The sequence below is a fragment of the Triturus cristatus genome, chromosome 3_2, assembly GCF_964204655.1.
Source record: "Triturus cristatus chromosome 3_2, aTriCri1.1, whole genome shotgun sequence".
NCBI lineage: Eukaryota > Metazoa > Chordata > Amphibia > Caudata > Salamandridae > Triturus > Triturus cristatus.
The window spans coordinates 705346514-705490692 of NC_140584.1; positions in this window are offsets into that span (position 1 = coordinate 705346514).

The following is a 144179-nucleotide window of genomic DNA, read 5'->3' on the forward strand; positions in this document are numbered from 1 at the left end:
CTCCTGCGTCTGGGCACTGCTGGGAGTGTTAGGCACCCACCCCTCCTGTGTCTGGGCACTGCTGGGAGGACTCTGCACACACCCCTCCTGTGTCTGGGCACTGCTGGGAGGACTCTGCACACACCCCTCCTGTGTCTGGGCACTGCTGGGAGGACTCTGCACACACCCCTCCTATTTAACAATATGTACGCTTAGAACATACACGTGTGTGGGTTCGCTCCATGGGGGTACGGGTCGTACTTACACTGTTGGGGTGGCAGTATGCTCCATACGTACGCGGGTGGGGTACGGGTCGTACTTACACTGTTGGGGTGGCAGTACGCTCCATACGTATGCGGGTGGGGTACGGGTCGTACTTACACTGTTGGGGTGGGAGTACGCTCCATATGTACGTGGGTGGGGTACGGGTCGTACTTACACTGTTGGGGTTGGGGTACGCTCCATGCATACGAGGTGGGGGTACGTGTCGTACATACACGGTTGGGGTGGGGGTACGCTCCATGCATACGCGGGTGGGGGTACGGGTCGTACTTACACTGTTGGGGTGGGGGGTACGCTCCATACGTACGCGGATGAGGGTATGGGTCGTACTTACACTGTTGTGGTGGGAGTACGCTCCATACGTACGCGGGTGAGGGTACGGGTCATACATACATGGTTGGGGTGGGGGTACGTGTCGTACATACATGGTTGGGGTGGGGGTACGCTCCATGCATACGCTGGTGAGGGTACGGGTCGTACATACACGGTTGGGGTGGGGGTACACTCCATACGTACGCGGGTGAGGGTACGGTCCGTACATACACGGTTGGGGTGGGGGTACGGTCCGTACATACACGGTGGGGGTGGGGGGTACGCTCCATGCATACGCGGGTGGGGGTACGCTCCGTACATATCCGTACCCACGCTGTGGAATGCTTGTGCGGGCCATACCCAGGCCTTTGCCACGTGGGTACAGCCGTCCCGCCATTGTTGGGGTGACGTAGGTGTGGGCGTGGTACGACTCATACCCACGCTCTTAAGGCGTGGGTACGGGACGTACCTGTATTGTTGTGTTGCCGGTTCGCGTCGTCAGGCACTTCCGTTGTGGCGGACGCTGGCTTTGCTGGACACGCCCCCACCCCCTCATAGTGACCAGGGCCTGGGGGTCAGGTATGTCCAGGGCATGTGTGCTGTGTGACTTTGGTGGGGGTTTTGTGGCCTGCCCCTGGTCCTGCCCCCCCCCTTCCCCCTCACTTTGTTGTTCTGACCTTCTGCGGCGTCTGTGTCCGAACCTGTAGAGGAGGTCGACTGCTATGAGGGCCGGGATGACACGTAGGTTCGGGTCCATGTCTGTCCGTCGCGTACAGGTACTCCTTGTTCGCATCGTACTGATTTCCCGGCAGTTTTTGGCAGCCGGAAAATATTGTCCGTGCGGGATGACGTCGGTGCGAATCGTAATTCCTGGTTCGTGAATGGCAGGCTGCGTGCGTCCCGACGTCACGTCGGCGCTTTCCCGGATCGCATTTGTATGTTTATTTTCATCGGTTGGGGTATTGTACGATTCGTACGGATATTGAGTTTCCGTGCGAATCGTAATTCCATGTTTGTATATTGTTACGACCGGGTACGCGTCGGACGGAGAATATGCTCCGTCCGACGGTTCGTACCCGGTTTTTACAGGATCGTAATCGGCACCATGTGTCAAGCTCAAGGATTAGCTTGGATTCCAACTGTCTCAGGGCTTTTTCACGATCTCCACCTCGACGCAGTTTTGGAATTGAAGTACTGGGTTTTTAAAACCCAGCGGTGCAGGGGAACACACCCTAAGACTTCGGGTTCTTCCTGTTTCAGACCTACAGAAACACAGAGTCTTCTAGGTGAAGTCAAAGATCGATTTATTGGCTGCAGACCAATTACAGGTATCCGAGAAGTACAACACAATGTATGTTCTCAGGAGACTGCTTAAACTTACAGAAACAGGCTTCTCCTTAAATACAAAATATCATGCTTCAGGCACACATTCCTCGTTTTACGATATGGTCATTCATATGTATTCATTACAAACGAAAAGGCAGAGTCATGATGACCATCCCACATTCCAGTTAAGCCAGCCCACAATTATTTACCCAGCGAGGCTCAGATCCCACATCAGATATCAACAGGCCCCAATAAACACGGGCATCTCTTGTTTGTAAAACAAGCCATAAAGCAGGAAGAGTCAGGTGTGAAAGAGATTAGCCGGAGGCTTGTGTGGGATGAAAAGGCTTTATGGTGTGTCAAACCCTGATGCTAATCACAGGTGGCCGTAGGACGGGGAGCTCGTGGGACCGGACTGACCTGGGGCAGCGGAGCCAAGCTGCACAGGTCAAAGAGAAGTCAAACAGAAAGCACATGTGTTCTAAAGGCCCGTAGTTGTTCGTAATGTGTAGCCTATTTGAGGGCAACCACAAGATGGCCACCGCTCCAAGATGGAACCCACGAAGTCAACGCAAAATATCGTATACATAGTGCATTTATCGATGGAACGTCATGTAAAGCACCTGCATACACCGCATTGGCCATTCGCGGTTCGCCAACACCAGAATAGGCAGGGGTAGGGCCCTGTCTCACACGCGGTCCCAAATTCCAAAGTACCACAGAATGGCGGCTGCCACAAAATAATTCAAACAACTAAGATCATTGTTGTGTGTAGATTTAAAATGGCGAGCCACTGGATACGTGGAGTCGTTATTCACAATAGCGCGTAGATGCTGTAATATCCTGACATGCACTTGCAACTTCGTACTACCCACGTATCTAAGTCCACAAGTGCACATCAGGACATACACAGCAAACTCTGTTTTGCAAGTGAAATTGCCCCTAATGGCTATTTTGTCTGGGCTGAAAGGAGAAAGATAATGTGTGGTATTGATACCAAACTTACAAGCCCTACAAGTAGTGCATTTAGTAAAGCCATTTTTGGGCTGTAGCCACATTTTGGCTGTAGTTAGTTCCGGACATGCCTTTCCTATTTGTGTGCGCATAGAAATGCCCTTTCTATATGTGACGGTTGGTTGGGATGGTAATCTAGTTGATAGTACCCCATCCGTAAGGATAATCGGCCAATGACATTTAATTATTGCACGAATTTTCCTCTCTTGTTTATTAAAAGCAGTAATCAACCTTGGAGCAGAATTATCATCAGGTAAATTTTCCACTTTGTTAGTGAGAAGAGATGCCCTAGATCTTTCCCTAGTTTTGTTCAGAGCTGTTTTTAAAATCTTCTCACTATATCCTCTGTCTTTGAATCTACTATATGCTTCCTCAGTACATCTGTTGAGGTCTTCATGGTTGTTACAGATCCTCTTAAGACGTAAGAATTCCCCATATGGGATATTATCAACCATATGTTTAGGAAGTGAGCTGCTGGCATGTAAAATCAGATTGCCAGCCGTTTCTTTTCTGTGCAATGTCATTCCTAATGCTCCATCTCTTTTGTACACTCTTACATCTAAAAAGTCAATGCTGTTTCTACTCATGTTTGACGTAAATTTGAGATTAGCAGTGTTAATATTCATTTCATCAATGAATTGTAATGCTTTAGTTTCACTACCTTTCCAAACTACAAAGACATCATCGATGTAGCGCATCCAGTACAAAACATTCTCCTTGAACACATTGGCATGGGTAATCTTGAGGACCTGCTCCTCCCACCAGCCAACATGCAAACATTCATAGCGGGGGGAGAAGCAAGCCCCCATCGCCACGCCTCTTTTCTGTAAGTACAAGTCATTGCCAAATACAAAATAATTATTATGTAAACACCATGAAATCAAATTTAAAAGCATCTTATTATGATGGTAAAATTTGATAGGTCTTTGCTCCAGAAAGTGTTTTGTTGCCGCCAGTCCTGTGGAGTGTTCGATACTAGTGTACATGGATTCTATATCCAATGTAATGAAAAGTAAATCATCTGACCATGTAATATTCTCTATCTTTGATAAAAAATCACCAGTATCTTTTATGTAGCTCGGTAATGCTTTAACAAACTCTTGTAGAAAAAAGTCAACATGCTGGGTTACTGTTTCCCCTACACTGTTGATAGCCGATATGATAGGTCTATATATACATGTATTTATAATTTATATTATGTTTGTAACATTTTCTAATTCAACAAAAAAATTATTTATTAATATTATTAAGTAAATATATATAATCTTTTATGTATGTATGTTTAATTTATTTTATATTACATTTATTATTTATAATTTTTAACATTTTCAATTAATTCTAACAATGTTTCTATTAATTATATTTACTATTTAATTTATTTTATATTATTTTAAAAACATTAAAAAAAAAAAAGATATTTTGAACCACAATATATTAAACAACGATATTTTGGTTTCAATATATTTGTACTTACCTTTGTAGAAATAGGAAGTCGATAATTTGTCCATCTATAATCTTGAGACTATATTCTGGTAGGTCGATATTGTTTTCGTCGATATTATGTCAGTGATCCAAAGGTCAAAAGTGTGGCCAGGAGTAAGATCCAGGACTCAGCATGCACAACGGTAATGTTATACTTCAGTGGTTCATAAATAAATCTTGTTTCTGTATTGTAGATCCAAAACATTTATTTTGCATTTCAACATTTGTTGCAACGTTTTCTTGATTATGACATGAAATGTTCGTACTGTATATGATTACTTCATTACAGATACTATACAATCAATTCATTCAGTTGCGGTGTTTCACTTTCCACCCAATGCATTTCGGGACTTAAAGTCCCTTCGTCAGGGGCAATAACCTGTTGATAAAACATAACATAAGCCTTCGTATGCCCAAACAAAAGTTCTATCTATCTAAAGCAAACAAAAACGCAAACAAACACTTTTTTGTATGAAATTACGTTTTTCAGAAATTAGAGATTGCATAATTTTGTCAAACAAAGTATCAAAACGCTGACATGTAATACGTCAGATGTAGTGAATGCCAGTAGCCTAAATTTGTGCTCAAGAAGAAAGAGTTCATATTCCGGGGTTAGGTAAATCAGTGCCAAGAATCCAATACATCACCCACTTTCCTGAGCTTCCTCCTCACCCAGTGAGAAACTAATCACACCTTACCCAGAAAATTTTGCACTTACAATGCCTGACTTCCAATACTGTCATAGGAGTCCCATCGAATCGAGGTATCCTGAAATATTCAATTTCTGTTCGTTTTATGTAGACACTATCACACGCTGAACATCAACAATTTTCCCAACGAATATATCTGAAATATTAAATGGTCTCCGTTAATTAAACGATTTGTTCGAGTCCCTAGACCTGTTCTTGCTATTCGGTTGGATATGTAAAATGCTCCCCAGGCAATCATCGGAAAAATCGGCTAAACTATCCAACAATATACGGTAGACTGCCAAAACGCCTTCGCTGTGTGCATGAAACGAAATCAGGTAACTACGTTATCGCGTGACTAGATTGGTTAAATCAGCGCCTTCGCCATCTTGGAACGTGTGAAATCAACGGTGTCGCCATCTTAGAATGCCTAAATTGTTCTATTGCTGAGATAATAAACTCTCATATCGAGTACCCTAATGCATTCATAAAGACCCAGAACAACTCATCCTTGTGTAGAATGTGGTTAAATTCGGGATTATTAACCCGATGACATCAATGAACAACCCACCTCTGATTGATAATTCCTGCACAAAATTTGATAGACCACCATTATCGTTGGATCCCTAATACAGTGAATGCGAGAAATGGTCGCCCTATTAAAACTCGTCAAACCTCTAGAAATTTAAGTATATGAGTAACTGCAAATCTAATAGAAACGGGCGCAAATCCTTATTGGAGGAATGTAGACTTATCACTAGTAGTGTTGCTACATATATCATATATTGCATTGGGTATTAGTTGGTGTTCTTACAGGTTCAGCGATGTATCAGTCATGTCACATAAGTAGGTTTAAACTCAAAAATAATATTGTGAACAACTATAGAATAACAGAATACATTGTTATGACTCTTAGATTATACAGCATTGGATATTCATGTTTATAATGTTATTTATCTGTGTAAATGCCATGTTGTCAATAAAGTTTTACAGTTGTGGAGTCTTTCTATAAAAAACATGCCATCTCAAATTTGTCATTGAGCACCGTGGGAACGTGTGTATTCAATCTTTTAATCCAAAATGCTTCTCCTTGTAGAAGTCTCTTGGAGTTATCGATGCCTTCAACTTTTAATGTCTGCTCGATGATTTGAAATTTGAGTTGAGAGATATTGTGATGTTCGGTATTCCAATGATTTGCCATGCTGGAATTCAAATTCTTGTTCCTGATAATACTTTTATGTTCAGTTAAACGAGTCTTCATTTTCCTCTCTGTTTTACCTACATATAGTAGGCCACAGGGACATTTTAATGTATAAACCACGTTAGATGAATTACAATCCAATAACTGTGTGTTCTGCTTGGGTTTTCGGATCAGATAGAACCCGCTCATCAGAGCCTCACTAACCCAGCCAGAACGTTACCCCCTCCCTAGAACCTATTTACAATAGTGCAACCACATATATCTATCACCTAAGGACAGGGAATTCCTACTATACATACCAAGACCTCTTACAATCGGCGGCCTCGCGATCCCATCCGGATCCAGACCTCTCTGCCCATACGACAGTATCACAAGTGGCGGCCTCGCGGTCCCATACGAACCCAGACCTCTCTACCCAGACGGCAGTCTCAGCACAATCGGCGGCCTCGCGATCCCATACGGATCCAGACCTCTCTGCCCATACGACAGTATCACAAGTGGCGGCCTCGCGGTCCCATACGAACCCAGACCTCTCTACCCAGACGGCAGTCTCAGCACAATCGGCGGCCTCGCGATCCCATACGGATCCAGACCTCTCTGCCCATACGACAGTATCACAAGTGGCGGCCTCGCGGTCCCATACGAACCCAGACCTCTCTGCCCATACGACAGTATCACAAGTGGCGGCCTCGCGATCCTATACGAATCCAGACCTCTCTACCTAGACGGCAGTCTCATACGACAGTTCATCCTATGATTACCATAACATACAAAAAGGGAATCAGTCTCACTATTCATCAGATCACACAAGTATTGCCAGTTCGGGCATAGCCTGTTCTCAGGTTCGAGGGGCTCCTCTTTCCCTTATTCAGTTACCACTTACCTGATCAGGGTTAACATCTGTTCATGTAGCCGCAGCTGAATAGAAGAATAGGCTACCCTCTTATACAAGAACACGCAGCACATGTTGGTTCACTACAAACTGGATACTTTATTACTCATTACATACACAATCACATCACATTACGATATAACAAATAACCTGCAAAGAAAAGTGAAAGATTAAGTTGTACACTCTAATAAGAAAGGGTCGACATCACCTTAGTAGTATGTAGCCTGCACTCAGTGGTCATCTAGGTTCCCTTCTCGTCTGTGCCTCGGCTCGCCTGGAATCACCCTTCTCCGAGTCACTGGGACCTCTTCCTTATCGGCTACTCTCTCCTCTCTGGCTATTCTGCTAGGAAAGCATCTGTCTCTCGGTTCTTCTCCGCCTTCAAGATGGCGTCTGTCTTCCCTGGAATAAGTAGTAGCTTTACTGCTAACGGCTAGATGCCGCCTACGGACTGAACATGTAACTGCCTCAGACTTTCACTAATATAGAGGTGCGTTTCCTCATGGAAAATTCCGGCCCGTAACCTGCCGCCCACCAAATTCTTGTACCTCCCCGTACCAAGGACACGTTCCCAGCCGGCCGGCCTGATGTAGTGTCTTCGGCATGAAGAAAAATACAATCCTTCGATAAGGGCCGGCCTGAACCGGTTCTCTCCAAGCGAATAACACCTCATAACTAAAACATTACGTTTGACCTAGAAGCATCCCAAGCTGCCGGAGCAGAAAGAAAGATGGAGTCTCTCCCGTTTGAGGCCTACCAGGCCTGAATTCAGCACAGCTCCATGAAATACCCTCACTACAGGACAGGTTATCCCTAATACTAACGAATCTATCCCCTAGGCTATGTGTGCGAGCCCTGATCTATGGGGAAGAGCACAGAATCATGTCGAAGTGCCTAGTAAATAGGCTCCATTCACTACTCTAACCCTTAGACTTGAATGGTAAGAGACTGAAGTCACATTTAATCATCTTTTCCTCACAAGAAGGCCGGGAAAATCGAGCAGAACATTTCACCCTTGACTTCAGTCTCTTATACATTCATTAAACGGAACTAATATCTGTGGAAGAATAATATGAAACAAGACTAACTGATCTATGTCTAGTACCAGGTGTGCAGAATTGAAGTAGTGAAGGAATACACTGAATAAAGCAACAGATAGAAATCAAAATGCCGATAGTAATCAGAATACCTCCTAATATTTGACGTAACATATGTAAATCAGGTAACCAATTAAAGAGCCAGTCAAACCAGCCCTGGTCAATGTGTTTTCTAACTTCTTCTGTCAAGTCATGTAATTTATCAATGTGAGCTTGAATGGATTTTGTATGATCCGACAAGTTAAAACAACAAAGACCCTCAAAATCAGAACAATCGTGTCATGTTTAAGCAAAAGATAATCAATGGCCGCTCGATTTTGCAAGATAGCCCTTCGTTCACCCTGGGCGTCTAATAGCATGTCAGACAGGACTGTAGAGGTATGATTGATGGATTTTACCATCCAGCAGGCCATTTTCCCAATAGATTTGGCATTATAAACTGCCAAAGCAGGAACACCAACAATTGAAACAGCCAGGCTAAGGTATTCAGACTTGGAATATAAATGCAAAGATGAGTCACAATCCTCCTGTAACCTCACTGTATCTCGAATCACACGAGAGTTGGCATTCGGATGTGATGAGAACATGAGCAAGCTCAGTCTAGTAATGGCACAAGGGCCTCCAGAAATATTTGCAGGTATATATGGCCAGGAAGTATTACCACATGAGAAAAGCCATCCGGCAGGTAGTAACATCGTGCGATAGTGACTGGGGGTAACTACCATACTCTTGCAAGTCATGTTATTCTGAACAGAAGTACATGTTTTCGGTGTCCTTTGAAGGCACAAAGTTCGTTCATGAGCGGTGAATGAAGTGGCACCTTTCAATCTTAAACGCATACATTCAGAAATCACCCTAGGATCACAAGTAAGGAAAAAACATAAATCACCCTGGGTGATATTATAGGTAACTATTTGGGACTGGACGGGCGGTATCGGGTCTGACAGTACAGTACACAAGGGGCAATACTCATGGGCAGCGAAATCGCCCAGAAGAACATTGGGGCGAGCATTTGATATATTAAAAATATGAGTCAAAGTCTCCAATGAAGCAGGGACAGCAACCAAACAAGTTGCCAGAATGTCCGTCACCGATCTCATCGGTGTCAAGCAGAAATGAGGGGCTTTAGTCACTTGCTTGGCCAATGTAATCCAAAAGTTCGGCGACGAATCCCACGCAGCGAAGGAACGCGACACTCGGGTTCTCAACTCAGCCCGGGTTGATGGGATCCCTCCTCTCTCGTCGTACCAGCCCAAAAGGAGTCCAACGCCGACACATCCTGCAGCAACAGTCCAAAGAATGATCTGAAAAGGAATCAAATACAGGCATTATTCATTCTCGTAAGTAACATTTGTCAGCCGGGACTGCTTCCCAGCTATCTTTCCCTGGTCTCATAACTAAAATGGTGTTGTCTTGACCGGTTGCAATCACTTCTGCTTGTTCAGGGGGATTCTTAGGCGACTGCACCCAAACTCTGGCCCCAGGATTATCTGTGGAGCCAAAACCTTTCTGGCCTCGTACAGTTAGCAACGTTGGGGCAGTGCCTTTTGTCATCTCACCACTGAAGACAGACATTATTAGCAATTGAGCCACTCGGTCAGTTTGATGTATCAGTAAGTCAACCTCACTGCTATTCAGCAGGAGCACCTTAATCTCTCCCTGATAATCACTGTCAATGATTCCTCCAAGCACCTGAATGCCTTTTACAGCCAGCCCCGATCTAGGGGCGATTAATCCGAAATTTCCAGTTGGTATATGAACACCAACACCGGTTTCAATGATGACTCGATCCTTACTTTTTATAACGGTGTCATTCATGGCATGCAAGTCTAAACCTGCCGACCCTGGGGTCGCTCTACATGGAGCCAAAGCTCCGGGAGTAATCTCCCAGTACATCACAGTCTCTCTGATCTCATTGGGCTTAGCATCAACATTCGGAGGAAACAAACGCATAAGTGGGGATTCAGCATTTAGAAAAGGACGGTTATTTAAAATCAATAACGCTTGAGGCAAAAAGTCTCGCCAATTCTTATACTTGTCATCTGTTAATTTGCGCAATTGGTCTTTCAGCAGGCCATTCAACCTCTCCACAAGACCCGAGGCCTGTGGATAATATGGTATATGAAACACCCATTCAATATTGTTTTCCACACAGAATTCCTGTACCAATCTTCCACGAAAATGGGATGCATTATCAGATTGAATTTGGAATGGCACACCATAATACATCATAATCAATTCCAATGTTTTAATAGTATTCAATTGGGTAGCTTGCTTACAGGGAAGGGCCACCAACAGACCACTGTATGTATCAACAATGGTGCAAACATATTGACAATTCCTACTCATAGGAAGTGGACCAATGTAATCAATCTGCCAAATTTGAGCGGGCAATTTCCCGCGATGTAAATGACCTTTAACAATTTGGGGCACTTTGCGCTGCCTGATATGCTGACAAATGGGACAATGTAGAATAACATTTTTGATTACATCTAGGGGAATATAAATTCCTCGATCAGCAGCCCACCTGCTAGTGGCTTTCTCTCCAAAGTGTCCTGCTTTCTGGTGGGCCCATTTCGCCAATCCCGCAATATCAGAATCTTGCGTGTCCACCACTGCCTCAGCAATTTTAGATTTCTCATCTGCAATATTATGAAAGAATTTGTCAAGAGAGTCTATCGGGGTATGAGCATCCACATGGAAGATTGTAACAGTACTCTGTGGGAGCATTTCCCAAATCTCCTGCCATAATTCTTTTCCCCACAGTTCTTTTGAATGGATTTTCCAACTATGGGAATGCCAAGTCGGTAACCAAACTGCCAGTCCATTGGCAGTAGACCAAGAATCGGTAAAAATATGACATGTGCCAGGTAACTCTTGTTTCAGAACTTGATAAACAGCATAGAGTTCAGCAAATTGACTGCTCTTACCCTCACCAGTTGTACTCAGCAATTTTTGTGTGATCGGATTATAGGACACTGCCTTCCAATGCCGTTTCGTCCCTATGAACCTTGCTGAACCATCCGTAAACCAGACATGGTTTCTGTCCTCTGCGGACAAATCATCAAAAGGTTTACCCCACTTAATAGGAGACTCCTGTACTAAAGGTACGGAACATTCACTCTCAGTCTCAGTTGATGGCGCCCGTGCCACCTGCTCATGCAAAGATGCAACTCCTTTTTGTCCCACACGTGCCCTGTCTTGTATATACCATTTCCATTTAATCACACTCGCCTCTTGAGCGTGTCCAATTCGGTGAGTTTTCGGCGAACTCATAACCCACTGCATGATAGGAATTTCAGGTCGCAAAACTATATCATGTCCCAAAGTCAATTGCTCGGTATCCACCAGAGCCCAATAACATGCAAGTAACTGTTTCTCAAAAGGTGTATAACGCTCACCAGCATCAGGTAACTTTTTAGTCCAGAAACCTAACGGTACTCTACTCTTGCCTTGTTTCTGCCACAAACTCCAATTCGCATAAAGGCCTTGTACAGACACATTCAAATCCACATCACCATCACATACAGGCCATAAATCCAGAGCATGCTGAATTGCTTCTTTTGCCAGACTGAACGCATCTTGCTGTGGTTTACCCCATTCAAATGCATTCTTTTTACGAGTGACCTGGTACAAAGGGGCCAATATTTGACTCAAATGAGGAATATGCTGGCGCCAAAAACCAAACAAGCCAATGAAGCTTTGGGCTTCTTTCCTATTCCCCGGAACTGCAAAATCAAGAATTTTCTGTTTAACCCGAGGGATCACTTCTCGGTGCCCCTCATGCCAATTAATGCCCAAAAATTTCACAGCCTGGGACGGACCTTGTAATTTATCCGGGTTGATTTCCCAACCTTTCTCACGCAAGCACTCAATGACTCTATCCAATTGGGTCTGAACTTCCTCTTGTGATTCGCCTTGGATCAAAATATCATCAATATAGTGACATATCTGAATTTGCGGATGAACCGGTACCTCAGCCAAATGCTCTGCCACCAGCCGGTGACATATCGTAGGACTATGCACATAGCCCTGGGGAAGACTTCTAAACGTCATTTGACGCCCGTTCCACGTAAAACTGAATTGTTCCTGGCACTCAGGGGCAATCGGAATCGAAAAGAAAGCATTAGCAATATCAATGGACGCATACCATGTACCTGGATGTTTTTGGATTCTTTCAATTAGGGTAATAACATCCGGTACTGCAACAGTCAAAGAGGGTGTGTGTCTATTCAATTCTCGATAATCAACAGTCATGCGCCAAGAATTATCACTCTTACGTACAGGCCAAACAGGATTATTCCAAGCAGAAGTAACTGGGGTTATAACTCCTGCATCCACCAACTCCTGAATAGTGGTACTAATCTCTTCATGACCACCTGGAATACGATACTGCTTCTGACGAACCACTTTTGTCGCCTGAGGAACTTTTATGGGGGGCATTCTTAAACGACCAACCCGTACAGGCCTGGACGATATATAATGTTTAGTTACAAATTGGTAACATCCATCATCTAAGTGCAAAGTCATTCCTTTCAAAATATCAATTCCAATTATGAATTCTAAGAGTGGCACCACTAATACAGAGTATTCTTTTCTAGGAATTCTACCTATTCTCATTTCAAGTAAGGTTTGAACTGCGGGAGTTTCCTTTCCACCTAATCCGGTAATTGTAAAAGGCTGACCTTTAAACTTCTTTGATTTTCCATGAATAAGAGTGGCCTCCGCTCCTGTATCTACCAATGCTCGGGCCCTTTGGATATTACGATGTCTCCAATAAATATCAATATCTACATAGGGTCTATTATCTCTGTGAGCCCATCTGTGTACTGGAGCTTGACCTATTTCCTAGTCCTTTTTACTGTGTTCTGTGTACCAGGATAAATCAGGATAAAGACTCTCACGTTTCCTAGGTATCGATACCTCCTGTTCATATCCATCTCCATTACGAAATGGATTACTGTTCTCTGCATTGTACTGCGGGTTTCGATCGGCCAATATGTGTCGATCCTCTCTCCTTCTCAACTCAGGGGATTGATCCCTATCATCTCTACGTCTGCTGTTAACATAATCATCTCTCCCCCTCTCTCTTTCCCCCTCTCTCTCCCTGTCTCTCTCACGACGGGGGAACAAATCACGTACATAACGTCGATCATCACGACGATCAGAGCGCCCACGGCGGTCGTCATCACCGCTACCGTCAGAAAAACCACGATCACATTCAGTTGTCCGAACACGCCGGGCACCCTCCTTTCGATCCAAGCCACGTTTGCGAAACATTTCCCACAAACGAGAAGTAGTCTCACCATCAATGTCCTCCTTCCGCACACCATCGGCCATAAGACCAAAAAACATATCACGTCTAGTAAGTTTATTGTCACCAGGAGTACGAGTGTCAGGCCGGGACTGCCGTTCAGGTTTAAACCACTCACCCAACTCACCGAGTTGGCGTACCGATTCCAGCACCACAGACAACATGTTACCAGTCTGATTAATCAATAAAGTCATCATGACCTGCTTATAAGCAACAGGGGAAGAACGAATAATACGATTCCGCATAGAAGATGTCAAGAAACCATCAAGCAACCTGTCGGCAGTATTTAGAAAAATCGCCGTTTTCATCACCTCCTCTTTGAGACGTTGCGCAGCATCGCGCAAAGTATACCACGGTTTGTCATTCATAGGCCAGTCAGACTCAGTAGGATATTTTTGATTACAACCCTCAGTCGCCAATTGAAGCAAAGAAATTTGACCACCACCATTAAAGTTACGAAAATGATCCTGTACAGTAGAATCCGAACTCAAGGAACAAAACTTCAAACAATCGCCAGCATCCAACATAATGCCAGCAGCGCCCAGTTCATAAAGGCGCACCATCCATGTGAGTAACGTCTCACCAGCTCGCTGCCGAAATCGCTGCAAAATATCACTAATTTCTTGTTGAGTAAAATCCTCCAAAGAGTCTAAAGCAATACCATTCGGAGCACCGGGAGCCTGCTGCACCTTCCGCCGAAAAACTGGATGCACCGAGACCGCGGGACGAGCATCACAAGGAGCTCGACCAGTACATGTAGAGGAACAATCAGTGGAAGAAGCATCGACCCCGCTCGAAGGACAAGCGCAATCACGGGGTGCACCATCAGAGGCGCAAGAAGCAGATTTACAAGCACGGCCGGAGCGAGAGGACTCGCGCTTGGCAGACTCCTCACCCGAGGAAGGAGAATCACTCGAGTTCCAGATATTACCATCCCATTCATCAGGATTCCAATCCAGTCCGGCTTTCGCCACGACCAGACGCACCTTTCGCGTCGAAACCCGACCACGACGATTCTTGTATTTATAACGAGCAATTCGCACAGCCGCCCTCTCGGCAATAGTTTGGTACGTCTCAAGTTTATCAGCAAGCAACTTATTTTGACACCGCAACAAAGTATGAGCATTCTGAATCTCAACAAAGTTCGCTTCCAAATCCTTATGCAAGTTCTGTAACTTCAACAACCTCTCATGCAGAATTCTGTACACAGACAGAACAATCCAACCTCTGCGCCCCAAAACGGGAAGCTCATCACCCTTAGATACCGGCGCCTTCTGTAAACAAGTAATCACATTAGCCGGCTCCGCCAGCTCCAAAAAAGAATTCCAATTCTCACTCAAACCAGTAGAATCAGCCCACTCACGGGCTAAGGCTTTATAAGGCGTCGAATCCCAGCCGGGAATATCAACGGGTAACTTAAAAGTAGATTTTGACTTTCTAGAAAACATCTTTAAAAAGAAAGAAAAAGAGAAAAAGAAAAAGAAGAAAGAGAAAAGAAAACTACACGCAGGTATATACAAATAATAGACAAACAAAACCACGCACGCGCCGAAGGCAAACACGATACAACCACAACGCACACAGGTTTCGTAAACGGTTTGTGACGCCAAATGTTCTGCTTGGGTTTTCGGATCAGATAGAACCCGCTCATCAGAGCCTCACTAACCCAGCCAGAACGTTACCCCCTCCCTAGAACCTATTTACAATAGTGCAACCACATATATCTATCACCTAAGGACAGGGAATTCCTACTATACATACCAAGACCTCTTACAATCGGCGGCCTCGCGATCCCATCCGGATCCAGACCTCTCTGCCCATACGACAGTATCACAAGTGGCGGCCTCGCGGTCCCATACGAACCCAGACCTCTCTACCCAGACGGCAGTCTCAGCACAATCGGCGGCCTCGCGATCCCATACGGATCCAGACCTCTCTGCCCATACGACAGTATCACAAGTGGCGGCCTCGCGGTCCCATACGAACCCAGACCTCTCTACCCAGACGGCAGTCTCAGCACAATCGGCGGCCTCGCGATCCCATACGGATCCAGACCTCTCTGCCCATACGACAGTATCACAAGTGGCGGCCTCGCGGTCCCATACGAACCCAGACCTCTCTGCCCATACGACAGTATCACAAGTGGCGGCCTCGCGATCCTATACGAATCCAGACCTCTCTACCTAGACGGCAGTCTCATACGACAGTTCATCCTATGATTACCATAACATACAAAAAGGGAATCAGTCTCACTATTCATCAGATCACACAAGTATTGCCAGTTCGGGCATAGCCTGTTCTCAGGTTCGAGGGGCTCCTCTTTCCCTTATTCAGTTACCACTTACCTGATCAGGGTTAACATCTGTTCATGTAGCCGCAGCTGACTAGAAGAATAGGCTACCCTCTTATACAAGAACACGCAGCACATGTTGGTTCACTACAAACTGGATACTTTATTACTCATTACATACACAATCACATAACATTACGATATAACACATAACCTGCAAAGAAAAGTGAAAGATTAAGTTGTACACTCTAATAAGAAAGGGTCGACATCACCTTAGTAGTATGTAGCCTGCACTCAGTGGTCATCTAGGTTCCCTTCTCGTCTGTGCCTCGGCTCGCCTGGAATCACCCTTCTCCGAGTCACTGGGACCTCTTCCTTATCGGCTACTCTCTCCTCTCTGGCTATTCTGCTAGGAAAGCATCTGTCTCTCAGTTCTTCTCCGCCTTCAAGATGGCGTCTGTCTTCCCTGGAATAAGTAGTAGCTTTACTGCTAACGGCTAGATGCCGCCTACGGACTGAACATGTAACTGCCTCAGAATTTCACTAATATAGAGGTGCGTTTCCTCATGGAAAATTCCGGCCCGTAACCTGCCGCCCACCAAATTCTTGTACCTCCCCGTACCAAGGACACGTTCCCAGCCGGCCGGCCTGATGTAGTGTCTTCGGCATGAAGAAAAATACAATCCTTCGATAAGGGCCGGCCTGAACCGGTTCTCTCCAAGCGAATAACACCTCATAACTAAAACATTACGTTTGACCTAGAAGCATCCCAAGCTGCCGGAGCAGACAGAAAGATGGAGTCTCTCCCGTTTGAGGCCTACCAGGCCTGAATTCAGCACAGCTCCATGAAATACCCGCACTACAGGACAGGTTATCCCTAATACTAACGAATCTATCCCCTAGGCTATGTGTGTGAGCCCTGATCTATGGGGAAGAGCACAGAATCATGTCGAAGTGCCTAGTAAATAGGCTCCATTCACTACTCTAACCCTTAGACTTGAATGGTAAGAGACTGAAGTCACATTTAATCATCTTTTCCTCACAAGAAGGCCGGGAAAATCGAGCAGAACACTGTGACAACTTAATCTTTTCACCCGACATTGGATGAGTGAGTGTATCACCTAGTATTGCATTATTGCAATGAATGCAATTATGGCATTTGGTGGTTCCTCCTTTGGTGATTTTTCTTGAAGGTTTTCCTTTTGATAATATTTCTTTAAGATTCTTGCCTCGTCTGAAGGCGAACAGGGGTTTTTCTCAGAATAACCCGTGAAAGTCAGACTCTTCTGCTAATAATTCCCATCTGCTATAGATTATGCTCTTAATTTAGTGTGATGCTGTTGAATATTTAGATACAAATACCAATCTGGTAGTTGTAGGCTTGCTGCGTTTTTCCAGTAGTTTTTCTCTCGGTTGTGACATTGCTCTTGACTTTAATTCCTGAAGTAAAAATGCTGGGTATCCTCTTGCAATGTAGTCATTTTCTTGTGTGGTAATGGTGTCTGTACAAATATTTGCTTCTGACGTGATTCGTTTGGTACGTAAAAATTGGGAGTATGGAAGATTCCTAACCAACGAAGGGGGATGGAAGCTCTGGAAAAGTAAGGAGTTGTTGCGATCAGTAGGTCTTTTGAATAATCTAGTACATATTTTCTCTTCAATGATGTCTATCCAGACGTCTAAGAATGCTAGACCACTTTTAGTTATTGTATGTGTAAATTGAATTCTCGAGTCCTGTTGATTAAGGATATTGATGTTTTCAGCTAATTCCTCCTGAGTGTTTTTCCAAATCAAAAAGATGTCGTCAATATTTGCGTATACAGGAGCCCTGGAAACCCCATGGAAGTTCCATCGAGTTGTAGAAAATATTCATCCTTCCACGTAAAATAACTGTGTTTTAAACAAAACTCCAAAAGTTCAATGATAAACAATTTAGGAATGTTGGAATCAATTTCATTTAGTAAAGCCCATTCAATCGCCTCTATGCCTTGTGCATGTGAAATTGAAGTGTAGAGTGAAATACCACATCAATGGTACACAATATTCAATCTTTTCTGTTAGTGTTTGGTAGTATTGAAATTTTCCTTAAGAAATCCGTTGTGTCTTCTATATAAGAGTCGCTTTTTTTAACAATGGATTGTAGATGAACATCTATAAACCAGCCAGGGTTTTCAAAAATAGAGCCACATCCAGAAACTATGGGTCTACATGGGGGATCATTCAAATTTTTGTGGATCTTGTGGATAGCTGTTACTCCCTAGGCACAGCCGGGAGCAGGGACTCTGTGAGTTTTAATATGTATAAATTGTGCAAATACTAGCATTCTATTTGTGTTTTTAAAAGGAGCCAGGCACCATTCTCCTCGCACAGCGGGCAGAACGCTGACGCGGGCGGGGGTTTCCATAGACCGCACGTCATTGGCCGGATTGCAAGGCACGCCCACTGTCACAAGCCACGCCCCCTATTTGGTACAAAACGCGCGTTGGATCTGAGCGCAGCGTCTTAGCTGTTACTCCTGAGGCACAGCCGGGAGCAGGGACTCTGTGAGTTTTAATCTGTATAAATTGTGCAAATACTAGCGTTCTATTTGTGTTTTTAAAAGGAGCCAGGCACCATTCTCCTCGCACAGCGGGCAGAACGCTGACGCGGGCGGGTGGTTTCCATAGACCGCACGTCATTGGCCGGATTGCAAGGCACGCCCACTGTCACCAGCCACGTCCCCTATTTGGTACAAAACGCGCGTTGGATCTGAGCGCAGCGTCTTAGCTGTTACTCCTGAGGCACAGCCGGGAGCAGGGACTCTGTGAGTTTTAATATGTATAAATTGTGCAAATACTAGCATTCTATTTGTGTTTTTAAAAGGAGCCAGGCACCATTCTCCTCGCACAGCGGGCAGAACGCTGACGCGGGCGGGTGTTTTCCATAGACCGCACGTCATTGGCCGGATTGCAAGGCACGCCCACTGTCACAAGCCACGCCCCCTATTTGGTACAAAACGCGCGTTGGATCTGAGCGCAGCGTCTTAGCTGTTACTCCTGAGGCACAGCCGGGAGCAGGGACTCTGTGAGTTTTAATCTGTATAAATTGTGCAAATACTAGCGTTCTATTTGTGTTTTTAAAAGGAGCCAGGCACCATTCTCCTCGCACAGTGGGCAGAACGCTGACGCGGGCGGGTGGTTTCCATAGACCGCACGTCATTGGCCGGATTGCAAGGCACGCCCACTGTCACCAGCCACACCCCCCTGCCTACTTCCCCCACTTCCTTTAAGGATGTGTCTCTGCCGGAAGCGCAGCGGACGAGCGCAGCGGGCGCGACGATTGCGCGCCGAAGGCGCGCTTAAGGCAAGCTCGTCTGTGCTCGTCCGCGCCGAGACCGGGCTCAGGGCAACCCCCCCTGCACGATCGTCTCTGTACCCTGGAGCCTACAGATATAGTAGGGAAGCACTGATGCTGTTGGATCCACTGTCTGGCAGAGCTAACTGCCCACGCCTAGCCCCTAACATAATTTCTGAGGACAAGAACCCCTGCCCCAACTGCTTAGGGCATCTGCCACATATTAAGCCCCTCCCACTGGAACCACTATCTAATCCGGATCAGATTTCAGGCAACAGGCTTTCCCCGTTAAAGCATACGGAAAATAAGTACTCCACTAAGGGAGAATTAATTAGTGGATTATTAAATATCAGATCCCTTCCGAAACATGCTACCGAAATACAGCTCTTGATCGAATCCAACAACCTGGATATTTTATTTTTAACCGAGACATGGACGACGGCGGGAATGGACTCAGAGTTAGGACCGGCATGTCCGGTAGGATATAAGATTGCTCATAAACCCAGGCCTATGGGACGAGGTGGAGGAATAGGAATTATTTTCAGGGAAGAGCTAAATATTATAACATTGTGTATTGACATGGTCTCATGTGCCGAAATTTTCGGGATATCGATCAGACACGACTCAGGCCATTGTATTACGGGCCTAATCTGCTATAGGACACCGGGGCACTTCAATGCAATGCAAAAGCAGGAACTGATCACTGTTATTAACAACATGTCAATCTCACATAGCAGGCTTCTGGTACTGGGAGATTTTAACTTGTGGGATAACGACCAACTACACACGGCCTTACACAATATTACACAATCCTGTAACAACTTAGGTCTGAAACAATGGATAACCTCCTCCACACATAGGCAAGGGAATATACTGGACTTAATATTCGCTGCAGAGGATCTCATTACTATGGGAATAACTCTACCAGTAGATTGGTCGGACCACCATCTTCTACAATTTAACATCCATACTCTGATTAATACAGGGTCAACAAACACACAGACTAGGACCTTCATTAGCCGTGACTGGAAGGGTCTGTTAAAAAGGAAAGAGGAAGGGAAGTTCGACTTCCGTCAAGTTGGGAATTCGGTTGATCTAGAGAACGATATCACCACCAATTACCATCTACTATGTAAAGAGGTAACTAGGAAACTTAATGACATTGTACCACTGAAAGTTATTAGAAAAAGAGGAAAACCCTCTGCGCCCTGGTACACGGATAAATTGAAGGAACTGAAAATTGCCTGTAAAAAGGCGGAGAGGCATTGGAGAAAAAATTACCTAGAGCAGGAGAAACTGACCTGGAGGCAGACAATTGGGCATTATAAGAAAGAGATCACCATAGCCAAAGCAAACTACTTCGCAGACCTAATACTAAATAGCTCCAACAAATCTCCTGATACCTTCAGGATAGTCAAAGAGCTGTCTCATCCTGAATGTGCTAATAGTCAAATCAAGCCCTCACAAGAACTATGCGATGGTTTAGCTTCCTTCTTTCAGGAAAAAATTGCAAAAATAATCGAGGGTATGAAGGATGTCTCCATTCCTCTAGTGCAGGCTAACAGTAACACCAGGAATAGGGAGAAGAGTGAAGGATATGTAAGACGCTCCACCCCAAGGGCCACCTTGGAGAATTTCGAGACCCCGACAGTACAAGAATTCTCAAAGTTAGCCCTCAATATAACATCAGGATCCCCGTTGGACCCTCTTCCTCACAAAATAGTAAAGGAATTTGGGAATGAATTCTTCCCAGTACTTCGACAGCTGTGTATGCAGTCTTTCAACACAGGTACTGTACCAAAGGACTGGAAATTGGCAGTCGTTACCCCCCTGTTGAAGAAATCAAATCTCGACTCGAACTGCCACAAAAAATATCGACCTATATCGCTCCTACCATACCCAATTAAGATCATGCAACGGCTGGCCAGCAGAGGACTGGCCCTCTTCCTGGAAACTAACAACATCCTGGAGGAAGAGCAATTCGGCTTCAGACCAGCTCATGGAACCGAGTCAGCTCTGCTGACAGTTCTGGACGACCTACGAATGTGGGCGGACAGGGGAGAATCAGCAATTTTAATCTTGCTTGATCTGTCCGCCGCATTCGATACGGTGAGTCACGATATTCTGCTGACAAGATTGAAGAGCATCGGAGTCGGGGGAGTTGCGCTTGACTGGTTTCATTCCTACTTGACGGATAGATGGCAGGCAGTAGCAATTCCTCCGTACCAGTCAGAGTTTGTTCCAGTCCCATATGGGGTCCCACAGGGGTCTGCAATCAGCCCGATACTTTTTAATGTATACATGCAACCCCTGATGGGCATCATCAAGGCTCACGGCATTAGCGTGATCAACTATGCGGATGACACGCAGCTGATGATTTCTCTTGATGGTGCCCATGCAGACTCACTCGAGACCTTTCACACCTGTATGTGGGAAATGACATCCTGGCTAAATCAGAATTCTTTACAATTTAACAGTGACAAAACCGAAATAATGCATTGCAAAGTAGGTAGAATCACTAGAAGTCTACCCACGGACTTCTGGCCTCTGGAGCCAGGGGAGTCATTAACTCCAGTGAAATCAGTGAGGAACCTCGGAGTTAGCTTCAATGACAGTTTGAGTCTCGAGACCAATGTCAATAAGCAGGTTGGTAGCTGCTTCGCCTTATTACGAGGACTTCGTAAGCTGCTGCCCCTTCTATAGGCCTGGGCGTCAAATTCCGTTCCGTTCGCGGAATTTGCGGAATTTGGGTAATTTCGCGTTCCGCGGATTACGCGAAATTGCCCAAAAATCTGTGTTCCGCGACTTCGCGAAATTTTTTGCTTGTTCGCGTTCTCAATATGCGTGTTCGCGAGATATTTCACCCCGAGCACGCAAACAGCGATCGCGAACAGGAAAAAAGTATCGCGAACAAGCAATTCTGCGTGTTCGCGGAATTTCTGCGTGTTCGCGGAGATTTTTTACCGTTTCGCGGAGATTTGCGTAACGCGATTACGCAAATTCCGCCCACCCCTACCCTTCTACCAACACAGGTTAGAGCCACCATAGTAAGGAGTACCATCCTCAGCCGCCTAGATTACTGTAATTCTCTGTCACTGGAATCCCCTGCCTACCTGATCTCCAGACTTCAGAGCATTCAGGCGGCTGCGGCAAAATTGACACTCTCCCGAGGGCGAAGATCCTCCACTACCCTCGCTTTAGAAGATCTTCACTGGCTACCTGTACACCAGAGGATCCTTTTTAAACCCTATGCACTGTCTTTAAGGCAGTACATGGGATGGGCCCCCGACCACTCCAAAACAAATTGAAGTGGTACGAACCCACTCGGTCCCTTCGGTCCTCCTCTTCCAATCTTATCGGCATCCCAAGGATCAGGAAAGCCACCTGTGGTGGTAGAGCCTTCAGCATAGCGGCAGCACATCTGTGGAACAGACTACCTATTGACATCAGGAAAACAGATGAACTGATGGCCTTCCGAAAAAAGGTGAAAACATGGCTTTTCCCTAAAATCTAACCATCCAGAATCATAAGATATCCCTTCTGTCCCTGGTGCACAGCGTTTTTCAGCTACATGTACACAGCACCAGGATGCCCGTAGGGTTACAGAGCGCTTTACAAATGCTGTAAATAAAAATAAATAAATTTGGTAGCATGTATATTTATTTTTTTTTTTTGTGGGTAAAAAAGCTTTATTGTGCAGAGAAAAGGGGTACAAGCACGGGCCTACAACCTCCTGGGCCGGCCGCTAGTATTCAGAGATGTTCAAGCAGTTCAAAAAACAATGACTGGCCCACAGGGGCTCCGCTAAATTACAGGAGATCAGAATGCACATAAGGGACGTCAGGATACACCCTTTTAAAAAAAAAAAAAAAAAAAATTAAATAAAAAACCAAAAAGCAAGGCGAGAAACATTGAAAGGGCGTCTAGCCACAGCAGAGGAACTCCACACCCGACCACCATAGGGTGGTCAATAAAAAGGGGGTCTAAGAGGGAGGGGGGGCCACGGGAAAACCAAACAGCATGTATATTTTTGGTCTTCTCGGGAATTTTGTGTTCAAGTATTGTTTAGTGGTGTCATCAATCCAGCCAACATCCAATGCTCTCTGTAGTATGTTTTCCAAATAGTTGGAAATTTCCACTGTAGGATCCTTTTCAAGTTTCCCATATGTGTTGGTGTCATAAATGTGTTCTTTGATTTTGTTTTCATACATAGCTCTGTCCATCATAACCAATCCTCCTCCTTTGTCCGCCTTCTGGAACATAATTTCTTGGTCATTAGATAAATTGTTTAAGATGTTGTACTCTCTTCTGCTGAAATTACTCTGCATTTTTGTATGTTTTTTATAATCCAATTTTCAAAGGTCCTTTTTCACTAGAATTTCAAAAGTATCCAGAGTTTTATGCGACACAAGCGTCATAAATGTGCTTTTCGGTTCGAAGGGTTTAATTTCAGGAATAGTAGTGGAGGGCACTATATTGGTGAAAAAATTCTTAAGTCTCAATGTTCTCATGAATTTGAATATTGCCACTTCATTTTCCAAAGGTGTGTTGTGATATGTGGGGACAAAAGATATCCCTTTGTTAAATACCTCTTCTTGTGTTTTGGTGAGGTTTTTTGAGGAGATGTTGATAATTAAATTTTGGTTTGACTCCTCAAGCCTTTCTTTGATTTCTCCTTTTCTTTTTCCTCTGCTTGTTTTCTTGAAATTTCATTTTGGTGTTTCGTAGTTGGATCTGGAGGTTGTCCAGAATCTTTGGTTTGATGTAAAAAAGCCACAGAGGAAGTGCTGGCTCCTGTGTTTTCAATGTTTTCCTGGTTGGTTACTCTTCTTTCAATTCCTGATGTTGGTTTAACTGGTGCTCTGGCAGTATCTATATCTGTGTCAGTTGCTACACTTTCTTCAGATGATGTGTGTGGATTCCTTCTAGTGAATCTTTTTTGTGTGTAAACTTCTGCCCATGTGTATACCTCGTTTAATTTATAGTCTATTGTGTCCCTTTTGAACTTCCTCAATTTAGTTTCCTGTAACTCTTTACCATATTTGTCCAATTTGATATTTAGATCTTCAAGAAATTGTTTCCATGTTCCTTCCTCCATTCTGTGAGATAAGTCACTTTTTGTGTTATTAATTTCATCTTCGAGATCATGAATTGTTTTGGAAAGTTCTTCTAACAGAAGTAGAATTAGGTCTAAGGAACACTTATTCAATATCGCAAACCATTTTTCCATAAATTGATGATTGTGTTGTAATCTAAATAACATGGGTTTGATTGCCAATCGTAATCCTCGTGGAATCCGTTTTACTTTGTGAAATTGAATTAGTGTAGCAGCGTGTAATCTTTGGTTGAGTTCTCTTCTTGTTAAAAATTCCAATTGCTTAAGTTGTTGTGCTATAGAGCCACTTTGGGCATTGAATGCCTTAGTTTCTTGTATCAGATTGTATATTTCATTAGCTTCTTCACTTGTGTATGCCTTTGTCAACGCTCTATTTTCTGTGATACTGGCTATAGATTCAAATCCCATCTTGAGCCGTTGGGTGCTCAAATCTCATGGGCGGCAAAAAGCACTATATATCATGGAGGAGATTTTGCACACCGAGTTTTCAAAAGTTTTTAATTTGTTGATCTGTCAAATTTGACAGATCAACAAATTAAAAACTTATGAAAACTCGGTGTGCAAAATCTCCTCCACGATATATAGTGATCCAAAGGTACCATATCCATGGAAATAAGAACCACTGCTCTGTTTGCTCGCCTTGTTGAATGCAATGTAGCATAATGTTGGACTGCATCATATATTCCCCTCCATGGTCAATACCATGTTGAGGACAAAGGACTGTGTTCATTTATGTGACATGTATGCAGACAGGTGTGAGTTTGTCTTTTATGGGCCTTTATTCTTCATCCTCTTGTTCAGAAGATGATGCTGGAAAATCTCAGTGATTGCATTGTTTTTGGCCCATCAGCAAGAAATTAAGCAGGAATTCAGATGCATGTTGTGACCTCTGAAAGTTTTCCTTCTTGGCACCCACCCTTAGGAACGAATTGCTCCCCTACCTACGCATTGTCACTGATCACAACTGCTTCCGTAGGGAGTTAAAAACATGGCTGTTTGATCATTAAACCAGCAAGATCTTCTCTCTAACTGGAAAGTCAGAGTTGTCCATCAGTGCCATGAGAGCTTTGGGTGATATGTGCGCTCAATAAATATCCCTGATTTGTATTGTTTTCCTTAGTAGAGTACCACAAACGAGCAGGCTATAGCATGGAATATTGAATGTTAGCTGTAATCAGAAGTTGTTTAATGGGTGTAAACTTGCATCTAGCTTCTTAGACTGTGATAGTAAAATCTGGGAAAAGTGATATGGCATTTGTCTCAAACTTCATATTGTTCTTTCCCCATGCATGGTGCAGCACAGTATCTCTATCTCAAAAATGTAGGAAGTATGTGAAGATGGGGCTTACCGGGGTGCCTGATCGAAGTCTTGCTGCAAGTGATATGCGTGTACTCTCTTCTACTGGTAGCCAGGAAAATGATTCAGCTTTGAATGTCGTCTGTAGCAGCCATATTACATAGTCCTTCAGTCAGTTGTGTTGGTGGACTCGGGTACATCTAGCATGCGTGTGTTGTTACAACAAGACTGCACTTCTAAATCTTCATTCTTTTCTGCAGTACCTTTTTTATTAAATAGACTTTCACTCTTTGTGGCAAGATTGTTCTCAATCATGGATATCCTCTTTTCTGCCTCAGTCAACTGGCGGTCGTGTTTCTTGAGTTTCCCTGAAATTGAGTTTGTCCTTGCATTTAAGGTGTCCATCTTGTCAACAAAGGACTCAAAGCTTTCTTTCTTGGCTTACATAAGAGATTTCATATCCTAGTCTCTATTATCTTGATGCTGTGATGAGTCCTGCCTGTTTGCTGAGGCTTGATCAGTCACAGTCAGTCTTGTACCACACCTGGATTCAGATGTCAGTTTAGAGTGCTTCCCATCCAGTTTTCCCATTGCTAATAAATCATACAAACGGTGTCTGGATGTGTTGGAAATTCTCTTTTCTGGATAGGTGGTGGTTAAGCTCCTCCCCCCACATGTGTTGCAGACAAGTTCCCTTGTAGTGTGTGCATCCATCACAAGTCTATCAGCTAAGGTCCCGTCAACTCCCTGTGAGACCAATATGTGTATTGTCCAGATGTTTATATTTTTGGGGGGGGCATGAGCAGACCTGGGTCTCCAAACTATCATCAATATGCAACCAATTGCCCCAGCTGACGATCAGTTTTACATTTCTAGTCCGCCAAGCAAGGGTTAAGAAGCACTAGTGTGCTGACATTAACCAGTGCTCCTCCTGTCAGAACACAAGTCCAACAGAGTAGTTTTTCAAATATTTTTGGCATGATGAAAACATATGTTTAAACAGTGAACTCGCTAGTTATCAGCTCTTCAATAAAGATACCACTTCTCCCCCTTGTTATTGCCTTTATCAAAATTAAAGTAACGGAGGACACGAGCCGACCTACATTCACAGGGCATGGCCATCTGGCCACGTATCCTAAATGTAGTTCCATACCTGACCCTTCAGCAGGAGGCCCGTCAATTCAGTTACATGAGTTTAATCAGTAAGCAAATGAGAGTTTTGTTACCCTTTCTCATCCCTAGGCTTATGAAAGGCCAAGTCTAAAAGGGACAATAGTCTGCTCATTACAGGAAAAGAGGGGCCTATTCAGCTTGCCCCTGTCTAATCCAGTATAATCTTGGAGTGTGATACAAATGCTATCTCCCTGGGAGCCAAGCCCCAGCCTCTCCCCAGCCATACTCCTGTAGCCAGTGAGCACAGCTCTTGTCATTCCTACTTCGCAGCATCTATATGTGGATCCCCTGCTCACCTGGGCCTCCAGCACAACCTTCTATTTCTTTACTATGCAGTCTGCCTTCTCTGCCTCACAGGATCGACCAGAGTCAGTTCCTCAATCTGGGCTGTATCAAGAGTGATGGACGTAGTCACTCTCTTGGAGCGGGACCTACACTGCGCACTCACACTCCATGCACCACTAGCTCAGCCCACAGCAGGGCGAAGCAGGATGATTCGGCCTGAAAGCACTCAGCTTCAAACTGAACTGGCATGAATTTTGTCATATGTGTCATTCAACATGTTTTGATCTGCAGCCACTTCAGCAGGAGTAGTGGTGGCAGGAAGATATACCCTGTGGATGAAGCTACGTTACCTGGATGCAGGTTAAAGGAGAATTATCCAACGCGTACAATTTCTGGGTACCAAAGATTTTGGTCTTCAGCTGGATGAAATGGTACACTAGTCAGACAAAGACTTACATTTTACCAGGTAAAAACGGTTTTGTACAAAACAAAACTTATTTTCAAGAGCATAAGTGCCACTTTTATGGCAGGGCAGGAGCCCAGGGAGGTGCGTTTCTAAACAAATCCTGACACCAACCTACCCGACCTCAAGTCTAAAAGTCAAAGGTCTAACCATAAGGTTCTAGGGAAATATTAAGGGCCCGATTATGAGTTTGGCGGTGCTGGAGTGGGCCGTCATGTCACCGCCCCACTCCCACAGTGCCAAACAGGACTGCCAACTGCCTGCCAGATTATGAGTTATTTCGTAGTCTGGCGGGTGGGGGCATGGAGGTACTGCAGCAGTGCAGTTCTAAAGGTCACATGTAAGCATTAGAACTGCACCACAGCAGGACCACCAATGCACTTTTCTTCACAGCATGGACTGTACATTCCATGCCATGCAGGAACAGGGTTACATGCACACAGAGGAGCACTACATGTGCCACACCTGCATGCACCCAATGCACAGAGGCAAGAGGGGGCCCTGTAGGACCCCCTTTGTTTCCTCACTGCCAGCGGTTTCATGACATGAGGTCCCCCATGAGACTGCTGGCAGTGAGGAAACGCCTAATATGCTTGGCGGTGCCACAGCGGAACCATCAAGCATATTGTGCCCCCAAGCCCGCCACACCACCGTCAGGGATCACAGCACTGCCACTGCGAGTTTTGCAGTCCCAAGGACTGCCAAACGAGTCATTAGGCTATACATTTTTGGACACTGATTATTCAAGACATATGGGTCCTATAAGAAATTAAGGATATTTTTGGGGCTGAAAAATCATCAGGATTTCAACTCCTATGCCAAAGGAAATTTACAAGAGGGAAGAACTGTTTCCCAAAGGAGCAGTAGCCATAGTATTCTTTGATCATAGGGGGCAAAAACCTTATTCCTATTTGTTCCTAGTCCTAAAGAAAAATGGCACGCTCTGCCCGGTTTTGCATCTGAAGTTTTTGGACAAATTTGTCATCTGTAAGCCTTTCACAATGATTTCCCTGCAGTCAGTAATACACAGTTTGACCTCTTTGTCGCTCCTCTGAATAGAAGCCAGGCTGTAAGGGATTGAGAAGATTGTTAGACAAAAGATATAGAGTGAATCAGTTAAAACTAGGCGCCCAGTATCTTAGGGGAGAAAGGAAGGAGAAAAACGGAATGCTAGATCAATGGAGATGGAGGGTCAGGAATGGATATTTTAGTAACTGTAAAACCACAGTTTTTATACCTCAGGCCACAGCAGCAGGCAGTCATCTGAGAGCCCTTCTGCAGGTCCTGAAAGTGGACTGAAGAGTGGGTCTGAGGGTCATATTTTATACCTGGTGCCTTTAATGTGATGGAAGTTTCTAGAGGTTTCTCTTTGAAGTGCTTGGAAATCCTGACTACCCTGCCCTGACTCCAAGCTGACTGCAGGAACAATGCATTGGTGTTAAGTCATTTGTATAAAGGCAGAGCACAGCCTATTCAGCTGTAAGTGGGGCTGTGTCCAGCTCCACCCCACATCCTGCCTCAGATGGCCCATTCAAGCACACCTAATCATTCCATTGTCTGACTGTCTAGTAGGAATTCACAAAGTCTAACTGCCAGTTACACCCAGTCAGATGACCTAAGACAGGCTTCAGGCACCAAAAGGCTAAGGGCAGGAAATTGCCAACTTTCTAAAAGTGTCATTTACAAAATTGTAAAATTTGACTTTACCATTAAAGAGGAATTTAATTACAATGTTATAGCTACCAAACACCCACTTTAAAATAAGCACTTATTAAATGTAATAAGGCAACCCAATGTTATCCTATGAGACAGGTAGGCCTTACAAAAGTGAACAACAAATGTAGGAGTGTTTTACTAACATGACATGCAAAACAATGCACCCTGCCCTATGGGCTACCTAGGGGCCTACTTTAGAGGTGACATATGTAATAAAACGGACACTACATGCAAAGTACTTGATGATTTGATTTCAGTCATTTCATCTGTGACATCAAGTGTGAGGTACAGGGCATTGGGTTGAACTGTTATTACCCAAAACTTATGAATTTCAGTGTTTTTACAACTCACTATTATAACTAAAACATTGCTTTACCTGTAGGTTTTTCAGTGATTTAAAAAAAAAAACACCAACTGCCTATATATTAAGAGCATCACTTACCATAACACTCTATTGCCAAACAAAATATATTAAAAACATAAAATTGACACCTTAATTAAGGTAGTAAAATCACTCATTTGCAAGCTTTCATGATAACCTTCAATCCACTGAAGTACCGCTCATAGCAAAATGTTAAAGTGAGATTCATTTTTCTTCACCTACAATATACATATTTGCAGTATCTTGCATTCCAATCAGTGATGCATAGTTTGATGTATACTGCTACAGTCATGTGGCTTATGGCAACAAACAATAGTCTGTTCCTTTTCAATGAGATGCTCACATGCATTTGTCTTAATATAACATTTGTCAACTAATCTAAATTTGGATTTGGAAATATATCTTAACCATAATCACACACCACATTGCAGCCATCTTGAAAGTGTAAAACAGTAGATTTTGAATTGGCAAAGCCGATTTAGCTGGCCAGTATGGAACATGAGAGGTGCAGTGTGAGAAGGTTGGCAAGAGAGGGGTGTTGAGAGAAGCGCTGGGGAGGAAGGGAAAACAATTGAGAGGTAAGAGAGAGCCAGAGGATTAGGGTGACCAGATGACTCCATGTCACCAAAACAACAATTTTCCAGTCCTTGGAATTATTTAGCAAATGGGTGCATTCTGGATAGCAGATGATTGGTTTAAGTTCATTGAGCCACCTGTACCAACACAACTAAAAGTAATTATTACTGGTTAAATGAAAGTACATGACTAAAACTGGTGTCTGGTGACATGGAGTTATCTGGTCGCCCTAAGGAGGAGATAACAGAGAGGAAGACCAGGAGCATAACATCAGTTCATCTCACTGAATGACATCATATACTCTAAGGGTGGGTGGATGGTAGCTGAGACATGTTTTGGGGAGTTTGGGGAAGTGATAGTAAGTGTACAAATACACTCTGGGATCACACAAAGCCAGGGAAAGGAGCAGAACCCACACACCCTCTAGCCAAAATAATGTTCCATGACATCATTGGTAGCAGGATATGACTAAGCCAACCAAAAGCGAGGGTAAAGAAGTAATGCTCTAGGAGCTTCACAAACTGAAGAACATGTAAGGAATGCAATCCAATAAAGAAAAGGGAACTGTGAAGGACAAGAAAGCCATTTAATCATGAGCAAGAAGCTAAGTGTTACACGTGACAGCCTTAGGGTGTTCTTACCCCCAACATTTTGCCCACCTCTTCCTATTTTTCTGACCTAATTTTTGCTGGCTTTAGGACTCTGTGCCCTTCATCACTGCTAACCATTAATAAATTGCTTGTGCTTCCTCCCCTAAGCATGGTAATATTGGCTCATCCCCAATTGGCATATTTAATTTACCTATAGGTCCCTATTAAAGAGCTCTTCATGTGCCCATGCCCTGTACATGGTATGCTACTAGTGGGCCTGCAGCACTCATTGTTACACCCACTTACATAGCCCTTTAACCATGGCTCAGGTCTGCCATTGCAGATTCTGTATGTGCAGTTTTACACCTCTATTTTGATCTGGCAAATTACCCACTTGCGAGGCCAAAATCTTTCCTTTATATGCACATAAGTCACCTCTAAGGTAGGCTCCAGACAACCCAGAGGGTAGAGTGCAATGTATTTAAATGGCATCTTTAATTTGTCCATGTTCTGGTAGTCAAAAACTCTAAAATTTGTTTTTCAATACTTCAAGGCTTATCTCTCACATAGGAGAACATTGGGACTACCTTATTACATATTTAAGTGTAATTCTCATTTGTGAATAGTTAGAATTTTTAAGTCTGGTGTCTCTGGACTCCTAATTAGGCCTTGGCGAGTGTGAAGAGTTTCAGTTACCAAATAATCAGCTAATTCCACGGAGTTCCGTGAGCAGGCAGAGTAGATGTGCTATAATAAACAGATTGTTGAATGCTAGGTGAATGCACAGTAAAGAGCATTGTGTTAATAAAACTCACAACTAGATGGCACTGCAGACATACGTATAAAGTATAAATACAAATATCTTTTTTCAGTGTTTCATTGTTTCAGATAAAATTAACATTCCTATTCAAATACGGAAAATAAACCGAATGGCTCACATACCAATTGCCTCCAAAAGTGGAAAAATGGCAAAATCAGGGACACGGCTGGATTATACTTGGGGCAGCGTGCAAAATAGGAAGCAATATTTTATTTTGCTAATGTGGGTGTGGAACACTCGCCCTTACCTTTGCCTTTTCCATCACCGGCATTTGAGTAGGGGACCCTCTACCGCAGGCAAGTGACTAAGTCCTCCAACCGGGACCGGTAAAGTGAATGACCCCTTCTAGTTGAGCAGCAGGCACCAGAGAGGGAGAGGCAAGACCTACCCTGCTGATGCACGGGCTGTGCTGCTGCCCCACCTCTGCTTTCTCCCATTTGGTAGCAGGGGAGCAAAGACAGCTTGCACAAAATAGGATAAAAATAAAAATATTATACTCACTGACTTTTACAGCGTCTGAGGCCAGCAGGACAGAGAGCAGCCCTGCGCCCAGGTCTGCTTTGTCCTCAGTGTGCACAGAGCTCCGGCCTGGCTGTCTTCCTACTCTGCATGCCCAAGTTTACCTCCAGAGCCAGCACATCCTAGCCCTGCTCCTGCATGGGAAGGTGGACTCGATCTCTAGCCTTGCCTGAAAGTTTGCATACACATGAAAAAAACAACCGGGTGGGAAGCAAGTGTTTCAATTTCACTTTTACTGTGTGGCTTCCCAGACATGAGCAGCACCTGTAAGTTCTGCTACAGAACAGTACTGCACCCATTTTCTGCTGCTGTTGTCTTGAGCCCCGAAGGTGGCACGTGGGGTAAACTCCATCTGGTAGGTAGAGTTTTTGCTTAACTCCATGCTCCAAGCGGAGCGTGGAGTTGCAAAAACTATGTGAATTCCGCTGGCGGAGTTTGATTTACCGCTCAGGCTTACTCCTAATTTAAAATGCTAACTTAGGGTGAAATCGGATTTCCAGTTTTAGAAAGATGCAAAAACAACAGTTGATGGACATAATGCAGAACAATGTTATACATTCACCCCAGTTAAGAGATCTGGGCCTAAATCCATCGTTTATTTGGTCACCATGCCATTCCAGTTTGAACCCAGTCGTATGCAAATCAGTCTTGACCCTGTGCCCCATGGGAACAGTCCAGCCCGAACTGCCAGGCCAAGTCCTCCCTGGACTGGAAACAAGCATCCTAGGCCGTTTTTGGGCTTTCAGCCCTCATCAGCCAGGATAGCTTGACTCCAGTGGCATGGGGAGCCCGGGACCAATGTCTGGGCATATCCGTCCCACTCGGGGTGAAAAATGCGAAAAGAACAAATGATGGACAGAATGCAGAACAATCTCATACATTCACCACAGTAGAGATCTCGGCCTAAACCCATTGTTTTTTTGCTCACCATGCCATTCCAGTTTGGACCCAGCCATATGCAAATCAGTCTCTTGACCCTGTGCCCCATGGGAACAGTCCAGCCCAAACTGCCAGGCCAAGTCCTCGCTGGACTGGAAACAAGCATCCTAGGACCGCTTTCGGGCTTTCAGCCCTCATCAGCCAGGATAGCTTGACTCCAGTGGCATGGAGAGCACGGGACCCACGTCTGGGCATACCCGTTACACTCGGGGTGACAAATGCAAAAAAAACAAATGATGGACAGAATGCAGAATAATGTCATACATTCACCCAGTAGAGAGATCTGGGCCTAAATCCATCGTTTTTTTGCTCACTATGCCATTCCAGTTTGAATACAGCCATATGCAAATCAGTCTTGACCCTGTGCCTCATGGGAACAGTCCAGCCCGAACTGCCAAGCCTGGTCCTCTCTGGACTGGAACCAAGCATCCTAGGACCCAGACCCTGGGTATGCCCAGACGTGGGTCCCTTGCTCACTTTGCCACTGGATTCAAGCTAGCCTGGCTGATGAAGGGTGTTACCCAGAATCCGGTCCCAGGATGCTTGTCTCCGGTTCAGGGAAGACCTGGCTTGGCAGTTCGGGTTGAACTGTTCCCATAAGGCACAGGGTCAAGACTGATTGGACTATAGCCTGGTCTAAACTGAGGTGGCAAAGTGAGCTAAAGAATGATGATGGACTCAACCCAGATCTGTGACTGGGGGTGAGTGTCTGAAAAGTTTCAGTGCTCCGTCCATCATCTCCTTGTGTTTGCTTTGTTTGCCCTAAGTTGGCAGGGTATGCCCAGACGTGGGTCCCTTGCTCACTTTGCCACTGGATTCAAGCTAGCCTGGCTGATGGAGGGCGTTACCCAGAAATCGGTCCCAGGATGCTTTTTTCCGGTTCAGGGAAGACCTGGCTTGGCAGTTTGGGCTGGACTGTTCCCATGAGGCACAGGGTCAAGACTGATTTGCATATGGCTGGGTCTAAACTGGGGTGGCATGGTGAGCAAAATAATGATGGATTTAACTCAGATCTCTTGAATGGGGGTGAATGTATGATTTATTCAGCATTCTGTCTGCGTAGCACTAACTCTGACCAGAGCACCCAAAGTATGTGATGTATGCATAATGTGTAATGGATGCATCCAACCAAGTACTGGGAGGGGGGGTTTATTCTCTTCCTTGTTTTAGATACAGATAACTTGTTTGCAGTGTATATCACATTTGACACTTGTGAATGAAATATACTGAGACATGATCACAAACGAAAGACATATATTGTAAAGCATGTAATGTCCATCAATTGTTCTTTTTGCTTTTGTCACCCCGAGTGGGACAGGTATGCCCAGACGTGGGTCCTGTACTCTCCATGCCACTATCCTGGCTGATGAGGGCTAAAAGCCCAAACGGGTCCTAAGATGCTTGTTTCCAGTCCAGGGAGGACCTGGCCTGGCAGTTCGGGCTGGACTGTTCCCATTGGGTGCAGGGTCTAGAATTATTTGCATATGGCTGGGTCCAAACTGGAATGACATTGTGAAAAAACAATGGCTTTAGGCCCAGGTCTCTGTACTGGGGTGAATGTAAGACATTGTTCTGCATTCTGTCCGTCAATTGTTCTTTTTGCACTGGTCAGACTTAGGACTTAAAGTATTGTTCTGGAAGTCAGGGCAGAGATCGAATATTTCCAATTACTTACAATCCGCGCGGTCCACCAGTGGTGCCCCAATATTGTTTTTGTAGACAGGCCCATACTTTCTGTCTGTGCATCCCAATATCCCATGGTCATTTCCTGTGTTGTGCTATATGCAAACAAAGATGGAGAAGACTCCTAATCTGATTGTAGGTCAAGTGCCTTAAAAGCTTCCAGTAGCGCATTTCATTCAAGGAAATTGGTGTATTTCGTAGCCCTCTATACTCTTCCCTGCGAATAGAGTCACTCTCAGCCCTACCCATCTAATAACATCCTCCCTCCAGGCATCTATGCTGGGTGGTGTTGATGACTTCCACTGTCTTGTTATGAGCCGTTTTGCTAATAACAATAATAAATCAGTGAGTGTCTGAAAGGTTTCAGCGCGCCGTCCATCATCTCTTTGTGTTTGCTCTTTCCCCACACAAAGGGCTGCATATCTCCCCTGCAGTGAGTCTGGAGCCAGGGCATGAAGGGAGGACCTCTGTGCACGTCAAAGCCCTTCTTCAAAGTCTCCCCCATTTCAAAGGCACCACTGGGTATAAGACCTTTGACACCTTGACTTCAGTACACTTCTGGACCTGTGACCAGCTTTGTTGCTGAAAGCACTACCTCTCTGCTGGACTGCTACTTCATTAGAGTGCTGTTTTGCTGGACTGCTGCTTTGCTGGACTGCTGCTATGCTGGACTCCAGCCTTGCTGTGCTACCATGCTGTTCCTCTTCCTGGGTGAGAAGGGCTGGACCTGCATTACTTGAATCCAGAGTGACTTCAAGGGATTGTTGGTTTGCCTCCTCATCACCGATGCATCACTTTCTGCACCGGCGCATCAATGCTGTTGCATGGATCAGGAACAGCGCATTGCACTTGTAACCAGTGCATCACACTTGTCATGATCCCAAAGTGGTGCTCCGAGGTCCCGGACCCTAGGCTAGCAACAGAGTGTACTCCTCCTGCCTCAAAACTACAAGTCCTGTGTTTCAGGTGAAGAGCCATGGGTTTTTGGGCTTTTCATGACTGTGACCAGAATCCTCACATTTCCTGATAACCATCCACGAATCCAGCCAACGCGAATCTCAAACAATGACCTGATCTTCACATCCGCTCCAAGATCCAGCTTCAATGGCAACAGCCTGCGTCGACCGCTATCATGAAGCTCCAGCCACAGCCGAATCTTCACCCTGAGCAGCAACAGTCCCCGATGCCTGACCTTCCCCTCATGCCAACTGCCAACGACGAGAAGCTCTGATGCTGCTCCTCTAATGGACTTAGACACAGACAAGGTAAAATCATCACCAGGATAAACCTGGTTGATATTTCCTATCTGCGCTCCATTATGGTTGGTCTGAGCTTGTGAGTTTGACCCGGCCCAGTGCAAGCAGATAACCACAGTTGGTGCTTTGTAGTTTTAGTGCTATTTCCATTTTAAGTTCACTTTTTTTTATGTACTCTTATTTTTCGTAATTGGTTTGGAATTTCTCTCATGCGTGTTTCATTTTATTACTGTTTGAGTGCTGCTTAAATATTTTACACATTGCTCATAAGTTAAGCCTGACTGCCTTGTGCCAAGCTACCGGAGTGTTAAGCACAGTCTCATTTAGTGACTTTTGTGGTTCACGCTGACAAGCATTGTGTTTTTTTATTTGAGTTGTGCTCTTACCTACTCTCAACTAATAATCAATTTTCTTACAATAATTGAAGATGCATATTCTGTTTAATTTGATAAGAAATCAATGTTTAATCGTCTACGGGAGGAGTTTTATTGTTTTGAAGTTGGCTTTTATTTTTATGAAACTAATCCGGATCCCAGGAATATATTAGAAATAATCTTTTGAGGAGGAAAAGTAAGGCATTAATTTACAGTACAGCAGCTCATCAACAAGTAATAATGACGTAAGCTGGACCTAGGTAAAAATGGGGCATCACTACGCTCTAAAGTCAGGTGTGCAGGAAGGAGAGAGATTGTGGCTGATCACTGAATGAGAGTGAAAATGCTCCTCATTTTTGACTGCTGTCCACCTGCACACAAGATGAGGAACAGATAATTCTCAAGCATGTTAACTTTACCGAATAGCTTGATGTGATTGCACACCGTGTGCAGTGTTTATTTTTTTAAAGTTTAGAATGCTTTATTGAGATGAAAAATCAAGTAAAACATCACTATACATTGTACAAACAAATTCAAATATAAACAATACCAAGAATTGAAATAACAAAATTAGAAATATATTAAGAAACATTTGCTGAAAACCAATTTGAATCTTCTAAATCTATACTTAGAAAAGTGCAATTTAGTGTTTAAGAAGGAAAGAAAGAAAAAGAAGGAGGGAACGAAAGAAAAGGGGAAGAAAAGAGAGATAAGAGAAAGAAAAGAGCAGCTGTTAGTTTAGAATTAAGAAAGAGCCGAAAAAAGAGAAAATACAATATGATATTGTCAAAAAGATTTGTGATACAGAACATACAGAAAAATCAAGCGGGCAATTTGGAAAGAAATGTGGTAAGTGGTAACCATAGCAAGTCCTTTTTGATCAGTAAGGGCGTAGAGGTGGCATATGCACAATCTAGTCTGTGATGATGACATAGTAAGTTCCACCAAGCTTGGTACGAAATTTTAGTAGTGTCCTTCCAATTGGAGGTGATAATCTGCAAAGTAATAGCTATGAACAAATCAACAAATTTGCCAACGCTCCCCAGGGCATTCCATATAGTTGAGGAACTACCCAGAAAAACCTGCACAATATCAAAGGGAACATTGGTAGATAAAATATCATTCAACTTCTTCCAAATAAATAACCAAAAACTCTTAACTACAGGACGGAGGAAGAACATGTGAAGTAAGTCACTGTTACCATGTGAGCAAGACCAGCATTTAATATCCTCCACCAATCTGAACTTGTAAAGGTTGGTGGGGGTAAGGAAAAGCCTATTGTAGAAGTAATAGAGAGTCTGCGTAGTACTTGCCGATCGTACAGAGGTGTGGATTTTTGCACAAATGGAACCCCAGGTTTGAAATGAGAATTCATGTGCCAGATTTTTTTCCCAAAGGAGTTCAGTATTAGATTTGGTTCAAGGGATGGAGGGAAGAGACAGAATCTTGTAGATATGGGAGGCTCTGAACTGCGTTGAAAAATCTAAAGCAAGAGTGGAGGATTGACTATCAGAAGTCAAGGAAGGCTTTTGGGATTGGAAGTGAGTAATGGATGATCTAAAGAGAGGATACTGAGGAGAATATAAAAGAGATATACCATATTTGTCTTGAATCTCTGTGAATTCCATAAGAAATCCATTGATAGTCAGGTGATCTAAAGTTAAAATGCCTTTGTCAATCCACTCTTTCCAAAAAGAGCTCTATTTTTAATTTTAAGGTATTTGTTATACCAGATAGGAGTAAGTGTGAGATTATCCAAGTGCGAAAAATGTGCTTTAAATACAGAAGTAGCAGCTGCAGGAGAGTATGAGAAAATGTTTGGGATAATACAGTGGCCACTGTAAAAGGAGTCGTGCGTACTGAAATTGTTCTAGAGAACTTTAGGCCGTTGAAGATACGTGTGAGAAATCTGATAAAAAAAGTCCAAACTTGTTTCAGGGTGAATGCAGAAGGATAGCGTCTGATGTTAGGAAAATTAACCCCACCAATTTCCTTAGTTCCCTGAAGTCGAGCGAGTGGAATCCTAGTTTTACTGTTACTTCATAAGAATTTAGTGAGGGAGCGAATAATAGTGTTAAAGAAAGAAAGTTGGAGAGTGACAGGTAGCTTAGAGACAGAGAAATTGATGATCGGGAGCAACATCATTTTAATAGTGGCAAGTCTACCCCACCAAGACAAAAACAGTGGAGACCAGCTATCTATGAGGGTAGAGAGTTTTTTTAAAAATCTACAAGATTAAGTTTAATAGTTTCTTTTATATTATCAGTATTAATGATACCTAAACACTGAATTCTCTTGGGGTTCCAGTTGAAACCTGTGTCTTGAAACATATGAGAAAAACAGTGTTTGTTCAGCGGCAAAACTTCAGACTTGTCCAGATTAAGTTTGTAACCAAAGAATTGAGAATATTATTTTAGCAAGGAGAAAAAGGTGGGCAAAGAGGTAGTAAGGTTAGAGAGATATATTAAAATGTTGTCAGCATAAGCAGTGAATTTAATATCTATAGGTTTTAAATTTGAAACCTGTATACTGTGGTGAGCGGGTAAGCTTTTTAAAAAATGGTTCTATGGCAAAAATAAATTAAAAAGGGGATAAAGGACAGCCTTGTCTAGTTCCTCTGTGAAGTGGAAAATATTTGTATTGACAATCATTAATCCAGAAGGAAGTAGAGGGTGCAGAGTATAGAAGCTAAATATATCTAAGGATGGGGAGGGGCTAAAACTATGCCATTTCAAGGCTTCAAAAATAAATTCCCAATTAACCCTGTCAAAGGCATTTTCAGCATCTAATGCGACTGCAGCAATTGGTGAATTCATCTTAGAGGCTAAATGGATAATATTAAGGAAAGTCCTTGAATTATCAGTAATGGACCATCCTCTTACAAACCTTGATTGATATATATTAATTAAGTCTGGGACTATAGAATTAAAACGAAGAGCTAATAATTTGGAAAAGATCTTAAAGTCAGTGTTAATTAAGGAAATGGGTTTATAATTTTTGCACTGGGTGGGATCTTTATCTTTTTTTAGGGATCAAACACAACATTGATTGAGTGAAAGAACCCTGTGATGTACCGGAAGCTGAGAAGTGATTGATAAAGGATACGAAATGAGGAATTATGAATTGCATGAAATGAAGAAAAAACGGACAGTAAAACCATCTGGTCCGGGTGTTTTATCTTTGGGGAGGTGAGTAACAGCATTGAGAATCTCTTGTTCCGATATAGGGCTATCAAGAGAAGTAAGGTTGACTTGGTTATCAGGGGATCTGGGAATGGATTGAAAAAAATAATCAATTTGATCAGTGGTAGGGGTTGAATCCGGGGTATTAAGAGAAGCATAGTATTTGGTGAAGCATTCGAGGATTTTAGAATTTGTGTTATGTCTCACTCCTTTGTTATCACTAATGGCAACAATCTTGGACTTTTGTTTTTTGATTTTGAGATAATTGGCTAGGGATTTGCCGGCTTTATTCCGACCACCATACATTTTTGCATTAAATTTAAGGAGATTATTGCAGGCATTATCCCAGGATTGTTTGTTATATTGTAATTTGGCTTTAATGAGATTGGGGAGAATTTCTGGACAGTTTGTGGTGAAGTAAGCATGTTCTAGAGCCTTGATTTGTTTTTGATTTAGTTTAGCCGCAGTATAGGCCTTCTTCTTCTTCCGGGAAACAAAGTTTATTATAAATCCTCTAGCAGCACCTTTAAAAGCATCCCAAATAAGATGAAATTGTGAAACAGAGGAAAGGTTATTATTAAAGAATTTGTGTATAAAGTGTGTGAGTTGTTCAACTAATTGAGTGTCTAACAAAAGTGCATTGCTAAAACGCCATCGACGTGAAATAGGTGGATAAGACGGGCAATCCATATCTAGTATGACCGGGACATGATCAGAGATGAGAATGGAACCAATCTCAATGTTCAACATGAATTGAAGAGAGGATTGAGTGAGGAATATGTAATCGATTCCGGAGTGAGACCTATGACCGGGGGGAAAAAAGGACAATTCCAGGACATCAGGATGGGAAACCCTCTAGCTGTTATTGCTTTGTGAAAAGACTTCTGCATATTGTGAGTCATAAATTTGGTTTGGGATTTACGATCTAAAAAAAGGATCCATGTGATGATTGCAATCACCACCCAAAATCAGGTTTTTAGAAGCATGAGAAGCGAGGCGAGTGTGGAAAAATCCTTCCAAAATACTAAGTCAACACCATTAGGTCCATATGCATTACAAAAGGAGAAATTAGTATCATTAACTTTGACATTTAGTAAAAGCCATCTACCATTAGTGTCTTAAACCTCACTTTGTATACAAACATTTAATGATTTGTGAAACAGTATTAGAACACCATTCTTGTTATTAATTGCGGGGTAGCAAAAAACATCACCAACCCATAATTTACGTAAAGAAGACTAATCTTGTTCTTTAAGATGTGTTTCTTGCAGTAACGCAATCTGACATTTCAATTTGTCAAGGTGAGATAATACACATTGTTTTGTAATTGAGTTGCGAATCCCTTTAACATTCCAAAAAATAATACGTAAACCACTCATTGAAAAAACTTACCATAAATTAAACAATTAGTGATATTAAACTTGAAAAATGTATAAAAAGTAAAATACAGGAGGCTAAATAGCATTAACAAATACAAATCCAGAATAAAAATGAATCTGAAAGAGAGAAGAACAAATGAAGACAGGAAGATAATGAAAAATAGTAATTGAGGAGAAGAAATATGATGATAGAAAAAAGCTGCAACGAAATAGAAGAAGAAAGAAAAAAGAGTGAGGAAAAGGAAAGAGGGAAAAGGAGAAAGAGAGTAGGGAGAACACTGTCTCCTTAGAGGGATATCCAGAGAGAAGATGACAAGAAGCAGGAAAACTTCAGTCAAAGTGACCGCATAAGAGGAAGATATTGAAGTGGGTGGGGGGCGAGAAGAACAGAGGCAACCCCAAGAGAGGGACATCGAGAAAAATAAATATAATGACCATAAAAGACTTATAGAAAACTATAAACATGAACAAAAGCATGCATAAAGGAAGGGAGCTTACCGAACAATGAAGGGGGTAACAGAACGAATGGAGAACACAAAACGGAACAGGTGAACAATGCGGAAATGTACTGCATCACCCAACAAGACACAGGAAAGGGAGCCTGCGGAATAAAATAGAAGACATATAAGAAAATATTCAGGTTTTGTTCAAATCCATAGCTTCTCCTCTATGAGTGTGAATACATTTTCTCAATTCAGCAGGATCTTCAAAAGAATAGGTTCTGTTTTTGTAAGTGACTTTAAAGAAACATGGATGAATCAAGCCATAACTGGCATTCATGGAGCGTAATGACGGTCTGAGGTCTAGAAATTCCTTACGACGGTTGGCAGTGGGTTTCGAGACATCTTGGCTGAAAAAGAGTTTTTGTCCAGACCAGAGCATCTGTTTACGTTGTCGAGCAGCATTGAGAATCACCATGAGATCTGAATATAGTAGGAAATAAGCAATAATTCCTTGTGGTTTACTAGTAAAAGAGGAATGTTGAGGGCCTATCCTGTGGGCCCTTTGAATGTTGAGATCAGTGGATTTCGGCAGGCCGACGATCTGCGGAATGTGAATCTTCAGAAAGGAGATCATATCTGAGCCTTTGGAGCCCTCTGGAACACCATAAACGTGGAGGTTGTTGCGCCTAATTCGGTTTTCTAAATCCTCTGTGGATTTCTTCAACTGTTCCACTTCACGAGAAAGAATGTCTACTTTAGCAACAACATCTTGGGCATCGCTGATCCTTTGCTCGACGTCCGAGAGTCTTAAGTCGAAACCAGACCATTTCTCTTCAATTCGTTGGAGTGTCGCAGTGGTTTCTGACAGAAAAGGTCAAATATTGCAAAGCTCTTCCATAATGTCATAACAATATGAGAGGGTTGGATGGGGATAAAGGAAGCTGGCGCTCAAACGTGTGCACTGTGAATATTCACTATCAACAAATAAAAGTGGTGCTGCTAGGTCAGAGGTACCAACCCAAGGAAAACCACTGCAAGTAAATGGGTCAGACCCACTTAAGGAAACAAAAGACTAGGTCCTGCGCACTCATTAAGGATAATACTTTCGATAGTGTCTGGTAGAGGAATGAAAAGGCTCAGAGTTTGTAGGATTTTGAAACAATGAAGGTTGACATCAGAAGAATTAGTGAAAAGTATTCTTTATGTATGTCAAAACTGACCAATACAAAATACACAATAAATCAGCCGACACGTGTTTTGTCACACCGTGTAAAGATATGACTCTTCAGGGCTGGTAACGCAATAAGCGTGGACGTGGAGATTGTTCTTGGGTGTAAGTGGTGAAGGGTGCGGTGCGGTAGGACTGACCACCCGACGTGGTGAAGTCGACGGCGAAGTGTACCAGCCACTCGGGTAATTGGCTGTGCACTCGGATAAGGTGAGGATCACGGGTACTAGATCCACCGATTCCATAATGTCCTCCAGAGTCAACGGTAGAGGTGATTTCTTTGGAGAGGACGGGTCCTTCTTGGCACGTTTATTTGTATTACCAGAAGAGTCCTTGCGACTATTAGTGTTACAACCAGGTGCTCCAAGGCATTTGGTAGGATGAGAGGAATCCATACTTGAGGAGTGAATGACAACAGTATACAGAGAAAAGCAGTTCTTCTGAGTTATTATATTCCATAGTGACAGTACACAATGCCATAAATTGGGATGAAAATTCATATAAGGACCTAGTCTGACTATGGTTAGCCACCGAAGTAAGATAAAAAAAAAAAGAAGGCAAGCAAGGAGAAGAGGAAGTCGAGGAGCCTGGAATCAAAAGTTATATTAATGCTCTCACCGTTATGACAAACTTGCCCTCAAACAATATGCAGCACAGCACAGCAGACCATCAAATATGGGAGGATTGATACATGCAACAAATGTGTGACATTAGCTGATCATTCTGGTGAGCAGTTATTAAACAAGGTCATTTACTTGCTGGCATTGTTCGCAAAATCCAATAATTATTCGCGTTTGGACATTGCTGTGGAAAATAAATCTCTGACAGCAAATGCGAAAAATGGCGGCCGCGCAAAACAGGGCCACTGAGGTGAAGCAAGCACAAAGGAAAAGGCACTGAAAAAGACCATCAACAGGTCTATAAACATGCCTCAGTGTGCCCCGTGACCACCAACATAAGGAGCCATGTTTCAAAGATCAGGCTGTAATCACAAGAAGAGCCCATCAGCGCTCTCACCGTTATGACGAATTTGCCTTCAAGTAATATGCAGCATTACACAGCAGACCGTTAAAAATGGGAGAGCTGATCTGTCCAACAATTGCGTGACATTTGCTGATCCGTTCTGGTGAGCAATTATTAAACCAGGTTATTTACTTGCTGGCACTATTCTGTGAAACCCCAAAATATTCAGGTTTATACATTGCTGTGGAAGAGAAAATCACGGACAGCAAACGCGTAAAATGGCAGCCATGCAAAACGGGGCCACTGAGGTGAAGCAAGCTCAGAGGAAAAAGCACTGAAAAAGAACATTTACAGGTCTATAAACTTGCCTCAATGTGCCCCGCAACCTCCAATACAAGGAGCCATGTTTCAAAAACGGGGCCGCAATCTTAAAAGGAGCCCATAAGCGCCGCCTGGAGCTTGGTGTCGCAGAGCTTCTCAGCGGGCGGCCATCTTGTATCGCCACCGCCGCGCCCCTCGTGTGCAATGATTCTTCACTTTTGTTTCGCACTCTTTATTTTACAATATGCATAATATTTTTCACTTACCCAGGTATTCTTTCAGGCATTTTTTATTTTACCAATAGTTCCTCCGTGATCTGAGGAGTCTTTTTTCTGGCATTGCCAAGACGATGGTAAAAATGTAATCAAGTATCAAATGACCTATTTAAGACTTTATTTTAAAAAAGATCCGCAAGTATAATAAATCTTATATGTATAATACTACATTATTCAATTCTTTGAACGTATTTATGGCAGATTTGTTTTCATACTGTCAAAAAGTGGTGTCTGATTTTAAGTTTCAGAAGATAAAAATTGCTTATCCAAACACTAAACGTGTTTTTCTTTTTTGAATATATTTAAGGTAGATTTTGTGTACATAGTGTTGAAAGGTGTTATCTGTTTTCAGGTTTAAGAAGATAAAAATTGAATTAACCAGATAATAAATGTCGTTTAATTTTTAAAAAGTATTAACAGCAGATTTTGTTTACATATTACTAAAAAGATGTGTCTGGTTCCCGGTTTTACAAGATGAAGACTGACAGCCAAACAGCTGTTTGTCTGGCAGTGCTTGAAATTGAAAAGTGTCAGCCTGCTGGTGAAGTATTTTGAAGTATGATTTATACATCTTTCTGATGCATTTCATTTAAGTCATGTGGATATTCTGGCCTTGTAAACATTTACAGATTGGATTACAGACCAACATTTTTCACTGAAGGAAATATCTCCATGCGAACACCTCCTGCGTTTAAATAAGACAATACCTAACAATGCTGCCCAAGCAAGTTAGGGCAAATAGACAAGATAATCGTGCTCCCCATTCCAAATTATATATATTTTTTTCTCATTATTCTTCTCCCACTGACCTATTACTAATCCCATCTGCCTATACTCATAGAGATTTGTATATTTTCAGGTTAATGACTGACAACTGTGTGATTTTACCACATGCTTAAGAATGCAGAGGTAGTAACAACAACAAAATCACAGTATGCATGGAGGATACAAAATCAGACCTGAGTTGCCAAAAAACAATGAAGGTGTAAATTTCAAACGTGGCAGTACAATAAGACAAAGTTACTTGGTTTAAAGAACCGGAGCTAAAACAGCACCTCCAACAAGAAAATGAAAATTTTACAAGATAGATGCAGGTAGAAATGTAATGTTATTGAGGATATGTTAAGGAGCAGCCATAAGGTGCATTGCCACCAAGGCCTTCTATGCATCTAAAACATGGTTACCGCCAAGACTAGCCGGGCATCACTAAGCACTATTTGGAATGAGTTAGGTTTCCAATATTAACTTGCAATTTTGAATGCTTACTAAAGAAAGTTTTTTTCTGAGATGCATGCTTTAGTTTATTCAGCATGTACACAATAATCACAGCTAAAGAGTTGTTCAGGAGAACAATACACTTAAAATCTTTAGTAATATTCTCTTCTCGTCCACAACACCACTGTGCGTAGAAAAGAGTAATTTTGTATCCTGGCCAATGATGTTGGATGGAATCTGGTATGTGGACCCATGGTGTTCAGATTCCATACAATGGCAGTTGGCCCAGGCTTTTCAGTGAGAGACTTCTCATCTCATCATCTCCAATAAACTCAACTTACCTAAATAACCATGCGTGATGTGAGTCTTTTGAAGAGGACTTTACACTGGCGACAAGCAGAATTTCATTCTGGGAAAGCCTGGAGCACAACTGGAACTCTCCGTGATGGCATATCGGCAGACCCTAGGGTGACGTACACGGCAGTCCAAAAAGAGGAGCAGATAACGCGGGGTCTGACTTTTGGTGGATGCATCAAATAATGGGAGGACTTTTAATCCATTGTGACTAATTCACAGTCACACCAGCCTAGCAGTTGCATGCGCCTGCGCACTTGCACTGCACATCTCGTGCTGCAGTTTGTATGCACATGATTGTGGGTCATTTGGCATTGTCTTATCTGTCTGGCGAGCAATCAGGCACCACAAAACAAAGCACAACAGCCTTAGAAAACAGTTGATTTGATTTACGGGGACATTTTGTGGTGTTGGGAAAAGTCCATACCAACACTACCTATGCTGGAATTAATTTGTTACGGTGATTTGCACACCTGTGCGGACACCATTTACGAGTTGCTACAATGGGGAAATTAATTTGTGTGGTGATTCGTACACCTGTGCTAACACCATTCAACAATTTGAATATCTTCTTACACGTTTGAACTAATTTGTTGCGGTGATTTGCACACCTGTGCTGACAACATTCAACAATTGGATGCCTTACTATATAGAGCATTTTCAGTAATTTACACATCAAATTAAATAGATTTTGCACAACGATACATGGTTTATTCCAATGTCATTTTAAACTGTGTCGCTGTCACTTAAGTCGACAGGTTCCTATACATAATAAGTGTGGACTCGTCATGGTGATTCACACACCATACATAATAAGTGTGGACTCGTCACGGTGCTTCACACACCTCTTTTTCATATATATATATATATTCACAGAAAAAAAACATACGTTTCAGAGGTGTTATAGTTAGCTGGCCATTTCACTCATACAAAACCATAGAAATTGCTCCGTTATAGTTAGTTCTGCTAACTATAACTCGCGCGCTCGCAATGCACTGCTGATGATGTCACATATTGCATCATTCATGACATGGTCAGTGACATCACTGATGACATCACTGATGACATCTCAAATGACATCACTGATGACATCACTGATGACATCCAGTGAATGTAGTTTATTTCGAAATGTAAATATTTATTATATACATATATACCAATCTGTATTGAAGATTGAGTGGATATATGACTGTCTGGATGGAGGATTTAGTAGCTGTCTGTCTGTTTAAGTGAGTAATTAAAAGTGTCTCACTTAATACATGGATTAGTAACTAAACTATGTGAATGTGTGCATCACTGTCTCTGTTGTTGTATAACATGCTGCATCAGTTGGTCACTAACTACATGAGTGTGTATATTAGTTATTGATTAGTTGGGTGAGTATTTGTATGGGACACTGAGTTTGTGTGTGGTTGGATGGGGTGTGTGTAACTCTATGCATAGATGTGTGAATGGTTGATTGACTAGGTGTATAGGTTTACGAGTGCATGTGGAAACAGTTGTTTGGGTGACTGAGTGTATTTATTTGTGTGTTGGTGAGCGAATATATGTTTTAGTTGTACATCTTCAACAAAGTAAAAAAATAAAAGGCATTGTATGTGAGAGTTGGTATATATAAATAAGTATGTGTAAGAATCAGTGATTGTGAGAGTAACTATATGAATGAGTGTATAATTATTGGTGATTTTTTAACATATTAACTGAGTTACTATGTGTTTGAATTAATGTGGTGTTGTTGGATAATTGTGTAAGTGAGTACATGGAAGTGTGATTAATTTTTTTCATGAGTGAGTAGGATGACTGCATAACCGACTAAGATGACTGCTGATGTGTCAATGTGTATAATATGTGTATAAGTGCATTTGATAGTGTTCTATTAATTAGTGACTGCATGTATAAATGATTCTGTTGTTGAATGGGTAGTTGTGTGTGTAGACTTAGGAATCAGTGAGTGGGTATGTAGCAACTGGTATTGGTGTGTCAATGGTTTTAAATATGGTACTCTGTATTTTACAGTGAGTGATGAAAGGTTATACTAGTGTATGATGAGGTGTATCAGATTGTCAGCTAACTATAACACCTTGGAAACCTATGGTTTTTTCTGTGAATTTCTAAGGTTTTTTAAATGCTAATTTCTAACTATAACGTCTCTGAAACCTATGGTTTTTGCAGTGAATTTCAAAGATTTTTTAAATGCTAATTTCTATCTAAAACGTCTCTGAAACCTATGGTTTTTCTCAGTGAATTTCAAAGGTTTTTTAAATGCCTATTTTTAAGTGTGATAGTAGTTATACCTATTTTTTTGTAATGATTTTCTACAGTTTTTTAACTGTTCATTTATAAATATTTTATTTGTTAAATAACATTAAATATTTTTCTGAAAATTGCAAAAAAAAACATTTAAAAAACTGAAATATTGATTACATTTTTTGTTTTCATTTTTTATTTTAATATATTTATATTATTTTCTTTAAAAAATATGTTTTTTCCCAAAAAAATTCGGAGTCGCGCACTCAAAGCGTACACATCACGGTGGGTGCGCGGATTCTAGCCTCTATTTTAGAAAAGTCATGAAGAGGCAGAAGCCAGGGGCACGGAGTCTGAAAATTGAAGGCAGGTAGAAGAGTGCAGAGGCAACAATTTGACCACACTGGGCAGGCAGGAAGGGCAGTGGCAGCACAACAGACTATGGAGGGCAGTGGAAAGGGGGGCAGGGAAAACAAACCAACAATACAGGACTGGCAAGAGAGGCTGTTTCAATATAATAGACCATTGTGGGCAGAAGGAAGAGGCAGTGGTAGTACAACCATACATGCCAACAGACCCGATCCAGCCAGGAAACGTCCAATGTTTTTAAGCTCAAATGGGCTTTATTTGATCTGTCTCCTCTCAACAATCTCCTCTTTTTCAATGTAACTCAAAGGGGAAAATCAATACCCCATTTTTTTTCAAATACTCCCTCTTACCAAGTTCAAAATGCTCGCAAGTAAGGTACATTGGATCATGGAAGGCAGGAGGAATTGGGGTAGGGACATGGACTCGGATAACAGAGGACAGGAGGGACATGGAGAGGTACACCAAACTGACCCTACAGGGCAGGCATCAGGGTTTGCAGCAGCACAATACACCACACAGAGCATGCGGGATGGGAGTGTAGCACAACAATCCATAGAAAGCAGTAGGGAGGGGACAGGACCATGCACATGGACAACAGAGAACAGAGGGGAAAGAGGCAATAGTAGCTAGCTGACCATAATGGACAGACAGGAGAGAAAGCTGCAGCATAACAGACCATAAGGGGCAGGAGGAAGGGATCAGGGGCATTACAATGGAACAGACAAGCCAGGAGGGAGGGAATAGGGGTCTGCACATGGAAACAGAGGGCTGGGGGGAAGGGGGCAGGGCAGGAGCAGCAAGATGACCATGGAGGTCCGGCAGCATGGGCAATAGAAACAAGACACACCATGGAGAGCAACAGTGAGACTATGATGGCATACACAAAGACCATGGAGGGAAGGTGGGAGGGTGTCAGGGGCAGCTAGCTGACCACACAGGGAAGGTGGGAGGGGCCGTGGCAGCACAGAAGACCATGCATGGCAAGCGGGAGGGTTAGTGGCAGCACAATGGCTATGATGGGCAAGAAGGAGGGTGCAGGGGCATGCACAAAGGACCATGGAGGATAGAAGGGAGGGTCAGGACCTGGGCACAGACAAGAGAAATCAGGGGAAGTGGCCTCACAACAGACCGCGAGGGGCAGGCAGGAGAAGCAGTTGCAGCACAACAGACCAGGGAGGGCAGAAGGGTGTCGCAGTAAAATGGACCATGAAGGACAGGAGGAAGGGGATAGGGGCATGGCATATGGATAGGTAGGGTAGAGGTGGCAGGGACAGGTTACAGTCATCTGACAATGCTAGGCAGGTGGGAGGGGAGTGGCAGCTCAACAGAACACTCAGAGTAGATAGGATTGGCAGTTCCACGGAACATGGTGGGCAAAGAAGATGGAGCAGGGGCACTCACAAAGACATCGGAGGGCAGGGGGAAGGAGAATAGGGGCAGCAAGCTAAGCACAGAGGCTAAGTAGGAGGTCAATGATGGGGCATAGAATTGGGCAATGGAGGGCAGGAGGAGTGGACTGGTACATCATGCTAAATGGAGGGCAGTGGTAGCACAGCAGACCATGCATGGCAGGAGGGAGGAGGCTAGTCCATGGATTCAGACAACAGAGGATAGGGAAGAGGTGGATTGGGCCTCAAGCTAACTGTTCAGAGAAGGTGGGTATTAGGAACTTTATTGTTTTTAAAATGTGTGTCTGTGCGAACTACTTCAAATATGAACAAGTATGCAGCATAATCTCACTTTTATTCAGGAAGAAGAGGACGTTTGTGACTTGACTCTGAGCTCACTTGGCAGAAACACCCCCTGACCCTCCTCCCCCCATCGCAAAATGTAATGCCCTTGAAAAGGGTAGGTGAACGCAGTGTTATATAGAACATAGTCCTGAGAGCACAATTGAAAATGAAAACTAAATATAGTGTATGGTATAAACTATGCACCAAAAAGTGTGATATAAGATGAACAGGGGCGTTGAATATAATATGCAATACATTGTGCGCAATGACAGATTGATTGGAGAACGCGAGATAGCACAGGCACTAGAGTGTAATATGCAGAGGGCAGTGTTGTGTAACCTAACTAGTCTCTAAAGTTGCAATATAAAATATGTGCTGGGGAGTGTAACGTTGCATATGCACTGTGTCAAAGATATGGATCCCAGATTGTAATATGTATGGCATAGCGCTGTGCGTTATAACATAGGCATCAAGGAAGGCACGTTATATGGGGCAATATAACCCATGCGAAGGCAAGTGTGGCATGACATATTCACGGGGTGGTGTTACAGTGCACATGGGCTAGAGAGTGTCATAGCATATGCACTAGCTGGTGGACAAACGCCGGCCTCTTGAACGTACCAATTGATTGTTCCATGATTGACTCGTGCTTCCGTCCTAATCATTTCCCCATCCATTGGTTTCCGGACTCTGCCTGAATCTTTTTACCCACACATCCGAATGACCTCACGGTTCCCGGATTGACTCCGCCGCCGTACCGACCTCACACTGCCTTTAATTTGTATTTAACCAGTCCTGATGATGGCCTAGACTTCAACAGGACGAAACGCTGTCGACTTCAACAGCGTAACTTCTGACGCCCCCTTGTTATGGACATCCTACCCATTGTCTTCTGTAATTTGTGCATCATTGACTGCCTGGATGTCTTAAATATGTCATACTTGTTGTACCACTTTGTTCTTCATTGCGCCCTACACCACCGCTGTATATACCACATCACGTGCCACTTGCACCATCACAATTTTCACGAGCACTTGTGTACAGTATCCTATCGGTTACATGTTCATTAATGTAACGCAGTGCTTTCTTTCCATGTGCTTGTACATATGTTGTTTAATATGTCCAACATGTTTTAATCGATTCTAAATACAAAGTAAACCCTACATGTATACGTCTCCCTGTGTTTCTCCCTACGCCGATTTAATCCTTAGCATTTCATTTTTGCTTACTGTATTTGCTCCTCTAATAATACCCACATTGAGACATTGTAGTTTGATATAATGTACTGCCCCCATCTTACTGTGGTCTACAGGCTACCTCCTGTGGTCTGATACTGTGTGCGTTATAACATAGGCATCGAGGAAGGCACATTAGATGGGGCAAAATAACTTGTGCGAAGGCAAGTGTGACATGACACATTCATGGGGTGGTGTTACAGTGCACATGGACTAGAGAGTGTCATAGCATACACACTAGCTGGTGGAATACAACACAGAGATGTGTGGCACTCGGCGGGCACAGGTGGGTGTAACACAGCATTGAGCTCAGCCAGGAGCGCGCTGTGACTCTCAAGTGAGGTTCGTCTCCTTTCCAGAGAGTAAAATAAAAAGTATTACACATCCGGCGGTGGATGTGTGTTTTATTAACCGTGAGGGGGGTTTCTTGCATAGTTTTGGTCGAATTTTTGTTGAATCCCCTTTGAATGGCTTGGTGTGCGTGTGTATTAAATGTGCCAGTCAATAGCAACCCATATTTGTATAAATAAAAGACAAGGGTGTCTACTTGGAGAGTACACACCGGACGGGGCCCCGGGATTAGGCACGGTAGGGCGTCAGACACATCAGAGCTTCACTAGCGGTGTAAATACATTCCATGTGGATTCATTGTATGCATAGTCGCCTTTTAATGAATATCACGCAAATCGTCATGGAGATGGGTACATACGGTTTGTCCAGCATGTCCTAGGTGTTTCTATAAATATGTATTTTTTTATAATAATAAAAAACAAAGGCCCCTCCCTGGGGGATGGGGTCCCCGGGGCCATAAGTGGCCTGAGGAGGGGGGCAACGCAGCCCCCCTCCTAAAGATTTTTTTTTTTAAAAAAGGCCTTGTCCAGGGGGTTGGGGTCCCCGGGGCCGATTAGGGCCTTGGGAGGGGGGCCACGCAGCCCCCTTCCAATTTTTTTTTTCCCCAAAAATAAATTAGGGGGCAGGCCCTGTGGGGTGGGGTCCCCAGGGCCAATAAAGTAGAAAAAGAAGGGGGGCCACACAGCCCTCCTTCTTAAAAAAATTAAATAAATAAAAGACTGGCATCGCGCCCGAGGCCACGGCCCCTCCTTGCAGCACTCTGCAAACGCGCCCCCTGGCCAGTTGTAAGTTGGGCAATTAATTCCCCTTCAATACTGAGGGTCCCTGAGGGCCAACTAGCCCAACAGGTATCTCCAGTATGCGCCAGTGAGTTGCGTTGCAGACAGGTGATCTGAGGCCACACCCCTTTTTACACCGCTCTGCAACGCAGCTCTGTGGCGCTTACTGGAGGTACCTAGTGGGCTATTTTGCCCCTAGGGAACCTCAGGATTCAAGGGGACTTAATCTCTCAACTTAGAACGGCCACAGGGCACGTTTACACAGTGGTGAAGGGTGGGGACGGGGCCTGAGGTGACGTGTGCAAACATGCCCTGTTGCACGTTTTAAGTTGGGGAATCAATTCCCTTTCTATCCTGAGGGACCCTGGGGGCCAAATAGCCCACCAGGTGCTTCCAGTAAGCGCCACTGCTCTGCGTTGCAGTGAGGTGGTGCAGGCCGTGCCCCTTTTTACACCTCTCTTCAGTGGCGCTTACTGGACGTACCCAGTGGGCTATTTTGCCCCTAGGGACCCTCAGGATTCAAGGGGACTTAATCTCCCAACTTAAAACGGCCACAGGGGGTGTTTACACAGTCGGGAAGGGAGGGGACGGGGCCTGAGGTGACGTGTGCAAATACACCCTATGGAGCGGTTTAAGTTGGGGAAATAATTCCCCTTCAATCCTGAGGGCCCCTGGGGGCCAACTAGCCCACCAGGTGCAGGCCGTGCCACTTTTTACACCTCTCTGCAACGCAGCTCTGTGGCGTTTACTGGATGTACCTAGTGGGCTAGTTGGACCCTAGGGACCCTCAGGATTCAAATGAACTTAATCTCCCAACTAAAAACGGCCTCAGGGCGTGTTTACACAGTGGTGAAGGGAGGGGACGGGGCCTGAGTTAACGTGTGCAAACATGCCCTGTGGCGCTTTTTAAGTTGGGAAAATAATTCACCTTCAATCCTGAGGGACCCTGGGGGCCAACTAGCCCACCAGGTGCTTCCAGTAAGCTCCACTGCGCTGCAGAGAGGTGGTCTAGACCGTGCCCCTTTTTACATCTCTCTGCAACGCAGCTCTGGGGCGCTTACTGGAGGTACCTAGTGGTCTATTTGGACCCTAGGGACCCTCAGGATTCAAGGGGACTTAATATCCCAACTTAAAACTGCCACAGGGCATGTTTATACAGTGAGGAAGGGAGGGGATGGGGCCTGAGGTGATGTGTGCAAACACACCCTGTGGCACATTTTAGGAGGTAGTTTTAATCCCCCTTCCCTAGTATATACTAGGGGCTTACAGCAGAGGTCATGCTAATCACAGGGGGACCCCAACGCATAGTGTTCCCTAGTGTATGTAGGTGTTTTCACGGTATTCTGAGTGTCTTTTAACATAGCACTGGCTCTAGGACTGGTTAGTCAGACTCAGTTACCACCAGTGTCCGTTGAGGGTACAGGATGATTTTGCAACATGGCTTCTTTCTGCTCTTCTGTTTGTTCTTTCTGCACGTTATCTTTCTTCCTGCACTTTTCTTCATCTGTGAGGACTTCTGTTGCTTCTTCCTGCATTTCTCTTTTTTCTTTCTGTGCATTTTTTCTTCTTTCTTCACATGTCCTATCTCAGTAGGCATAGTTAGAAATTAGCATTTAAAAAACCTTTGAAATTCACTGAAAAAACCATAGGTTTCAGGCACGTCATAGTTAGGAATTAGCATTTAAAAAACCTTAGAAATTGACTGAAAAAAACAACAGGTTTCAGAGGCATTATAGTTAGCTGGACTTTTCACTCGTACAAAACCATTGAAATTCCCCTGTTATAGTTAGTTCAGCTAACTATAACTCGCGTGCCCGCAATGCACTGCTGATGACGTCACATATTACATCACTCATGACATGGTCAGTAACATCACTCATGACATCACTGATGACATCACTGATGACATCATCCTTGTGATAGAGTGGCAGACCTCCTCTCACCCTAATATAACCTTTGATAAACACATTCAAATATAGAAACTAACATTTTCAAAACAATGGACATACCAATACCAGTTTACAACAATCTATTCAGTAATTCTAAGATCCACATACACATCCACTCATTCACCAACAGTCCTATACAGTCACTCATACATGTACTCACTCATCAAATGTACTCATACACCTTTACATCCTGTTACACAACGCCACTCATCCATAGAGTTACTCACACACATAGTCACTCATGCTAATAAAGAATCAAACATCCATTTAGTTGCATATACAGTTATACACACACCACCACAATTACTTCTACAGAAATTTACACATACTTAGTCTTTTAAACAATCACTTATAGAAACACATACTTGCTCATACAGGAACTCATCCAATCTCTGGGCCCGATTCACAGAACTAACTTAAGACAAAATCCTAAACTTACTACCATTTTGGTATTCACAGAAGGCACTTACTTATTTCGGTATTCACAGAAGGCACTTACTCATTTCGGTATTCACAGAAGTTAGGAGTCATAACTTTAGGACTCCTAATGCCTTCTTTGAATACCGAAAGTCTTAAAATTAGGATTTTTCTCAGTTTAGTAGTAGTATAGTTAGGACTCCTAACTTTAGGACTCCTAAATGATTTCTGTGAATACCTAAAGTCTTAAAATAAGGATTTTTCTCAATTTAGTAGTAGTAAAGTTAGGACTCCTAACTTTAGGACTCCTAAATGCCTTCTGTGAATACCGAAAGCCTGAAAATTAGGATTTTTCTCAGTTTAGTAGTAGTATAGTTAGGACTCCTAAGTTTAGGACTCCTAAATGCTTACTGTGAATACGGAAAGTCTTAAACTTAGGATTTTTCTCAATTTAGTAGTAGTAAAGTTGGGACTCCTAACTTTAGGACTCCTAAATGCCTTCTGTGAATACCGAAAGCCTTAAAATTAGGATTTTTCTCAGTTTAGTAGTAGTAAAGTTAGGAGTCCTAACTTTAGGACTCCTAAACTGAGAAAAATTCTAATTTTAAGACTTTCGGTATTCACAGAAGGCATTTTGGAGTCCTAAACTTAGGACTCCTAACTTCTGTGAATACCAAAATGAGTAAGTGTCTTCTGTGAATACCAAAATGAGTAAGTGCCTTCTGTGAATACGAAAATGGTAGTAAGTTTAGGATTTTGTCTTAAGTTAGTTCTGTGAATCGGGCCCTCTCACTCTCACATATACTCACTTATATACACCAATAGTCACATATACTAGTTTAAAACATATGTAGTTACTCATAAAGACACTATTGAGACAGTCATTCACTCACTAACATACCCATGCACACACTCATCCACCCATACTGTCCTGCACACATGCTGTCTTCAACACATACAAACAGTGAGTCACTCATTCATGCACCTATGCACTACGTAAGGCCCCCCACCAAACCATACAGACACTCAGACACTCATACTGATACTCAAAAAACCAACTAATAACCTATATAGACACTCATGTATCTACTCACCAACCCATGCAGCCACTTATACACAAAGTGAGAGACTGATACAGATATTTACATATTTAAACATTACTCACCAAGCGATGTATTCACTAAGATACACTTAATCCGTCAGTTATACAATCAATTTTTTAAAAACAAATCATCCATTTAGACACTTAAATACTCGTTTATTCTTCCATCGACCTTGAGATATACATATATAAAACAGATTTAATTTTCAGAAAAACACACATTCCCTGGATGATGTCATCAGTGATGCCATCAGTGATGTCATTTGAGATGTCATCAGTGATGTCATCAGGGATGTCACTGACCATGTCATGAGTGATGTAATATATGACGTCATCAGCAGTGCATTGCGGGCGCGCGAGTTATAGTTAGCTGAACTAACTATAACGGGGGAATTTCAATGGTTTTGTACGAATGAAAAGTCCAGCTAACTATAACGCTCCTGAAACCTATGGTTTTTTCAGTGAAAAAAAAATATATATATATATATATATAATATTCAAAATTATAGTTTGTTAGTGCAATAAGTATAACAATAAGTTATTGTCTAAACTATAATATGGAGGGTATTGTTGCACTTTTATCTTTTCTGCCCAGCCCCAGTGATCCTGTTTTGGAGTGGATGTAATGGAAAGATGGTTTTAAAACTTATTTAGAAGCTATAGGAGATGATGTATATACTGATAAACTCAAACTAGCTATTTTGAAACATTGTTTAGGTGTGGAGTGGAGACGTGTTTAAGTCACTTGCCATTTATTGTTATGTATGAAGAGGATGATAAAGATGGTGATGTCGACATATATGAAAGTGCCAGTTTTTGATATTCTCTATATCAAGAAAGTTAATGGGGTGGTTGCTAGACACACATTTCTAAGTAGGTGTCGATTGCCCAATAAATCCATTGACTCCTTTTTTAATGATCTAAGATTTTTGGCAGCTAAATGTAAATATGATGACTTTCATGACTAGATGTTAAGGGAACAATCAGTTCGCAAATGTGGTGATGCAAAATTGCAAAATAAATTATTAGCTGCAGAAGATCTAACATTAGAGAAAGCTATAGATATTTGTCATAGATTTAAGGAAATTAAGTTAGGAATGAAGGAATGAGCTGCAAAACTGACTACTGAAGTACAGGTAGTAAAGAATGCTGTGGGTGATAGTAAAGCACCAAGTGAAATTGGTAAAGATAGGACTAAGTTTTTTACAGAAAGTGTAGAAAAAAAGAATATGTTTGTTTTAAATGTGGCCTATCAGGACACTGAGCAAATGACAAGTCATGTCCAGCTGTAGGAAAAATCTCCAGGTATTGTAAAAGTAAGAAACCCTATGCCCGAATGTGTAGGAATAGAAGCAAGTACAGAGACAGGTAAAAATTTGCCAATGCCAAAGAAATCAATCAAAAATCTATTGACATACCTGAGGAATTTGTCCTTAGTATTTATAAGGTCAATGACACAAGTAGTGATGCTTCATTTTGTGTTATTAACATTGATAGTAAAGATGTCAAAGTTATTGCTAATTTTGGGAGCTTAACATTATTAAAAGGAGATTAGTGGTTGAAGCAATTTCCAGATATATGATTGATACCTTTGGAAATTAAAATGGATGGATATGGTAATAAATTCAATTATGTTTTAGGGTACTATACTTCCACATTAGTTTCAAAGGCAAGACTTGTCGCAAAAGTTTATGTCGCCAAGGAGGGGTCTTTTTTGCTGGGGTGGCCGCAGCAGAGTGATTTGTTAATTACTCTTAATCCTAATAGTCCTGAACGGGTCTTAGGATATAGGGCCAGATGTATCAAGCCTTTTTCACGTTCGCAAACGGGCAGATTCTCATTTGCCAATTGGAAAAAGGCTTTTGGGATGTATTATCTCAAAAGGCCCTCGCAAAATAAGGAATCGCAAAATGTGCGATTCCCTATTTTGCAGTTCTGGAAGCACCAGCAATTTGCGATTTGGCCTTATGGAATCGTAAATTACCACCAACTTCAAGTTGGTGGTAATTTGCGAGTTCCTAGAAAAATGCAATTTTTTGCATTTTTCAAATTGCCATATGGCGCACATACATGCTCTTAGGGCATGTATGTTTGCCACATGTGCACACATGCATATTTCAGGGGTGCAACAGGGTGTCTTTTTGGCACCTTGAAATTGCATTCGCAATTTGCGAGTACCTATTGGGTACTCGCAAATTGCGAATGCCTTCCCATTCATTCTTATGGGCCTCTAGGCTAATAGGAATGAATGGGAAGGTATTGTTTAATTGCGAAAAACACAATTTGCGATTCGCAATTAATGAATATGTAGGTATCGCAATTATTATTGCGAAACCTACATACATTACATATTGCAATTCTGTATTTTATTATTTATTTATACGTTTTTATATAGCACGAACTTGACCCATGAGGGTATCAGAGCGCTTTACAGTATATAGTTATAAAGATATAAGAAATGAGGTAGTATACACGCATTTGATATTCTTCATTACTGACGAAAGAGGTAAATAGTATAAGATAACATAGGTGACCAGTGGACATCACATGATGATCCCAGAAGGCAACTGAACATTACATTATATACAGTTATTGAGCCTTAGGTCAGTATTGTGGAAATAAACAAACATATAATGTTCTCTTTCCATCCACAAGAGGTAGCCAGTGATATGAGGTTCGTATCGGTGACTCGATGTCAGCATAGAATCAAGTCTTAGGACGTGAATTTGTTCATTAGGAGTATTTTTACCTCTTTTTTGAAGGTGGTAAAGGAAGAAATTTCCCTTACCCCTGGAGGTAAGGAGTTCCAAATCTTTTGAGAGATCACTGAAAAAGCTCGGCAACCAGTTCTCTTTTATGAAAGGATTGTGGTTTCAGAAGTAAAGATTTTGCGCTTCGTAGTTGTCTGCATCCTCCGGATCATTCTAACTTTAGAGCTAGGTAACTGGGTGTGTTGTTATGTAGTGCTTTATGGGTCATGCAGGCAACCTTTAGTTGTATTCTTGCCTCATAGGGCAGCCAGTTTAGCGCTTTCAAGGTCGGAGAAATATGGCTATTTCTTTTAGATCCTGATACCAATCTTGCCACAGTGTTAAGTGAAGCCTTCAGCGGAGCCAGCTTGTATTTGGGGAGACCGCAAAGAGTGGCGCTTCCATAGTCTAATCTTGGTAGCACTAAGTCTTGCACTGACATTTTTAGGTCGGTTTGAGGGAGGAAGGGTTTAAGTTGCCTTAGTAAACTCATCTGGTGATTGGCTCTCTTGGTAGCATTAGTGATGTGTGACTGCATATTCAGGTGTTTGTCTATGGTGACTCCCAGGGATTTCAAAGATTCAATGATGAGGAGAGCACAGTCAATGGAGGTTAGGTGTTTCAACCATTGCTCTATCTTTAGTGTGTGATTGGGTGGGGAGATGAGAATGAATTCTGTTTTTTCTTTGTTAAGCATGAGGTGGTTGTTAGTGAGCCAACTTTGTGTGTTCTGTAGAATAGCGTTGAGGGAAATGAAGTCTTCTGGAGTGGAGATTTTCAAATACAGTTGGTTGTCATCCGCATACAAGTGATATAGGATATTCGTTGATTTCAATGCGTTCGCCAGGGGTTCCATTAGTAGGCTGAAAAGAATAGGTGATAGGGCTGAGCCCTAGGGAACGCCTATGTTGACCACGGAGGGCTGAGAGAGTGAATTCTTCATCTTGATTCTTTGTGTTCTGTTATTAAGGAAGGAGGAGAACCATTGTAACACTATGCCCGAGAGGCCCATCCTTCCTTCCAATAGGGACAGCAGGTTGTCATGTTTAACCCTGTTGAAGGCGGAGGATAGGTCGGAAAGTATCATTAGGCATGATTCATTGCGGGCAAGCATTTTTAGTATATCATCCAATATGTGGGTGAGTGCAGATTCTGTGCTGTGACCTTGACGGAAACCAGATTGGTGATTGTCTAGGAGGTTGTAATTCTCAATATGATTGCATAATTGTATTTGTACACATTTCTCCAGCAGTTTTGCCAAAGTGGGGATGTTGGATATAGGGCGGTAAATGTTGAGATCTGAAGGGATGGCTTCGGATTTCTTTAGTATAAGTTTAACCTGCCCTATTTTAAGACGGTCTGGTATGGAGCCTTGTCTCAGAGAGGTGTTTACAATTTTTGCCCAGAATGGTTGGATGGATGTTTTTATCATTTTGAAAGGGCAGGAGGAAGGGGGTCAGAGAAGTGATTGGAGGGATTGATTGCTAGAAGAGTGTTATAGATAATTTCTTCAGAGATTGGCGCAAAGGTGTTCCAGGAGGCATTGTTTTTGTAACTTCCCCTGGAGAACTGAAAAGGGCCTTGAGTTGTGAGTAACCGTTAGCATCCTGGGCCACAGGTTGAGGGAGGGCCTTCTTAGATTGGATGTCGAGCTCGATGGCCTTTGTCTTTTCATGGAAGAAGTTGGCTAGCTCATTGCAGGAAGGTGTAGCCAGGTCATTTAGATCCGTAGAGTTAGCCGTGTTGCGAGCTTGTTGCTTTACGATTTTGAAAGGTTTTTGGGGACGGTTGATTGCTTGGTTCAGCTGGGTTCTGAAAAAGTCTGCCTTGGCCTTTAGAATCTCCCTGTTGTATGAGTTCCTTAATGGTCTAAGGTGATGTAGGTGAGCGTTGGTGGGTGCTGATTTCCATAATTGTTCAGCAGCTCTTAGCTTGCGTCGCTCCGAGTTCAGGGAGTCATTGAACCAAGGTTTTGAAATTTTGGAGGTATCATTTTTTTCTTGGAGGGGTGCTGTAGAGTCCAAGATTTCAAGCATCGTGGAATTGTAACAGGCTGTGAGGTCATGGACATCCTCCATGTCAGTTGTGGAGGTCAGGGCGGAGTTGCATCAGTTTACCAGGTTGATGGGGTTGATATTCTTTAAGTTCCTTTTCAATTGTTTTGTTTTTAATGGTTGACTTCTTTTTGGAATTACCTCGATATTGATGGAGAAGAAGATGCTGTGATGGTCAGTCCAGTCGCAAGGAGTGATGGATTCTGATGAGATGATGCTTGTTTTTGCTATGATGAGGTCCAGTGTATCTCCCTTGTTGTGAGTTGGACTGTCACAGAATTGGGATAAATCCTGGTCTGCCAGAAACGCTTTAAGACATCCTACACCATGATCGTTTGCATTGTTCCAGTGGGAATGAAAGTCAACCAGGAAAATTTGTGGTAATTGTGAGTTGACGTTAGATGAAAAGACATCCATTAACTCGTCAATGAAAGTCAGATTATCCCTCAGAGGGTGGTAGAATAAGTGAAGCTTGCTGGCGAGGTGATTATCATCAGAGATATTGATATTGATATAGAGATATTCGCAGGAGGAAAGAGCGATGGAGTCTGCTTGCTTGACTGAGATTGTCTTACGATAAATGCAGGCTAACCCACCTCCAGACGCCACGTTTCTGTCTAGGAGGATTAGGTCGTGACTAGGAGGAACCAATAGATCAAGGATGGGAGAGGAGGAGCTATTTAACCATGTTTCGGTGAGGACGATAATGTCTAAATCATTCTCTAGGGTGAGGTTGAATATGTCAGGTGCATGTTTGCTCGCTGATCTGCAATTAATGAGTGCATACTTCATCTTGTTAATAGAATGGGTTCAGGTAGTCTGCTCTATGTTGATATTTGTGAGATTATCTCTATTTACAGATTAGTTGTTGTGGGTAGGTTCTCTGAAGGGGTTGGTTTGAATGGATTGGATAGTGCCACATTGTGTTATCTGTTGCTAAGGCATAAGATATGAGGAGGTCGTCTATGTCGCTGTAGGATAGTTCAATGTTTGCCCTCCTAGGCCAAGAGGGGGAAGGTGAGTTAGACTGAATATTATTGACAGGGTGTAAAATCTTGGGGAGTTATCTACTAATTTGTGGACTGATTTGGTTACTCTGACTAGTTTTCTCGTGGTGTGAATTCTTATAAGTATCTACTAGTTTGAAGACTAATTTGGTTCACGGTGGCGTTGGTGACTCTGTGCACATTTAGTAGTTCATTGGTGATGGTTGAGAGGTTATTCAACTCGGCCTTGAGATGGGCTAGGCCTGAGGCTAACTCATTGAATCGTGCAAACCAAACGGAGTTTGGAAGGTTAGTAGTATGCGTAGGTGTATTTTCTTTTATAGAGGGCAATCTGCAGGTAGGGTCTGTATGTGTGAACAGGTTCTCTGGTTGCATGGGGATATCCTCATTAGTGATCGGAGTGGTAAGTTGATGGAGGATTGTTGTGGGGTCCAAGTCGCTGTGTGGACTGGTCGTTGTGTGTTGTGTTCGGATGGGTGGAATGAGTATTGAGGGTGTTAGTGTCCGGTCATATGTTGTGGTAGACAGTAGGTCCTAGGGATCTTTGTAATCTAAATTAGATGAGAGTGGGGATAGAATCAAGACATGGGTGGAGTCCAGGTTGGTGGCTTCATCTCATGGTCGACGGGGATAACAGAGATGAATCAGCAGTGCAGCGATCGGTAGCTAAGAATAACCCTGTGGCTTCTGGGCCGGGGGATCCGGGTGTGGAAGCGACCAATGTGACTGGGGGTAGGAATCAATGGGTGTGTCTGCAATGATGTGATTGGTAGCTGCGTGCAACCCAGTCCCTCCTAGGCCAGGGGACCCGAGTGTGGTTGTGACCGCAGTGGCTGGGAGGTAGGGCTCATTGGGGTGTGAGGAGATGTATGTTCGGAGGAATTTGTTATGGGATTTTGTCCTGGAGTTGGGGTGGCATCTAGATACTGAAGATGATAGGATGCGGGGAGGGTGCTTTTCTTGCTGTTTACTGCTTTCTTGAGGGTAGGGAAGATCCTGTCTATGGTATCTAGATTAGCATTAGATGGTGATGGTGGCATTAGCAGGGCAAAAGACTGAAGCTGTTACCGACAATTTGAAGGCATGCTGTTTTTTTTTATCATTGAAGATTCGGAGCAAAGAGTAAAAGATATTTCTCCACTTGTGTGGAAGATAAGGTCGTTGGATAATATGCCTTTGCTAATGCCGAAGTATGGGTCTGAAATAAGAGTCTCAGGGTGGGTTATCATTAGCCTATGCTTTAATTTCTTTGCTGCATTTTTGGATAGATTAGGCAGGTAGAGGATGGTGAAGGCGTGATGGCCTAAACGTTCAAGGTTTTTATCCATTTTTATTATTTTCTTTCTCCTTCTTAGTTTCTATATTTCCTACCATGTTGTTTTTTAATTTTTTTTATTTTCTGTCAGTCTCTTAAGTGTGCAGTATTAGTATTTAGTATTCAATATTCGATATCAGTTCAAGATGGCCGCTCTGAATCCTTCTTCGATCTGTTCCTGCGCTGTGGTCCTTTGTTGCTTTCCATTAAGTGTTTTCTTCCTAGACCTGTCTCTGATAAGTAGTCCACTTTCGCAATCTGTTAAGTGGACCTCCATGGTGCAGTCCTGTTTCTCTGTTTATAGCATCTTTGATGGGAGGTCCTTTCTTGGTTATCAGTGTGGTGCTTACCTTTTATTGACTCCAAATTAATAATCTACGAGAGGCATCCTCACAGTTTTCAACCAAGCATGATCCGTGGCCTAGCCTGTCACTGTGAGGAAGATGATCTGCTCCTATAAAATGAACAGTCAGCAATTTGTAAAATGTCTGCCAACCTTGCTGAGTGAGGAGCACTTCCAGCACACTGAGACACAACAACCCGTGTCAAACATGTGTGCCGGCATTACAGCAATGTAACATAGACTCCGATGATTAACTTGACACAATGCTTACGTCTGTCATGTGCTTTCAAGCATATCTGTAGAGATGTAAAATCCACATTGAGACTCTGTAGTTTAACTGATCTGGCTGTTTACAGCACCACTGGTGTCATCATCATCATCATCTTAGGTGGGGAACCGCGGTCGGAGTGGCTCGGACGCAGGGACCGGCTGCGGCCACGAGCGAGACGAGCGCTAGAATACAATCAATGCTTATCACCAAATTGCTCTACATGAGGACAGCAAACCTTACATTTTATTTATTACTCCCGAAGGGGCATTTAGATACAAAATCATGCCTTAATTTCAGCCTCAGCAGTGTTCCTGAGAGCCATACATAAGTTATGCAAGAATGTAAAGAACGCTTTGTATTTTCAAGATGACATATTCATTTTGGTAACTCTAAGCAAGATCATGCAGAAACTCTATATAAGGTCCTGAGTATATTACAAAGTCATGGCATGGCCTTAACCAAGGAAAAATGTAAATATTAAGTTGAATCTGTAGACTATTTGGGTCACAACATTGGCAAACATGGTGTTTTGCCAAAACTGAGCTTGATTAAGGCAGTAGAGGACGCTCCAGACCCTCAAAAAAGAACAGCTTAGATCATTGCTTGGCATAGTGGAATATTATGTCAAGTTGATTCCATTACTTGCAGATAAAACATGAGAGGTCTGATTACATTTTTTTTAAATTTGGAATGAAGAATGTTCTTCTGAATTTGTCACATTAAAGAAAGAAATGTCCTTGGCTAATGCATTGGCAACCTTTGACGCTCTGTACAACTTAATTATTGTTACAGATGCCAGTACTGTTGGTATTGGTGCTGTTCTAATGCAAAACCATGAGGGCAAGTTAATCACAATTGCGTTTGCCTCAAGACCATCAAGAGATGCGGAAATCAAGTATTCCACTCTAGAAAAGGAAAAGTTGGCTTGTTGGTACGGAATTGAGTATTTCTGAAAATATGTACATTGTACTCAATTTAAAGTAAGATCAGATCACTGTCCATTGGTGGAAGTATTTACCACTAAAGGTTGTGGAAAGGATACGCCTGGAATTGCCAGTTGTCAATACAAATGTCAGGAGTTTCATTCAATATTGATTACCTTCCTGGTGCCAGACACATTTAAGCAAATTGTTTGTCCAGGTTAACGGTAAAGTTGGATGGGGACATGGGTATTATCAGTGATAATTTGGAGAGAGATGTGTCCATCTGTGAGTTGTCAAGTGGCTGCATTAAACAAGATCAATGGAAGTATGAATGCAACCATGAGGAGGAATTTCAGGAGGTTATAAAATATAATAAGTCAAAATGGCTGGAAAAGAGGTTTTTGAACGCAGATTTGTTACCATAAGTTGACATTGCAAATGAGTTATCAGAATTAGATGATCTTTGTTTTGTGGAGAACAGTTAGTGATACAGCGGAGCTTAAGGCAAGTTGTGTTAGACATGGCTCATGAAGGTCATCCTGGCACGAGTAGCATGAAAAGAAGAATTCACAGTGAGGTTTGGTGGCCGGCCATTGATAGATGTATTGAAGCCAAAGTTAGATCATGCATTGAATGTGCAGAAGCCAAAGTTAGATCATGCATTGAATGTGCAGTCAGTGACCAAACGCAAATGCAAATCAACTATGAGAAAGCCCCAATTTCTAGACCTGAATGGGTATGGGAAAGGGTTTCTCTTGACATTGCCGGTCCTATACCTTTTTGCCATTGTTCTTATTGATCAGTTATCTCAATGGCTACAATGGCCAAAGGTTAAATTGGTTTGTCAGGTTGATTCACATGCAGTGATACAGTTGCTTAAGGAAGCATTCGACAAGGAAGGTTTTCCTATGTGTTTGATCACAAACAACGGTGTACAGTTGAGATCCTCGGAAATGAAAGACTTTTTGGAAAAACATGGTATTAGTTCCATATGTACTTCTGTGTACTACCCACAAAGTAATCTCCTCATAGAAAGATGGATAAGGGTCTTGAAGGAAGGGCTACAGTTGGCACTTGCCAATGGAAAAAAACTGTCATCAAGCTCTTAAAGACTTATTATGGAATTACGGGTCACACCCAAATCCTTGGGAGATTGTTATTTGAAAAAATGAGAGGTAGATAAGCAGTGTGTAATTTAAACTTGATGTGGATGACGGATATGAGGACAAAAGTAGATGATGGTTTGGTGAGTGGGACTGATCATAAATGGATGACTAATGACAAAGTCCAAATGTGTACAAAAGTGTCATTTACAACAATTCAAGGTTGGTGAATGGGTGATGTAAAAAAAGGAAAGTTGGTTAGATTGGGAGAATCTAAGTTTTCGATTCCCATGAAAATAATCGGGGTGGAACGTGAGGGATTGGAACTCACTAATGGGAATGTGTGGAGTATGTATAAGGTTTTTAGGGTACCAAAATGTTTGTGGCCTAAAGAAAGTAATGGTAATGACAGTGCTTCAGAATCCAGCTGTGATTCAGATGTACGTTGAAATGGAGATACTTTACATAGGGGGCTTGAAAATATATCCCACACTAGTGCTATCAATTGCAAGTATGCAATTTCATTATATTTATTCTGTTCAACTATATCACCATAGGTATTGCTTATGTAACTCTGCAGTTTCTACATTGGTTTTGACATTTAGGGGCCTATTAGGATGGCGGGCGGACTTTAGTCCGCCCGCCACCCTAGAGGTGCTGGTACCGGCTGCCAGTGGTGCGGGGTCCCACACCAGCAATTAGGATGCCACCACTACGGAGGTGGTGGCATCCCAGCATTGTGGCGGGCGGTGCTCACAGCACCGCCCGCCACAATGCTGTGGCTGCACTTTGTGCATTTGCATGCACAATGTGGTAGGCACGCGCGTTGCTTGCCACATTGTCCATGCAAATTCAGGGGGGTACCAAAGGTACCCCCATGTGTCCCACCACCCACCCAACATCTAGGGGGCCCGCAATGGGCCCCCAACTCAAGAATCCGCATAAGGCTGCTTCCCGCTGGCATCCTAATTTGGCTTGTGGTGTCTAGCAGACACCGCCACCATATGCAACCCTTTTCCACCCGGTCGACTTGCCGACTGGGCGGAAAAATGGCGGACGGTCTTTCTGTCTGCTGCGGTCTGGCCGCCATCATAATATGGTGGGGGGAATGGGAGGCGGGCGGGGTATGATGTGGGGCAGATCGACACCGCCATGCGGGTGGTGGCGATCCGCCCTACATCATAATAGACCCCATAGTTTGCAATTCTTTATGTTTGTGTTTATTATTGGTCAATATTGATAACAATGGGAGATGTGTTGTATCCTGGCTAATGAGGTTGGATGGAATCTGGTATGTGGAACTATGGGGTCCAGACTCCATACAGCAACAGTTGGCCCAGGCTTTCCAATGAAAGACCTCTCGTCTCATCATCTCCAATAAACTTACGATACAAAAATAGCCACATGTGACGTGAGTCTTTTGAAGAGGTTTTTACAGGTAACTTTTGGTATATATAATTCTGTAACTATTTTGTGAGCTGAATTATTAAACAAACTGAAAGTAGAGTAGGGCATGGATCAGGACCAACGCATTGCACTTGAAACCAGTGCATTACACTCGGAATCGTCACAACCTCTGCTGCAGGAGCAGTAGCAGTGCATCACACTTGGAACTGATGGATCACTGCTGTTGCATGGAGGAAATCCACTGTGTGGATCCACACCGATGCATTGCTTCGGCTGCACTCTGCTTCTTCTTTGAAGAGGATGCAGCCTAGATCAAGGCACTTTTGTTCAGTGGGACTGATTGGTACCTGTATCCTGCCCATGCTCCATCATGGTTGGTTAGAAGATTTTACTTTGTTCCGGTTTGGTGTGTCTAGATAAACCACATAATTGCTTACTGCTTCTAAGCACTATTTTACAGTAGTGTGAAAAGGAAGTTCGGAGAGCCCAGGCAGGTAAGAGATAAGTGACGTTAGATCACAGGTGTCAGCAGGGTAGCATGTGAGATGGGCGTCACACTCATTTTCAGCAGCACTTCAACCATCGTATCTTCATTAAAGGGTTACACAAGGCCGGTCTCGGAAGGAGATCTGGCTTATTGGCCAGAGCTGCCTTCTTTGGAGTGGGTCCCGGTGAACCTAGTACCATTCCTAGCCACAAACAACAAGCTACATTGATCTTCTCAAAGCAGTGAAGGCTAACCCTGGGCGTAGTTCGCGTAGTAGCGCTACGCGTAGCTATGCGAAGTGCACTTCGCACTATACAAGGTACCCGTAGCTACGCAAACTGTGTAGTGCACTGTGCAAAATGCTGTTCGCACTGATTGCACAGTGCCGGATGCTTGTCCGCACTGTGCAATCATTGCAAACGGCATCTTGCACAGTGCAGACGGTCGTTTTCTGCCACTCGAGTAGATTTGTACTCGAGTGGCAGCTTTCTCAATGTGCACTGGTAGATTTTCATCGCGAGCGGTCGCAAATATACGCGAGCACTCGCAATGAGAAACCTGACCTCCCCGCACTGAGAATCTCGCCAGGAGGTTTATTATCCACGCTTATGATCGGCAACTTGATGTTGCTGATCGCGAACGAGGAAAAAGTCTCGCTGGGAAGTTATTTTGCTTGCTCGCGGTCGCCAACTTGACGTTGAGGGCCATGAGCAAGCAAAAAATGCCCACTACACTACGCGTTTTTTCACTGTGCCATGTGCAATCCGCGAAGCGTGTAGTTGCGCATACTACGCAAACTACACGAGCGTAGCCTAATCCTACGCCCAGGGTTAGTGAAGGCGATCTACCAATTCCGAAGACGGATGCCGAAGCTGAGAGGTATCGAGTGATGCAACAGATTCTGCCAGGCAGTTGAGGTCATGCATCGATCTCACCAAGCTGAAGCAGCAGTAATATGCTGTGTGATGCATCGATCTCTGGAGGCAAAATGCTGGTTCGGATATGATGCACCGAATTTACTCCCGCACCCGGGTAGATGCTTCAGTTCGGTCACACACAGACAAGCGATGCATCGAAATCGATCTTGCAAGTATCTGGGCTGCTTCCAGTGAGCCAGGCACAGGAGCAGGGGTAGTGACTCAAGCAACAGGAGGCAAGCCAACAAGTCCTTGGAGACCACGTGGAGGGAAGTTAGAGCCCAGCTATCCTTCAGCAGAGTCAGAGAGCAGTAGAGAGCAGAGTAACTCAAGAGAAAATCAGGCTTCCAAGTCTGAAGTACGAAGATGAGTCTTTTAAGCAGCACAGTAGTCATTCTGACAGAGGTTCAGGTGAAGATCCAGAAGTGTCTGATTTTAGGGGGTCAGAGACCCGGTACTTATACCCAAAAGTGCCTTTAATGTGGAGGGTGACTTAAAAGAAGCTCTCTGAAGTGTCCAAGGATCCCTTTCAACACAGTCTTGTCTGCCAGGCTATTTGTGGGGAGTAATCAGTCCTTTGTGTGGGGACAGGACACAGCCTATTCAAATGAAGTGTTAGAGCATCCCTTCCTTCCTGCCCAGGCAAAGCCACTAGAATGCAGATGTATGTAGATGGGTACTCATACACACCTATCCTTCCTTTGTTGTAGCTGTCTAGAGGGAATGCACATAGTGTAGCTGTCACCCACTCCAGACATGTATTGGAGACATGCTGTCAGGCACATAGAGAAGCAAGAGCAAAGAAATGCCCTCTTTCTAATAGTGGCATTTAAAAAATAGTAATTTTAAATCCAACTTAACCATTAAAGAGTATTTATCATCACTATTCCAAAGATATAAAACATGATTAAGCTTCTCCTTTCTGATCAGGAATAACAGCTTAAAAAATCTTGAACAATTTCCCAATGCTAGCCCTTGAGAAGAGGAGGCTTCACAGTAGTGAAAAAATAATTTAGCTGTTTGTCCCTACCAGGACATGTAAAACCTTTACCTACACAGCACCCTGCCATTGGGGTTACTTAGGGCCTACCTTAGGGGTGACGTGTACATAATAAGGGGAGTTTGAGGCTTGGCAATTAGTTTTAAATGTCAAGTGGTAGTGGCAGTAAACTGCGCACACCCAGGCACTGCAGTGGCAGGCCTGAGACAGGTTTGGAAAGCTACTTATGTGGGAGGTACAATTAGTGCTGCGGGCCCACTAGTTGCATTTGAAGTACAGGTCCTGCATATATGGCATATCACTATATAATGGACTTACCAGGACATCACATTTGGCAATTAGGTAAAACCCAATGTCATCATGTTTAGGGGAGAAACATATGCACTTTAGCACTGGTTAGCAGTAGTAAAGTGCTCAGAGTCCTAAGGCCAACAAAATGAATCAGCCACAGTGGAGGCAAAAGGCAAATCAGGGAAAAGACCCATCAAAGGATGACAGATCTAACACCATGCCTTCTCTTTGCCTACAGAATGTGCAGCAGAAAGGAGTAGGGTTCCCTCCTTCAAATTCACTACAGACATCCTGTTAGGGGACCTCTGAGCCTTGTTAGGAAGGGGTGGGAGCAATCTCCCAGGAACCACCCCAAGGAGGAGGTCAACTACATGCTGGACCTCTGCAACCAGATGAACCGCTTCTGAAAAAAGGTGAAAGGTAATCTAGAGGTCAGTCATGAAGTTGTGAAACTCTGCTACTACCAGCAGACCACACTAGAAGAGTTTCACCCTGGCCAGAAGGTGTGGGTCATGAAACCAGTAGATCTCAAGTCCGCTGAACTGGCCCAAACGAAGTGAAGAAGCATAAGGGGGAGACAACCTACTTGGTAAATCTTTAGATCCCTAGTAGCCCCCTAAGGGTCATCCCTGTCAACAGATTAAAGCCTCACTTTGAAAGGTCAAATGGAGCATGCTCTTTGTGATAGATGATGGAGTGGAAGAGAAGAGTGAACCTTACCTCCTCCCTGCACTGGAAAATGATGGGTCAGTGGAAGGTGTGAACCTTTCCTCTACCCAGACCCAAAAAAGAAGAGGGACTGTTGTTAGTTGCTGGCGCAGTTTGCCTCTCTGTTCTCATTCACCCATGAACTCACACATCTGTGCATCCATGATGCTGACTCTGGGGACAGCCCCTCTGTAAAGAACAACATTTAGAGGGTGAGTGCTGGCATCAAGGAGGAAGTCTCTAAATTGTTAGTGTTTGGGGTGATTGAGCCTTCTAATAGTCCTTGGTCCAGTCTTATGGTATTTGCACCAAAGACTGCCCCACTGGGCACCACACCAAAACTCCTGTTCAGCGTGGACTCCAGAGAACTCAACTCCATCACAAAGACTGATTCACAGCCCATACCCTGAGCTGATGAGCTCATTGACAGGTTGGGCACTGCCAAATATCTCAATACCTTTGATTTAACATCAGATCGACTGAGTGAGGGGGCCAAAGGGAGGTCTGCATGCCCAGACGTGGGTCCCTTGCTCCCTCTGCCACTGGATTCAAGCTGACTTGGCTGATGAGGGGTGATACCCCAACACCGGTCCCAGGTTGCTTGTTTACAGTCCAGGGAAGACCTGGCCTTGCAATTCAGACTGGACTGTTCCAATGAGGAGCAAGGTCAAGTCTGATTTCCAGATGGATGGGTCCAAATTGTGGTGTCATAGTGAGCAAAAGAATGATGGATTAAACCCAGTTCTCTTGAATGGCGTTGAGAGGTTTAAAAGTGTCAGTACACCGTCCATCATCTTGTAGTGTTTGCTATGTTCACCCTAAGTGGCCAAGGGTATGCCCAGATATAGGTCCCTTGAACGCTATGCCACTGGATTCTGGTTAGCTTTGCTTATGAGGGGTGATAACATGGAAATTAGTCTTTCAGGATGCTTGTTTCTAGTCCAGGAAGGACCTGGCCTGGCAGTTCAGGCAGGACTGTTCCCATAAGGAGCAGGGTCAAGACTGATTTGCATATGGTGGGGTCCAAACTGGGGTGGCATAGTGAGCAAAAGAGCGATGGATTTAACCCATATCCATTGACTGGGGGTGAATGTTTGATTTACTCAGCATTCCATCCATCATTTGTTGCTGTAACACCTCTCACCCTAAGTGGGATGGTTATGCCCAGAAGTGGGCCCCCTGCTTGCCCTGCCACTGGATTCATGCTAGCCTGACTGATGAGGTGTGAAACCCAAAACCGGTCCCAGGATGCTTGCTCTTGGTCCAGTGAGGAACCAGTTTGGCAGTTCGGGCTGGACTGTTCCCATGAGGAGCAAGGTCAAGACTGATTTACATATGATTGGCTACAAACTGGGGTGGCTTAGTGAGCAGAAGAACAATGGATTTATCCCAAATCACTTGACTGGGGGTGAATGCTTGATTTGCCATCATTTGTTGCTGTAGCACTTTTTGAAAGTTGACATTTTCTCACTTTAGACATTTTTTGTCTGCTGCCTGTCTCTGATCAGTCTGAGGTAAGCGACAGCTGTGCTTTGTGTAGTTCCCATGGACAGCCACACACAAAGGGAGCTTAGGTTAGACTTGATGGGCCTTGATTGCTCATCCTGACAGGGCACAGCCTCACACTTACACCTGAACAGGCTGACCTCTGTACACTTCAAAGCTTTCTTTGAAGTCTCCCCCACTTCAAAGCCACAACTGGGTATAAGTACTGGACCTCTGACACCATGACTTCAGTACACTTCTGGACTTGTGACTACTCTGCCAGGAAGACAAGCTGCTTTGCTGCTGAAAGGACTGCCACTCTGCTGGACTGCTGCTTTGCTGGACTTCTGCCTTGCTGTAGTATTGCCTTGCTGAGCTGCCCTGCTGCCTTCTGTTCTCCTGATTGGGTGAGAAGGACTGGACCTGTATCATTGAGCCCAGACTGACTACAAGAGCTTGTTGGCTTCCCTCCTGTTCTAAGTCTCAGGTATTTGAAAGACGTCAACTACCTGTATCAGTATCTGGATTCTACAAGCTGTGAATCTGCCTTGCCAACTGGTTTGACCCCAGTCCTGGGCCCTTGGAAGTGAGTCCTAAGGTGCTTCTACAACCGGAACCCATGCATCCTCATTGGAACCGACGTACCTTTGCCTTTGTGTGGATTGGAACCTGTGCATCTTTGCCTTTGTATGGATCAGAGCCTGAGCATCCTCGTCGAAGCATGGACTTGAGTATTGCACTCAGACCCAGAACATTGCCTTTGGAATCAATTACCTACCCTCTGCAGGAGCAGTAGCTGTGCATCGTCTTCGTAAACCAGCACCTTGCGCTCAGAACTGATGCAAGGAGAATCTCAATGCATCTCCGCCACTGTGTGGCACAACATCAAAGTATCACGTTGGCTGCACCTCGCATCTTCTTTCTGCGATGACGCATCCTGGATCAAGGTACTTCGGTTCAGCGGGCCCAATTGGGTCCTAGTATCTGGAACTCACTTCATCGCAGTCAGCCTGGACATTTGACTTTGTCCCGGTCCAGCGAGACCAGATATCCCATTTAAGCACTTATTGCTTCTAAGCGCTATTTTATATTTATTCTTATAAACGTAATATACTGACTTCTTCTGCTTGTTGGATTTTTGTCGTATTTTTCTCGTTTTATTTATAAAATGTAGTTCTATTTTTCTAACCTGTGGTACAGTCTTTTTGTGGTGTTTTCACTGTGTTACTGTTTGAAGTGTGCAAACATACTTTACACATTACCTTTTAAGTTAAGCCTTCCTGCTCTGTTCCAATCTACCAGAGAGTGAGCACAGGATAATTTAGAGTGTGTTTGTGGCTTACCCTGACTAGGGTTTTGGTTCCTGCTTGGACATGGTGCATACCTCTGTCATCCAGAAATCCAATTTCTAACAGACATATTTTTCACGCACTATTAGTGTATATATGTCAGGGCTTGGAAAGTCAGTGAAAATCGACAATCAAACTGAAGAAGATTCACTTTTGCAGGATTATGCCTTATATAAGGTTTCTTTTTTTCTGTTAAAACAATATTATCCGATAAAACCCCACCATCAGAAATATTCGTTTTTCAGTGGAAATTAGAAAAAAATACTTTTGCAGCACTAATACTGCTTTGGCCACTGTACAGTGTAATTGTGGCTCCTATCTCAAAGAACTTTCTAGAATGACTGCTCCTGCTGTTCCAACTCAGGACCCAAGACAAGTCATCCAGAGCCCTAACCCTGTTCCTGCCATTTTGAGAGCATGCCTCGCCTTATCTGGCTTCCACTCATTGTTGTCCCCATGATGCTGTCCTACATTTAAAGGTGCTTGTTCCTTAATTACAAGTTGGAAAACGCCTCAGAACAATGCATGCAAGACAACAGCTGCAAAGAACGCAAGCAAAGATTAGCTTAGGTCATTCACAAATTCCCCACAAGAGTTAATGGGCCTGCATTATTTTCACACAAACATAGGTCCACATTCCTTACAGATGTCAATGCTCAGCAGTCCTCACACTAACTTCCAAAGAAACACAAGATCTCCTGGACACAGTCCAAAAATGGAAAATAAATAATGCACAAGAAGGAAAGAAAAATGTAATGAAAGTACACACCTCTTGCTTTGTGGTCCTACTGCTCTGAGCAGTTCACCTCTTATTTCTCACTAGTTGACTTTATTTACAGTGTAAAAGAAACTGGCAAATGACAAAAAGGACCTCTTGAATTAAATTTTTACTACCCCAGCCGATTATCATACAGCAGCAATAGTTCATTGTTGCCAAGCTTCATATAGGTAACAGTATGCATATTAATTTCTTAGCACCCTCTTCAATACAATCCCCGGGAAACATGGCGGCAGGCCAGGAAGTCCGGTCGGGAGCACCTGAAGATCTCTAGGCAGGCAGGTAGAAGTAGGACCGCATTCCCCTGTAGATGTAAAGGCAAAACTTTGAGTAGTATGCTTAGATAGAAAGTTGCCAGAGCTCTGGGAGTTTCACCCATGCGAGATTGGGGGAGGGCGGTTCCGAATTGTGGGAGTCGAGGAATCTTTCCGACGCGGAAAGTTTGTGGCGTCGGCGTGTGGACACAGGCAGCCTCAGAACTACACTGGAGTCGGTGGGCGGCTGCCAGGGTTTCCAATCGGGGTTCTTCCGAGGTCGTATGACTTGTGAGAGCTGTGAGACGGATATGGGGATTTCAACGGTCTGCCGTGGGGGAGGAATGCAAGAGCCGTTTGCCACATGCATGACGCCGGTAAGTGACTGGGCGGGGGGCATAAAAAATGTTCAGGTCCCCTCTGCTACATCCAGTAACTCCAAGGATAATAAAGAGAAGAAAAGAAGAGGCAATACACCTATAGGGGAGACTAACAAGGGCTGCACTGGGAAGTGGGGAAGTAGTTACTGTTTAGGGAATAGGAAGTTTGTGTCTAATAATCCTACAGCAGAAAGCGCCAGAAAAAGCCCAATTATAGTGCCTACATTAATTAAGCAAATGAAAATTCAAGACTCTGGGCAAAACTGGGACATCATTTCTACCCACAGCACCACCTCGGGCCATACGAGGTAAACAAGCAGGTACAAGATTAAAAATTACACCCTCTGGCGCTCCTTTTTTAAGGTACAAGCTTAGCAAGACTTAACAAGCACACCAGCTAATGAAACTCAGGTAGACCTGAAGCCTAGGCCCAAGGTAGGTGCAGAGATGCAGATGAGCAATAAAGGCCTCACAGGAGAAGAGCTCGCTGTCAGCAACAGGTTTCAAATATTTTCCCTGGAGGGGCTGGAGGAAGAAATACCTTTACAGGCGGTAACCCCTCAGACGGATCTGAGTGACATAGCCCAACAACCACTACCAAAGGCACAAAAACAAAAAGAACAGCCAGAAATGGGGAAATTGATGGAAACCCTAATTACTGAGATGACTTTGCCAAATCGGAGCGGAACCAGGATAAAACACAACTATTGAAGTTCTTCTGGAGTAAGAGACTTTCTTATCTTCTCTAACCCCGGGCGTAGCACTACGCTTCGCCCACGTAGTGTACGTAGCGCTGCCTGCTTCGCACTTTCCGAAGTAGGCGAAGCAGGGCAGCGCTACGCACACGCCGAGGGCGAAGCGTAGCTGCTTGCCACCCGCAACCCACCTCCCGCCTGCCCTCCTTTTAATAATATAAGCAATGAAAAATAAATTAAAGTAAGTCGACTTACCGTAAGCGCGGCGTCTCCGGGGCTCCCTCTTTCTGTTTCTAATTTCTTCTGGCAAATGCGCATGCGCGGACACCCGCGCATGCGCATTTCTCGCGAGAAATGCGCATGCGCGGGCGTCCGCGCATGCGCATTTGTCAGAAGAAATTAGAAACGAAGAAGAGGGAGCCCCGGAGACGCCGCGCTTACGGTAAGTCGACTTACTTTAATTTATTTTATATTGCTGATATTATTTAAAAGAAGGGCGGCGGGAGGTGGGTGGCACGTAGTGGGGCTACGCGAAGCGCGTAGTGTGCGTAGATTTGGGCACACTACGTGCTGCTTCACGTAGCCCCACTACGCCCACTACGCCCACCCTTAATCTTCTCTTCAAGAGTTTCACAGGTAGAGGCCCCCACGATCTTCGATTCTGGGATGATTTTTTGGTCATCTATAACCATCTTTTGTTCTTCCATATCCATTCTGGATAAGGTGTCTGCCTTGCCGTTTTTGCTTCCAGGACGATAGGTGATCACAAAGTTGTAATCTGCAAAATATAAAGACCATCTGAGCTGATGCGGCGTTAGAGTTCTTGCCGATTTTAGGAATTGCAGGTTCTTGCGGTCTGTATACACTGTCACGGTATGTCTGGGTCCCATTACGTAATGTCTCCACTCCTTAAAGGTGTCTTTAATAGCTAACAGCTCCTTAGTGATCGTGCAGTTGATCTCGGGCGGAACTGGGTGCAGTTGACTGGTCTTCCTATGCCTCTGGGGGTTGTATGACATAATTTCGACAGACAGAATATCGACCTACAAATATATCGCAACAAAAATATCGATGTCAAGAATATCGACATCCTATCTACAACATGGTAAGTACAAAAATATCGAAAATTAAATATCGATGTCAAAAATATCGTTATTAAAAATATCGTTTTTCTTTTACTTTAAAAATATATGTAAAATAAACCAAATTATACTTAGAAATTAAATAAACATAATTAAATATATTGTATAATATTTAAAATTTATAATTAATATATATAATTTAATAAAACCTTAATTAAACATGTACATATAATATATAATATATATACTTACTGAAAAATTAATTTTACTAATAATTTCTGTAACGTATAAATTATTAAATGTTTTTAAAAATTACCAATACATCTATACACATAAAATAATAACATTAATAAATATTTAATAATTACATATAGCAAATAATAATCAATATTTTTAATGTGATTAACGTTTATTATTAATGATATATTACAATAGGAAAAAAAATACAAACCATATGAAATATCAGACACAATAAAACTACTAGTCCAACTCCAACAAAAACAACAATAAGGAAAATGTTGGATACCGTAGGGGTAAAAATTACTATTCCAACTCCAAAGAGTGCAATAGTAGGGAAAGCGTTGGATAGCGTAAAGGTAAAAATTACTATTCCCACTCCAGAGAGTGCAACAGTAGGGAAAACGTTGGATAGCGTAGGGGTAAAAATTACTATTCCAACTCCAAAGAGTGCAACAGTAGGGAAAGCGCTGGATAGCGTAGGGGTAAAAATTACTATTCCAACTCCAGAGAGTGCAACAGTAGGGAAAGCGTTGGATAGCGTAGGGGTACAAATTACTATTCCCACTCCAGTAAGTGAAACAGTAGGGAAAGCGCTGGATAGCGTAGGGGTAAAAATTACTATTCCAACTCCAAAGAGTGCAACAGTAGGGAAAGAGTTGGATAGCGTAGGGTAAAAATTACTATTCCAACTCCAGAGAGTGCAATAGTAGGGAAAGCGTTGGATAGCGTAAAGGTAAAAATTACTATTCCCACTCCAGAGAGTGCAACAGTAGGGAAAACGTTGGATAGCGTAGGGGTAAAAATTACTACTCCAACTCCAAAGAGTGCAACAGTAGGGAAAGCGCTGGATAGCGTAGGGGTAAAAATTACTATTCCAACTCCAGAGAGTGCAACAGTAGGGAAAGCGTTGGATAGCGTAGGGGTACAAATTACTATTCCCACTCCAGTAAGTTAAACAGTAGGGAAAGCGCTGGATAGCGTAGGGGTAAAAATTACTATTCCAACTCCAAAGAGTGCAACAGTAGGGAAAGCGTTGGATAGCGTAGGGGTAAAAATTACTATTCCAACTCCAGAGAGTGCAATAGTAGGGAAAGCGTTGGATAGCGTAAGGGTAAAAATTACTATTCCCACTCCAGAGAGTGCAACAGTAGGGAAAGTGTTGGATAGCGTAGGGAAAAGAATTACTATTCCAACTCCAGAGAGTGCAATAGTAGAGAAAACGTTGGATAGCGTAGGAGTAAAAATTACTATTACCACTCCAGTGAATCCAACAGTAGGGAAAGCGTTGGATAGCGTAGGGGTAAAATTTACTATTCCCACTCCAGAGAGTGCAACAGTAGTGAAAACGCTGGATAGCGTAGGGGTACAAATTACCATTCCCACTCCAGTAAGTGAAACAGTAGGAAAAGCGCAGGATAGCGTAGGGGTAAAAATTACTATTCCCACTCCAGTAAGTGAAACAGTAGGGAAAGCGCTGGATAGCGTAGGGGTAAAAATTACTATTCCAACTCCAGAGAGTGCAACAGTAGGAAAAGCGCTGGATAGCGTAGGGGTAAAAATTACTATTCCAACTCCAGAGAGTGCAACAGTAGGGAAAGCGTTGGATAGCATAGGGGTACAAATTACTATTCCCACTCCAGTAAGTGAAACAGTAGGGAAAGCGCTGGATAGCGTAGGGGTAAAAATTATTATTCCAACTCCAAAGAGTGCAACAGTAGGGAAAGCGTTGGATAGCGTAGGGGTAAAAATTACTATTCCAACTCCAGAGAGTGCAATAGTAGGGAAAGCGTTGGATAGCGTAAGGGTAAAAATTACTATTCCCACTCCAGTGAGTCCAACAGAAGGGAAAGCGTTGGATAGCGTAGGAGTAAAAATTACTATTCTCACTCCAGAGAGTGCAACAGTAGTGAAAACGCTGGATAGCGTAGGGGTACAAATCACTATTCCCACTCCAGTAAGTGAAACACTAGGGAAAGCGCTGGATAGCGTAGGGTTAAAAATTACTATTCCAACTCCAGATAGTAAAACAGTTGGGAAAGCACTGGATAGCATAGGGATTCTATAAACATAATAACCAATTAAATAATTAGTTATAAAAAAAATAGCATATTAATAATTAATTTACAAAATATGTATTATTAAATACCAATTATTTAAAATAAATATTTATATAAATAACTTTAAATTACATCCCACACTATTCCCCCTTTAACACACAACACACTACACATACAAAATACACAATACATTTAAATATCAGTTTATCTATTATTTACAATTAATAATACATTCTTTATAATTAATATACTTATTATTTACAAATTTATACATATTAACTACCAAATTACAATTATTCACAAATTAATTATTATTTAACAATACATTAATTAGCAATAACAACAAAGAACATGAAATAATAAATTATTTATATTTACTATATTTAACGTACTAATAACAATAATTACCAATTAATAATTAATTAACAAATAATTATTATTAATTACAAATAATTAGAAATTATCAGTAATTATTTGAATTTAATTACATCCCACCCTATTCCCCTATAAACCCACAACCCACTACACATAAAAATTCACATAATTAATTTAAGCATCAATTAATCACTTAATAAAATTAAATCACCAATTAATTAGTAATTAACAATTAATTAATTAACAATACCAATTAAGAAATATTAATATTAAACTAATTATAACTTATATAATTAACCAATTAATACAATTAATTTACAATTAATAATTAATTAACAATTAATTAATCAATTAATATATTTAATTAACAATTAGTAATTAATTAACAATTATTAATCATAAATACCAATTGAACAATACATATTAATTAATTAATTATAAATAAATTACTTCCCACCCTATTCCCCTATAAACCCACAACCCGCTCTGATACTAAAACGCTAAATTATATTTTAAATAATTATTAATCTCTAAACATTTATTTTTAAATGTATTAAAATACATTACAGTAATCTTTCACATACAAATAAAATACATATTAAAATACATTACACTAATAAAATATCGATATTCTTGACATCGAAATTTTTGATTACGATATTACTTACATCTATATTAATGACTTCGATATTATTAACTTCGATAATACTTACCTTGGGGTCGATATTCTGTCCATCGATATTCTTGACTTCGATATTCTTTACCTACGATATTTACAACTCGATATACTTGTAGGTCGACATTTAAAACTCAATATTTAGACTGCTCACCGCCTCTGGGATAGGACTCCTCCAATTGCTTGATCTGATGCATCCGTTTCCACATAAAAGGGCTGTGTAGGATCGGCATGAAGGAGTATGGCCGCCGAAGTAAAACTTTTTTTTAGAGACTGAAAGGCAGCTTCCGCTTCTTCAGGCCAGAAAAAAGGAAGGGGGTGAAATATTATTGTAATATTGCAAACAACCTTGACCAAGCCCATTTAAGTTACGGTGCCATGTTTAGTTACCTTAACCTTAGCCAGTTATAGTGGAAAGCACTCTCAAAGTACTTTATTCTGGAATTGCATAAAGAAGGGCAGTCAGTAACTGATCGTAAAGATGTACATTCCTAAGAAAGGAAGGCATACTCCGTGAGTGGTGTCTTTTAATTTCCAGACAGTCTTTGTCCAAGCACAAAGAGGAAAAACCACAGATTTACTTGGGATGTGGACTGGCTTTCACTGAAAACACAGACGTGCTGGAAGAGATATTATGTAGAGGAACTCGTTTTGGCTAGTTGCTGTATTCTAAAATATATCTAAGCTACATGCATATTACAATCAAAAGACATATAGTGGCGAATACTATTGCGCCTCTGATGTGCAGACTCTGAGACTGGCCTTGTGGCCAGTGACAGGCAAGCTAGAATGGCCAGACAGAAAGAAAAGAACCAAAATCTTGATTTGCATGCAATATAGATAATTTATACTACATATATTCTCCATGCTCATCACGCATAAAGTCAAATACATAACATAGTATATGCATGCAGGAGAATGTGCAGGGTTTCATTTATGGATGGCCAAGGTGTTTTCACTAGAAAAGAGCCAGAAAATTATTCTCCCGAGAATGGAGTTAAAGCCTGCGCCTTGCTCTAGAATCCAGTCGCAATTTGAGGGGCAAAGTTATATGTCAGAATATCATATACAGAAATATTGTTTGATATAAAAACCAGTATCTTGAATACTTTTTTTTTTTTAATTCCCATTGGGTGTAGATTTTCTTTTACCCAGTAGGGCAATATATTTGCGAGCGATGTTTAGAACACAATATGCATGTCATACTATAATCTGACAACAGCATTTCTGCTACTGCCACATGGGTCAGTAGCCACCATATGCCACACATGGCGTGAAAAATGTGGTGGTCCAGCAGACCCTTGTGCTTTGTTACTGAATAGCAAAAGGAAACATATAGACCCTCCCAGTTGCTACACTTCGGGAGGAAGTCACCCAGACAGTCGAGCCAAAACATCATATTGCACACTTGTTTGTACAGCTGAATGACAATTGTGACTAAAGTCGCTCATTCTAGGACACTTTAATTCACATTGTCATGATGTATCTCATGCTCGATGTCAAAGCCTCTATTATGGATATATATACATCTGTTATGGATATATAGATCTACTATGGATACATGGATATCTGCTTCTGTACAGTAATAGTGTTATACAACAAAAGAGGATGCAAGTCGCCCAACCACGGATTTACATTACTGTGCAGTGGTATAGTAACTTTGAAGTATTGGTGCCCTTCCCCGCCATGTATTGCAGACATGCTAAATCCATATTGTTTCTTGTCATTGTCTTAGAAAACACTTACCTTGCACGAACAAGTTCATGAATGAAAAACACCATTACCTGCAACTAAATCTCAGAGAAATCCAAAAATGTTGTAATTAAAAAGGAATTTTAAAATGGTGACAGAGGCATTAGTGCTACTTTGAGATCAACAGTATTTGTCGAACCTGGGAACCGCAGTAATGTCATCCGAATTACACTGATCATGAAGTGATTATGCATGCTAAGTTCATCAAATCTCACGAAGGCATCTGCTGCTGAGTTTCAGTTTATATTGGAGATATGAAAAATTGCAACCCTTTACTTTCTCACACCGCATGAAATTGTACACAATTTAATGAAATCTATTCAACTGTTGCCTTTCTACTGTACAGATTTCTACTGCCGAGTATCTAAGGAAGGCACTTGTGAAGCTCAGCCCCCTCCCTGCATCTGAGACATGCACACTGATGCTCAAAGAGTCTGTTATTTGAGGAACCGGATGGTTGTGCACAGCTGGTTGGTGAAGGAGGCCTCCATTTATTGTGGCTTGCAGAGCGAGCACTTAGCTGCGTGTGCGAACATAAACATCCTATTTTTATATGATGTTGGCTTGTATGCCAATGTATTCTGGGTTTCGTCAAGGAAACACATTTACCTGCATTTTTGTATCGCAATTGTTGATTTAACAACACTTGTTGTTTGCACTGCATTCTGTATGAAAAAAACGACATTTACAATTCCCTTCTACACATCTATCTTCTAATTCTCCTGACAGCTATTATTAATCACAAAAAACACTCACACATCCAGACCAACATGGCTTCATGCCAAGTCATTCTACAAAAAATCTACAAAGGCAGTTGAAGCTTGGCTGAACCTGTGATGGGAGCCCTCCTTTAGAACTCACACATGTTCCGCCGAAATGTGAATTTGTATCAGTTAGGACTGTTTTATTCGTAGACTCCTGAAGGTGTAATGCATGTGAAACAGTGCTGCCCAGGTTGCAGAACCCCAAGATTCCTGTAGAAATATATTTGAGAGTTCGTGGTGACACTATGGGGCATATGTATAAGCCCCTATTGCCACCACAACGTCACCTATATTGACGTTGTGGGGGCGATAGGGGCTGCGCCTTATGTACAAGGCAGCGTTAAGCCACTTAACGTGGCTTAACTCTGTCTTGTACATAAGGCCCCCTTTCACAGAATAGCATTTCTATGATTGTTTATGTGCAGGAAGGGACACCTTCCTACTCATAAACAATCCACCCATGCACACAGACACCCTTGCTCTCTGGTGCTAAACTTAGCGCCATCACAGGGGGAAAGGCAAGGCTGCACCATGTTCTTGGAAATATGGTGCAGCCTTGCATTTTAGAAGTGGAGGAAAGAGGGGTTAAGCCAGGAAGGCTAACACCTCTCTCCTCCACTTCCCTGTACACATCCCCCTATGTTGGGAGTGTGGTATCCCTTCATGTCAGCAGAGTGCATGTCAACGGAGAGATGGCAACTGAACTAGCACTGGATCAGCACATGTGACAGGTATACCAGTCCTGGAGAGCCAGTCCACAGGGAGACTGGTGAATGGGGAACTATTAGAAACAGGAGTGGCTCGGGTCAGGGAAAAGAGGTGGGCTGGGGAGGCTTTGGGGGGGGTAGAGGGGGTACAATGGAGAAAATAAACTTACCTGTCGTCCTCCAGCATCACACTCCTCTGCTCCTCTCCACTGCTGGCAGGCTCAGGCTCCTAGACTGCCCTGCGGCCAATCCTGAAGCTGCTCTCATGCATGAGACCAGCTTCAGAATTGGCCTGATGCTGTGAATTTGCGCTCCCTGACAGACTGGGAGCCTGTGCCTGCTCTCTCCAACCCAGCAACGATCAAGGATTGCCACTCTGCTTGACTGCTGCTCTTGAAGAGCAGTTTTTTTTTGCTTTGCTGTGTTGCCATGCTGCCTGCGGATCTCTGCCCTGCTGAGGACAAGGACTGTACCCATTTCACTTGAACCCAGAGTGACTCCAAGGGTTTGCTGACTTCACCCCGTTTTGAAGTCTAATGGCCGTCTAAGACTTCCTTCAACCCTGAAAGAGCTCCTGGACTCTGCCATCTGTGAGTTCTGCCCAGCCAAGGGGTGCCAATCCATCCTAGGCCCTTGAAAATTGGCTTCTGCTGTGCAGAGCCATCAAAATTGACAAAGTGAGCACTTTGCGCCGATCTGAACCGATGCATTTCCCTTTGACGCTGATGGTGCAGATCAGAGCTTCCGTATCCCCTCTACTTCCACGGACGGAATGATTTCACAGTCACACACGCATGCACACATCATACGCTGGTGGGGCCCATTACACCAACATTCACCCTAAATCACACTATCCGTGTCCTGTAAAGGAGAAAACACTTTCCACATGTGCTCTATCTAATCTGCCTGTACTTTGAGGTCAATGCGACCAGCTAGTTGCTGAAGATCTAGAGAAATACATTTCAAAGAATACACAATAAAATCAATAAACATGACCAGAAATAATCACCCGAGACAGGAATTCAAACAGATTGTTCATTTATCTAAAATTTCAAGAAAAGCCAATTAAATGCAAATTTCATTTCTCTCATATTTACCTATTCTGTCTAAATGTCAGATCCTAAGTCAGAACCGGTCCTCTGTAGAAAAATTAGAGTCTTCTGTTGTCATGTAGAGTCATCGTCCTCTCGGTCAGCATAGGGACCTCGCATCATCAGCTCGGGAAGAAGTGGCGCTAGACCTCTCTAGTCTACTTACTTTTATACTAAAATTCTACATCAAAAGTTACAAAAAGAATATTAAAACATCCGTTGAACAGGAGAAGCTGTCGTCTTGTAACATTCAAGAATTTTCCCATTATTGATAATTCTAAGTTTCTGAATAAAAGGTCAGATGTCCATAATTTTGTTACTTCTACGGAAGTTCCTTTCGGATTAAAAAATGTATCATCTTATGAGACCACCAAAAGTTCATGTAGTCAGATTATTCAGTTGCTACAAATTTTCACATCTAGGGTTTTTTTTGGCTGCCAGCCTGGATTTGTCGTCATGTTCATGGCTTTTCAGTTCAACCAGAAGTCAGGGTCGCAGTCCGTGCAAAGCCTTTTTCATTATTGCATCTACTCGACTGCAGGCTGCAGATGGTGGGCATCTTTCAGTAGGCCACAATTGTCAACTTAAGAGCAAAGAAACACAAAACATAATTACTGCATAGAAATGACTGAACAGTGTTATTCCCTAGCTAATACCCTTATGTGTGTGTATTTATCTAGCCATTTGCGACATCAGAAGCCATTAATGCATATTAATTAGAAGCGCAAAACACCATAACATCACATAAGCAACATCGTTTTCTGTCAGTTTGCTCACCAACTTAGTTCACTTGTTATTTAGCCATGCAATAGCATTCCCACGTGTAATTCTCTTGTTAATAAGATTGATTAGTCATCATTCGACAAACTTTTAATCATTAATAATTAATCAGTAATACTTTTAGTTATAACATGCGAAAATGAAACAGATATTCGGTTTTAGAGTAAAAACCCTGCTCCATCAATCCCCCCTTTGGTGATATATAATCACCACAAAAATAAAAACCCCAAAAATCAATTTAGTTTCCCCTTTTAGAAGAATTTGAAATGTCTTCTTGTTCTTGCTTTTAGACCGTAGTTTCCATCTCATCTTCCTTTTTAGTTTCTATATACATGCTTTCTCTTAGTTCTTCTAGTTCTATTTCTTGTGGATCTCTTTCTTATTTCTTTTGTCTCTTTTTAACATTTTCTTTTATGATTTTCTTTTTATTTCTTCTATATCTACAACACATACATCCTAATTTAAGGATCAATAATGCAACTATTACACAAGTTAATGGAAATAATATCTTACCAAATATGGTACTACCTATCTTAGCTACAAAATTCTTAATAGCAATCATCTTGTTAGCCATTTTAGTCCAGATACTTTCAGCTTCCAGTGGTACTAAATATTCATGCAAATCAGTAATATTTTTGATGTAAACTTTTAGATCTTTACTTTCGTCAGGAATGTAAGTGCAACAATGTTGAACTTTCAGCATTCCACAGATTCCACCCTCTTTTGCCAAAAGAATGTCAAGGGCAAGTCGATTTTGCATCGCCATAGCGCGCAAAGCAACCATTTCTGTATTTACCAAAAGAAAGCCTCCAGCGGTGCTTGTTGACAAGCGATCTACCACTGTTGACAGCTTTCGAATGCCATATGCATTTAAAGAAATTCCCACTGCTGGAATTAAAGCTCTAAAAATATCTCCTACAATTTCTGTCCATGTTTCTCTTTTATAGCGTGTTAATGTGTTAGAATGTTCAGCAACATCTACTCTATCCATGTGCAAAATCTTTGGAAAGACCAGGCCAACATAACATGTACCAAACCAATGGTCAGGCAAACGGTAATAAGCCTTGTTCCCACAAATATAATACACTCCCGGGAAAACTGGATCTTCTCCTCCTCTAAATCCCCATCCGGTTGCAATAAAGTATGTATCATGGCACTCGCTAGTCCCTATGAAATAATAATCATATTGGGATCTCTTCCTGGTAATGCACAGTTTCCCTTTCTGTGGGGCATCTATAGCCATAGTTGGACTGGCTCCATTTTTCAACTCCTTTTCTTTCTCAATATCCCACATTGTGTCACTCATTTTATGCCCTTCTGCTTTCTTGTGCATGTTCAACCTTCTTCTCTCAACCATGTCTAGAAAATTCTTCTCTTCTCCTTTCAATTTGCAAGTTAAATTGTTTCTAAAAACATAGTCTAAGGTTAATTCTTTGGTTTCTAGAAAAATCTCACCTAAAGTGTTAGCATCCTTTGCAGGATTCAATTCTTTATTCATAGGCAACTGCCCAAGAATATTATCTATATTAGACATATTGTAATCTAATTTCCCTAATTGATAAAAAATACTAATCAACACACTACAGGAAATTCCATACGTAGCCGGAAGATGATGATAAGTCACTCCTTCCGAAACAGAGGCAGGTAATTGCATGCAAACGTAGCAATCCCTTACTTCCATTGTCTTTACGTACTCATACAACAATTTAGAAAAAACATTGCTAGAAAAATCGTTAATTGACCTATCTTTATGAATATGTACATTACTAGTTCTAGTTGGAACTACTTTTAACGGACTCTTCCCTATATTATTCTTGTTCTCAGTATGACCTTCTAAAGTGTCTATAGTGACTCTAAATGAAATCAGTAGAGCAAGCACGCTCCAAAGCAGAATTAATAAACCTGTACAGCAGCAGCACATTTTGCACAATCTTTTCAGAAAGGTACATCTACTTTTATTCTCAGTGTTAGCCATTTTGTTAATTTGACCGTGTCTTTTGACTTAGCCTCTTCTACTCCTTTACTGAACTTTTAAGGGCAGCAAATACCCACCAGATTATTAAACTCTACTCATTTTAGTACTACTTCTTCTTCTCTTCTCCAAGTGATTTTCCTTGGGTTTACTCAATTTGGGTTTTCATCACTTTTCACTGTCTCTTCATCATCATCAAACTGTATCAGGTCCTGAACATCTGTCTCTTCTCCAATGTCGGACAAGATAACTCTCAGGATTCCCACAGCTTCTTCTTCTGCAACCTCCTTCAGTAAAGCCTCCTCTGGACTTCCTTGGCTGTCCGCCTCTTCACCTTCTTCAGGCATTGCCACATACGTCCATTCCGGTGACTTGTACCTCTCGTTTGGTTTTCTTATTCTTTTTTCCCTTTCAGGTATTTTTGTTTCTTCTTCTTTGGTTGAGTTTTGACTCGACACTTCGTTCACCTGCTCAGCTCTTGAAGAGTTAACTCGTGTCAGTCTGTACCTCAGTCTCTTTATCTTATTTGGCCAAAGATCTCCTTTAGCATTTCTCTTTTGCTTTCCTTCTTTATTGTTTCTTTCTCCAAGCCAAGTTCTCTTTCTCAGAACTCGTCCTCCATGTATCTCATTGTCACTTTCATCAGACTCTGTTTCAGTGGCTACTGGTTCATTAACAGCTTTCTTTTCTTTAACAACTTCCTTTTTTCCAACAGTCTCTTTTTCCACCACTTGAGATTTCCCAACTTCTGTCCCTCCTCGGGTCTCCGACACGCAATCTTCTTGCTGTCTGCTTGTCCCTTCACCTAGCTTGTTGTTGATGTTCCCTACACCTCCTCGGGGTTTTTCCGCAATCTGTCCCTCTCTGTCTTTGTCTGTCCCTTTTTCTTCAATATTTATCTTAGGTGGAACTTGCCCAATTCCTCCATGTGACTCAGGTGTCTCTTCTGTTGGAATGTTCTTTTCTTTTTTTTCTTTCTTTTTGTGTTGGTCACTGTCAATTGGAACCTCAGGCAATTCTTCTGAGTCTGAGCTTGCTTCTGCAGTTTGCACTGTTCTCTTCAGAACTTCTTCTGGTGGGATGAAAGCTTCTCTTGACTCACTTTCCCCACTTTCATGATTCTTTTTCCTTCTTACTGCCTCACTGTCTGCATCATCACTGGAATCTGATTCTTCAAAGTATTCTTTTCCAGTACCATCTCTTGGATTTGGAACTCTCAGTGTGTGGCTTGCATGTATCCAATTCTTCACACCTGCGCACTTCGTAGTAGTCGTTGTGGTCAAGATGACTTGTCTTGGCCTTCCCCACCTTGGAACCAGGCAATTTCTTCTTCTGTGGACTTTTATCCTTACCCAGTCCCCTGGGCTCAGATCATGGGCTGGTTTCTTTTCAAGTGTGGTGGCGTCTTCTCCAACCTGGTGAAACACAGAATGAACTGCGTCAGCCAGGCCTTTGCAGTAATCCAAAATCATGTCATCAGTTATAGTCATCAGCTTGTTCACTGGTACATATGCATGCCTCATAGCACGTCCCATGATAATTTCATGTGGACTCAAACCTGTTGTTCTGTCTGGAGTAGACCTAATGGTCATCAGGACTAGAGGCAAGACATCGGGCCATTTCATTCCTGTGGCTAAGCACATCTTGCCAATTCTGTTTTTGATTGTGCCATTCATCTGCTCAACAACCCCAGAAGCCTCTGGTCTGTAAGCACAATGCAACTTCTGCTGTACACTCAATGCTTCACAAATTAGACTCATGATTTCATTATAAAAATGTCCTCCTATGTCTGATTCAATGGTTACTGGGAACCCGTACCTTGGGATGAACTCTCTTAACAGTAATTTGGCCACTGTTATCCCATTATTTCTTCTTGTCGGGTACGCCTCCACCCACCTTGAGAACAAACAGACCACCACCAAAACATACCTCAACCTGTTGACTGGGGGCATTTCAATGAAATCTATCTGCATTCTTGTGAAGGGTCCTCCTTCTCTGCCTATTGTTCCTAGGCTCACCACTGTTTTCTTTCCATGATTGAATTGCTGACATATCAGACATCTCTGACAGAGACTTTCTGCTATCAGTCTGAACTTTGGACTGTACCAAGTTTTTCTTAAAGGCTCTTATCATAGCATCCCTCCCCAGGTGTCCTTGGCCATGATACATCCTTGCCATTGTTGATAACATGCTGTTAGGCATGACTGGTCTTCCATCCCTGTAGACCCACACATGATCCTTTTCTCTAGGTGCACAACCTGCCTTCACCCAATCCCTAATTTCATCATCTTCTGCCTCATCCCGCAGCTGTTTTAATTCCTCCCATGTCCCCACTTCATTAGTAAACATTAATGAACAAGAAGACATTTCCCGTTCCTTACTCCTGTTAATTGAGTGATTGTTCCTTGCACAATATTGTGCTTTGTCATTGGCAAACTTATTACCAACTGTTACAAAATCGTCACCATGACCATGAGCAGCACATTTTACAACTGCTAGTTCTTTGGGCAGCTGTATCGCCTGTAACAGTTTTCCAACCACCTCAGCATTCTTTATGGGAGTTCCACTTGAGGTCAGGAAACCTCTTTGTAGCCATAGCTGGCCAAAATCATGGACAACTCCGAAGCCATACTGGCTGTCAGTCATCACAGTCACTCTCACACTCCTCCCAATCTTGCATGCCTTTGTCAGTGCCACCAGTTCTGCCACCTGAGCGGATTTAACTCCTTTCAAGGGTGATGCTTCCACAACTTCAGAGACTTTGCACACAGCATATGCAGCACTCAACACTCCTTCATCTGTTCTCAGACAAGACCCATCCACGAACAACACATGATCACTTTCAGGCAGTGGCAGATCTCTTATGTCTGGCCTTGGTTTTGTGCAGTAATCAAGTACATTCAGGCAGTCATGATCAACATAATTTCTCACTCCCACACATTCAGCATCAGGTAACAGTGTCGCTGGATTCACATTCACACATCTCTCCAGACTTACATTGGTTGCACCAAGCATGACTTTCTCATATTTAGTCAGCCGACTATGAGACATGAACTGTGTCCGGCTCCTTGTTAAAAGGATTGCCACATCATGAGGTACAAATACCCGTACAGGGTATCCCATTATGATTCCCTCACTCTGTTCCAAACTTTTGCAAGTAGCAGCTACTGCTTTCAGGCAACCTGGCAAACCCACAGCTACTCGGTCAAGAGTTGTTGAAAAATAGGCAATTGGCCTTCTCAGACGTCCGTGTTTCTGGATTAACACTGAAAGTGCACATCCATTTCTCTCACTACAGTACAGCTCAAATTCCTTTTCATAATCAGGCATCCCTAGGGCAGGAGCTTCACAAAGTCTGTCTTTCAGCTCGCTGAATGCAGCCATTTCCTCTTGGTTTAGTTCTAATCGGTCTTTCACCTCACTTTTGGTCAATTTAATCAATGGTTTGGCAATCAGGGAAAAATTACTTATCCACTGACGACAGTATCCCACCATTCCCAGGAACATAATCACCTCTCTTTGTGTCATTGGGGCTCTCATTCCCCTAATAATTTTGATTCTGTCAATAGTCACTTTTCTCAGGCCTTTCTCAATATTGTGTCCCAGATACTGGACTTCTTATTAACAGAACTGCAATTTGGCTGGAGATACCTTTAATCCTCCATCTGCCAAGTGATTCAGCAATGCAATGGTATCTACTTCACAAGCTTCACGTGTTTTTGATGCCACAAGTAGGTCATCAATATATTGGACCAAGACTGAATTTTCAGGCATTGTCAGACTTTCCAGAGATTTCTTTAGCAATTGATTAAATATTGAGGGGCTCTCTGTACATCCCTGTGGGATTCGGCACCATGCCAAAATCCGTTCTCCAAATCTAAATGAAAATATCGGCTGGCTGTCATGATGCAATGGGATTGAAAAGAAAGCATGACACAAATCAATTACCGTGTACCATTCTGCATCACGAGGAATCTGATACAAAATCACTGATGGATTTGGCACAATCGGACAACATGGCACAACAATCTTGTTAATCTTTCTCAAATCTTGTACTATTCTGAACTTTCCATTAGGTTTCTTCAGTCCCATTATCGGTTAATTACATGGGCTGCTCAATATTTCTCTTAACACCCCTTGCTGGATCATTTTCTCAATTAAGGGTGTTATCCCTTCAATTATCTCAGGTGTCAATCTGTATTGCGGTATGTTTGGGTAAACCACTCCCTCTTTTACAGTAATCTTTACTTGATCTACATTTCTCATCAGGCCCACATCTTATCCAGTAAAATCCCAAACTGCTGCTTTCACTGTCTGTTTCAACTCAGGTGTCTCAAAGGTTATTCCATCTGGAGTACAGAAAATAGTGCAATTCATTTTGCACAGCATATCTCTGCCTAACAGCTTCACTGGACTGGTGTCACACACCACGAATCGGTGCATGTCTGAAAATTTCCCTATTCTAACCTTTACTGGTTCAGTAAGTAATGTTTTGATCTGTGTGTTGGACACACCAACTACTTGGATTGCTTCGTCCGAGAGAGGAAGATTCTTTATATCAGCTGACCTGACAGTTGATCTCGTAGCCCCAGTATCAACTAGGAAAGTGATGCTTTCACCATTAATTTTCCCGTCTACAAAAGGTCCTGCCTGGTCTATTTCCAGAGTTGCGCCAAGTACGCACTCCTCCTCCTCTCTTCGGCATCGTCAGAAGTCTCCCTCAGAGTCACTTCCCACATTTTTCAGCCAGTACTGAGATACAGCGCTTGCGCGTTTTGGTTTGATTACCTGCTCTTCATCGTAGAACCCCGATTCTTGACTGTACTTCTGGGATCCTTTTCTCTGTGGCAAGGGTGGTTTTGGCACCTGATTCTGCTGCTTATCAGCCTTCTGCTGTTGCCGATGCTGACCACACCCCTCGCTTGGCACCTGCGAATTCAATTATGAATTATCATCGTTAGTGGACGGTGGATTCTTACACTCGGATTTCCAATGCCCCAATTTTCCACAGTTGTGGCAGGGGAACTTTTTCTTTGCTTCTTCTATATTCCCTTTTCCCTTTCCTGGCCCAAACCTAGGTATATTTCCTGGGTTATTTGCCAGTTCAACCAGCTGAGCTTCCTGTCTTTCTGCAACTTTCATTTGTGCCCACATTGCCTTTTCTTTCAGTTTTCTCTGCTTTGCCTCAATCTCATCACTGAAGTATTTTGCATGTCTCAAAATCTCATCAATCTTCTTACTCTGCCAGTCCACGGTATGCTGCCGTATAATTTCACTGATTTCAGGCCGGAAACCATATACAAATCTGTACACAAAATGACTCAGATCCTTGTCACCCAGGTGTTCATCTCCACTGAACTGCTTAAAAGCTAGTATCAGTCTTTCATAGTAAGCATGGACTGATTCTTTCAATTCCTGATGTGTTCGGTCTATTTTAACCCAATCTGTCTCCTTGGGGGGTACTTTATTTTTCAAGAAGGCCATAACCTGCTCGTATTTCGTCATGAACTCCGGGTCTGGAGCTCCTGCCTGTTGATCTCTCGGGTATTTTTTAGAGGGCCAGTCTATGACTATTTTACATTCTGCCCACAGGTCTGCTGGTACAATTATATCAAACAGACTATTCAGGTCAATCCACAGTACTTTTGACAGCTTTACAAATCTGTCAACTTGTCTGTACCACTCCACTGGTTTTTCCCTTAATCGAGGGAAATCATTTGTAAATGATAAAATATCCTGTCTGGTCCATGGGACATGTACGTACCCTCCTCCTGGAATCTCTCTCATGGGGTAAGCTGTCACTGCCTTCTCTTTTTCGGTCAAGGGAAATGCTGAGTAGGTTCTATCCAATCCATCCTCTCGCTTTCGATACCATCTGTCTTTCCATCTTTCTACATCTCCCCATTTTCTTAACAAGGTAATCATTTCCTTAATCTGTCCTGTTCGGCCTTCATTGTTCAGATTCTCAGTATCTTTGTCTGAAAAATCCACTCGGTATGTTTTCTGTAAAGCTTTCACCTTATCCATGTCAATTCCCTCTTCACTGGCTATTCCTTTCAACCTGTCGTGTATGTTCTTTGCTCTCCATGTGATGCTCTTACATAAAAAGAGATTCTCCCCTTCCTGATAATTCTTCAGTGTTTCTGTAGGTATGGTTCCTACTATCAACTCTTCCATTTCCATACGTAGCCTAGCTACATCCATCCCCTGTGACTCTTTCTCCTTTTTCTGTAATGTTTTCAGCCAGTCATTCAAATCTTCAGCAGTTATCACAGATTTTTCCACACCCCCTGGTTCTGCCACCCTCTGCGGTTCCAAAATTGATCCTCTGTTCCCTTCCATACATCCAGAATTCAAACTTGAGTTAGTCTGCACACTCATTTCCCCTCCACACACAGTATGTCTCCACTGATTTTCTCCTGTTCTCCACTGTGTTTCTCCCGCTCTCATTTCTGCCTGTTCCGGAGGTACAATCAACCTATTGCCCACATATGGCACTGTCAAACCATTTTCACCCGTCCTCTGCTTGTCAAAAATCGGCATAACCGGGCCTATTGTCACAGGCACTGTAACAGCCTCAAGATTCTTAGTCAGTTCCCTGATTTTCTCTGTTAGTTCAGATGTAGTTCTTGCTAGTTCTCTGGTCTTTTCATTTTCAAGTTCATTCTCTCTCTCTATCTCTCTTTCTCTCTCTCTCTCTTTCTCTAACTCTCTTTCTCTCTCTCTCTCTCTCTCTCTCTTTTCCTTTCTCTCTCTCTCTCTCTTTCTCTCTTTCTCTCTCTATCTCTCTTTCTCTTTCTCTCTCTCTTTCTCTCTCTCTTTCTCTGTCTGCCAGAGAACAACCACTTTTCAGCTCAGGGGGTGTAGCCTCCGTCTTTATAATCCGCAGAGTGTTTCTCATTGGGCTAACTGCTGTTCCTACCTCTGGTTCTCTTCTATACGGGGTGGTCTTTTGTAGAGCATGTCCTCTAAGATATCATCATCAGACTCATTTGCCCCATATCTTCTGGTCTCTACATTATCTGCTTTCTCTGTACATTTTCTCCCTCCTGATTCCTCTGCCGTTCTTACAGGATATAACCCCTCAGTCATACTGGCATCTCGCCACCTTCTCATTCTGTCATGATGGGTTTCGCGATCATATTTTCTACCGAACATATATCGGTAGTTACGTCCACTCCTCTGCTTTTCTCGCTCATGTACTTCATCTTCCCATTCCACCAATGCCTCGAATTGCGTCGGCCTAGGCCGAGGCTCTAGATTCATCATTTTCTCTCGTAAATTTCTTAACACAGCCAAATTAAATGAGCCATGTTCCGGGAAAGCCAAACCCCATCCTCTCTAGTATACTTCGCCCAGTTGTCTATCCAAATACAGGTATGATACCCATATTTTGCAACCATAAAGGATGCGGGGGTTCTGGTCGGAGGAAGTAACTCTCCTTCCCTAGTTATGATATCCTTATCCTTGTCGAACCAGGTCTTAACCTTACTGAACAAGGATTTCTTTTTCTTTTCCTCATTATGGTAATACATTTTCTTATTTTCCCCAAGCTGTTTACTCTTCCTACAACTGTACGATCTTTTGTCCAATTGCAGCGCGACTCACACCAACGCACCAATCCTGGAGCGTCTACGTCACTGACTCAGTCCGCGAATCCTAGCGCGACTCGCACCAACGCACCAATCCTGGAGCGTCAACGTCACCCTGTATGTCTCCCAATCCTAGCGCGGCGTACACTAGCACACCAATCTCTGCGCTTCCTCCGTTCTAACCCACTGTCCAATCACAGCGCGGCCTTCCTGACGTCAGCAGCCGCTGCAGTCGCTTCTACTCCTGTCTCTTCCTCTTCTGTCTACCCCTCCTTTACAAGACTACTTGGTAGACTTTGTTTCAACTTCTACGTGTCTGTTAGTTACAACATACAAACATCTCCATTGTCTGCTTCGCTAGCCACAGAACAGCAAAAGACCTTTCCCACGAGAATTCTGCCTTTCCCGAGAACAGCGCTTACCTCTGCCCCACTACAGAATCGTTACTTCCGTTGATAAAGTAGCACACCCCTCTACTTTACCCTTCTAACAAGCATCAATTAACTGTTTCCCTTTGGAATGCTCCTAAGAGTTTCACAATTAACCAGAATGCCTCCTCATTCACGCACTTACACACCAGAAAATGTAGTACATTCACGCAGAATTCTGTCTTTCCCGAGAACAGCAAACAGTCTGTCCTACTACAGAATTATCTCAAACTTTAACAAAGCAGTGCTTACCTCTGCCCTGTCCTTCTAACAAGCTCTGAGAATACCTATTACTTCTCCAGCGGTAAGCTTTAACGGCAAACCTTACGGATCCCTGGGACTTAAGACCAGAGTTTCACAGATAACCTTTGCTATCATATACACTTCTCTCACACAGAAAACGTTTCTAATGGCAACACACGGCGATTCTACCTTGTCGAACCCAGACAATGCGACGCGCAACTTCAATTGTCACACGTTTTCCCTGTCTGCATACAGGGCCCACAATCCCACCTTTTTCCAAGAGCAACACTCCCTCTGCTCTACTACGGAACTGTCACCGACTTCCTACATCCTAGAAGCCGTTCACAATACATAGAACTCAACACGACTTCAACATATAGTGTTAGTACAAATATCAATCAATAATCAACAAGCCTATATATATATACGCAATTCCGCTAGATCAAGAAAATAGCTAACCATCAATCTGCTACCAAGAAACTGGTGCAGATCAGAGCTTCCGATTCCCCTCTACTTCCACGGACAGAATGATTTCACAGTCATACACGCATACACACATCATACGCTTGTGGGGCCCATTACACCAACATTCACCCTAAATCACACTATCCTTGTCCTGTAAAGGAGAAAACACTTTCCACATGTGCTCTATCTAATCTGCCTGTACTTTGAGGTCAATGCGACCAGCTAGTTGCTGAAGATCTAGAGAAATACATTTCAAAGAATACACAATAAAATCAATAAACATGACCAGAAATAATCACCCGAGACAGGAATTCAAACAGATTGTTCATTTATCTAAAATTTCAAGAAAAGCCAATTAAATGCAAATTTCATTTCTCTCATATTTACCTATTCTGTCTAAATGTCAGATCCTAAGTCAGAACCGGTCCTCTGTAGAAAAATTAGAGTCTTCTGTTGTCATGTAGAGTCATCGTCCTCTCCGTCAGCATAGGGACCTCGCATCATCAGCTCGGGAAGAAGTGGCGCTAGACCTCTCTAGTCTACTTACTTTTATACTAAAATTCTACATTAAAAAGTTACAAAAAGAATATTAAAACATCCGTTGAACAGGAGAAGCTGTCGTCTTGTAACATTCAAGAATTTTCCCATTATTGATAATTCTCAGTTTCTGAATAAAAGGTCAGATGTTTTATCATTTTGTTACTTCTACGGAAGTTCCTTTCTGATTAAAAAATGTATCATTTTATGAGACCTCCAAAAGTTCATGTAGTCAGATTATTCAGTTGCTACAAATTTTCACATCCAGGGTTTTTTTTGGCTGCCAGCCTGGATTTGTCGTCATCTTCATGACCAGAAGTCAGGGTCGCAGTCCGTGCAAAGCCTTTTTCATTATTGCATCTACTCGACTGCAGGCTGCAGATGGTGGGCATCTTTCAGTAGGCCACAATTGTCAACTTAAGAGCAAAGAAACACAAAACATAATTACTGCATAGAAATGACTGAACAGTGTTATTCCCCAGCTAATACCCTTATGTGTGTGTATTTATCTAGCCATTTGTGACATCAGAAGCCATTAATGCATATTAAAGGAGATGTGTGGTATCTTCTGTTCACTATGTGGTTGCAAGGGATGACATATTTGGATTCTTTAATTCTAATGTTGCTATGTATGACATATACAAAATGGTCTGAGGAAGTAGCACAGGATGGTACACTCTGTGAGGTAATGAAGCTAATTCATGGTAATTGGTTGAGTGCAAAGTGTGGGTCTGATATGACGAGACCTTTTTGGTATGTGAGGAATGAACTGGCGGTTGATGGAGGTATTCTATTTAGAGGTTCTAAACTTATTCCTCCGGTAAAAGTAAGGAAGGAATTAGTAGACCTTGGTCATGTTAGTCATCCTGGGATTACTAAAACCAAAGAGAGGTTGCGGTCATCTTATTGGTGGCCAGTTATGGACAAGTTTATTGAAAGAGAAATTCGTGAATGTGTCTTGTGTAATCTGAGCGACAAATCTAAGATTCCTAGGGTACAACCAATGATTGTGAGATCCCGTCCTAAGGCTCCTTGGGATGAGATTTCATTGGATATTTTGGGCCCTATTAATGTTAGTGGTTCTCAGGTTTATCTTTTGGTTGTGATGGATATGTACTCTCGCTGGCCAGAGGTATTTTTTTTGGTTCATATTGATTCTATGAATATCATCAAATGTTTGAAGAATTTGTTTGGTAGAGAAGGTTTCCCCAAATCTATGCTGTCTGATAATGGGGCACAATTTGTACCGAAAGAAATGGAGGAATTTTTGAGCTCTTCTGGGATTGTGCACAAGAGGTGTTCTCTCTACCATCCAGAGGCAAATGGAATGGTGGAGAGATTCAATAGGGTGTTAAAGGAGACAATTACTCTTGCGAAGTCTCTTTCTTTGGATTGGAGGGGTGAGGTTTTAAAGAAGGTTGAGGAATATAGAAGAACTCCTCATTCCACTACAGGGAAAACTCCATTTTTTTTATTTCGGAGAAGAATTCCCAATACTTTTTTGGATCCCAGTTGGGTTAATGAGTATGGTGTGAACAGAGGTAAAGAGAATGTGTGTGATGAAGGAGATCTCAAAGTTAGAGGGGATTTTAAAGCTGGTGAGAGGAAAATTATGTTTGATACTAGGGAAGGTGTCAAAGCATTGAAGGTGAAGGTTGGTGATTTAGTTGCTGTAAAAAAACCTGGTCAAACTGGTAATTCAAATCTAAAGTATTTTGATCCTATGACCGTTATTAAGGTTTTTAGGAATGCTGTCAAGACGCAAGATCACCGTGTATGGAATCTGAACAGAGTTGTTCTTTTCAAGGGTGCTCATCATAAATTGGATGGGTCTGTGGAGAAAAAAATGTGGAGAATTCTTCAAGTATGAATCCATGCACTCCTGCAGGGGTGCTCCGACGTTCGTCGAGAGTTGCTTCATATCCTGGTTATCTGAAAGACTATGTTTAACTTTGTACATATATCTTTTTGTTTTTTTTAATAGTGTTTTGTGCCAATGTATTTTGTTTTTTTTTGTTATAAGGAAAGGAGATGTGTGGTATCTTCTGTTCACTATGTGGTTGCAAGGGATGACATATTTGGATTCTTTAATTCTAATGTTGCTATGTATGACATATACAGGAGATGTAGAATCTTTTGGGTGGAAGGTTGGGAGGAGAAAGTTCTTGTAGAAGACAGTTGGAGTTGTGCTGTTGTTCTGCTTACTGGTGGATAGGATCTTTCCTTAAGGATTAAACCTTTTGAATATATCTTCATCTCGTCTGAGCCTGCTTTTGAAATATAATAATTAGAAGCGCAAAACACCATAACATCACATAAGCAACATCGTTTTCTGTCAGTTTGCTCACCAACTTAGTTCACTTGTTATTTAGCCATGCAATAGCATTCCCACGTGTAATTCTCTTGTTAATAAGATTGATTAGTCATCATTCGACAAACTTTTAATCATTAATAATTAATCAGTAATACTTTTAGTTATAACATGCGAAAATGAAACAGATATTCGGTTTTAGAGTAAAAACCCTGCTCCATCACTGACACAGGAGCTAATTTACGACATTGCCTTGACGGACTGCGTGGCTTGACGACGGAAGATGGCACGGTTCAATAATGACACAGCACATGCATCGTAAAGGGGTTTGTCGACAAAGACTTCATAAGCAGACAGTTCTTTCTCCTGGCAGAGTTCTTCACAGGTCCAGCAGTGTACTGTCTTGGTAGGGTCAGAGCCCCATTACTTCTACCCAGTTGTGCCTTTGAAGTGGTGGTGACCTCAAAGCAGCCCCTTAAAGTGCACAGGTCCCCCTTTCATCCCTGCCCTAGCTCCAGACTATCAGAAGGGGGTAATAAGCCCTTTTTGTGGGAAACAGGACACTGCCTATTCAGATGAGTCAGCTCCCCCACTCTATTTTTGGCCAGGATGAACTATTAAAATAAAGATGAATGCAGATGAGTTCCTGTCACACCCTCCCTTCCTATGTTTGTGACTGTGTAGAGGGAATGCACCAAAAGTAGCTGTCACCCTCCAGAGATGTGAATTGGAGACAGTCTGCAAGCCACACAGAGGAGTAAGAGCAGAGACATACCCACTTTCTAAAAGTGGCATTTCTAAAATAGTAGTGATAAATCCAACTTTACCATTAAAGGGGATTTATCATCACCATTCCAAAGATATAGAACATGATGCACCTATTCCTTTCTGATCGGGAATTACAGCTTAAAAGTGTTTGAAGGAATTCCCAATGCTAGACTATGAGAGGAGTAGGCCTCACAGTAGTGAAAAAAGAATGTAGATATTTGTCACTGCCAGGACACGTAAAACTTGAAAGTACATGTCCTACCTTTTACTTACAAAGCACCCTGCCAATCTGGCTACGTAGAGCCTACCTTAGGGGTGACATATGTGTAATTAAATGAGTGATTAAGGCCTAGAAAGTGGTTTTAAATGCCACATCTAAGCGGCTGTAAACTGCACACACAGGCTTTGCAATGGCAGGCCTGAGACGAGTTTGAAAGGCTATTGGTGTGGGTGACACAATCAGTGCTGCAGGCCCACAAGTAGCATGTAGGTTACTGGCCCTGTGTATATGGTATACCACTTTATAAGGGACTTACAAGTAAACTAAATATGTAAATTGGGTATACACCAATGTCATCATATTTAGAGGAGCAGCACATGCACTTTAGCACTGGTCTGCAATGGTAAAGTGCCCAGAGTCCTAAGGCCAACAAAAAGATACACCAGAAGGAGGAGGTATGCAGGTAAAACATTTAGGGGAAGACCACCTTAAGGATGACAGGCCTAACAGTGATGTAAAGTGCTCTGACACCCTACACTGGTATAAAGGGAGTGCTATACAACAAATTAAAAGCATGTGGGAGAGGGGCTATGGAGAGATGAGAGGCACTGGTTGAGCATGACAGTGAGGGGATGTGTGGAGAAGGATGTATTTGGAGAGGGCAACAAAGACTGTTGCACTGGGCACTACCAGTGCTAAAGCCAGTCCTGCATGACAGCGTCCGGTTGTTTGTGGTTCCAGAAAATATGTGAAGACCAATAAATTGAGCTTCCTCAGATCCTTTATATGGTAATCGCTAAAAATGGATTTTCATTAGCAAAAAAATTACAGACTTATCATATCTGTTCACAACAACCAATACAGGTTGATACACCTCCTCCTATTATTGCATATTCATCCACAGGGAAGGTAGGTCATTATGTCAGCGACACAGCACAGCCCATTATAATATGGTATCCTCAAAATATTATTCTCAGCAGGTTTCTCTCAGGAAGGAATGTTAATTGTAAACCTGTTCTGGCCTTGCGCCTATGGAAACGGTGCACTAAAATTTAACTGTTGAAGTCTGTCACTATGCTGTGACAACTGACAAAAATCAAAAGATTTCTTCTAATGGACGATTTAGAAAAGTTCCCAGGACTACTGGAAGTGTCTGAAAAAATACACACCAATCCAAGGAAGCAAATATGCTTGCTCATCCAACTTAGACAGCCATTGACAAGCAGCATAATGCTGTAGAGAGATGAAGGAGTGAACAGCATTACAAGGCTTGGGGCAGACAGTGAAAATAAATCTGAAGAGTCCAATACAAAGAAAAGAGACAAGTCAGATAATTTCTTATGGACCATGAGTGGAGCACCACTCATGGCCCATACACCTATTCTGCATTAATAGATTTTATAAAGACTCCACTATCTTAATGTTCATTATCTCAGACATAATATCCCCTTCCCACTACTACTTTGTACCTCTTCTAATTAACAGACGTCTCACAACGATGTACAAAGACACTGTAGTGGACGATACAGATACATATTCTCACCATCATTAGACATGGATGAATAAGTTGAACAAGATTCTTATGCCATCTCTTCCCAAACTGCGAACCATCTGAAACAGATACCACTTCAGTTCTTCTGTAAGTGGCAAGTACATGAGACAGATAGGAGGCTGGAAAATGGCACACTTATAACTGTACTGCCCAGATAAACTACTAGATATGAGAAACCCCAATCTTCATATATGACTGACACATAAAAAAGATATGAATGCAACATACCCTAAATCTGTTCGCACTCAACCTGTGGTGCCCTATGAACTTGTTCACAAAGCAACCCTTTTAAAGTTACAGTTGGCCATATCCAACCCATGCAGGGGGCCCACAATTCCTACATGATCTCCCCAACTGTTTGCAGACTGCTCCAACCTAGCTGATACTCCAACCCACCGCCTTCCTGCACCAATTGGTAGTACACTAATGAAATCCCAATATTCAAACAAATGATGTGACGTATTCTATGTAAGAGGCAACACTGAATAGCTTTATATTACTGACTCATTGCATTCAAGAGCAGAGCCCTCATACGCACAACACAACACTCTACTGAACGTTCCTTAGTATTATCTTGAGCACAATAGAATAAATCACGGCCTGTGAAATCACACATTAAGACCCACAGTATTATCTCTCCCAACATGAAAGGGCTGACACACCTCATAAAATGCAAGGAGACGCTGAACAATTTAGGTATTAATAGCCAGTTATATAAAGCAATTTGAGGGGCAGACCCTAGAGATCACTAAATGACATGGTTTACAACCACAAAATAACTTTTTCTTATGTTTGAAAAACATTTTACGATTCAGAAAAGGTGTTCCTAATCACAAAATGTTTTTTTTGTAAACTATAAAAAAATTGTGATTTGAATTCTGGTGTCAAATTATTGATCAGTTACCAAATCCTATCATGAGGTGGTAACTGATTCGCAAAGGGGAATTTGCACCCCTTCCTGTTTGTAAATTGGGGTGACAGCTTTAAGAGGAGAAGGCACTGGATCCAATCTTCTTCACCAGCGGAAAGACCAAAAACAGCTCCACCTCAACACTCACATCGGCAGACCACTCCATCATCCAATTCCAAATCACCACACCTCAAGTCAATCCACCCAGTACCATCAGTCTACCAAGCGCAGCTAGGGCAAAATCTAATAAGCCGACTCTCTCAACACCCTCAGCATAAACCAACCCTGCACCACTAGCAACCTCAACAAGGACATCACCAACTTCAACAAATAGATCAAAAACTGAGCCGGCTCCCCTGCATCCATCAAAACCAAAAGACAAAGGAGATCCAACAAACAAGTCAGCTGGTACACAGAGGACCTCTGAAACTCAAAACGACATTGCAAACAGCTTGAAAGGAAATGGAGAACCAAGCATGAGACCACTGCCATCACCACATGCAAGGTTTTGCTTAAATGCTACCACCAGAAACTGAGAGACACCAAAAAAAGAACACCAGCTGAACGCATCAAATTGAGCACCAACAGCTGTTAGGAAATCTGCTCCATTACTAAGGAATTCACCACTCAGAGGCCTTAGTCAACAGCATCACCCCCTGCAAAGAACTCTGTGGCAACGTTTCAAATTTCAGCAAGATAACAAACATATATAGTAACTTTAACTTTAAACACCAACTGAACCCCACAGATGTCATTGCCAACAAAGACAGACATCTGACCAAATGGACACAACCCACAAGAGAAGACACAGTCATGATCATGCAGACCACACTCTCAGGGGCCTCAAAAGATTCTTGCCCCCACCACATTTAGAGCCTAGTTGGATCACCTCAACAACACCCTTACCTCCATCATTTATGCCTCCATCACATCTGCCCCTTTCCCAGATGACTGGAAGAATACAGCAGTTAACTACCTTCCAAAAAGGAATTGGCTGACACTAACAACTGAGTAACTTCCATCCCACCTCACTGCTCCTCTACCCTTTCAAACTAACATAGATGGGCATCAACAAACAACTCACCAGTCACCTCAAACCACACCAACTGCTGGACTACACCCAATCAGGGTTTAGAAGTAACAATAACATAAAAACAGCACTTATCATGGCCACAGACAACACCCAAACAATATTTGACTGAGGTGAGACTGCAGCCCTCATCCAGCTCGACCACTTTGCAGCCACAGATACGGTCTCTCACAGCATATTCATTCAAAGACTCAACAACATCTGCATACAAGGGCCCACCCACAACTGGATAGGCTCCTTTCTCATGGGAAGAACACAGAAAGTCAGGAGACAACCCTACACATTGGAATCTAAGAACCTGATCTGAGGGGTCCCACAGGGTTAATCTCTCAGCAATACCCTCTTCAACATTTACATTTCTCCGCTCGCTAACATAATTCGATCCCAAGGTATCACCATCATATCCTACGTCAATGACGCCCAACTCATCCTATGCCTGATGGACAAGACAATCACCAACTGCATGATCATAATAGCAGAAAGGATGAGATCCAAATGCCTGAAGTTCAGCTCCAACAAGACGGAAGTATTGGTCTTCAGAAACAAGAATTCTCCATGGGACTCTACCTGGTGGCCAACAGAACATGGGCCAACACCAATTCCCATCAACCAATCCAGAAACCTGGGAATCATCTTGAACGACAAATTCGCCATGTCAGTACAAGTCAATGTAGTGAGTTCCTCCTGCTTTTACATCCTACAAATGCTACAAAAGATTGTCAAATGGCCCAGAACACCAGGAGTACCATCATGCAACCACTCATCAGAAGCATACTCCACTATGCAACACACTGTACACCAGGATCTCCAAAAGCGCATACACAGACTCCAGACCATCCATAACACCGCAGCAAGACTCATCCTCAACTTCTCATGTCACACCCATATCTCACCACACCTAAGAGAGATCCACTAGCTCCCCATCCACATTTGCAGGCAATTCAAACTCCTCTAACACACTAACAAAGCTCTAAGCAACATTGGACCAGCATACCTGAAAAGACAAATTCACTTTCACCAGTCTGTAAGGAACCTGCGCTGAGCATCATTTTCACTCACTCATACCCGACGCGTTTGCAAAAGCAGTACAGGAGGTCACTTATTTTCCTATCCGACATCCAAAATCTAGAACAACCTCGCACAACCCATTAGAACCTCATCTGCGCTTCATGAATTCCACAAGAAGCTGAAGACCTAGTTCTTTGACTTACACTGCAAGGCCTCATGCTTACATGCTTGCTTCAGCAACTGGATACCGTCAAGCATGGTTAGAGTGCTATACAAATCCTCATAACATGTAAAGACAACTGCCTACTTTCAATAAGCAGCCCTGGTGCTTTTAAGGAATTTGAGCTGCATTTAAAATAAAAAGAGCGTACTATTTTGGGTTGAACTCAACACATGGTTTTTATAATTTAAACCTGAGCTCAACCTCTGTTAGCTATGACACAGATCAGACTGGCTTAACTTGGAGAAAATGTGTAAGCCATATCAAAGTACCAAAACAGTTAAAAAGTCAAAAATACAAAAAATAAAAGTCCCACTCCAATTTAAAAAATAGAGAAGCACTTAATAAACAAAATGACCCCAAAACAACCAAAATCCAATAAGGGAAACCATAGAGATGAATTTGAAAAGATTTAAGAGAAAAAGCACCAAGAAAAAAAAGTAGTGTACCTATAGAATGTACTGTTCCTCTGTGACCAGAACTATGATTAGTTTCAGGCTGACTACGCTGGAGCTTAGGATTAAGAAGGTTTGTCCAGGTCAAAGGTTTTACGATCTGACTTAGTCTCTGAAATGGAAGTCAGATTCCTCCAGTGAGGCAAGGCAGGAGTATGTATCCGGCAATGTGCCTTCAAAGTCAGATGGGTGTTGAGTGAGTTCCTGCTAAAGCTGTTGGTTTTAGTAGGAAAATATCAGAATGGAAAAAGCCACATTTTGGGCCCAGGGAATTCCTTTCCCATTGGCCAGTTACTTTTAGCAACTTTTGACAAATAAGGAAGGTGCACTCAACAAGAGTCATTCGGAGCCAATAGGGATTTCCATTTATCTTCCTTTATTTCCAAAAATCGTAAAGAGAACGGCAAACAGCCAATGCATTTCGTCCCTTATTGCCAAGTAACTTCTTCAGGGCTGTAGAAGTTACATAAAAATTAATTACGACAAGAGACATAAGCACATGACATAAACTTAAGCTGTACATAAGACCATAAAAAGACAGACAACCTACATATGTCATATTGACCAAAACAAACATCACATGAATACACATGAATAAAGCAGACAGATTACAATCAATTTTATTAAAACCATAAGAAACTCACTATTAGATTCTAAAATAAAATATTCTTTTTGTAACATAATTAAATTTAGATTTGAAAATGATTGTTGGGAACCAATTTGATAGTCATCAACATAAATTCAATAAACAATCAAAAGATTTAATCTGGAAATAAACTAAAAAGTGAAAGGGAAAAAGAATGAAGGAATTTAAGGAAAAATGGGTTTCAGATATAAGCTGTAAATAAGCAGTAAATTAAAGTTCCAAACCTTCCCAGCTGCTCTTCCTGGGCTGATAGATATCACAGTACCACATACCTCACACTCAATACATTCTGCCTAACGTGCCTTAGGCATTGTATTGCTCTGGAACAATTTCCACCCATCATTAAGGTCAAGCACTTGCAGGGGCAGCTGCTAATGCAAATTAGCCTCCAGGAACTTCAATAAGAAAAAGGGTAACCTTTTAAAAGTTGCTTTTCCTACATATTTGATAAATTATTAATTTAAATTACCATTACATTGGATCTTTAATAAATATTAAAAATAGCATTTAAACCATATCTCTAGCTTGTTCCAAAGCTAAGATAATAAAATCAGTAGATTAATCTTCTTCCGTAGGACAACCAGAGCTTTCCACAGTGAGAACAGCTTTTGGGGGCTTGTCAACATTACATTTCTGCTTGTCCCACTTTTAAATACTACCCATCCTAATTTGTGGGCTACTTAAAGCTGACTTATTTATATTTAAAAGAAAGGTTTTTTTTTCCATGTCATAAGGGTTGTTTTGATAGGTCAAACTTCAGGTTTACACTACAGCAATCAGGCTACAATGTTAAGTCTAAATTCCCATGTCTGAGTGAGGAATTCCAGATGGCATTAAGTGGGGGATTAAGCCACTCAGCCAGTGCACTGTATTGTTTTGCTGGCCAGGGATCACCAGGTGACCCGGATTTACATTTCTGGAGCTCAGCCAGAGATGCCGCCATGGGGATCATTGCAAATTCAGAGAACACTGGCTGGATGGCATAAAGGCTATTAGATGTGTCCACCCCTAAGGGGGAGTTCTGACGGGAAGGACGCATATCTGGGAGATTTTCACCTCAAAACAATTCGAAAGCCTGGTGCATAACTCGTTTGACGAGGTAATCGGGTACGTGAGTGCTAATGGGTTAGTGAAGAACTTAACAATCTTAAAAACTTCTCTAGAAGTGTTCTTGGCGCTGGCAATGTGTTCGGCCAGGAAATCTCTTTTTTTTTTCAATGAGAAGTTTACGGTACTCTTTCAGCACTGCTTGATAACCAGTTTTGGCCTCCTGAGAATAAGTTGATCTCCATTTGCGTTCCAGTCTTTTGCAATCACTTTTTTGGCTCTGATGTCCGCTGAGAACTAAGGGACGGAAGGGGAAGTTCTCATGAAGATAATAGAGGACATGGGAAGAGGGGATATCTTCAAGTGGTTCCCCCAATGCTGCCTGCAGGCAGTGAGACAATTGGTAATATCACCACTGATCAGTGTTCTGGAAACCAAACTCAAGGTCTCAAGTTGGCAATGTTTGTAAGGTTTCCTTTGTTGTGTATTTGATTTACCCACTTCAACCCTTTCTCATCCCAGATCATCTAATACATCAGGTTGCCCTCCACATGAAAAGCCAAATTGTGCCACAAGGGGGAGTTTTTGATGCTTCAATGGTAGCAGGCCCATCAGTTTATGTGCCTTCTACCAGGCTGTGGTAAAGGCATGCAGGATTAGGTTTCAAATTACAATACGGTTGGAGGTTGTGAGCTACTCCATAAGCAAGAGGTTAGGCGGCCCAAGAGATGGCCCTCCAAGCGCAACCACAGTGCTGCAGACACCTATATCAGGTCAGTTGTAATAACTGAAATGCTAGATTATACAGTTTCATGTAAGGTAGTTGGAGGCCATCAGACCCAATATCAGCCCAGAGCCGAGGCACACAGATTCTAGGTTTACGCCCACTCTAGATATAGGACCTCATATCTGCCTAACTATTGGCTATGAGCTGTCTAGAGATCTAGAAGGGCAACATTACAAAGATGTAGTTGAAGTGGGAGGCAACTAACATTTTGATGGTCTGTACTTTCCCCCAGAGAGATTGGTTTAGTTAAGCCCACTTTAAAAATACTATTTGGTATGGGGCATCAGAGGAGCAAGATTATTCTTTCCTCAGAAAGTTTGTCATAAATCAGGTAAACCATGACCACTAAGTCCTCCCCAGACTCACATGAGACATAATTTGTGAGAGATAGAGCCACTCCACCCGGTCGAAAGCTTTCTTAGCATCCAGGAAAAATGCCTCTGATTTATTGTTTGTTTGCTGGAGAATGTGGGCCAGATCAGAGTACGCAGATGATCTTGAGAGTTGTGCCCCAGTAAAAATCCTATCCGCGATTCAATGATGAGCAGGGTGATAACCTTGCTCAACTGTGTTGCCAAGATCTTGGCCATTGCATGTTGAGAAGTGTGATCAGACAATATCTGGCAACTACAGAAGGTCTTTTCTCTCCTTAGGTAATACTGTGGTAGTGGTTCAATTGGTTTCAGCTTCTAGAGAGACAGTCTTCACAGCTTCTTCTTCGTATGTCCAAGTGATGGTGGGGACCAAAAGTGTCTTGCCAGACTTAAAAACTTCCCCTGGAAACCCACTTTCCCTAGGGATTTTACATGCTGGGAGCGCTGAAATCGCTGCTGCTAGTTCCTCCTCCATGAGGTTCCCTACCAGCAGGGCATGTCCCTCCTCTGACAAAATAGGGAGGTGCAATGGGGTAAGGAAAACCTCTACTTGGGTGCAGGTGACTTCAGATTCTAAGGTGTAGAGGGTAGCATAGTAGGATGCAAAACAGTTACAATTTCTAGGGACTGTACCAACAGGTTCCTGGTTGGGTTTCACGGTACATGGATGGCTAGTTGTGATTCTATCTTCTGCAGCTGAGCTGCATACAGCCTCCCAGCCTTTTCACCATTTTTGTATTTGTGCCACCGTTTCACCAAGCCTTTCTCCACTATAATTTTGAAGAACAAGTTCAGGTGAATTGTTGCTAACTCTAGTTCCTTCTGTAAAAGGGGGTGGCAGAAACAGTGTATTGCCTTGTGAGATTGGAGACAGCTATCTCTAGGAGGTGTAGTTCCTTCTGTCTCTTGTGTTTTGGTATTTCTGAGTCTTGCATCATTGTCCCCTCAACATCGCCATGCTAGCTTCCCAAAGTACCCTCTGGAAGTTTAGTGAACGCTCATTTTTAGCAAAATAAGACTGGACATGGGTGCATAGGCGCTCTTTAACTTAGGGAAATCTGTATTGCAAATGCTTTCATTCACCATCAAGCAGGGGCAGTGGTAGGAACCCAAGATCAAACTCAATGAACATTGGTCAGAAAGAAACAACCCATCCTGCTACATGAGGTAGCAACCCCCATGAATGAAGAAATAATCTATACTGGGATGAATCCAGGTGGATAGGAGAAAAATGTGTGCTCCTTCTCTTTTGGGTGAGTAGATGCCTGTTAAAGCATGATGCCCCATCAGGTCTTGAAGTTGGCCTCTGTCATTGCAGTTGTGGGTACCCCGTCATCCAGTCCTGCCAAGAGTTGTGTTCAAGGACAGATTCCTGTCCCTCCCTAGCAAGAAAAGCACCTCCCCAACAGAGGACAGGAGTCTAGAGAGTAGTGTCAGGAAATAGGTCTTTTCTGAGGTAAGCAAGTAAATCAATCAAATAACAACACAATTTTGCGAGCTCCCAGCAGTCTTCCTCATGGACGCACCTTGTAGGGAGTTGCTTCCCAGTGAGAATGACCAACCCAAATATTCTGGAATAGCATTTCAATGGAAAATGTTCTCTTAAGTTGTTGACTGTCCTACTACTACTGATGGCTGTGCCCACCCATTCTCGCTTGAGTTTTGATGATTAATCTGGGAACAGCTGGGCCTCTTGAAGCAGAGCCATGTTCACCTGTTTCATGCACAGGTGGTGAAGTATCTTCTTTCACATTACATAATGGGACAGACTGTTCACATTCATAGAGATTGTCACCAGTGGTTTTGACATTTTGAAATATCTCACAGAGAGTGGGGGGAGTCATGAAGGGTAGGAGGATTTTCATGTGCTCAGATGTAGAATCACTACAGTTGATTCAGGGAGGGAGGGAGGGAGCTAATTAATCATATATAGGCCTTGCGGGTATAATAAAGATGTTCTCTCATGGGTTTTGAGAGCAGAATATTTAGTGGATTGATCTCAGCTACCACGCCGGCCTGCTAGCAAGACTAGAAGGGGAATTGGCTAGGGGTAAAAAAGTGTGGGGCAAGGAAGACACTAATGGAAAAGAATAGTGTCCAAGGGTAAAATTAACGGGTAGAGTACTCTATTTTGGGCCAAACTCCTACACCTACACTTCAGGTAGTCCTTTTTACTCTCAACAGTATGGGCCTACAAAACTGTATCCTGTGCCCAATACACCCAGTTTGTGAATTAACAAAGCTGTGAGAGTTTGCTTCAACCTCACCAAACAAAGGTCACAAGCATGACATGACTAGGCTGTGGGGCCCCCACCATACATGCTGTGGAGGATTGTGGTATGGTGCACAGTAGGGGAATAAGTATAATATTATCTCATTCGCCGGTCTGCTCTGCTGCTGTCAGGTTGGATTGGGAGTCTGCCATTTGAAACGGTTTCTCAGAAGGGAGGTCGCTAGTGTTATTGCATGGCTCCTTGCCTCTGTTGCATACTCAGTGGGAATGGGTGATGAACCAGGATACTGCTGCAGCCGCTGTGGGGGCAGTGGGAGAGATCCCTTTCTGAACACTAAGGTGCTCTAGATAAAAAAAAAACACAATGGTTGGACACCAATGGGACCCACAGCAATGTAGCCTCCAGGGAGGGAGGAGCCAAGACCCCAATGTCACAGCTGAGCTGCTCCGGAAGGGGGAGCACTCGCCGGTCTTTGGAGTACCCTGGGTTGCAGACCTGGCTCAGGAGGCTACAGTGACAGTCAGCTGTAGTGGACCCCCACCTTAGGTCATGGGCTTGAGTCTCCAGGATGTGGTCCCCTGAGAATGGATCACCCGGGTAGGACTAGTTACCCCTCAATCAACAATGTTATTGCCCATGCAAGCCCTCTGGATGACAGGGTGAGAGGGCAGATCAGCACCAACGCAGAGCACTAATGGAAAGTGGACATCCTTGTCAGCTACAAGCTCCATCTAAGTCTACTCTCCCCAGTCTCAACCTCTATGGAACAGTACTACAAAGAATACAGCTTTTGGTTGAGTTTGATGGACTAAGGTGAAGACATTGTGCTTATTATTGACTTTTGACTAACCTGGGATAAATCTGACCTTGTCTGGTATAACAAGACTGTAGCAATGTGAAGGACATATGCCATTCCTGCTTGGTCACCCCTGGTTTTTTTTAGATTTTTCTGGACCCATTTTTTGGCTGGCATGAGCACTCTGTTACACTGGTAATCAATGCCACTGTGCACACGCTCTGACCCTGCAATGGTATTGACAAAATTGGTTTCACCTAAATACATAAAAGGCTGTTTAACATTCCAGTAAGATCACAGTAGATTGTGCAGAGACTGTACAGGTGGCATGAAAGTTAAATTACATTTTTGTGCTGCAGTGTGTATTTACACCACCCACACCTATGGAAAAAATATGCTTCTGCCAGAAGCCCCACAATGTGTTCATGTAAAGAAATCTACTAATACATATATGTAAGTTGCACCATGCAGGGGGATGAAAGTCCAGGTCAGCCACATTTTCCCCACAAGCAAGATCCAGGTGCAAAGGGGAGAAGAGGCAGTCACCGCCCACTTTTAAAGTACGAACACTGTGTCACTTTTTTACCGGAGACTCGGAGTGCCGAGTTTCGAGATACTCCCCAGTGCCTGCCAGATGACTTCAGCCAATCGCAATGAGGCAAGCTGGTTTAAAGGTGGACATTTGCGTGCATTCACGATTTTGAGGCATTTGAAAAAGTTTAACTACGAAACGCGTCATGCCCTGAAAGCCGATTAAAGCGTGCTGGACCTGCTGTACCTGTGTGGCTCGTTCTTTTTTTTGTGAAGGGAACTTGTTTTTGGATATTATGTGCACGGCCACAGCGCACCGAGCCCCTACCCCACAAGTTGTTCAGCGGTAACAGTGGCAAGTGCTTTTTTGGTTTACCTCATGGACTGGGGAAACGCTGAACCACTGCATTTCGCAGCTGTAACCTACCATCTGGTTGGACCGTGACTGCACGAGGGAGCATCATACACTGTTGAGATGCTCTGAGGATTAAGTTGCGCCATGCGGGGGGTGAAAGTCCAGGTCAGCCGCCTTTTCTCCACAAGCAAGATCCAGGTGTAAAGGGGAGAAGAGGCAGTCACCGCCCACTTGGGAAGAATGAACGCTGTGTCACTGCCTCAACGGAGACTCGGAGTGCCCAGTTTTGAGATACTCCCCAGTGCCTGCCAGATGACTTCAGCCAATCTCAATGAGGCAAGCTGGTCTAAAGGTGGACATTTGCGAGCATTTACGATTTTGAGCATTTGAAAAAGTTTAATTATGAAACGCGTCATGCCCTGAAAGCCGATTAAAGCATGCTGGACCTGCTGTACCTGTGCGGCTCGTTCTTTTTTTGTTAAGGGAACATGGTTTGGATATTATGTGCGCGGCCACAGCGCACCGAGCCCCCCCCACAAGTTGTTCAGCGGTAACAGTGACAAGTGCTTTTTTGGTTTACCTCATGGACTGGGGAAACGCGGAACCACTGCATTTCGCAGCTGTAACCTACCATTTGGTTGGACCGTGACTGCACGAGGGAGCATCATACACTGTTGAGATGCTCCGAGGATTAGGTTGTGCCATGCAGTGGGGTGAAAGTCCATTTCAGCCACTTTTTCTCAACAAGCAAGATCCAGGTGCAAAGGGGAGAAGAGGCAGTCACCGTCCACTTGGGAAGTACGAACGCTGTGTCACTTTTTTACCGGAGACTCAGGGTGCCGAGTTTCGAGATACTCCCCAGTGCCTGCCAGATGACTTCAGCCAATCGCAATGAGGCAAGCTGGTTTAAAGGTGGACATTTGCGAGCATTCACGATTTTGAGGCATTTGAAAAAGTTTAACTACGAAACGCGTCATGCCCTCAAAGCCGATTAAAGCGTGCTGGACCTGCTGTACCTGTGTGGCTCGTTCTTTTTTTTGTGAAGGGAACTTGTTTTTGGATATTATGTGCGCGGCCACAGCGCACCGAGCCCCCACACCACAAGTTGTTCAGCGGTAACAGTGGCAAGTGCTTTTTTGGTTTACCCCATGGAGTGGGGAAACGCTGAACCACTGCATTTCGGAGCTGTAACCTACCATTTGGTTGGACCGTGACTGCACGAGGGAACATCATACACTGTTGAGATGCTCTGAGGATTAAGTTGCGCCATGCGGGGGGTGAAAGTCCAGGTCAGCCGCATTTTCTCCACAAGCAAGATCCAGGTGTAAAGGGGAGAAGAGGCAGTCACCGCCCACTTGGGAAGTATGAACGCTGTGTCACTGCCTTACCGGAGACTCGGAGTGCCGAGTTTTGAGATACTCCCCAGTGCCTGCAAGATGACTTCAGCCAATCTCAATGAGGCAAGCAAGTCTAAAGGTGGACATTTGTGAGCATTCACGATTTTGAGGCATTTGAAAAAGTTTAACTATGAAACGCGTCATGCCTTGAAAGCCGATTAAAGCGTGCTGGACCTGCTGTACCTGTGTGGCTCGTTCTTTTTTTGTTAAGGGAACATTATTTTGGATATTATGTGCGCGGCCACAGCGCACCAAGCCCCCACCCCACAAGTTGTTCAGTGGTAACAGTGGCAAGTGCTTTTTTGGTTTACCTCATGGACTGGGGAAACGCTGAACCACCGCATTTCGCAGCTGTAACCTTCCATTCGGTTGGACCATGACTGCACGAGGACGCATCATACACTGTTGAGATGCTCTGAGGATTAAGTTGCGCCATGCGGGGGGGTGAAAGTCCAGGTCAGCCGCTTTTTCTCCGCAAGCAAGATCCAGGTGCAAAGGGGAGAACAGGCAGTCACCGCCGACTTGGGAAGTACGAACGCTGTGTCACTCCCTTACCGGAGACTCAGAGTGTCGAGTTTCGAGATACTCCCCAGTACCTGCCAGATGACTTCATCGATTCGCAATGAGGCAAGCTGGTTTAAAGGTGGACATTTGCGAGCATTCACGATTTTGAGGCATTTGAAAAAGTTATACTACGAAACGCGTCATGCCCTGAAAGCCGATTAAAGCATGCTGGATCCGCTGGATCTGCTGTATCTGTGTGGCTCGTTCTTTTTTTGTTAAGGGAACATGATTTTGGATATTATGTGCGCGGCCACAGCGCACCAAGCCCCCACCCCACAAGTTGTTCAGCTGTAACAGTGGAAAGTGCTTTTTTGGTTTACCTCGTGGACTGGGGAAACGATGAACCACCACACTTCGCAGCTGTAACCTACCATTTGGTTGGACCCTGACTGCACGAGGGAGCATCATACACTGTTGAGATGCTCCGAGGATTAAGTTGCACCATGCGGGGGGTGAAAGTCCAGGTCAGCCACTTTTTCTCCACAAGCAAGATCCAGGTGCAAAGGGGAGAAGAGGCAGTCACCGCCCACTTGGGAAGTACGAACGCTGTGTCACTGCCTTTCTGGAGACTCGGAGTGCCGAATTTCGAGATACTCCCCAGTGCCTGCCAGATGACTTCAGCCAATCACAATGAGGCAAGCTGGTTTAAAGGTGGCCAGTAGCGAGCATTCACGATTTTGAGCATTTGAAAAGGTTTAACTATGAAGCGCGTCATGCCCTGAAAGCCAATTAAAGCGTGCTGGACCTGCTGGACCTGTGTGGCTCATACTTATTTTGTGAAGGGAACTTGGTTTTGGATATAGCCACCAACCCTGTATTTGATTTGGGGAGCATGACTCACTTTCCTCTGGCCAGTGAAAGGATTCAACCTAAAACTTCTGAAGCACAGAGGTGAGGAAGGGAAAAGAGAAAGGAATTGTCCTCGTCTCTGGGATTCTTGACACTCTGCGTTTTAACAGACATTGAAATGATATGGCAACACTTGAATAGAAAGACTTTATTATTATGAGAGCACACATTGGGTTCAACTTTAAAACACGTGATTTTGTTTGCTTTTATTTTTGAGCATTTTGGCACTGGAACAATATTAAAACGGTGGAACAATTGACGCTATTTCAGCATTACCTATATTGTGCTCTGCAGTTTAAGAGATGCATAACATCTTTCCAGGTGCATTGTGGGCACTGTAGGAGGCAGTGGCATCACGTGGGGTTGGACTTATAAGCACATGATTATTGCACAAGTCATTTGCTTACCTGTGATCAAGGCTTCATGGAAAAGCTGAAACGCGTCAGGAAGAAGAGAGTGTGCCTTCTTTAAAATAAGAATAAAACGCCCTGTTTGTCTACAGAATCTGGCTTCAGCGCTTTTCTTCTGTTGTGAATGCACAAGTAACAGGAAGCTCCGTCCCTGTTAACCAGCTGAGGCCGCCCTGCAGGGTTGGTGGCTCCCGACGATGGAGGCGTTTCGTTTGTATTTGAATTGGGGAGCATGACTCACTTTCCTCCGGCCAGTAAAAGGATTAAACCTAAAACTTCTGAAGCACGGAGGTGAGGAAGGGAAAAGAGAAAGGAATTGTCCTTGTCTCTGGGATTCTTGACACTCTGCGTTTTAACAGACACTGAAATGATATGGCAACACTTGAATAGCAAAGGCTTTATTATTATGAAAGCATGCATTGGGTTCAACTTTAAAACACGTGATTTTGTTTGCTTTTATTTTTGAGCATTTTGGCACTGGAACAATATTAAAACTGTGGAACAATTGACGCTATTTCAGCATTACCTATATTGTGCTCTACAGTTTAAGAGATGCATAACATCTTTCCAGGTGCATTCTGGGCACTGTAGGAGGCAGTGGCATCACGTGGAGTTGGACTTACAAGCACATGATTATTGCACAAGTCATTTGCTTACCTGTGATCAAGGCTTAATTGAGAAGCTGAAACGCGTAAGGAAGAAGAGAGTGCGCCTTCTTTAAAATAGGAATAAAACGCCATGTTTGTCTACAGAATCTGGCTTTAGCGCTTTTCTTCTGATATAGATATATATATATATATATTATCTACTGGCGGTCGCCAGTAGATAGTTATAGTTAGGACCGTGTTTCCATAGGAAATCTCAAAATTCTATTTTGAATAACTTTGGCACCGGTTGACGAATCTTCGCGAAATTTTCAAAACTAATGGGGCGCTCCTCTCAGCTCCTACCCTGAAAGTCTCGGGGGGATTCGTCAAGCGGGGGCTGAGAAAAAAGGGGGTCCCAAAAAGCATTTTCCCCATGCATTTTCCCATAGGACGGCTGAACAGAATTCCTTGAAATTTGGCAGAGAGGTAGTCCTCAGGTCAGGGATGTGCCTTTTGCATATATGGAGTCAATCTGTTCAGTAGTTCCTGTGAAAATTGCAGTTAAAAGCACATACATATCTATAGCCGCGCACTGTGCGTGCACCGTGCGCGCACCCTTACGTGCGTGAGCGTAATTCTGATTGGTTGTTACATGTCAGTCAACGTTCGAATCGGTCGAAATCAGGAAGTGTCGGCCGCCATTTTGTTTGTTTTCAGTGCGAGAGTGGAAAAGGAAGGTGGCGAACGTGAAAAGGGGGCAGGGTAGAGAGTTCCTGACCCCCTAGCCTTGGTCAGGGGGTCCCTGAAGGACCCCAAAGGCAGAAAAAAGCATTACATTTTTATTTTTTTTTAAATCGCAGAGGTGCGTGCACGGTGCGCGCACGGTGAAAAACCATAACAAAAAAAATACAATTTAATAGGTAGTTTATTGAAAAATAAATATATAACAAAAATTATAATACATACATAACTTAGCATTTAAAAAAACATACAAATTCACTGAAAAAAACATAGGTTTCACACACGTTATAGTTAGAAATTAGCATTTAAAAAACCTTGCAAATTCACTTACAAAACCATAGGTTTCACACATGTTACAGTTAGGTGGATATTTCACTCGTAAAAAACCAATGAAATTCCCCCGTTATAGTTAGTTGAGGTAAATATAACTCGCGCGACCGCCACTCTATCACAAGGATGATGTCATCAGTGATGTCATGAGTGATGCCACTGACCATGTCATGAGTGATGTAATATGTGACGTCATGAGCAGAGGATTGCGGGCGCGCGAGTTATAGTTATCTCAACTAACTATAACGGGGGAATTTCATTGTTTTCTTACGAGTGAAATATCCACCTAACTATAACATGTGTGAAACCTATGGTTTTTTCAGTGAATATATATATATATATATATATATATATTCACTGAACAAACCATAGGTTTCAGGGACGTTATAGTAACAAATTAGCATTTAAAAAACCTTTGAAATTCACTGAAAAAACCATAGGTTTCAGGGACATTATAGTTAGTTGCGCATTTCACTCGTACAAAACCATAGAAATTCGGCCGTTATAGTCAATATAGCTAACTATAAGTCGCGCCCCCGCAATGCACTGCCGTTGACGTCACATATTACATCACTCATGACATGGTCAGTGACATCACTGATGACATCACTGATGACATTTCAAATGACATCACTGATGACATCATCCACGTGATAATTTGATGCACCTCTTCACACCCTAATATAACCTTTGATACACCCACTCTAAAATACTGACTACCATTTTCTAAACCATATCAATAGCAGTTAATATATACCCACTGACTACTTCCTGGTTATCCACACACATTCATTCATTCACCCATACAGTAACTCATACATGCATAAAGAGCCAGAATCTGAGATCTCCAATTAAACAAAGTGGGGGTTTGGGGGCTAAGCCACTGTGACGTGATACATAGCCGAATTAGACATTGTTATACATAAAAAAGCAGAGACATGCCTCGTCCTTTTGACCGAAGCAGCACCCTCGCACCCCATTATCACCATTAAGCAGGATATTGAGCATAGAATTTATAAAGCACTCAACATCAGATAAGAAAACCCCCAACTTAGGGCAAGAATAGAACATATGTAGATCGTTAGCAGCTTGAAGCCCACATCTAGCACAGCAATTACCCTTGCAACCCCCCCATTTTGTAATTTTTGCCGGTGTGTAGTAAAGATCGAATAGTGCCATATAACTTTGGGTGCGTAGACTCCCAGACACTAGGGCATAACTTGCTAACTTCATTGCCGGGCATATATCCACACCAGTCATACCCTATTTGCCCTCCTATTTGGCATTCTGTAGTGCAAGATCATCAGGAAGATCGGATAACAAATATTGATACAATGTCCCAATTCTAGCCCTTCTTTGAATTAGTTCAAATAAAATAACCTTATCAAAGAATTTGGAGGTATGATGCTACATTTTATCTATAAAACTTCTAATCTGCAAATATTTAAAGAAGTCATGAGGATTAAGATTAAATGTATCCTTTAGAAAGGAGAAGGAGGCCATTTGTCCGTCAGTACCTAGGTCAGCAATGACTCCCAACCCTAATAACTGCCACCTGAAGGTAACCTGATCTTGAAAATGGCAGGCAGGAGTCGAGCAGCTGTAAAGGGAGTATAAAAATTAATATTTGAGATTAACCATTTGCGACAGGTTTTATGCCAGACTGAGAACATAGCCCCAATAACCTTGAACTTAGTCTTCTTAAAGTAGCCCGGCTCCAGAATCCGCGTCAAGACCCCCTTGGCAGCCTCCCCCAGCCCCAGTTCATAAATAGTGGGTCTATTAGAAATCGGGACCAATGGCAGCCCAAAATGTTGAAGCATGGCGGACTAATAGTATAGAAAGAGATTCGGGACTGACCAACCACCACGATCTCTAGAAAGACACATCCATTTGGCAGCCCTACGTGGGCGGCGGTATCCTCAAAGAAATCTATAACAGATCCTTTCTGCCCTAGCCAAACTTTGTTGTGAGCACTCCAGTGGGATAGTCCTAAATAAATACAAGGGGCCCGATTCACAGAACTAACTTAAGACAAAATCCTAAACTTACTACCATTTTGGTATTCACGGAAGGCACTTACTCATTTTGGTATTCACAGAAGGCACTTACTCATTTCGGTATTCACAGAAGTTAGGAGTCCTAAGTTTAGGACTCCTAAATGCCTTCTGTGAATACCGAAAGTCTTAAAATTAGGATTTTTCTCAGTTTAGTAGTAGTATAGTTAGGACTCCTAACTTTAGGACTCCTAAATGCCTTCTGTGAATACCGAAAGTCTTAAAATTAGGATTTTTCTCAATTTAGTAGTCCTAAGTTTAGGACTCCTAACTTTAGGACTTCTAAATGCCTTCTGTGAATACCGAAAGTCTTAAAATTAGCATTTTTCTCAGTTTAGTAGTAGTATAGTTAGGACTCCTAACTTTAGGACTCCTAAATGCATTCTGTGAATACCGAAAGTCTTAAAATTAGGATTTTTCTCAATTTAGTAGTCCTAAGTCTAAACTTAGGACTACTAAATTGAGAAAAATCCAAATTTTAAGACTTTCGGTATTCACAGAAGGCATTTAGGAGTCCTAAAGTTAGGAGTCCTAACTATACTACTACTAAACTGAGAAAAATCCTAATTTTAAGACTTTCGGTATTCACAGAAGGCATTTAGGAGTCCTAAAGTTAGGACTCCTAACTTCTGTGAATACCGAAATGAGTAAGTGCCTTCTGTGAATACCAAAATGAGTAAGTGCCTTCTGTGAATACCAAAATGGTAGTAAGTTTAGGATTTTGTCTTAAGTTAGTTCTGTGAATCGGGCCCAAGAGCTTTGGGAGGAACAGGATTTTAAGGACATTGCATCGGCCATCTAAAGAGAGTTGTAAATTGTCCAATCTTCCCAGCTTAGAATTTGACTGATTCAATAGCCGGAAGGATATTGAGATCTGGGATATTGCCGACTAGAGCTGTAATTTTGACCCCTAGATACGTTGCTTCTGGAACCACGGGAGCTTGGGAGGGGCCCATAGTGGATGTTTGAATAACCTGTGTTTTTGTCACATTGAGCCTATAACCTGACAGCCGGCCAAACTGTTCTGCTCGAGTCTTTAAAGCAGAAAAGGCTGTGGCGACATCCCTGGTTAGGACTACAATGTCGTCCGCCTATGCCAGTGTCTTATACTCTGTAACATTAACCCTAACAGGCAAGGAAGGGATCAATGTACAGAACAAAGACCAGGGGCGAGCAGGGACAACCCTGCCTGGTGCCCCTACTGATGTTAAAGGACGCTGATACCAGACCAGAGATGCGAATGTTGCCACTGGAGAAATGCACAATGATTGGATAGACTGAATGAACTTGGCACTGAAGCCCTTCCAGCGGAGAACTGCCCATAAAAACCCCCAGGCGACCCTGTTGAACGCCTTCTAGGTGTCCCACAGGATCGCTCCGTGGGGGAGCCTGTCACTTGAGCCCAATCCAAGAGTGCAATGACCCGCCGGACATGATCGGCCGTATCCCTGCCCGGGATAAAGCCATACTGGCGTAATGAGACCAAGGGGATAATTACCTGCGCCAGTCTGGTAGATAGAATTTTGGAATATATTTTTCTAACTGTGTTTATCAGGGAGCTAGGTCGAAAAGATGAGGGGTTTAACTCTCGCTTGTCTTTCTTCTTAAAAAGAACAATCGTGGTTTGATGCCACAATTCCGGTATAATACCCCTCTGTGCTGCCCTGAAAACTGATAGAATATCCTGACGAATCTCCGAACAGAACGCCCTGTAAAATTCCAATGGAATGTACGCTCCTGACAGCGTCCGCGGAACAGGTAAAAGCTAGGCAGACCCTCCCCGCAATGTTTAAATCGCAAACTGGCAAAGTGAAGATTCCGCAGCCACTGGGTAAGAACAAACGTGGACAGCCGGCGCCTGTATCTTCTAAGTCCCTGGATGTTTCGGCTATGGAGAAGGTAGGTGATGCTCTGGTTCCTGCTGGGCCAGTCTTGTCTGGTATGGGTGTGATATCTGGAGAAGGAGCAACTCCCCGGCCTGAATCTGAGCCTGCGGAGGCGGGGATTGAGTGTAGAGAGAATAACATTAAAACTGCCCATCCCGTGCCTAACACTGAAGTCCAGCCAACATGATTAATTGCATCCAATGGAACTCTGGGAGATGTAGTCCCAAATGTACCGACTGGTGAAAATGGGGCCTTTTCTGAACAAAAGACTGATGGACTGCCTCCCCAAAGCAGGGTTACTCCAGACGCAGGGGGCCAAGAGGCCCATCACAGTGCTCTGGTTAATCTCAATGGAAGCACAAGAGATTTAGAAGGGGGAGATACATTTTATTCCTTGTCTGAGCACACTGGTTCATCGGAGGAGGAAGGCTCGGACAAGGATTGGACTGATGATGACAGTGAGATCAGTGACTGGTGAACTAATGAAGTGTTAAGGGCAGAAGCTTTACCCCTTGGTCCTCGCACAGTCCGAAAAGCTATCAGAGAACAGGGGGCCCTCTTGTCAAGCACGAATCCAGGCTCATTGGTCTGGGATTATTCCTTTTCTACACAATCCGGCTTGGGGGGTAACCCCACAGATTCGGGGGATAGTGGGGCTAATCCCTCCCAGCCACCCACTGGAGAGATGCACTTTTGATTATCTACCAGACTATTATGGCCCATCGCGAAGAGTCTTGTCAGGAAAGTGCGCGAACCCAGGGTGCATGTCGGAGGATGCAAAATTCAATCCGCAGAGTGACCAAAACATGCTCTGACATCGCGTCCTTGATTGTCGAGGCTGAGGAGAGAATCTCCACTCTGGAAGACGACCTGGCTACTCAGAAGGGCATTACAGATATCATTAAAACGCAAAGGGAGGATATGCCCTGGAAACTGACAGATCTTGAAAATAGGGCCAGGAGGAACAATTTCAGGATTATGGGCGTTCCAGAAGGGAGTAAAGGGTCGGACATCAGGCATTTTGTCATGGAACTCTTCACTGAAGCGTTTCCTGATGTTAAGCAGTGGGATTGGCGACTTGAAGTTCAGCGTGCACATCGCTTTCCATTTAAGCAAAGGCAGAGGTCTGCCCAGACTGATGATAAGTCTCGTACAATATTAATTTGCCTGAAATATTATTTAGCCAGGGAGAAGATCTATAGCTAGACCAGACAGGAAGAGGACAGGGAAAGGCTGCAAGTTTTTTGTCAGACCAGATTTTTGCCCAGCAACTGTGGAGCGGAGGTGGCAGATCCGCCAGTAAATAGTTCCTTTTCAGTCGAAAGGGGCTCAAGCATTTTTACTCTTTCCCTCTAAACTGAAAACTATTCATCAGGGTCAGACCAGATTTTTTGTTTCCGAAATCGAGGCGAAGGAGTTCTTGAATGCAATTTAGTCATTAATCTATGTTTTTTCTAAATGCTTCTCTTTTCCAGGAGTCTAGGTTCTTAAAAGGGGGGTATGGGCCGATTGTATGGGAGAATCGTTTTTTTCTTTGGGACTCTTTTTTTTTTTGGTTCCATTAGGCTCATCCTCATGTAGTTAATTATGATCGGGGGAGGCCCCCAGGGGAGAGCGGGGGTGAACCAGCCCTTTCCATCACAAGGACTTCAGTTCTGTTGCCCTACAAGGGCGGTGAGGGGGTATGGGGGTTCCGGGGCGGGGGGGTAGTGGTGTTGAAGGGGGGGTGGTATAGGTGGGAGGCAGGGGAGGTATGGTGGGGTGGGGATCACTGGATGCTTGAACTTGAGTTATAGTCGTGGTATTTATTGTGCTTTCTTTAGGTTTCGTACACTTTTAGAATGTTGGATCAAAACGGTTATTGTTATACAGTGGAGACTAGGTCTGTTTTTGAACTTAAATGGGGCAGGGTAAACTGTGTCTATGTTCATGGAACATATGTGGTCTCAATGACGGTAAAAAAAGGGCCCTATTCTCCAAAATTGTCCACGCCATGCAAATAGAAGTACTTTGTTTACAAGAGACACATACGCCCTGGGATAAACGGAATTATTTGAAAATCCCCGGTTATGATTTAATTGGATGTTCCCGACAGACGTCTCTGATTAGAGCGGTGGCCATTTTGCTGAAACGGGGAGTTGGATTTTGTAGTAAAACTTGTCAGGATAGTGCAGGTAGATGGGTAATAGTTGAATTAGTGGTTAACAATAGATCGCTAACTATCTGCACAATATATGGCTCAAATTTAGACGATCCGGAAGTGTTAAATCATCTGAATTTACGACTAGCGTCGTGGCCACATCCTATCTGTGTTTGTGGAGATATGAATATTAATCTGTCTGGGGATTTTAACTTAGCTGGGGGTCAAAAATACTTGGGTAGGAAACCCAGGGTCTTTAGGGCTCTTCAAGCATTAATTCAAGAACATTGCTTGACTGACCTTTGGTATCGGCATAATAAAGATCAAGATGGCTACACATACTATTCTGCCCCCCCATAATAAAATGGTTCGTTTGGACTATTTTTTCATGTCTGATCAGGTAGCAGAGGCGGCTTCCATCTCTGCCCCCCCAAGAAATCTGTCTGACCACAATCCTTTGATCGTAGAATGTCCCTTTTCTCGTAGGGCCAGTGTCCCTAGGATCTGGACATTTGAAAGGAAATTATTATTGGAGCAGGCCTATCAGGATCACATGAGGAAGTGGCTAATTGAGTTTTTAAATATTAATAGGGGCACTGCTCCTAATGGTATAGTCTGGGACACGCTTAAGGCTGAAGTACGTGGGGAGACCAGGAGTTTTGCAGCCTTCCGGTGGAAAACTATACAGGAGCAAATTAGGGGGCGTATCGATGAGCTTGGAGTGGCAGAGGTGGAATTAACATGCACAATCAAGGAGGGTCTCAATATAGCTCAAAGTCAGCAATCTGTCACCATAATTAAGTCTAAACTCCTGGAATTCTTCGGGCAGGACTTGGCTGCTAAGTATCTTCAGTATTGTACGATGATCTATGAATTTGGGGACAAATCTGGCAAAGTCTTAGTGAAACGGCTTCAGCAGAAGAGCCTGGCTAACCACATTATTATAATTCAAGATCACCAGGGCTATGTTCATGATACACCGGTTGGTGTCATGGGGGTTTTTCAGGAGTTTTACACAATACTCTATATGGAGGAGAATTCTGGCTCTGATATTGAGCCTAAAGGCCGGGATTTCTTTCAGGACATTGACACCCTCCAAGTCACAACTCAGCAGAATGAAGAACTTCTGCCCCTATAGAGAGGGAGGAGGTTGAGCTGGCAATTAAATCATTTGCTAATGGTAAGGCTGCTGGTCCTGACGCCATTCCGTTGAAACCTATTGTTATTTTCAATAATTTTAAATTATCATTCCATTCTCAACCTGGTGAAAACAGGCGATATCGCCAGTTTACCAGCAATAGCTTCTGCAAAAACAAATTGCCACAAATGAGAGCAACAACTAATGAAAATAATATGCAGAGTAGGCGTTCTTGTACAAAAATAACACGGAAACACCACTTCTCGATATTTTCAACGAGCAGCCAAATCTGCGGTGCGATCCAAAACAGACGATAAGCTGCGTTAGCAGTAGAAATGTATCATCTGCCTTTTACTGGTGTAAAGTAGGACGACTACCTACAGTGTGAAAGGGAGCCAAGCCCAGAATCACATCTGAAGACCAACACATGTCATAGAGCTACTGATCATGCACCTCCGACTCCCAAGAAGGCCATAAAACCCACTGCCACCACCCTCAGGACCTCCCCCCCGGAACTTCCCCCCTACTACCACCGAGGCAGCACACAACAGGACAGTGGAACTTCCAAAACGTCATGGCCCCCAGCCACACAATAGCTGAATGTTGCGAGATGTGGCAACCAAACATGTGTGAAGGACGCAAGTCACCCACCAATAATAATGCCCACAATACCAAGTGTAGCGATAATGTGCTGGACAGACCTCACTATTGTCATGGCTATAGGCTGCGGCTCTAGGGGCACCTTCTCACAATCTCCTGTGCATTTTCTCTGTGGCAAAATACACTGTACCCTCCCTGTGGCACGCTACTGGTGGCGATGCACTCAGTATCGCCAGCGATCCAAGTTATGCTAAAATAAATGCATAAACCTTCCATGGACATTTCAAACGAACTGTGCCTTGGTAAACGATATCATTGCTGGACTTGCATACGATATTATTGTTGAACTTGCATATTTTAAATGGTTCCTGTAAACTGCCTTTTGTTTTAACATTCCTTTTATTAGCACCGGCACTCGTATCATAAACTATGGCCCACACAATGGTGCCGGCATTAGTATCAGGCCACGCCCCCTTTCACAAACGTGTGGCAACGTGAACTCCATCTTGGGCGGGTTCCAGCTATAAAAAGGGACGCGCCCTTCCAGACGCGCTTGTCTCTTCGTTTGTTCCCGTGGACAGCTCCTCCCGCTCTGAAAACACCTTGGCGGTTTAGCAGTAAGATCTCAGTTGGTCGAGGCATTTCCAGGCAACGGAACAGAGAATGCTTGTCAGTAGAAAGGTCAGATGCTGAGCAGAATCACGGTAAGAGCATTCCTTTCTATTTCTTGGGGACTTCTGTTGAATCGAAGTCTATGAATAGTTCATGGATAATTTTTTTTAAACGAATATACGTATCACAGTTTGGATCGAGTCTTGATTCATTGATCAGAACTTTAACCCTTGAATAGGTTGAACATATTTTTTTGTAACTCCTGAGTACTTTGACTAATCAGTAACACGTGAAGTACTGAAATTATAGACTCTGTATACAAAGGAAAAGACAATATTCATGATTGACAACTTATATGTGTAAAAAGTTGTGAGGCAGGACCCGCGAAGAATTTCGTTACAAGGAACAAGCTCTTATACGGCAAAGGAGAGTAAGACTGTTGGTGGGTACCACTAGTGTCACTCTTTTACATACGGAGAAGAGTAGTCTATGACAAGGGAATGAAGAGTCACTAATTGTTGTATATTTGTCATTGTAGATTTGTCACTCTCCCACTTAGTCCTGGCTCATCTACAGGGAAAACTCAGGTGAATATTCTAGAGCATTAGTTTACTTTTGACAAGAGGTCACACGGAAAGTCAGTCTGTTAAACATTATGCATTTCTCTTGCAGATCTCCTTCCCTGCTGTTCCTACCCTAACATCCTTTCCCCCACCTGGCCACTCTAATGATCTGTGTCATAACGACAATCAGACTTGGAGCTGCCTGGAGGTGGACCTTTCTATAATTGTGCAAGCCCTGAGGAAACGTTACCTTTGACAACTATGCAGAGCACAAACCTCTCCATGTGTACATATACTGCTGGTGCTTGTAGTGTTGTGGTCAGTGGACGCAACCATGTTCAATTCAATTCAAATTTCTTTATTCGAAATGTAAAAACATTATCATAAAAGTACAATAAAATCATGATTAAGATATCATAAATGACATAAAAGTTTAAAAGAAAAGGTAATAGTGAACATGATTTCAGTGTTAGGGCAGCCCTTATCAAATTCATTTGGAGGGAAAAAAGTGCATAACATAGAAGAAAGCGTTTATCGTTTAAGGCTGCATGGATGCCCTTATTCTTACAATCATTTTCAGGTAAAAAGAGACCAGTGCAATGGCTAATGGGTTATCTAGTGCTTTCATTTTAAGATAAGCTGTCCTACAGGAACGTAATCCCCATGATTTGAGCAGTGGTTTCAAATAAGTGACCCTTGGCAGTTGGTAAAACTTGCAAAATAGAATTCAATGAATATTGGATTGTAATGACAAACCATCACATGGGCATTTCTCCAAGTTTCTGGACCAACAATTCTGATTAGGGAATGTCAGCAGTCTGAAGAAGGTATCAGTACGGAAACGAGTCACAAGCATGCGGGTGAAGGGGGATGGGATTAAGGATGATATTGTTGCATCCCTTCAGTGGTGGTAGAAAGTTGGTACTCCACAACCGTGCACTTAGAGCTTTCGAGGGACCAGCGGCGATTAGCCAGGTGGGTGGCGACTAATCATTTTAAGGTAACTCTGGGTATGTTGTTTAAGGTAGAAGGGTCAGTGAAGAATTCTGGGTGCCCTATATCACGTGACAAGTTTCTAACGTAATTCAACCATTTGAAGCTATCAGCCTCGTTCAAACTGAGACAATCAGTGATAATTTCCCTATTAAAGTGTGTTTCGGGGGTGGTCCAGACTTTGTGCCATAAAATGATAGGAGCAGATTTTATAATGTCCGTGATGTATATCAGACCAAGTTCATTTTGCATTACATAAATAGAAGTACCACGTGGGGTAGCCAAGAGGTAGCGCAAGAATAAATTCTCAGAGCGCTGGATGTGATCAACCTGCTCAATTCCCCAAATCCCAGATCCATGTATGGCAGTCGAGACGCACTTGGCACTGTAAATCTGTAGTAAGGGGGTGATCGGGCGTCCCCCCAGTTTTTTCGAGAAGTTGGTCAATGTGCCTATAGCTTTGGAAAGTGCTGCTCCTCTAGCTGGGGCAGCAGCCCGCCAGGAACCCTTCTTCTCGAAAGTGATGCCCAGATAGGGAAACCTGACGACACTTTCAAGCTTACTGCCGTTTATAAACACGGAGCATTGTTTTTTTCCAATTCCTAGGCCACAAGACATTGTGAAGGTTTTGGATGCATTGATTTTTAAGCCTCTCTTTGACATGAACTCAGTGAAATCTTTTACTGCTCTTTGTAGCCCCATGCGGGTCTGTGACATAATTGCTGCGTCGTCCGCATAAAGAAGTATAGGTATGGGTTTCCCATTTATGGTAGGATAGTCATGATAATTTCTATTAAGATAGTGGCCGACGGAGTTTATATAGAGGGTAAAGAGTAAAGGAGCTAAGATGCATCCCTGCCTTACACCTCTTCTGATATAAAACACTCTCCCTGTCTACCATATCTGACACGTGCTGCTGCTCCCCTATAGAGCTCTTTAATAAATGCAAGGATAGGGGGCTCTATGCCAATCTCAACAAGGGATTCCCAAAGGAGCTCATGGTCGACGCAGTCAAATGCAGAACTGAGGTCTACAAAGGTCACGAAGAGGTTCCCCTTTTTTGCCTGGGTATACTTGGCAATTTTAACTGTCAAATTCAGGCCTTGCTCGATGGTGCCTCTGCCCTGTCTGAAGCCATATTGTAAATTGGAGATTATATCTTGTTCGCCCAGCCAATCATGGATCCGGTTTAAGATAATTCGCCCTGCGACTTTCATAAGAGAGTCAAGCAATGAAATAGGGCGGTAATTAGAAGGGTTGTTCCTATCACCTTTCTTAAAAATTGGCACAACGACCGCTTCAGGCCATGTGTCAATAAAACCTGTAATATTCAAAGAGTTTAGAACATTAGTGAGCAAAGGAGCCCACAAGTCCAACTGTGATTTAAAAACATCAATAGGTACACAGTCAGGGCCAGGAGCCTTCCCAGAGGGGCTTTCTATCAGTGCCATGAGCACCTCAGCGCAATCAAAATTAAGGTCTAAAGGAAAAAGGGTAAGAGCATTCAGCTCTTTATGATGATTATGATAAGAATCCAAAGTATCCACGTGCGCTGTGTGATCTGTTAGATCATATGAGGTGCCAAAGTGGCTAACCCAGGTTTCAGCGGTTATAGCCATATCAATCTTCGCGGCCCGTGTACACTGCAGAAGGGGTGCACTGTCCCTGTTATTAGAGGCTTCCTGTAAAGCTAACCAGGCCTCTGCTTTCAACTGTTTTTTTCTTATCAGCCGTGCTGCGCGGTATTTTTGTCTGGCTTGCCGTATTTCCAGCTGGTTACTTGGTTTAGTTTTTAAAGTAGTTTTTAAGTGTTTCAGGGCTTTTGAGCAGGTCCTATCAAACCAGCCTGTGCTACCTTGTGAAGTTTTCCTCGGTGCTCTAGAGAGTAATTTCTTAATGTCCGACGAAATAACGGAGAAAGAGTGCCTTATTGCCTGAGGGCTTTCTGTAGTGGACAGGCATATCTGTATGTGCTCATATATGTTATTAATCAGAGAATTGAGAAAAACTGGGGGAACTACTTTATCCCATTTAAGGTAAAGCTCCATCGTAGTTCCCAGAGTAAGTGGCGGGGTGTGGGACGAATTCACCCTTACATCATCATCCACAGTTAAGGTTAATTTTAAGGTCGCCGCTATTGGATAGTGGTCACTAATAGCATAATCAAGTGTCTCCCAATTTGATATAATCTCTGGGTACCTGGAAGATATCAAAGTATAATCAATTATAGAATGGCAACCTCTCCCGTTAAAGGTTGGTGTGAAACACTTCGATGGATTGCACAGCTCATTCATATAAGATAAGTTAAAATGAAATATTAAGCCGTTTAGAAGGTCTCCTAATTTGGTGTGCAAAAAATGGGGAGTAGTGTCGCCTCTAATAGAATCCAAGCCACAGGTACCTCCATTGCTCAGTGAACACAGTGAGCAGTTGAAATCATCTTCCCAGATGAGCAACATGTCGGTTTTAAGGTGAGACTCGATTTTAATTAAGTCTGCCTTTAAGCCATTAAGGACCAAGTCGTGGCGAGAACTAGGGATGTTATTGTAAAAGTTTACCAAGGTGATGTTTTTAAAGCAGCCGCCTATTAAGGAGATGATCTGGCAATTTTCAGTCCCAATAAAGTTTGTGTGTAGTAATCCGGATTCTACAGATATATAGGTCACTAAACCGCCCTTGTTTCTACCGTGTGAGCTAGAGAGACCTAGAGTATGTAAGGTCTTATATCCCAGGAGATGGAGTTCGTTAATATTCCATGTTTCCTGTAGGCAGATGATACTATAGATGGAAACAATTTGGACCCATAGGGGGTTTGTCAGTTTGTCAAGGAGACCTGCCATGTTCCAAGACAATAGGCCTTCGGCCAATGAACTGTTTTTAATGCCGATGTTACCACTCATGACGCCCTTAGGGTTCTCAATAGTTTCCTGTGGCTGGCAAGGAACTAGGGAGCATAAGGTATCGGTAATCTGATGTTGGTTCAAAGATGGGTTGGAAATTAAACCATCGCTTGATGGATTATGCTCAAAGTTTGAGGAGTGGGAATTGATAGATATTATTGTTTTCGTTTCGGATTTACCAGGATTCATAAGGTTAGTCTTATGGTTTAAAAGATCAGAATCTAAAGTGGTTTGAGAAGGACTCCGCGTGACAGTTTTACCAATCTCATTTTCCACATTTGGGAGTCAGTCTAAATCATCCAGGCCAGAAAGAATGGCATATCTGTTTGAAGTTGGGAGGGACGAGTAAGGAAGTTCTATGTTGGCCACGGATAATGAATGTAATTTTGGGGGGTCTAACAAGAGGGAGCGAGGGTAAAAATAGCTTAGGGCATGTGTCGAAATGCCTACACCACTGGACGGGGTGTACCAGTCTACAATATGGCGCAGTACCCTACGATCTCTGAAGTTTATAATAATCACATCTCCCTTAATATCCTTTGGTCTGTAACCCACCCACCCTAGTCTTCTTACATGGAGTATTTTGCCGTTGATGTCGTTAGGAAGTGGCAGATTTTTACTCAACCAATGGACCACCTTATTTTTAAGTTCCTGGAATCCCTCTAAATTGCCCGTGACCAATTCCGGAACGCCAGTAATTATCACCACATATGGGGCTGCTTCTGGAGGCAGATCAATGTGGTCGATCATTCCCTCCTTGCGATTCTGGGATGACTGCATATTAACGTTATCACAATGAGAATCTGCAGGTTTATGCATTTGCATGACTCTGCTATGTTTTTCGCCAGGGACACTGTTCTCCAATAAAGATGTAACGGTGGGTGGGTTCGCCTTTCTGAATGAGAATATTGGCTGGCTAAGTTTTTGATCGGGTGAAGTATGCACAGTATTTAAGGGAGGAATATAATTTTTTAAGAGACTGGTGTTTGAGTCCCTATTGGATGCAGTGAGTGAGGCAATGGATGTTTCCAAGGACGTTAGCTGTATAGCGATATTTTTAATCCTCTCCGCTAATGGAGAAAGTAATGATTTTACTAGGTGCTCTATGTCGTGTAGTAAATTAGGAGGATAAGACATAGGTAACTGAGTATGATCTTGCAGAGATTCTGCAGGTGTTGGAATCGACTGGGTTTGGGGAGTAGATTTGAAGGACACTAGATGAGAGTTTTTCCTCCATTTTGTTGTTTGCAGTGTTGGGTTAACTGAGGTTTTGGGGACAATAGGTTTGCTTCTGAGAGCCTTTTTCTTATTCTCCCTTGCGATTTTAATTGGGGTGGGGTCCTCAGTTGAGGTATCCATTATAAGTTGAGTGCTTGAAGTGTGCCTAATGTTGACCTTGGCAACAAGCGGTGTATCTATTGCGCCATGGAGCTGCAGAATGGAATCCATGTCAGGTGCAGGTTCCGTGACAGAATTAGAAATCGTTGTGGGTGAAGGAGCATTCTCAATATGGCCTAAGGATGAACGTTTATGGAACAGTGGGTCCAGGGACAGGCGGCGTTCTGTTATAGCTATCTCCTGCTCTAAGACAGTGGCAGCCCTAGTGATAAAATGATCTAAGGTCCACCTGACTGTACCCCCCACGACAGATTTCCTAAATTTGCTAGAGCAGGTAGTCATAGTGTGGCAGTGATGAACCGGACGCTGTCAGGCTTCAAAGCAATACAATGCAAGCAATGATTCAGTACACAACCTACGCAACACAGGAGTCGTACTCAGTTCTCAGCAGCCAGTGATCAGGGGGGGTGGCCCAGCCCGGCCTCTGTCGGCCTTGGACGGCCGTAGACGGGCCGCCCTTTGCCCGGGCTTAGCCCGCGCGCGGTCCCGCAACGCGGGGGGTGGAGTTGGTTTTAAACCGCCTTCGGGCGCGAAATACAGTGTGTCTGCTTCCGGTGGGCTGGAGCGAAGGAGCCTGGGTAATGTAGTCTTCAGGTCCCTCCACACAGCGGTCGCGGTATTTACAAGAGCGACGGTGGGAGGGAGAGGCAAATGCCAGCAGCAAGGGCAGCAACCCCAGGAGCCAAGGAGGCGCACAGGGGAGCACAAACAGATGCTTTCAGTGGTCAGAGAGGAGCAGGCAACCCTGCTTGTAGTGTTGTGGTCAGTGGACGCAACCATGTTACCTCAGGCAGTGGGGAAGATCTCGGTCATGTACCTGTATCGTCGTCCCCCGTAAGCGGAAGCACAGTGGGCTGGTCCAGCATACGCCACTCCTGCATAGAAGTGTGAATAAATAGGCCGGGACTCTGGGCGTGGTTCACTTGTATGAAAGCCAATGCATCTGCCAGATCAGCGGCCCTCACCCTGCCCCGTAGCTGCCACCATATCCACCGGCCTCCTCGACACACGCCCCCTGCGAGCAAAGCAGCATAGTACCGCAGATTTATGTCTGTACAGACTACTGCCTTCAAACTACAGTGCGGACAGCAGGGCTCACAATTCAGATGGAGTGGCGATTGCAGATGAAGCAGTCCAGTAGGCAAGACACATTCCTCCCAGTGCGGCCCGCCCGAACCACGCATCATCGCAGGCTGTGTACACGCTGAGTGCCAGAGGTACCACTAACTCAGTGCACCACAACTCAACTCCACGTGGCCTTATTAAGGCAGAATTCATTAGACAAAGGATGTTTATACCAGTGCGGCCTGCCCGGACCATGCTTCATCGTAGGGTGCACACACGCTGAGTGCTTCAGGTGCCACTAACTCAGTGCACCACAAGTCACCACCACGTTTCCTTACTGAGGCAGAATTCATTAGACAAAAGACATTGCTACCAGTGCGGCCCGCCCAGACCACACATCATCGCAGGGTGCGCACACGCTGAGTGCTTCAGGTGCCACTAACTCACTGCACCACAAGTCATCGCCACGTAGCCTTATTAAGGCAGAATTCATTAGACAAAAGACATTGCTACCAGTGCGGCCCGCCCGGACCACGCATCATCGCAGGGTGCACACACTCTGAATGCTTCTGATGCCACTAACTCAGTGCACCACAAGTCACCGCAACATGGCCTTACTGAGGCAGAATTCATTAGACAAAAGACATTGCTACCAGTGCGGCCCGCCCGGACCATGCATCACCGCAGGGTGCGCACACGCTGGTTGCTTCAGTTGCCACTAACTCAGTGCACCACTTATCATCGCTGGCTGAACACACGCTGAATTGCCAATAACTGTGCAGCTCAATTGAACTCCACATGGCTGTGGGCCCTTGCTGACCGCTGCCTCTGGCCTACACTGCGGTCAGCATGGCTCACAATTAAAATTGAGTGTTTATTCATTAATTACAGAGTCCAGTAGGCAACTAACTACATCTTCGAAACCTAAATAATATCCTTTTAGTATCCTTGCTTCAAGAACTTTTTTGATATCAATGATAGCTTTAGTACAATCAGGAAATTCATCTTGCAAGTCCAAAGGAACACTGAATGGCAGTCTACACTGCGGCCAGCAGAGCTCACAGTTCGAATTCAGTCTTGATTCATGTACTTCTGAGTCCAGTAGTCAACTAACTATAACGTCCCCAAAACCTACACATTTTGACAATGTATTCCATGCATACTTTATCTTTTGCTACCTACACTGCGGTCAGCAGAGCTCACAAGTTACATTGAGACATGATTTATTAATTGCAGACAGAATTGTACTCTATGTCCTCGGAGTTTGACAAGAGGAAGTGACAAAAAGAATTCCTCGATGTCTGTGCTGACTACTGCCTTCCATCTACCTTGCGGATAGCATGGCTCACAATTCACATTGAGTCGCAATTGTAGATGACACAGTCCTGTAGGCAAGAGTCATTGCTCCCCGTACGGCCCAACCGGACCACGCATCATCGCTAGCTGTGCACACGCTGAATGCTTCTAATGCCCTTATCTCAGTGTAGCACAACTCATGGACCCTTTATGATTCAATATTGTGTTTTATAATTTCACATCTGGTACCCATACCTCAGTGTACCACAAGTCATGAACCCTTTACAATAGAATCTTTTGTGCATTATTTCACATCTGGTGCCCCTACCTTAGTGCAGCACAAATCATTGACCCTTTATGATTGAAACACTGTGTCTGATCCAATGATTACTGTTCTACTTGTTGCAAGCACCAACCATTCCCGGAGGGCTGGCTTACACTCACACCACACGCATCCAGCACAGATGTCACTGGACATGTGACCCTGGTAATAAAAATTTGAGCGCACGTGCCTGTACCCAGTTCCACTATATATCTGTGTCCGCGTGCTCACTATGTATGCAACATGCTGTCCCTGGGCCCTATCTCATAACATTGTGCAATGGACAGCGTATGCAACCAACGTACCTTTGACAGTGGGAGAAAACTTTGGTTATGTAACTTTGTCTCGGTCATTGTACAAGTACGTACGTAGAGAATGGATGATTAGAGTACTGCAAGGAGAGTGTATAGTGAATTTATAAGTGCGTGGTGATTGGCGGAGTGATTGTATAAGTACATATGTTGGTGCAGCCTAACTCCGACAACAAGCTTGTCTCTAATTGGCTGGCCTTCATGTCCCAAAAACTGAATTTTGGACTTTGCATGGCCCAGTTTTGCTACAGTTGCAATGTTAATGTTATAAGGTTCTTATATAGCGCCTATCACCACCGGTCTCTAAGCGCTAAACAGAAGACCACAAACATAAAGACGCCTCAGAGCCATCTGCCTGCTCCAATTAGGCTGAAGGTGTTGCTTTTCCGAACAGATGTGTCTTCAGTTTTTTCCTGAAGGAGAGTAGATGAGAGTCTTCCTTCAGACTGAACGGAAGGTCATTCCAGAGTTGGGGAACGAGTACTGAGAAGGCACAGCCTACTTTAGTTTTTAGCTTAAATCTGGGTTGAGCCAGATTGTATGTGGACCCCGAGCGTAAGGGTCTACCGGGAACATACTTCCTCAGGCGCTGTTTGACATACTCTGGGGCATTACCAAAGAGCGCCTTGTGGGCCATGCAGAGGCATTTAAAATGAACCCTAAGCTTCACAGGCAGCCAATGCAGTTTACGAAGGAGTATAGTTGCGTGCGAGCTTCTAGGAAGAGAGAAGATCAGTCTGGCTGCGTCATTCTGCACGACCTGCAGTTTCCTCATCAGCTTCTGTGATAAGCCCAGGTACAAAGCATTACCATAATCAAGCCTCGAGATAACAGTCGCTGAGATGATGGTTTGCAGCGTAGAGGCTGAAATAATGGTGGTAAGCTTACGTAACTGCCGCATCATGGCCGTGCAAGAACCCACCACAGCTGACACTTGAGGGGCCATGGTAAGATCCGCATCGATCTTCAGGCCTAGACTCTTCACTACTGTTGAGGGGATGGGAGTTTTGCCGAGTTCTGGGGGCCAGTACAAATCATCCCAGGGGTTGGCCTTGTTGGTGAGTACCAACACCGCCGTTTTCTCGGCATTTACCTTGAGGAAGTTGTTATTCATCCAGTTAACCGTGAATCTAACAAGATTCCTAACTGATTCATGGGCTTCTGATGTTTCTCCCAGCTGCACCAGTAACTGCGTGTCAACCGCGTAGTTAAAGATCTCACAGTTTCTACGCGTGAGTTCTTCCATCAGGGGTTGCAGATAGATGTTAAACAATAAGGGAGAAAGTGCGGACCCTTGAGGCACCCCCCATGTCACATCCTTAATCCCGGATAACTGGTCCCCCATCTGAACCCTCTGAGTGCGGCCTGATAAGAAGGACTCTAGCCACTTGGACGCCTGGCCAGCGATCCCCAGCTTCACGATACGGTCCAGCAAGATGGTATGGCTGACCGTATCGAAGGCTGCCGACAGGTCGAGCAGAATCAGAGCGCATAGTTGTTTATTGTCTGCTCTGATTCTTAACTCATCGGTGAGCGTAGCCATGACCAGTTCTGTACTGTGCTGTGGCCGGAAGCCTGCCTGCCTGGCATGCAGTAGATGGTGTTCTTCCAGATAGCTGGCTAAGGCGTTCAGGACATGTTTTTCCAAGATCTTACTTAGAAAAGGCAGTTGTGAAATAGGCCTGTAATTTTTCAATGCCTTAAGGTCAGTACCCGCTTTCTTCAGGAGTGGGGAGACTCTGGCTTCCTTCAGAGATGCTGGGAGGTAACCCGCCTCCAGAGAGGCATTCAATAGATGCAGTAGCTGGGGTTGAATACCTGGCAGAGCCAGTTTGAAGATTTTCGGGGGGCAGGGTTCTATAGACGATCCCGATTTGATGTGACTAACCAGTTCTATCAGGTGCTTACCATCAATATCAGGGAAGCTATACAAACCCTCGGCAGGCTGCAAGTTGTCTAAACAAGGTTGCGATGGCAGACCATCTGACAACGTGGTGATATCCCTCAGGATATCCTGTACCTTCTGGAGGAAGAATCCTTGAAAGGTGTCACAATCAGGCTGGCCCAGCCCGCAAGTTTTATCATTCAGCTGTGTAAGTTCCCTTAGAATAACAAAGGTTTCCCTTTGTTTATTCGTGGCCTCCCTGATTCGACACTCATAAAAGGCGGATTTCCTAGCCAAGATAGCAAGTTTATAGCTGGCTAAAAGAGATTTATACGTTGATGACTCTGCAATCCCATAATCCAGACTCCACCTACGCTCCGCCTTCCGGAGATCTTGCTTCACTGAATGTGCAATATATATTCACATCCACACAGATGTGTCATGTCCACCATCTTTCTTGTGAGGAACTATGGATGAATGTAGGGTCAGTGATTCCCTGTACCTACCATGTTGGCCATGTTGTAGGACTTGGCTCACTGAGTGACACATTGACGCTTGCGACCCGGGTGACGGCAGCACTACAAGAACACCTGCATGCCAGTGTTGCCAGATTTTTAAGCATTCTCTACCCCAAAGACAACTAATAAGTAGCCCAAAGTAGCCCAATATTGCTCCTTTAAGGAAGGAGGGGCCGGGACATTGTCAAGCAGGCGGTGAATGCATTTGAATTGATGTTGCAGCAGGCTTCCAAGTAAATATTTGTCTAATAAAGCGCTTTAACATACTAGTTTGCTGGAGCGCTGTATATATTTATAATTTGGCAACTAGCACAAACTCAAATTTTACAGCACAACCAGGAAAAATATAGCCCAGTTGTGTAAGGCATGATCTAGCCCAATCTGTTGATTCCTCATAGAGCTCACGATGGAGCCACGCCCATAGCTCTGGAGTCATTCTTCAGAGCCTCACGCAGGACTGGCATACGCCAGGCCAGCCCACTCTGCTTACGCTTACAGGAAAGGATAACTACGCTACATGGCCCAGAGTTTCATTGTAGTGATCTGCTGGACACAGGTCTAGTTGTCCTTATGCAACAGCAAATCCCTCACAGCTGGTATACACCCACACCACACCCATTCAGCACAGGCGTCACAGGACATGTGACCCTACCAATAACCTTGGCACACGTGCTCTATGCCATTTTAGAGTTGCTCCCACCGCATGCACTGTCATGGCCCGTCCCGGTGGTCCGGACACCTCATGTAGGCCTGAGCCACCGAACAGGGAGGCCTGCCGCCACGTGCATGGTCTCACTGGTCACTGAGTTAGTGGCACCGCAGGGACTGAGTGGGTGTGCAACCTGCGATGATGTTAGGTGCACTAGTATGTCCTCTGCCATGGCAAAATCAAGATGCAGCACCAAATGTGAGACCTGTTGGCCTGTGAAGCGGGACTGCATGATGTGGAGGGTGCCCTGTCTGCGAAAAGGTGAGCAGAGAGGCCTGGATGCGCAGCAGTGGGCAAATACGTCTGGGCGGCAGGAGTGGATACACAAAGGCGGCACAGCGGTTTCGGTGTACACAGTCGTATATACTCTCCCATTACTAATTCTTTACTATGTTTCAGATGTGGGAGCTTTAGGGATCCACTAGGTCCCGGCACGTGGTTGGAGACACAGAGGTGGTGTAAAGGTGAGCTGTGAGGGTTTTGTCAAAGGTATGGGCACTCACTGTCCCTCTTCATCTCTTCCTTTCTCTCCTTCACACTCTTTCTCGCTCTTTCTTCTTCTCACACTGTTTCTCTCTTTCTCTCTCTCTTCCTGTTTCTCACAATCTTTCTCTCTCTTCCTATCTCTCACTGCTTCTCTCTCTCTTTGTCTCTCTCACTCTTTCTCTCTTTCTCTTTGTCTTCCTCTCACTCCCACTGTTTCTCTCTGTCTTACTCTCACTCTTTCTTTTTTCTTCTCTCTGTCTTCCTTTCTCTATTTCTTTCTTTCTCTCTCTCTCTTTCTCCCTCTCTTTCTCTCTCCTTTGATGGACACATGACGCACAATCATATCTTGCTTTTTATCTAACAGGCTGTGATTCCCGAATGGACGTCCCCGCCCCAACACTACTACAGCTGAACATGTGTAGAACCTGCGATGATGCGTGGCCATCCTGGTAACGCCTCAGAAAGTTGCTTCAACACGTGGTGCACCCTCTTACACACATGCCAGTGGCGGAAGGTGAGCAGAGAGGCTTCTTTCCGCAGCAGCGGGCAGTCACTTCTGGGCGGTGGGAGTGGATAGTGTGCAGCAGCCTGAGCGCACAGACACCTCCAAGCAGTGGGAGTGGATGGGCTGCAGCAGCCTGAGTGTATCTTGCCGAAATAGAGAATTAGGCGTATGCAGTTGTATGTACTCTGCAATTACTAATTCTATACTATCTTTCAGATTACTAAACTTGAGGGTGCACTATGTCCGGGCACGTGGTTGGAGACACACCGGTGGCACAAAGGTGAGCTACGAAGATTTTCTCCAGTGTTAACTCTCCCTCCCCATCTCTTCGTTTCTCTCTCTCACTCTTTCTCTCTCTCTCTTCCTCTCTCTCACACTCTTTCTCTCTCTCTCTTTTCCTTGTATCTTACTCTTTCATTCTTTCTGTCTTTCTCTCTCTCACTCTTTCTCTCTTTCTCTGTCTTCTTCTCTCTCTCACTCTTTCTGTCTCTCTTCCTCTCACTCACTCTTTCTCTCCTCTCTCTCTCTTTCTGTCTCTCTTCCTCTCTCTCAATCTTTCTCTGTCTCTCTTCCTCTCTCTCACACTGTTTCTCTCTTCCTTGTATCTCACTATTTCTCTCTCTCAATCTTTCTCTCTTTATTTGTCTTCCTCTCTCTCTCACTCTTTCTTTGTTTCTCTCTCTCCCTCTCACTCTTTCTCTCTTTCTTTTTCTCCTTTGCTGGACGCATGATGCACCATCTTATCTTTCTTTTTGTCTTGCAGGCTGTGATTCACAAATGGTCCAGCGATGACACGACATGGCTGTACAGAGTTTTATTTGTTGTTGTTTTGTTTTAATAAAATGTTTTATATGTAAATCCATACATGACTAAGATTCTTATTTGTCCAACCTAATGTGACTGTCACATTTGTTTGTGGAGGGTGGGGGTGAAGGGGGATGGCGGACAAGGAGCTCCTGCTGGGGGATGTCGGAGCAGTGTTGGGTGTCCGACCTGCATGATCGTTGCCTCCATTGCATCTGTTCTCAGAGACTTACGAGCCAGCTGGCTGGCTCGTAGATGAAGATCTGTGAGCCGACTGACATGTTCATAGAGGGAGAACCGTGGCCCGTCAGTTTGCAGAGGGAGAGCTGCAGGCCAGCTCACAGAGGAACACTTTAGGGTGACTGGTATAGGGAAAGGTGCGGGCCGTCGGCTTCCAAAGGGATAGCTGAGGAACAGTGATGTGGGGAGAGGAAGCGGGAACGGGGTATCTCGCAGAGAGAGACCTGCGGTATATTTCCAGTCTTGGCTTCACAGATACAACTGCGGGCCTGAGAACTCACACCCGAAGAGCTGTGAGCTGACAAGTGGTTCGCAGAGGGAGACTTGCGGGCCCAAGACTGTTGTTGGAGGTATGCTGTTGATGGGGAAAAGGGTTCGTTACCTGCTGATGTAGGGAGACGCAGCGTAAAAGAGGTATCTTGCACAGACATCGCTCCGGTATATTAAATTGCCCCCGAGACCTTTCTTTTATATTTTCACTCGATGCGAGGCACAAGATGGCACTAATACTTCCTGGTTTGAAGTGTTAGCAGCCAATCAGAGGCAAGCTCGTGCTCGGGAGTTAGGCACCGTCCAGATATATATATATATCTTTTCTTCCTTTAATATCTCAGAATCTACTGAACAGATTTATACCATCTCAACAAAAGCGCGCTTTCTGGACCAAGACCTTTCTCCCTGCCAAATTTGGCGTAATTCCGTTCAGCAGTTTGACCTGTAGCCTTGTCTAAAGTTTCCTATGGAATATGCATTGAGAACACTTTTTTTCTCAGCCCCTCCTTGACCAATCACCCTGTAATATGTCTTCGCAGCTGGATGGCTCCGGTCGTGGGTGCAAATATCTCGCAATAAACTTGCTTTAAATCAACAACCAACCTTGTATGTCCTCAATACACCCCTAAACTTTCAAGATACGAGCTGATCAAAAAAGAGAAACTTTCTGGAAAATTTAGTAAAGATTCTTCAAACTACGCCAAAGTAATAAGCACATGGAGACCTCCAGGAGGAGGGCCGGGCAACCCACCTGCCAACACGTGTACGTCTTCAATACACCCCTAAACATTTTTTTTTTTTAACTTTATTTAGCAATTTCTTCTATATGTCTAACATCGTCATGGAACAGGAGTAAATAGCCAGTTGCACAAAGAGAAAGGTATTGTATACATTTTGCATGGAAAGTCAATATGACACATCCTGTTCGAAAAGGACACATAAATAAAATATAAAAGTAAATTACTGTCATATTCAATATCTGCTTCACACTCAGGTCTTAGTACCAATGTATCTCATTATGTCAATCCCAAACATATGCAGCCATGCATCCCCGCAAGCAATTGATAGCCCAATAAGATAGCTGGTACAGTGTTAACAGGAAGGGTCAGCAAGCATATCTTCAGATTTTACCCAATACCTGCAGGTACGATACCTCGATGTTGCTGTGTGTTAGGAGCAGCCTGTTGTGCATTCAGGTAGCTTCTAAATGGAGCCCATATATCTTTGGTACGGGATGCCAGAGGGGTCGTGGCAACATATATTTCACTGTTCATGGAACAAGAGGCAAGACTAGTCAACCACCCCTTCACGGTAGGAGCTTTCTTTCCAACCCAATGTATGGCCACTTCTCTTTTAGCTAACAATAAGCTGATGGCGACAAACTTACGGATCTTAGGAGGGAATTACGCTACATAACCTACTAAAGCAATTTCAGGTAGGGGTATCATGTGTACATTCACCATTTTACTGATGATGTTGTGCACTAGCACCCAAAATGCAGAGATGCGTGTACAGGTCCATGCCAAATGGGTAAAGTCTGCACCAGAGGCATTACACTTCGGGCAGCAATGGGATCTAGATGGGTCAATTCTGTGTACTCTAGCTGGAGTCATGTATGCTCTACGTAGAAATTTGAAATGTATTAATTTATGGCGACTGTCGATGGAGACCATTTTAGTGACTGAGCAGCAGAAAGACCATTGCTTATCCGAGATCGGGGATCCTAGATGTTCTTCCCATGCGTGTCATATTTTATCATCAGTCACTGGGATAATATATCTGCACATGGTCTATAAAGCTTGGATATCAAGTGAATTCCCCTTTTACTTTCTATTACCATGGTTAGTGGAGAAAATGACGGAGGCTCTAACGGGAAAGTGGGGGCAATAGTGCGCAATGCAGAATGTGTTCTCATGAGAACAAACCTATCCATGAATGTTGGTTCAGGAAATCTGGATTCGTCACTTGGATCAAAAACATGGCCGTCTGGAAATAGATCACCAATTTTTGTAATATTGAATTTGGCACATGTGCGTTGTATTAATACTTCTCTCGTAATAGGTAGCCATCTAGCGTTTCGGAGAGGTAGCACAGAGGAATAAAGTATATATGTGTTGGTGATGCGACACAGCTTTTGCCAAGTCCAGCTTGTCGTAGATACGGGTTGGATATCCCTGGGGTCCCTAGGAAAGCCTGTAGGTAAGACAGATGTCAATGAGTCTGGACGGACAAGATCTGATTCTGGACGGAGATAGTGAATTCTGGTGTCTGGGTGATACCACGATTGTGCAAAGCTACACTGAGCTACTAACTAATACAGTTTCATGTCTGGTACACCATATCCCCCTCTGTCACAGGATAAGGTCATAATCTGCCATCTTACCCTTGCACTGCCATTGCCCCATACCAGTCGTATTAGATGAGAACGGAGCATTGAGAAAAAAGTATTAGGCAGTGGAATCGGGTCACTCTGCCTGCAAGCGACAAAGGGAGTTTGAGCCATTTATGTATTTCTGTTTCGAGGGCAGACATGGCTTGCCCGTAATTCAGTCTAATAATTTGCTCAGTATCTAGATGTATATGTATTCCCAAATACTTCACTGAAGGGGAAAAACCACAGACTTGTGCCAATTTATGCCCAAGCCAGAGACCCTGCCAAAGCGCAGAATTTCCCTAATAAGAGGGTCAAGGTTAGTTTGTGGATCCCGAACATTTAGTATGGCATCATCAGCATATAGTAATACCAACAGGGGGCCTGTATTGAATTGAAGTCCCCTGTGCAGGTGTTTTTCTTGGAAATGGCGCATCGGAGGGTCCATAGCAAGAATGAATAACAGGGGTGACAGTGGGCATCCCTGTCTAGTTCCTCGGGAAAGGGTGAAGGAAGTCGTTAAAGTGCCGTTTAATTGCAAACAAGCTGTGGGTTGGCTATATAATAGGGCTGTTGTGGCCACAAATCCAGGAGGCATACCCAAACAGTGCATAATAGATATGATGAAAGGCCATTCCAGAGAATCGAAAGCCTTTTCGGTATCTAACAGAATTGCAGCTGCTGGAATCTCAGGGTTTATCCTGTGTAGCGTGTTGAATAAGGTACGCAGATTGAAGGCTGTCGAGCGGTGGGGAATGAAACCAGACTGGGCCGGAGATATTATGAATTCCATAAGAAGGGAAAGTCTAGTGGAGAGTACTTTAGCCAGTATTTTGTAATCTAGGTTTAATAGGGAGAGCGGGCGATACGACCCACATAACAAAGGGTCTTTTCCAGGTTTGGGAAGGAGGATGATTACTGCTTCATGCAAGGTAGGTGGTAAGATTTGCCTCTCTAACGCTTCGGCATAGACCTCCACTAGTTGCGGAATCAATATATCTTTGAAGGCTTTATAAAAGGCACCTATGAAGCCATCCAGTCCTGGAGTTGATGAGGATTTTAAACCTGTAATGGCTTCGTCAATGTCGGTTTCTGATATAGGTACTGCGAAGAAGTCCTGCATATGCCTTTCCAGATACACAAGCGCCACTTCAGAAAGATAGGCTTCCTGACCTGTCCAGTCTGAGCCCACTTTTGAGGCATATAAATTCTTAACTGTGTCAAACATTCCCCCTGAATATCCATCGGGTCCGTAATCTTATGGCCTGAATCTGATTGCAATTGTGCTATATGAGCATTTTGATAAGGAGGTCTAATCATCTGGGCCAAAACCCTTCCCGGGCGTGCACCCTCACCATAGCGCAAGGCCCTTTGATATTTTCCCATATATAGGATCTCTTTGTCCGCCGTGTCTCGGTAGTCTACTAGAAGTGACAGTCTCTGCTTAGTAGTCTCAGGATTAGGTATTAGTAGTTGTCTAGCGTCTAGGGACACAAGGTCTTTTTCTATGCGAGTCAGAGTTTGACGCATGTCACGAAGTACTCCTGCATGTTTAGATATACATACTCCTCTCAAATATGTTTAAAGCCTTCCCATAACATCGCCGCGGAATCTACAGACCCTGTATTAATTTCAAAATATTCCTCTATCGCCTTTCGAATTTCATTTAGAAAGACTTCATCTTCTAATGCGAGGTTTGGAAACCTCCACTGTCTCTCAAAGCCCTCTGGGCGTGGGATCTTCATGGTCAGCACTACTGGGAAATGATCCGAGTATGTATGCAGGAGTGTTTCGGTGGAGTTGCACCAGCCAAATATATCTGGGGGAGCCAACCAGTAATCTATCTGTGTCCATGTATTGTGTAAACCGGTCTATGGTGTATAATCAGAGTGTTCAGAGTTGTGCGTACGACTAACATCTATTAAAGAGAATTGGTTCATAAGGGAGGTAAAGGCCTTGCGTGCACGAGGTTTAGGGACTGGCGCGGCAGAGGTACTATCCAATATTGGATCCGGTGTAACATTGAAATCACCCCCCAGTAAGATGGAGACCTGGCCCGATTTTAGTAGGAGGGAGAGTAGGGAGTAATAAAAATCGGGGGAGTCTATATTTGGGCCGTAAACACTAACCAACTCCAATCTGAGCCCAATTAACGTGCCCAGAACCATCATATATCTGCCTTCACTGTCCGCCATCGCAGAGTGGAAGCAGAAAGGGACTCACTTATGTATGAGAATGGCAGTACCTCTAGCATAATTACTAAACGTTGCGAAGTATCTATGTGTTCCCCAGCTAGCAGCAAACCAATTCTGATCAGTCTTAGATAAATGCGTTTCCTGCAGGAATGCCACGTCAATCTCATGCCTGATCAAATAATGCAGTACCTGTTTTTTCTTGCGAGTGTCATTTAGGCCTCTAATATTCCACGTCACCACAGACAGTTCCGAGGGGGCAGAATTATGTCCTACTTGTGCCATATTAAACATAACCTCTCATCCATGACAAGTGCCATATAATCATGACTTTTCCTTTCGACTGTACTCCACTGTGCAACTAGCATAATCGCGCATTTTAGTAACAAAAACACCCTTCGCCCCTCCCACACCCAGCCTCCTCGCCCTTCCTAGGAGGCAAACCCTTCTTTGCAGAACAAGAACTGAAGATGTGGAACAGCAATATTACCAAAAAAGCATTCTGTAAAACGT